This window comes from Amphiura filiformis, chromosome 1 (assembly GCF_039555335.1).
Source record: "Amphiura filiformis chromosome 1, Afil_fr2py, whole genome shotgun sequence".
Lineage (NCBI taxonomy): Eukaryota > Metazoa > Echinodermata > Ophiuroidea > Amphilepidida > Amphiuridae > Amphiura > Amphiura filiformis.
The window spans coordinates 48,537,399-48,681,577 of NC_092628.1; the positions used below are offsets into that span (position 1 = coordinate 48,537,399).

Below are 144,179 nucleotides of genomic sequence, written 5' to 3' on the forward strand. Positions count from 1 at the left end.
CATGGGAGATGGAAAACAGATGTTTCCAAAGATAGGTACGTTAAAGAAGAACTTGCTAACCAACTGCAGGTATCTTCTAGTTTAGGATTGTAAGTAGAAGCCTGCATAAATTTCTGAAGTGTAAAGGACAGGCAAACATAGTCAAAAAATGTATCTTATAAATGAGAGAAGTAAAGTAGCTTTAAGAAAGTAGTATAAAAGGTTAAACTGAAGATTGTGATGTGAAATGAATTGATAGTTTAATAATAATTTACATTGAGAACATACATACGTATTCTGCCCGTTCTTTAGTATCTGACATGGGGAACGCAGAGGCTATGAGCCCGTCGCCGAAGATCCGTGCTCCCCTAAATGTGTATATTAACATGTGTTTGTTGCAGGAGGACAAAAGGCGCAATGGGAAATAATTTATTTCCGGTTGAGCCTGCGAATTAGGAAATAAATACCATTTTTAAGTTTATGATGTTTATTTTTTAAACACGAAATAAAACAAAATTGACCGGGGAGGAATTTACGGCTCATTCGCCGTGGACGGTCACATATTATTGAAAACTAACACCTTGATGTTTTGCAAAAGTTAGTTCTACAAATCGTAACCTTTGCAAACTTGCTTAATGTATTGTTGTTAATGAGTTATGTACGTTTTACAAAAGTGTTGTTGTTTCAGCCCTCTTTACAACGTAACTCAAGAACCGCAGCACCTATAAAAGTATATCTATGATATTTTAATTCTTCTACACGCTCGCTATGAATTGAGCAATGCAGTTTTTGCCAAAGCTCAATACCATTCGTAAGATGCTGTGAACTACCAAATCACAACAGTTTAAAATAATTAATAACCTTAAGCAAACAATAATTTATTACGTTCTGCGCTCAAATGAACCATGGCACTTCAACCCTTTTCAGGAAACAGAAGACTTAATCAAAATTGTTTTTATTCACATATTATTGTACTGTTACTACTGCAGTAACAAGTTGGGTTTCATTGACTGTCATTTTATACTATCACAGAACGTGTATTGTAATGTATCAATTAGATCAGATAACAGTGACAACTACATATAACATTGAAAACTATTTTAAATAAATACTCAGCATAATACTAATGAATTTATGTCGTTTATTGTTATAATATTCAAATTATTATACTTCTAGCTTATAAAGGTCCATTCCCGGGTCCATTGTACTGCTTACAAAAATATCCAGAAAAATATGTTAAACTATCCTTTTGCATGTTTGTTACTCTATTGTATTCAATTTGTGACAGATAACAACTACCTCCTGAGGTTGCTCATTAAAGTTGTTTAGTAAACCGTCTACAAGTGAGATTAGTGTGTGTTCGAAATGTGGTGGCCACTCTGGCTATAAGAAGTCCAACAATATGGTACCGTGCTGGTAATGCTGGCTTCATCATCAATCCATTTACCTGTGGTTGATTTGCGAGTCTGAAGTCTTACAAAGTGTTACAAATGTGGACCAGTGTAACCAGTGTATTCTATCCAAGAAGGCCCGTAAATTTCAAACCTAACAGTATGTTTCGACTATCAAGAGAGTTTTTCTTTTATCAAAACCAATTTGAGGAAAACTGACTAGTTTTTCATGCCGACAGTTTCGTCAGTGAGCCACTGACTTTATCAAAGCTTGGTGTTGTTGTGATGATCCAACAGCTGATGACTGACGGGAAGTTATGTCACTTCCAATTCGTTAATTACCAAACCTGATGAATTTATTTCAAGATGTTTCGACTTATATTTTAAAAATGATTACGTATTTATAAATTCGCACGTGACCCATGTGTATGACATACCGAGACCAGCAAGCGTGAACAAATCCTCATGCCATTGAAATGGATGAGAACTCTTTAGATAAATATCATCAAATTTAAGTATTAATTGAATTGCAAAATTTATAATATGTTATCAAGAACAAGAATTTGAAATTGAAAGTATTTGCCTACGGAAAAGAATATTTATCGACGGAAGCTTTTACAATAATATCACAAAGTTAAACAAAATAGATAATTTTGCTACACAGTCTAGTGTTGTTTACCGACTTTGCATTGGAAGACCACCCGCTGTGTCAGAGGTCACTTGCAGATTTCCTATCTACAAGCATGGAAGCGCGGAGCTGGTTACGTGCGTACCCAGCAAACACAAAAACGTTTTAAAAACGTTTTAAATAAGTTATATTTTGGCTTTTGGTTTAGGTAAAAACATTTTAATAACATTAAAATGTCGGGTTATATAAAGGTCATGATAACGTTTTAAAACGTTTTGTATGAAAACACACTACAACAATATTTTTAAATGTTTTCAAAAAATGTTATTGTAAACTATTTTTGCAAACATTTTTGCCAAATATTTTGTCAATACTTAAATAACATTATGTTAAAATATTTGAACCTAGGATACACAGAAATGTTCTTAATATGTTTTTTCAAAACCTTTTAATAACATTTAAATGTCGGGTTATATAAAGGTCAGGAAAACGTTTTTAAAACGTTATTGAAAATATTTTGGGCAAACATTTTTCGCAAAATATTTTTTAAACCCCAAAATAACATTTTGTTTAGAATGTTTTGCATCAAGTTTTCAAGAATGTTTTTGGAATGTTATTAAAACGTTTTTATACCCTTTATATAACCCGACATTTAAACGTTTTCTGTAAAACATTTTTGTTTGCTGAGCAGTAGATTATCAAAAAAATGTTTTTTAAAGTTATGAAAACGTTTTATACTCTTAATATACCCTTTATATAACCCGACATTTAAACGTTTTCTGACAACCTTTTATAACCTTTTGCGAATGATGTCGAAAACGTTTTGTGTTTGCTGGGTATTTATAAATGCGTATTTATTAATATAGTCGAAGCATACTCCCCAAGAGCCCAGACGGCCTGGAAGATTTTGGTTTATTTTGAGCACTGGTTGAGAGAGTATGAGGTATAGATGAGGTGACATGTGTTTACATTTGATACGCCCTCTGTTGGTCTGTGCAAAAAACACGATAGTTTACATGGAAGAAGTTGATTTTTATTCATTAACTTTGGTTTCAAAGCAAATAATACAAAAAAATGGTATCAATCTTGTTTATAAATGCATCAAGCTATATACATAATATCACACAAAACTTCAAAGGTTTTTAAACGTTGAGTTTTAAAGAGATTTATGTGGCCTGTCATAGACACTTCTGTGTTATTTTGCCTGCTTTGAAACAACAGAGGGCGGTCTGAATGTAAACATGTGACTTCATAGGTCACCTCATCTATAGGGGCCAGAAGAGAGATAGGATGGACAGCAGAATAAAAGCCATTTGCTTTGATGTGCATTGTCCAAAATGATAATTGTACATTAAATGTAGGGCTAAACCTTGAGGGCGTACTGCTATTTCCAAGGTATTTTAACTGAATAGAAATATCAGGTCAACGTAGAGCTATAAGTCCGGGGATGGAGGTTCTTCCTAGTTCAAGGTGTACGGGAATGTATTACGGTTTTTGGGAGTACTTTTTCAGCAATAATTTAGTAGTATATCGATGGGTGGGATTCAGTGGAGACCAATTGATCAATGAGCCCATTTGGGTGCATTTGGGCAACAGTGCCTTTTAAAAATAAAAACATCCAATTTAAGCAGATTTGGTGCTTTAGGGGGATTTTGTGGTATACAGCCGATATTCTGCAAAATAGAGAAAGTCAGTATCTGAAAGTCTGTGTGGCACATTTCCGTACATTTTCGAAGACCCCCCCCCCCTTCAGTAGGACGCCCGAGTGAAAATGTTCTTAAAAACTAAAATGGATCTAACGAGGGATCTTGTGGACCTCGTAAATGGATTAGTTGGAATGTTTGTAGTACATGTCCTACAAGCTGCACATTTTAGAAAACTGTATTAACAAAATGGATAAACGGAACGCATAGATATACAGTAGTTTCCTCTCTTGGAGCTCTTGTCCGCATTAATTCCCATTATTGGACAGTCACTGCATGATGTGGATCCACACTCGACGGTGTTGTAGATACATAAGCCCTCAATACTGACAGCAAAGTATTTATAGGCACGCGAATGACTGCAACCACCATCTATCAGACCACACCCTGGTTGCTTTTCACCATCGTTAGGCCAAAAGTCTATATCGCCACACTGAAAAAGGAAAATGTGACAAAATATGTCAGCGCGCCAACAGCAAAAGTAAATAAGCTTATATGATAAAAGAATAGTGTTACACTAGTACTTCCATGGTTAAACTGATATGTTTAATAACAGGTAAATCTCTCACATTTGAGAGGTGAATTTCGGTTTATATTCAGTTCAAATAAATATCTTTCAGTGGGCAAGTGAAAGGCCGCTTGCAGTGCCGCGCGAAGGGTAAAATGAACAAACGGGTCCCCTTGATCAGTGATGACAAGCATGACGTTATAAGTAGAGGACATGTGAGCACCAATGCAAATTTCGGACATGTAGGAGTAGAGGTTGGTGTAAAATCCGTGTACACAACGGAGCGAAAGTACTCTCTTAATATATAATGTAAAAGATTTTTAAAAAACCTCGCACTCGGGTGATATGAGGGGTGTACCCGGACCACCGAACCAAGGGGGACAAATTTCAAAATCGTCCATCTAATCCACTACAAAATGATTTTACAGTTACTAATGCGCGAGAAGCACGCGAAAATCCGGTATTTCAAGCTGGGGGAAACTTTCCCTCTGGCCCCATTCGGTACGTACGCCTCTGGATGGCTGCTACCACACTGGGATTTACGCCTGGGGGAACGGGATAGGTTTTTGGTCCTATATGTTTATGTGCATTTTGAGTTGAAATGAGCGCCATGTTTGACCGGTTGTGAGTTATAGGTCAAAATCGATGAAAGCATTTGAGTGGTATAGCAAATGTTATTGGCTGGCAGAAGACGAATAAGATGAAGAAGAAAGAAAGAAAGAAAGAAAGAAAGAAAGAAAGAAAGAAAGAAAGAAAGAAAGAAAGAAAGAAAGAAAGAAAGAAAGAAAGAAAGAAAGAAAGAAAGAAAGAAAGAAAAAGAAAGAAAGAAAGAAAGAAAGAAAGAAAGAAAGAAAGAAAGAAAGAAAGAAAGAAAGAAAGAAAGAAAGAAAGAAAGAAAGAAAGAAAGAAAGAAAGAAAGAAAGAAAGAAAGAAAGAAAGAAAGAAAGAAAGAAAGAAAGAAAGAAAGAAAGAAAGAAAGAAAGAAAGAAAGAAAGAAAGAAAGAAAGAAAGAAAGAAAGAAAGAAAGAAAGAAAGAACATGTACGTCACAGCTGTGTATAAGAAGATCATGTACGAATAAAGACTCAGCCGTGACTAATGGTACGGCTGGGTTGTGTTAGAAAAGATATGGCCTTAGTGGGCCCGTAAACAACAAAGAAACGTTATCACAGCTTCTTTAAGGTACACAAAAAGCAAGGAAAGGGGAACATGAATGGCCCATAATAACATAATAAAGAAAATACGCCTTAATTACAAGGTATTTGTCCCCAAGGTCTTAGTTAATATTTTATTTTATCTTTTAACCTTTTTACGGGAACCCTTCCCCTCCCCTCGGCGGCAATGCAACTTGAAACTTTCTTAATATCAAAGCCACCGGCTTCAACCAGCAGGAAAGGGATGCCTCTTTTTTTATATCTACATGACATGGACATTAGACTGTGATACTCTGTAAACAAGGGGCACGAAACATGGTAACTTATTAATAGTTGATTGGTTTTGTCTTAAAGGATTAAATTAAATTTTGGGACTGGAAAGTTTCATAAACTTCGAATTCTTTAAAACCTTCAACTTGTATCATATTGGCATGCATGTATATATGTCTGTAAGGAGAGTAGGAAGGGAGCATAAGGAATGATATGAGTTCTATAAATGAGATTGCAAGGCTTGATATATTATGCCCCATTTTCTCGGGAGAAACGCAGAAACCTACCTGAATATCTATTCCATAGTTAATTTGGTCAGTATGAATGATATCAACAAATACAGCGTCGCCAGCATCAATACGGCAAGATGGATCCACGTCGCGATAATTAGGACCGGCAGGATCGAGACCTTTTTAAGGGCAAATTAAAGTATCAATGATAACAATATAGAAATAACAATAACTATGACGATGACGACTATGATGATGATGATGACGACGACGACGACGACGTAGACAATGATGATGACACTATAAGAACTTCACATTTTCAGTAAATTGTGAGTGGACGCGGCGAATCAGCCGTAAATTCGGCAAATTGTATTCTGAGTTAAAGTGTAAAATGTTTGTGAAGGTCGTATTCATAGGTGTATCAATTCGTTGCGACAAGTATCTTATCAAACGCTGTAAATCAATCAATAATACTACTGCTGAAGAGGATAATAAGCTTCTACCTATTTCTATAGAATATTTCTTGTCTTTGTTTGCTTTGGCTAAATCCTGTTCAAGTGGTAGATAACAAAGCATTGTATTTTGTCTAGGTATGTATAATCAACAATGAACAATGAGAGGATATTTCTGAACCTCGTTGACTTGGGGATGATTTGAAATGACCACCAATTATGACCGTTGGATATTTATTACCAGAAATGTAGAAAAAGAGACACATGTAGAACCGATAAAAAATACAATTTTGTCGAAGCTAGGAACAGAGTTCAACAAATCATAACCCCGCTTTTGGATATCGTTTGAAGTCAAATGATATACCATTTTAAAGCTTATGGTATATATTTTCTAAACACGAAATAAAACAAAATTGACCGGGGCCGACTTTACGGCTGATTCGCCGCGTCCAGTCACAATTAGAACAAGCTAATAGAAAACCTTCAAATAGCATACACAATCTACAGCAACGATAACCTCTAACATTGTTGTTGATTACTTCATACCTGTATTCGTCCAACAGCCCCGGCTAGATGTGCTCCCGTAAGGCCTGCAATATGAGCGCCAAGACTGTGTCCTGTAAGATGAAGGCTTCCAATTGGGACCCCAACCTCATTGGAAAGTTGCTGTAGAAGAAGTTGAAGCTGTTTGGCTACGATACGAGTGAGTATCTTGAACTGCTTGAGGATAGTAAAGCCCTGTTTGCCATTCGACGATGATGATGTTGTATTTTCCCTATAATTAAAGTGGAAAAGAAAAAGCAATAAACATGATAAAGATTCAAATCGGAAGCAAATAGCCATTCATTTATAATCTCATTGCTTTTTAGCTTCAGAAGAAGAGAGAAGAAGGCTGGGAGGGAGACAGTAATACGGACAGGGCAGGAGACATTAGGCAGAGATTGAAAAAACTAAACACAAAACAGAAATGTCATGTAGTTTGTGAAAGATTGACAGAAACAGAGGTAGACTATCATAGGACGTACCGACATACAGACGTATTGGTGAATCATACTGCAGTTACTGTCCGTTTTCCTATACACAATACACAGTGCTCTCACCATTGAGTTTCACCAGTTTGTGAAAGATTGACAGAATCAGAGGTAGACTATCATAGGACGTACCGACATACAGACGTATTGGTGAATTTCTTACCATCTTCAAGAATGAATCCTTAACACTCTTAACAGCCGGGCTATCAGCGTTATTGTTAAACCCATGAATAAGTACTTTTGTTTCTACTGCCGTATCAAATCCAGATCCTATGAATTCGGATCTAATCATATTGTAATTCAATAGTTTGCCGCTTCTTTGGGTTTTCGATGTGAACAGCAAAAACCTTGTGCCCAAATCGGCGGGGGAATTTGGTAGAGGACTGTTGTTATTTTCCCCGCATTCTGGTCGCACAGGAAAGCAATCGAGATTGTCATAGCAGACACACGGAACACCTGCAAAGAAATGAAAAAAAGCTGTAGTTTGGAGCATCTGGCGGAATAAAGTTGGTCTAACTCACAGATATGATAATGTGTCACAATAGCCTTAAGGAATGCAGCTTGTTCTATGGACTAGAAATTTACTTATTTGGTGTTCCTAGATCCTAGGCGTCAAAGATGATATAGTGATCAAAGAAGTTTTGGGAACGAAACGCTGGTAGAGTACAACGACGAAATTTGGGGTAGGGCCTATGTAATTAAATGTTTGACCAAAATTGTGAAAAAATGCCAAAAATTAAATTTGTGGTTAGAACGCGATATCCAATATTTACATGATTTAGTGAGATCTAGGCGAACAAATGATAGTGGTGTATATTGGGTTCAGGACACAATGTGGACAGTTCACATCTTTACACAATTAATTTGCACTCACCTTCACATGTTGTAAATGGCTCCACTGGAGTTTTTACATACAAACTCTCGGCTCCTGTGAGATCAAATTGACGAGAATTAACATTTTATAATAAACACACAGTAGACTTATACACGCAGTATATTTTAGTGCAATGAATCGTTGGTGATAAGATTTTATAGAGTAATTTGGCTGGTAACACAGGGACGCAGACGCAGCGAGAATAATCTTGGTCACCAATCCAGTTACTCCCACACGGAATAAAGCAATTGCTATTGAGGTGACTGGATAGCTGTCCAAGATTCGGCTTTCTGCGATGCAGACCTGTATAGACCAAAACATGGAATGGTGCATTTTCATAGTTTTTAAATCCTGTAACAAAATAGTATTTACCGTTGAAAGAAAGAAACCACAAGGTCATCAAACTTGCCCAAGCTAAAACGAGCATCCTGGTACTTTATTCACCGCAGTAGTGTAAACTAAGAAACATCACCCAAAAGGCAAAGCTGGTTAACATTCATCTTCAAAGCTTCGTGTGAACAAATCATCTTATCTCCATGTGTCCCTCCTCTCTCACAGGAAGTCATTTCAAAGCAAACATTATCTTAAGATATTAAAAAACAGGAGCGCTCATCATGCTCATATAATGCAGATGGAAAGAAACAACAATCAATAGAAAGAAAAAGAAAGAAAGAAAGAAAAAGAAAGAAAGAAAGAAAGAAAGAAAGAAAGAAAGAAAGAAAGAAAGAAAGAAAGAAAGAAAGAAAGAAAGAAAGAAAGAAAGAAAGAAAGAAAGAAAGAAAGAAAGAAGAGAGAGAAAGAAAGAAAGAAAGAGAGAGAAAGAAAGAAAGAAAGAGAAAAACAAAAAAAAAATAGACAGACAGAAAGAAAGAAAGAAAGAAAGAAAGAAAAAAGACAGAAAGAAAGAAAGAAAGAAAGAAAGAAAGATGGTAGGAAAGATGGAAAGAAAGAAAGAAAGAAAGAAAGAAAGAAAGAAAGAAAGAAAGAAAGAAAGAAAGAAAGAAAGAAAGAAAGAAATATCTGTCTCGTTCGAAGGAACTCATCGCTTAAGTTGGTTTTTACGGAATATCAATTTTATTCATTTCATTTTCATTTTTTTTTCATTTTCCTCATTATATTACCTTGCCAATGATATGATGTTGTCCGAGCAATTATATATATGACCTTTAAGGCTTGTAACACACGATGAACACGAAGTAATCAATTTTTATTTTACTCTCTACACTTTGGCCACTAAAGTTTAACAAAACTCAATAAGGCGTGGAATATAATTTTAGATAGTATCTGTTAAGTCTAGAATGCACGGGACAGTCTAAGAATATATAAAATAAGATAAGAAGCTCATTAAAGGTCAAAAGAGGATGATAAGAATCATGTCGTTGTTAGCTTATTTTATTTGTTGTGCTGACAAAGGATGCTCTCAAAAAGACTTAAAAAGTGAAATGGCTATTTCAAGAAGCTATTGCACACTAATAGAGTCACACATACAGTACTGGACTGGATCTACCAGTGTACTGGTACTCTAGAGTAGTCCAACAGCGTTCCGGTGCAGCCATAACAATAAGAATCTGGTAGAGATAATGCGACTTGTACGGACAATACGGACACAACTTACTTCAATTGTTCACAAATTAAAAACATTAACGTATAAACCGGTCAAGGACAACATTAGCAGATCTCTAATAGAGAGATATATTTATATGTGACCGTCCACCACGAAACGCTCGTAAAGTCGGCCCGGTCAATTTTGTTTTTATTTCGCGATATATATCATCAGCTTTTAAATGAGTCATTTGACTTGAAACTATTTCCAGAATCGGAGTTATGGTTTGTTGAACCTCTTCAGCAAAAGGGAAATAAAATTCAAACAAGTCATAATTAGCGGTCATTTCAAATCATCCCCAAGTCAACGAGGTTCAGGGATGTCCTCTCATTGCTAATTGTTGCTAATTCTTCTTCTTCTTGAAATAAGAGTATGAAACATCATGATATTATCCATGCACTTATGCAAGTATAAAGAAATTGAATAGGCTAAAGTTGTGTAAGGGTAGTCTCATTATGGTGTCCGGCGAACCCGTTCTAGCCATTTGCATCGTAGGATTTCCAACATGGCCTGACGAACCAATCTGTTTCCAGCCGCATAACACCATGGATTAGCTGCGCTGTTTAAGCACGTCAAGATTAAACTCATCTGAAAAGAAATAAAAGGCAATGACTTATTACTAGATGAACTCGATTTATTGCATTTATATATAACCAGTGGATATACCAAGGAGATCATATCATAGGAGCAATACTCCCAGTTAGAGATCCACCCAATTGTGCCCAATAAAAGCAAAAAATAATCGGAAATTTACGATTTCATCGGCAATTCTGATGATATTCTATGCTCTTTTCCCCGTGAAATTCATTTTGCCCTCACCTGTGCCCCCAGAAAAAAAACCGGTGCTAACACTGTTTATAGTGCTCGTTTCCCCATGAAGTCATGAAATAGCAATAATGTGAAAATAGCACTGCCGCAGGGCCGGATTTACCATTAGGCCAGATGGGCCCCTAAATTTGGGGGCCCCGATGTGGCAATGTGCATGTTTCTTTTTATGTTTTGAACCAAAATATGCTAAAATTGCAAATTTTGGCTAAACTTGTCTGAATTTTTTTTTTTTTTTGTTTATGTCCTCGTAATAGCGATCTTATAGTAGCCCCCTATTTGTAAACAAAACCTTGTGCTCGTTTCCCCATGAAGTCATGAAATAGCAATAATGTGAAAATAGCACTGCCGCAGGGCCGGATTTACCATTGGGCCAGATGGGCCCCCTAAATTTGGGGGCCCCAATGTGGCAATGTGCATGTTTCTTTTTATGTTTTGAACCAAAATATGCTAAAATTGCAAATTTTTGGCTAAACTTGTCTGAATTTTTTTTTTCGCGCGCAAATGTCCTCGTAATAGCGATCTTATAGTAGCCCCCTATTTGTAAACAAAACCTTGGCCACTTCAGTGCACATACCTTCCTCACGGTGAGTTTGGGGGCCTCCGAATTTTGGCCTGGCCCAGGGCCCCCGAAAAGGTAAATCCGGCCCTGGGCCACTGCCTACCACTGGGGTCTTCTTTACACATTGAAATAGACAGACATGGTAAAATATTTACAGACACTGAAATATAAATTTACCTTACTCTTTTAAAAAAATTACATAAAACACAACGATGTTTATAGTACAAAATTAATGCTTACGCACTATTCTAGCATTATGAAGAAAGAAATGATCAGTAAAATATCTTGTAAAATGAGGCAAGAGCCTAGCCCTGGGCCTAGGCACATCCCTAGTACAGTGCAGTCTACTCAATCTGGCCCTAGTACAGCTACAGGATGATTCATTAGCATCCTTAACACCTTCAGTGCACCACTTCCATTTTCATGAGCCTGTAACCTTTTACAACAAATTGAACTACATATACTTATAAAAATATTTTGTACATATGTGACCCAGCAGCACAAACGAGCCGTAAATTCCTTAAATTGTATTCTGTGTTACGGTGTAAAATGTGTACGAAGGTCGTATTCATCGATAACTTAAGCTGGCCCGACATCCGTCTTATTTTGATAGTCAAAACTAATCAATAATCCTATTGTTGAAGTGGATAATAAGCTTCTACCTTAGATGGCCGGCTATAGAACTTTTAATAGCTCTGGTCTTTGTTTGCTTTTGCTAAATCCTGTTCAAATGGTGGGTTACCAGGCATTGTATTTTGTACAGGTATGCATAACCAACAATTAACAATGAGAGAACTTTCTTAAACCTTGTTGACTTGGGGATGATTTGAAATGACCGCCAATTATGACTGTATGATATATATTGCCAGCAATGTGGAAAAAGAGACACATGTAAAAACGTAAAAAGCTATAATTTTGTTGAAGGATCACATTTTAACAAACCATAACCCCGCTTCTGGATATCGTTTGAAGTCAAATGATATACCATTTTTAAGTTTATGATGTTTATTTTTAAACACGAAATAAAACAAAATTGACCGGGGAGGAATTTACGGCTCATTCGCCGTGGACGGTCACATATGTTCTTCAATGAAACTGCTTGAAATTTCACAAATTGATTGTTTTTGGACAATTTTGGATTGGATTTACCATTTTGAACTGAAATTTGCTTAACTAAACTGGGCTCAAAAAGAAACTTATAATTTTTCACAAGATCATATCTTAAAATCCTGTCCATAAAAATGAGGATTACTTCAATACTCTACTCTTAACCCTGGTCAGTAAACAAATAGTTATCAAACTGGCACAACAGCAAACTGCACTGACATGGAACAGCTCCCTGTGTCACATTTACAGCACAATAATTGGCACCCAACACAAGAAATCTATGAGTAAGTGGAATAGTGTGAAATAATACCTGTTTCTTGAACTTACTATTCCACTTACTCTTTGGAAAAAATCACTTGTGTACGCATTCTCACAGATTTCTTTTGCTGGGTGCAAATTATTCGCCTGTGAATGTGGTCCAGGAAGCTGTTCAGTGTCCGTGCATTTTGCTGTTGTGTCAGTTGGACAACTGCTTGGTTACTGACATGTATTTTGAGTAGAGTATTGAAGTAATCCTGTATGTAATTTTTGTTAATTTTTATGGACATGATTTTAAATATGACCTTTATAAAAATTATAAGTTTCTGTTTGAGCCCAGTTTATTTCATGGAACTATGGAACTTTAACCTTTTGGTATTTTTGGATACCCTAAGCAGTATGCAGGCTGTATGCAGAAGAAAATTTTCCCTGTCAAATATCAAGGCTCGATCAGGGACAATGTGATCAGTGAAAACTGACATTTAAACAGGAAAATATTTTTTATGCAAATCACAAATTATTAAGAACACACACAACACATCAAGAAAATTATAGGAAATATTCAGTTCTTTATGAGGGTTCGAAATAAATTGGAAAATCGGCCTGGGGAAGCGAAAATATAGGCCTACCTTTAGCTTTGCAAGGCAATTAAATACGGAACTATACTGAACACCTATCCAAAACCTATACACCCAAGCCAATGTGTTTTGAATATATTGGTGATGAATGATACCATGCAAAACTTGGAGCTTCCCACACTCATTTTGTAATGCAACTCGCATTGCAACTGAAATATTGCCCCTTTGACAATGTTTGACAGTGTGAGAGTTTTGTCATGTTTTGGCACGACAGTACGTGAAATTCATCTCGAATACCCGAATTACGCTAACGCCGTGTTGGCTAAACGCACGCCACTACGCGTGCGGTTCCAAGAGATTTACGCACTCATTTGAGCTGAGTATTTTTTGGAACCCAGCTGCCATGTCAAAATGGTGTAACTGAGAGTTTGACCAAAATTTAGTTTCATGACATTATTTTGCCATCAAATCATAATGCTTTGCCTAAAATACGTATCTGTAAGAATAATATCCCAAGTAAACACATTTAGAATTTAGAAAATCAACTGAAAATCTATTGCACTTTACGACCCTTTACGGTGAGAGAGGCATCACGACGCAGAGTTGCGCGCCTGCGTGGCTTTGTTCGAACGAATCTGCGTTTTTTTTCTGTATCACGTTTTGTGTTTGCTGGGACTTTAATGTTTTTATTTGACAATTCGTAACCAACATAATGATCAAAGTAATAATATAATTTCTTATATTCAATTATATTATTCATTATTTACAATATAGGTCTCATCATATTATTACACGATACCTCGTGAGACCTACATCGTATATTAAAAAAAACGACAGACCGCCGACTGGAGACCAACCGACCTAACGTAAAGAGTATCCGCTAGTAGGACTGTTTTTTTCCTTTTCCGTCGCCATAGTGCGGATTTGTGCGCTTTTATTAGTTTTCATCACGTTACATACATTACATTGCATTACATTGCATTGCATTGCATTGCATTGCATTGCATTGCATTGTATTGCATTACATTACATTACATTACATTACATTACATTACATTACATTGCATTGCATTGCATTGCATTGCATTGCATTACATTACATTACATTACATTACATTACATTACATTACATTTTACATTACATTACATTACATTACATTACATTACATTACATTACATTACATTACATTACATTGCATTATATTACATTACCTTATACAGTACATTAAATTACATTACATTTACATTATACAGTACATTAAATTACACCTCATTACTTCCGATATAAATTTGAAATAACATTACTGTTAAATGGCAAATTCTTAAATAACTGACGAATAGGGAATAATAACCAAGCAAACAGATACAAAACAGGTCAACGAAAGAAATCAAATGCTATCCATAAAAAGGTAGTTAAGACAGAAAATCTCGATATGCTAATTAGGGTCAGGGGTTAGGGTTATGGTTAGGCGTTACGGTTAGGGTTAGGGGTAGGGGTAGGGGTAAGGGTTCGTTTCTGTCTTAAATGAGACATTTACCCATAAAAACATACCTCGTAAAGATACAATGTTATCAGCATCACCATCACTAGCAGCGTCAGCGTACGCGCAGCTCGTCTCTCAGGCTCATTCTCTCTTGCATTTTGTAATTTTTGTTGTATTGATGTTGCAATGGTGTCCACGATTCCACGAGAATCCAATAATGTTAACGGTGCTGGTGCAGGTTGAGTTTCAGTCTCTCCAGAGTGACTCCCAGTCTCCTCTAAATTTACAGCAAGCCCAAGTGGTCGGTCGTTCATGCTACACGTGGCTAATTCAGTCAAATCTGCAACAGAGGTCTGATTCGGGCTGGTGTTTGATTGGAGATTTGGACAACTCAAACCAAGAGACTTTAGAGCAGCATTTTTCGTGCGCCATGCTCTGATGATAAAATATGCCTTGGTGTTGATTATGAGAAGCATGACGAACGGGATCCAATAAAGCAGAAAAGAAATGAGAATTCCAAGCCAAATTGGAAGTAGTGCCCAGCATGTACTAGCTGGTTGTTGCTTTGACCGGATGTACACGTAAATGCCAAATGGTAACCATACCAACAGCGATAAACCGTATGCGGTACTTCATGACTTATGAACTTCACAGCTCTACTACTGGTACGTCTTTTTAAATGCAATAACGGTTTAGCCAATGAAACGTATATATCAATTAATAACATTATGACTGTTAGATTGGATATCATATCAATTAATGTAATCAGGGCACACATACCTCGACCTAGAGGCCAATTTCCCAATATTATCTGACCACAGAATGAAGGCCTGCTGATAATACTAACGCTAAAGTCAGCTACAGCAATACTGATCAAGAATTAGTTAAAGTAGGTTCGAAGGTTTGGTCGAGACAAGAATGTTATCAAAACTAATCCGTTGTATTGCTAAAGATTGTAAATATAGTAAAGAAGATGAAAGTGTAACCGATAACCAATCGAATGATATCAGAATCTCGTCCGTCTTCATCTTCTTTGCTATCCGTCTTTACCTTCTTTACTATCATGCTATCATTATCCCATGTATGGTCAACACGTGTTGTTACGGTGAAGGTGATATTTGAGAAGACAGTGGCAATTTCGGTGACAGTTTCAAGTTCTGAAACTGTTTCCGTACTATGCACGACGTGCTTTCTTTTAAGAAAGAGTATAATAGTAGGGTACAGAATGGAAGTCCCGTTCTCGGGTCTTCTACAAGAAGTTTTGAAGGTGTTTTTCTATAGATTTGAGGACGCTGTATAAAATGAGAGGGGTCTGTCTGACCCATCGAAAAGTGTGGGGAACTCCCGCTAGAGGGCGTTTTTCAAAATGGCCGCCAAAATCCCTTAAAATCGCCATAACTTGGTCAGAGAAGCACCCAGCAGCACGATCCTGATGTCTATACCCACGTTTTTAGGGTCAATGAATCCAATAGAGCCATTTACAACAGCCTAGGACCTATCATTTCAAGATGGCTGCCAAAATTTCAAAATGGCCGCCAGTGAAAATTAATTTGGCTATATCTCGGGTGCAGAAAGTCCTAGAAGTGTGATTCTGATGTCTATACCCATGTTTACAGGGTCTAGAAATCCATATGAATAATCTCGAACAGCACAGGACCTTAAAATTCCAAGATGGCCGCCAAAATTTAATTTAAAAATAACCACCACTAAAATGCAGAATTTGTCCTATATCGTCAATCTTTTCTCTGGTTTAGACGGCCTTATCCGGGGTTTACGATCCTTACCTGGGGCTAAGATGCCTTAACCTTAACGCAGTCTAAACCCCAGATAAGGCAGTCGACATAATATTGATAATACGACAACATTTTGGGGGTAAATGTTGACAAGATGAGATAAAGAAAGCCCCGTAGCTCCGTAGTAGACTTGGCAAGATAATGTATCTCACGATGACGACACAATTATCTTAAGGTTAAATACAATGGATTTTCAGGGCTTGATTCCAGAGGGGCACAGTTAATAATAGAAACAGCCATGCAGAACAAAATGAACTCAAGCGTACTTGGTGTATCCATCTACATGCAAAATGACCACGAACGTATGAAACCGTGGCACGTGAGTCATCCTATGTTGCAGTGATAGGGCGGGAGGGGGCAACCATGATAGGGGCTGCCGGGGTGGGGGGAAGCTGGTTTCTGCCATTTTTCTATGGTATTTTATAAATTTTCATTTTTTTAAATATTATCCTTAGATGATATCTGTCGTGAAATAAATCAATGCCGCTATAGACTAGTAATATGCCTGTAGGCTGATTATGCAATATATACAACAATAACTACAACAACAATAATAATAAACTAACAACCAATATCTAATTTGTAAAACATATTCATAGGCTTATATAGGCCGCGCCTTTTTAGACTAGTCGGCCTGTTAATGAATTATACAATAATAAAAAAAAAACCGGTAAAAACAATCAATCACTGCAGTCAGAAAGAAATAAACGAACAAGAAAGAAGACAGAAAACGAGAAAAATAAGAAAAAATAGGAAAAAAAATAGAATTGGACCACACATGGACTCGAACCCGTACTAGTTCACCAGCTCAAAACAATTACATATAGTTGAGGAGATTATCAGTCAAGCGCGCTAGTCGATTGCGCCACAGAGACAGCTTATGAAAACTTATGGTCTCAAACTGACTGCATGATCAATAGTGCATGCAGGTTGTTATGATAAACAAGCGCATTCCTCCGCAAAGTCGGACGCATCAATGACGAAAAAACTCGTTTTTTTGCAAAAGTAGCTTCAATTAGGAATGAAAATCAAGTGGTAGAGTAATCGACAGACAGTCGAGAAATAATGTTGGTAATTAGATATCAAAATTAACGTTCCACAATCAAGATATCGATAATGTAAAAAAGCAGTGTTTTCTCAAGCAAGATTCTCGAAAATGTTCCCTAAAAACGGGCTTTTAAGATTTAATCGGTACTGTATTCTTCCCCATGGCAACATTATTTCTTTGATCGATGTGTAGTACAATACAAAAAAGAAGAAAACAATCACTCGGCGTGGTTTTATACGGGGCGCACATTTGAAAAAAATGTCATGGAACGCGTTTTTGATCTTGTGAACATGGTGCGAGAAAAGGCTTTAAACGAAAGATTTTCAAATTTATTCTAAAAATTTGTATTAACACACAACGAAAATGTTAAGCTACATCCAATGCACCAACATTTCACTCGCTGCGATATCTGGTTACTGAGAAAACTCTGTTTTAGAGAACAACTGTATACGTCTTTTATACGTTTTTATACGTTTCTTAGTGTAACCTTAACATATCGACATAATTATCTCACCATGTCGACAAGATGTCAACTTGGCAAGATACGGACTTGACATTAAGTATGAAATTTTCTTCACAAAGTGCCAAGACTAGTCTGGAAAGTGTCTGCAAAATATAATTGGTGTGTATCGGGAGATTATGTAAAATAATTGTTTGATAGAACATGTGCTTTTCTTAAGTTTACATTTACATCTGTGGGGGGGGGCACAATGTCGGACTTTATGCAACATTGTTCTGTTATTATCAAATGTATTCATTAGAGAATGAATTTGGAGAAAACCTTCTGATAATTACAAACACTCGCTGAGCAGCAAGACCACCCCTCTAAGCTTTTAATCCGATAAGCTGATTATCTATTTGTTTTCATGAATTGGACATTCTTTGATGTATTACTGAGCTCAATCATCTGAAATTACTGGAGCGTGAGCCACCCAGGCTGGTGGCTCAGCATAGTATTTTATTAACCGAAGCTTTTTCGTTTCCTAATGTAGTGTTTGAGGGCCTAAACTTTGTCAGCAATAGACATTTGTTAGAGCTGAATGCACTTGCAATGTACCATTTTTTAAATGTGAGGATCTTAACATAATTGGCACTTAAAGCAGTGGTACTAACTCTTAAAAGTTTGAATGTCCTGGAGTCAAATGTTATAAACTTACGGTACAAAAACAACTTTTCCTGATTGTCCAATGAACTTACGCTGTATATTTGTGTACAGTTAGTTTATAACATTTTAACTTGGTCCCAGGGGGCCATTCAAACTTTCTGAGTACGTACCACTTGTAAGAACCATATTTTCAAAAGCTCCTCCCTCATTCCAAACTGGTACATTACAAATGCATTTCAGTTCTGATGAATATTGGTGTTTAGGTTTAGTACATATCACCTCAAACTTCATTAAATTTGATAATATCATAACAATGTTCAGAAATTCAGAAATGTTACCCCCCACAAAACTCAAATTCAGTCTCCTTAAATCCACTACATTATGAGCACCAACATGTAGAGCCATGGAAAGCATATTTTCTATCGACAATTATTTGACACCATCTCCCGACACACCCCAATAAATATTTAAATGGTTGGATTTCATCACACGACCTTCTAGTAACTGTATCTAGAAAGTTGTGAAAGTTACTCGTATATATTTGGCCGGAAATAGGTTTTTTTCTATGGTTACTGACCAGCTCATTAGCGCGGTTCATCAATCTCAACTTTCCTGATCTGACATGGGACATTCTTTACCGCGAGATTACTGCCCTCTGTTGATGACAGGGCTTCGAACTCTTATCAAGGAGATATAAGAAGTGCAGAGCCGTGGATGATGTATGAATTTTATCGCTTGGATGAATCAGGTAGAGTTTACTCCTTACTTAACAAGTGTTTTCATAAGCGCAACTTTATTAAATATCAGTTAGTAATTCCCGAGGAAGCATAAAATGAAACGTCGAGCAATAAATGAATTAAGAGATAACGCCAAACAGAAACATATTAAGTCGTTTATCCATTTGTTGGCTTGAATAAACAAGCCACTTCAAAATAGCCGTAAGGTTTTTTGCATTTTTCTCAAAAATTATAGCGCATAGGTGACAAGTAAGATATTAGGGGCAAGGACTGCAACTACTGCATTGAAAATTCAGCAACTCAAGGCAAGTAGTTATTGATTTATTGATCAAATATTGGTTTCCCTCATTTTTGACTGTAACTCCACAACTGTCGTCTGTGCTGAAATAAAATGTCCAGTGCAGTAGTTTTAGTCCTTGCCCCTATAATATACATATCTTACTTGCCACCAATGCGCTATAAATTTTGAGAAAAATGCAAAAATAGGCACAAAATTTGGCAGGGGTGTAGTACCCCCTTAAAGATTACCTGTACTCGTACTGTTATAAATAGCCCAATGCCATCTGGTTTTGTCCTGTGGGTGGCTTTAAAGAACAGTGGGTCCAAACGCCAATATAACGAGGGAACACAGTAATAGCAACTGCTGATTTGCTAACAGCTGAAATCCACCACTGAAGCGGTATGCACTCTGACATGAACATGAAACATCCGAAAAACTTTCAACAACAACAACATTGCATATGAGAAAGGTTTTTAACACAAGTCAACACATACATAAATGACAGCCAGTGAAAAAATTTCACTGACCATCCAGGATTTGAACATTGCATGTTGTTGATGCAATATATCTCTTTCATGCAACCACCATATTACAGGATTGCTACTCTGCTTCTGTTCCTTAGCCAGTTGAACATTGTTGAATGAGCCAGTGTACTTTTAAAAAAAAATGTAGACATTTATATACCCAGCAAACACAAAACGTTTTCGACATCATTCGCAAAAGGTTATAAAAGGTTGTCAGAAAACGTTAAAATGTCGGGTTATATAAAGGGTACATTAATGGTATAAAACGTTTTCATAACATTGAATAACATTTGTTGGTAATTTACTGCACAGCAAACACAAATGTTTTACAGAAAACATTTAAATGTCGGGTTATATAAAGGGTATAAAAACGTTTTAATAACATTCCAAAAACATTTTTGAAAACTTGGAACAACTCATTATAAACACAATTTTCTTTTGGCGTGGAAAAATATTTTGCAAAAAATGTTTTCCCAAAATATTTACAATAACGTTTTTAAAATGTTTTCACGACCTTTATATAACCCGACATTTAAATGTTATTAAAACGTTTTGTAAAAAACATTTAAAGAACATTGCTGTGTTTGCTGGATGCAAACATTTTAACATAATGTTATTTAAGTGTTGACAAAATATATATATATTTAAAATATTGTTGTAGTGTGTTTTCATAGAAAACGTTTTAAAACGATTTCATGACCTTTATATAACCCGACATTTTAATGTTATTAAAACGTTTTTACCAAAACCAAAATCCAAAATATAACTTATTTAAAACGTTTTAAAAACGTTTTTGTGTTTGCTGGGTAGCGCTTTATGCCGTAAACAGCCTCAAAGCGCTTTACATTTATTCCGCCGTTATTAGAATATGTCGGAACCACGTTTGCTGCATACAAATGGCGCAGGGTTCATCAGTACAACGACTGTGACTACCCCTAACAGCTTCCCATTGCACCTGGGTGGGGTGAGGCAAGCGAGATAAAGCGCCTTGCCCAAGGGCGCAACGCGGTGGCGGGACGGGGACTCGAACCCATGCACGTCAAGCAAGCTCTCAGATTATGAGTCCAAGGCCGTAACCACTGAGCCACCGTGCCCTCTTATTACCTGATACTCGAAAGATACACGACAGAAGTTATAAGTTTCTTTATTTCAACAGTTTAATTACAGGGATAATAGAAGACAAGTTATATCTGAAAGTGACAATTCTCGATCTTATCAAGGTATTGGCTAAAACTTCACTTCACACAGAAATTGATTACAAATTGATAATATTGATTTTACATAGCTTACACATTATATTAATAATGCTGAAATAGTTTTGAAGAAAGCCTCCGCTTATGTTCGATATTACTATCAACTATAATATAATAAACATTAAGTATCATTGCTTTCTGTAAAGTTCTGCAATAGTTATAGTAGTACATAGTAGGTATCGGCTATATAGCCTGAAAAGGGGTGATGTTGCAGAAAGCAGGGAGGGCCACATTTTAAGCCGCTCATTATCCTGAGAATTTTAATACCTTTTAAGAATTTGGTTGAAAAATGAGATGATGCGGGCCAACATGCCAATGATGCGAGACCCCCTACCCCTTTCACACTATTTTTAATATTATCTCAAGTTTCTATTATATTGTTTGATGGTTTTAATGATTTTAGGATGTGAGGACACTGTTCAGCCTAAAAGCTGTTACGCATGAAATTATACACCCCTATAAAAATTTCGATTTTTATGATCAAATGAAAGCTATTTATAATTAACAGAATCTCCTCAAGTTTGAACTTTCTAGTTTATTCTGCTTTTGCGCAGTACAGATTTAAATATTTGAACGGCCGCTTTCATTGAATTACATGAAATACAAAAGTTCGTGACCTCGAATATTCGAATATGGTTTTCCTGGAAAGTGCGCTGAGGCTTGTGGATCAACGTTATTTCCCCTATATTAAAAATGAGCGCTCCAGTCACAGCAAATGTGATAAAAGGCTTAAATTTCAAGATGTCTGTAACTGATGATTATCACGAGTATGATCAATTATGAAAACAATGCACAAAAAGTGTCATTAAATGACAAAGCGCCCTCAAATACTGATTGCACTCTAAAACGCAAATTTCAAAAACACCGACAATTTTCTTTCGACACAAAATGCATAAATGAAAATACGAAAATATACAATATATAATCTTTAATATGACATGATTCCCTAAAAGTAGAAACTTAAGGTCACAATAACCCCCCCCTCCCTCCTGTATGTCGTTTTTGCCGGCACTAACTCATTTTTCAACCGATTTTTAAAGGTGTCAAAATGTTCAGGATGATGAGCTGCTTCAAATAATACCCTCCCCTAAGCTATCTGAAACATCAACATTTTATAGTTTATCACTAATAGTAGTAAAAACAGCAACGCCGTCATCTGGTTACACTCTGGCTTTGTGTTGCATTACCATGGATGGACCTTTTACTCCTGTGGCACATACATAGAGTCCATGAAAGAAATATATCGGTGGAAACTTAATTGTGTTGGTACTTTAATGCTACAACTAAACATGACAATTGACCACACCGTTCGTGAAATATAAGAATTCTATTGAAGAAACTCCCTCATCGTCATACTTTTCCACGGATTCAAATATCAATCGATTATATGGATTCGGAGTGCGCATCACCAGCGCATGAGACCTCTATATTGTCACTTACAGATATTTGACTCCGTGGAACGGGCTGAAAATGAGGTAGTTTCGTAAAATTCTTTTATTTCAAAAACGGAGCTGTTAATTGTCAAAGTATGTGATAGCTGATACCACATCAGTTATTTAGTTACGTTTGGTTTATGGGTTAAAATACCCAAAATATTTCCGACGATTATAGATACAGTTCTTATAGTGAAACCCTGTAGTGGCAATACTCAACCAGTGGCGTACAGTGGGGCAAACAAAAGCAATTTGCCCAGTGAGCAATAGTTCGGCTCAATTTTACTGGGATATCTCCGCGCGTAGCGGCCGAAAGGTTAATATATTATAGTTTATTACTATTTACAATAAAAATCGATACACATTGGTTTCAAATTTTCAATTTTACACTATTTATACTCAAATCAATGTGTTCTATATATGCGTATTTAAATAGTACTAAGAACAAAGAATGTTTCTTGTCTTTTTTCTTTGAGTTGTTGAGGAAACCTGCTTACCCCCTGTCCACCATCAAGTACGACACTCACCCCACTTCGGGTTTTTTTTTCACCAAGGGACCCCTCATTTTTATGAAACATAATACCCAAATACCGATGAGACTCGTGCGTGTTTAGGCTGTGCCAAGAATTGCAAGAGATTCCATTCACCACCTGTTCACGCTATGATTGCCGTCAATGCTCAATATTTGCCCGGGCTGTCATTTTCTTCGGATCATGAATATGTCGGAGACCTGAGTAAATTTATTATTACCCTCCCCACATCGCGTAATACATTTTTATGACACCTCCCCCACCATCTCAGGTTGAAAATTTTTATGACCCCCTCCCCCTCCCCCCTCTTCCGGCTACACAGACTGACGACAAATTATTCGTCGCCGGAACTAAGGGGCAAAGCACGCAAAAACGTAAACCAGAAGGGTTTTTTTATAATTGTATCGCGTGAATCATATAAATAAAGATTGTGTGCACATTTTGATCGTAAGTCAACAGAATGCGCGAGCAGCGCGCGAAATTTGGGGTCACCGGCCCTTAATGCGCGCGCGAAAATTTGGTGTCACCAGCCCTTAATAATTCTATAATCCCCCCTAATTTTGATCTAAAAAAATTATAACCCCCTATTTTTGGTCTCAAAATTCTCATGACCCCCGAATACCATAAATACCGTATACGGGAGAACTACAACGTTCATACCTTCAGACATTTTACACAAATCTCTTTCTGTCGTCGTAGTAGACGGTAGTCAACTAGTCAAGAGCGCTGGTGTGGTTTGAATGAGAGTCTTGGTCTTTGACAAGTCTGGAAAATCCGTGATACTCATACCAGTCCACTATTTGTTGCCATCCATCCTTCTGGTCTGCCTCTTCTTCTTCGGCTTACAACCACCCCTCTGATATTGTCTTCTCTCTTAATTTATGTCTATTAATATAACCAAAGAAGTCTAGTTTCCTACTTGCTTTGTTTAATAGCTCGAAGTATCAGTTCTGCAATCAGTCCACGGGACCCTCAACATCCTCCGGTAGCACCACATCTGGAAGGCATCCACTGTCCTCCTCCTGCTTTTCACGATCATCCGTATTATGTAGATCACTGTGAACTTAAAGGCTGTGGGTCTCAGTAAACGGATTTTGAGTGATGTTTATATTCTGCTTTTCCTAAAAGAACCTAATCTTAGACATGTTTGAAAAACGTTACTAGCCCAGAATAAAAGTTTTTTATTATTATATTGTTTTTATTATTATTATTAAAAAATTTCATTATTATAATGAAGCCCGGTAATGAAGGTTTCAAGCCTTTACAAAGGCTATAAATTACAAAGCTCAAACATACAAGCACCGTTGCTGGATTATGTGCCAAGAACGAATGATAAAATATATAAACCATCCGTCACAATGATAGCGACATTCACATCAGTGCGACGTCATGTGGCATACGATTACATTTTGTGTTATTACAGAAGGCTTACAGAATGAATACATATTGGAAAACATAAGAGCGTCAAAACGTTAGGTTGTAAGATATTTTAAAGAATAAGAAGTAAGTAGGTATTAAGTATACAGTTCGCCGTCCAGAAATGTATCATATAAGCTTCCACGGTGAGAAAACCGTTCAACTCATTATCAAAAGGTTGTGGACTCGAACACGTCAAGACCAACGTGCTGTGTCCTTATGCAAGACACTTTATCTCACTTATCCCACTCCACCCACGTGTACAATGGGAAGCTGTAAGAGGGTAGTCAAACTGGTAACGCCGTTCTCGTTAGCAGCCATGTGGTGGGATGACATCAGAATAAATGTGATGCGCTTCCATCACATTCAAAATTGTTTGTTTTTGCCGATCCATTTATTTATTATATGCAGCATTTCAGTTGAGGTAATGCGGTAGAGTAACTTCCTACGACCTGACCCGAACGTCGTACCACGAGCTTCAAGAATATAGGGCCAGCTAAGCTTAATGTATGGGCTACGACAATATAGTTGTATTGGTCTCTATTCTTTTAACGTTTTCATTGTTTTTAAGACTTTTACTGAATGGGGACGTAAAGACGTTTGAAGCGTTGTCTTTCGATCACATTTAGGTCATATTATGTGAAAACGAACGATGACCTTGAAAAATTGCCCGCTTAGGTTTATCCTTGTCATGCTTGTGATATGCTTCAAATCCAGCCAGTCATAATTGGTTGAAATGCTTTCAGAAAATAATATAAGCGGACCTGCAACATTCTATGTCGAATGTGAAACCAAAATTGCTGTGCCGTTCAAAAGCCTTTACAGGTAGATACAACCTTGTTTCCAACGCCTTTGTTGATTTTCAACCTGGATGTTCTTAACAAATCGAGGCATAGACTCGCACAATATAAGGTTATAATGAAGAGTAATTCAGTTTCAATAAATAAGCTCCCGCATGGAAGGCTTCAATACCAGTATCTGAGGATGATGATAGCTCCAACGATGAAGACGGCGAGGAAGATTAAGAAGAAGATAAGGTCGATTACACGTATCACAATGCCTTTTCTCTGAAATAATACAAGACGAAAAAGTTATATTAAATAAAAAAATATTTAATTTCAGGAGATCATGTATTCCTAAAATGGATATTTTTCTTCCATCTCTTTTGATTTAGTGAAAGGCTAATTACCTCTATTTTGATCAAATTTGTTTACAAATAATACTAGCGCGATGCGCTGAATACTTACATAGTATCCGCTTATTTTATCATCATCATCGTCTCCAGCAGTCTTAAATCCATAATGTATGTTGTAAACAGCTGCCGACACCAGAGCACCAAAGAAAACCAAGAAAATATCAAAGCTTAGGAAACAACCAAGCATTGTCTCTGCGTCACCTGGCAAAGCCATATTGACATACAGCATGAGAATAATAAGGCAAAGGAGCAATACGGCGTTCAGGACGATCTTCTCACCAGCTGCGGAAGGTAATAAGAAAGATATCAGCACAAATAGGGACGTGACCACACAAGGGACAGTGAGTTTAATGCTGTACTGGCTTGATTGTCGTTTAAGCTTCAAAATAACGGTGTACTCGGAGAACGGCGCTCCTTTGTAGTTCTTGTAGTGAAAATACGCTGTTGTGTTCATAAGCTTCCATTTTGGATTTTCATGGTATCGATCAAGAGTAGCCCCTTCATCTTGACTAGGTCCAAGAATGATGTCATGTGCGTGGTAAGCCCATGTGCCAAAGGTCAAGTTACATTTCTGAACATCGTAAGGGAAGGCGGTGAAGTCGAGCGGGCAGTTTGCTGTGACTCTCATCGGAACCACAAGGCTGACAAACCCGTCGGAGGTTGTGGATGCTCGCGGTTCTTCGATGAGCTTCTCTGTGCTGAACCTAATGTAGAAGTGAAAAGAGATGTGAAATAAAAGGTTACTTAGTTCTGACGTTGAACACTGCGAAGGCATGTAGTAAATTAAAGGTTGTTTTTATACTACACGTACTAGAATATTTTTTAACATTTAGGTAACCCTAGCCCTATAATGAGCCATTTTTGCAATGCCAACGATGACATACCCATATAACCTAAATGAGTCGTTCCAATCTGATAATAAACCATTGCATTCTACCGAGACAGCCCTAAGGTAAAGAATGACATTGCCTCAGTAATTGACAACAAGAATGCAGTCATGCTCGACTTATCGGTTGCATTTGATACAATCGATCATGGCACATTTGTCAACAGACTTTGTCAAAGTTTTCATATTAAGGGTTGCGCTCTTACAATGGTTTGCTAGTTATCTTAAAAACAGAAAAAAATCGTGTTTATATTTCGGGACAGTTCTCCAACGAGCATGTATTGAATTTTGGCCTGCCGCAAGGATCCATTCTAGGACACAGGTGATATACAATGTATACTCATCCTGTTGGGGACATTTTGCGCAGGAACAATGTCAGTTTTCATGCTGACGATACCCGGGTGTATGTTTCACTCGACCCGCGAATTCCTGATGAGTGTGAGCGAGCTCTCAACAGACTCAAGACATGTGCAAATGAAATTTTGGATGTCACAAGACAAATTGCAGTTAAACCAGGAAAAAACTGAGTTTTACATTGCTGCGTCTTCGAGATTCATAAGTAATCTTTCGGGTATCAAGTTAAATCTTTGAGTCATTTTTGATCCATTTTTAAACATGTCTAGTCAGATTTCATCAGTTGTGAGGTAAGTTGTCAGTTCACCTACGCAATCTTTCCAGGATTCGTCGTTTTTGTGGCGCCCTCTACGGAGGCGCAACATTATAGGCATGAATTTGTGAAAAGCTTCTAATTTCACTCTTGCTAGATTGACTTCGCAATTGTTTTGCTAAAATTATGCCCAGCTCAGAAATAAAACCACAATTTGTTTGGATTTTATTTTATTATTGTTTTCTGATATGCACGGGATAAAATGGTGAGCGTATATTCTTTGTTTAAAATACAAAATTAGGATTTATAAAAACACCAAATAAATCCTGACCTTTGTATGCGTTCAACCAGTTTACCGTGTGCCTTAGAACCCGATAGACGGTGACATTTGACCATACACTAGGATCCACAACATGCTCATCTATCATGGGAACAGTTCTTAAATCCTAATACATTTGTACCGTCATCCTTTGAAAATTTGGGTACACAAACTCATACTCTGCAACTTGAGGTCAAATTTTGCACTATGATTATGTAATTGAGGTTATTGGACTATGCCATTGGGATGAGACTCTTGTGGTCCATAGTGATAAGATCAATTAACGAGGCCTCTTAAACTGATGGCTTTTGTTTGTTAATTACCATAGAATCTAAAGTCTGCACAAAAAGTAACTCAGCTGTTATAAATACGCCTATAGCTTCAGAACTAATAATTGTTTTCACAATATTTCAACATAGAGAGAAGGATGATTTATTTACACGCATTTTGATACCACATTCGTCAAATGTCGTATAAATGTTAACAACACAGTAGTGCTTTTACAGAAAAATACCCGAATTTAAAAGTTGCAGTTTACAGCGATCAATGGTTATAATGCCAGCACTGTAAACACGTAAGCCTGTCATTATCTTCGCACTTACTTCAAATCAATCCAAATAACTGCAACTTTAAAATTGGGGTATTTTTCTTTCAAAACACTGCTGTATTGTCAATATTGAACAAAATTGGACAAATGGGGTATCAAAATGCGCGTAAATAAACCATCCTTCTTTTTATGTTGAAATATTGTGAAAACATTTATTAGTTCTGAATCTATAGGCGTATTTATAACAGCTGAGTTACTTTTTGTGCAGACTTTGTATAGCGGTTATTGCCAAAGTTGCAATATATGGTGGCACAATTGGGCGGCAAACTGCATGCAAACAACACGGCATATTGATTATACATGTTCTACATTGTTGTATTTTAAAACACTGAAAACCAAAATTGACGTTAAATGCCATGATTGGATCATGCATGGAGGTAGTACTAGATACTAGCTACTACCTCCATGATTGGATTAAGTAAATAACTAAATACTGTTATCTACCCAGCAATGTTTGCTTATCTTAATAATTGTAACAAACTGTAGTGTACTAAATGGTACAAGACAGAAAAGGCAAACAGACAGAAATTTATAGTTTTAAATTAGAGAGTTGACAGGAAGTTGTACAATGTTGTAAGAGTTAAATTGTTATGGATATGATTGGTGTAAGCGCAAAAATGTTGAATGTCAGATCGAAGTCATCCGAGGTGAATTAAGTAATGTCAATCACAAATTGTTACAGGTCATTTGAGGTGGACTAAGTTTATATTTGGATTGTCAGAACACCTTCCCCAATCAAACACATTTCTCTTGCATTTGATCATCTTCTACTCTTCCCTAGAAAAATCATTATAATACCAAATCTACACCATGGAATTCACCATATCACGTCCAAGTTCACATTGGGCGCCACATTCCTTTTTTAAAGGAATTTTTATTAAGATCTGAACACATGCAAACTGGCTGTTCAAGCTCTTGTGTTTTCTCGCATAGACTATGGTAACGCCTTACAGTTTAAAGCCACTGAATATGACCTAACTCGTCTACAACTCCTACAAAATAGAGCCGCGAGACTTTATCTTCATTGGCTACCGATCCGTATGCGTATCGAATTCAAGCTTTTGGTAATTACATACAAGTGTGTCAACTCGCAAGCTCCGGAATACCTGCAAGAACTTATCACATTTCGCAAACCAAAGTACGCCACTCGTTCATCACTTGACAGAACACTTCTCATTGTCCCGAAAACCAGGACTCTCACCGGTGACAAAGCGTTTCAAACCGCAGGTCCTCGTCTATGGAATTCTCTTCCAATCAACATCAGGCAGGCCAAAACATTGGGCATCTTCAAAACCAATTTAAAAACTCATTTGTTCGTTTAATTCTTTGCTTGTCTGGAAATGGTATGTTTATTATGTAAAATGCCATTGATTATTGTTTTATTATTATTATATGTGTTCTTTTTTGGAAAGCGCTGTGGTCCATGGAGGGCGCTATATAAATGCTTGGTTGTATTGTATTATTGTATTTGTTGTATATATAGCCTCATACTATTATATGTATCCAGCAATACCAAAATTGGTACAATCATTAACACACGTAGTGTCACTATGACATCATAATATGAGCACGCCCTCACAAAATTGGGAAATTCTACAAATTATACAAAAGTATAGGAAAAGTCGAATTTGCCGGATTACAGTATTCAACTTTACTACCATGTTTAAAGTCCATAATCATGTCTAAATGCAGAATGAAAATCGTGGATTTTACTGTGGCAACCTATGGTGGGTCATCCCCCTTTGTCGAATTTGATGGTTAGTCTTAACCCCTTGTAAGCAGGTGGGTACAATTTGTATCTCTCAAATGAGCGCAAAGGACGAATCTACGTTTAGCTTAAGTCTATTTAATCTTAAGTTTATTTAGTATGCCGGATGATAACCATAGGGTTTCGCAGGAGGAGGTTTCATTTTTGTTTTCAAGATCAGTCGTGGTGAGGTTTATACCAGTGCCATTAACCGCCCCTGTAACCAGGGGCGGACCCCCTTGGGTCCATTGCCCCCTCGCAAATGAGTTAACCGTTTGTACATGCCCCAATGGAGGATCGGTATTTCTTCCCTCCTTTGCCCACCCCCCCTTGTGGTAGATTCCTCCCCTCTACCCTCTCGATTACGAATCTAGTTACGCCATTGGCCATCTAGACGCTTCGTGCATTGTTTAGCCTCAACACATTTACTTGATGATTCGTGAATGCTACACTCATATAAAACAGATTACTCGATATAAGTTAAAAATAGAACAGCAAAAAATTAGTAAAAATTTACCCAATACTGAGTCGAGTACAGTTTATCCAACGTTGAGTAGTTATAGACTCAATTTGTTGAGCTGGTCTCATTTTTTAATACACTCATAGAAATGACTTGTTCGCCTTGTCAAAAGTTTGGACAACTCAAAAATAGTGTAAAAGTTGCCCAAACAAAATTCATTTTAGTTATCCGAACTTAAAAAATGCTGAAAAAAGCTCAAAAAGTTCCGTCAACTAATCAACTTAGTTGGCATTACTTAAAAAGTTGATGTAAGTCGTTGCGTCAACTTTTTAAGTAATGTCAACTTCTGAATTCAAGTTCAGGGAATTTAGAAAAATAAACAAGGTTCAAAGAACCAATTAGTTGAGTTATTGTAACTCAACATGTAACTCGTTCATATTAAGTTACTGGTACTTATTGTTTTGAGTTATTCCAATTTAGTACTTTGTTACTTAATTCACGTAATTGGATCATTTTCTGCACAATTAGCAGTATTCAAATATTTATTTTTGTAATCAGTGCCCAATTGTGTATACTATAGCACACCTCTAGAAAATTATGCTAACCTAGTTTTATTTTCTGAGTTGTAAGAACTCAATAAAGTACGTGCAAATGAGTGCGACCAACATAATGATATCAAGTCAGCGTTACTCAAAATTGTACGCGTTGGCATTACTCGGAAAGTTGACGCAACGACTTACATCAACTTACTGAGTAATGCCAACGAACAATTTCTATGAGTGTACTTAACATTGAGTAATTTTTATTTAGAGTGTGTTTACAGGTCGAAATTATATACACAGGTTTTGATTGATTCTGGACTTTTATATCAGAATCTTTATGTACTTACCCATTGAGCAAGGCGATTTCCGGAGTCCATAGTTTTGATATCGGTACGTTGACTTCCCAGGTATCGTTAAAGTCTCTGGGATTCCATCTCAGTCTATGATCACGCCAATTCTAGAAAAAGGAAGTGGTGGTGTAGGAGGAAAAATATTAAAAGCGCTGGATTCAAATGGCTTGTTATTAGCTATTGATAGCACAGTATAAAATATGTATGACCAAAAATACGTTGAACAGTAATGACGGAACGGTCATTCTTATCAACTACATCACACAAATTATTTTTTTTCTTAATGAGATATTTTTTGAATACACACTTTATTGACAGTGGGGTTGGTACAACATCTGTAGAATTCTATATACTATTAAAACAGCCTATGTTGTTGTTTTTTGATACCAATGTACTATGTGCCTCTTCTATCAAATGATAGCAAAGGAGTATCAATCTATATGACGCCACTACATATGTGTGTCTCAAAATTGGCAAATCTGAAATTATATACAAAAAAGAAAAAAATTACCGGACAATCATGCGATTTCGCCAGATTGCCAGATACGTTTTAAAGTATCACCTAAAATTGTTTTGTAACCAATGACGTCACCAACTCCCGTTCCTTCCAAGTTTGGTCGACCACCCTGGCTAAGGTGGTAGGTCCATTGTTGTCCCAGGATTATCTCCAGTATATTGGTGGCTATTGGGGGCAGGCAATGGCAGGTGGGGCCGAAAAATAATGATTGGGGTTAATTAATTGGCTCCTTCTCTAAAAGTATTGCTAACCTTCAATACCAGGCATTAAATTATTATTATTCGAGCGAGAGACGAAAGCAAAATGGTTTGGATATTTCTTAATAGGGAATGATATAGCTACATAAAGTGCAATTAAATCTCCCAATCGTCACTAAGGTAGAGTATAAATTCAATTAATGCTTCTTACCTCTTTGTAGATGACAATCGCCTTCAAGGTGCTGTCGTATTCGTGCTAAGATTTCAAAAAAGAATCAAAATATAGTAACTGATTATAGCTAATGGTTGGTGTATTAGTTTGTATTGTTGATTTTTTATTAAACGTGATATCATACATATGATGGTAAGGAATGGTAACTTTGGAAATGCGTATATGCAAATGAAAAATTGGCCGTCATTACAGTTCTTTTACGTAATTATATCTTATGATATCTAGTAATTAAAACATAATTTCCATATGCCTTCAAACGTTTTCTACATAATTACGTCCATAATTTAATGTATATTATAGCATTTTTTTTAAATTAGATTCCCGTCTTGAAACATAATCTTTTAAAAAATCACTGATGTTATATATCACTCACCAGTTCCTGTATCTGAACCAATGATACTTCAAACCAGACCGAAATAGCTGATCGATTAGTAGGCTTGGGCGGTACTCTCATATCATAATAGTAGAGAATATGCCACAAAATGCTTGATTGTATACCTTCCAGTGTTCGTGTATTCCAGGCTAAAGCTGAAAAATACGCAAGTATTTGTACCAGAAATAAGTTGTTTTTAATAATAATAATAATAATAATAATAATAATAATAATAATAATAATAATAATAATAATAATAATAATAATATTTTTAAAAAGTCAAAAGAAAACAATAATAATAATATTTTTTTTAAGTCAAAAGAAAACAACAGGACAAATTGCCAGCATTCTACTATAAAAACGACGATTTTACAAGAATTTCACCGTATATAGTATATTACTGTTCCCGGGGGGTTCTTCGAAAAAAAAATTACGGGAATGTGCCACGCAGACTTTCGGATGCTGACTTTCTCTATACCTACTTTTTGCTGTTTTTGCCACCCATCAGTATACCAATTTTCACAAAAAACACCCAAAAGCACCCAAATTTGCCCTAATTGGGCGCTTTTAGGGGCACTTTTGCCCAAATGCGCCCAATTGGGCGCATTGGTCTCCACTGAAAACCCACCCATCGATGTACCAAAATTGCTGAAAAGGTACCCCAAAACCGTGGCACATCCCCGTATACCTTCAACCAGGGAGAACCCCCTCCGGGTTACTGTTACAGTTACTCAAGAAATGTACAGCGGAGATAGGTCAAACTATACTTTTTCTAACTCCTAATAGTGACAGGAATACAATTAAAATTAAGATTTTTATTCGGCCATTTTGAATATAATGAATATAATATTATGAATATAAATTACCATTAACCCCATGTCCTCTTTTGTCCCTTTTTTTAGATATGTTGTTCAGGAGGGTGTTTAGCGTCACTATCAAACAAAATCATCCGTGTTCAAATTTTGTCTAGCTCAAGCGTAAATTGATTTCTCAAAAAGCAATTCATAATTCCTTTTTACGCTTCAATGTAAGAGAAAATGTAACATTTACAAACCTACTAATCGTACTAATGATCTAATTACGTAATCATCTTACATAATCTTACGTAATCAACTTACATCGTTCGTGTGCAAAATCAACTGTGTTTTCTTGACCGCTTACCGATGGATAATCTGGGTAAAAAGAAGGAAATAAGGTAACGTGATAATAATGATGATTATTATTATTATATTATGAAGAATAACAATAGAATATTACGCGATCTATCTGAAGAAACAAAATCAACATTATTATTGTCATTATCAATATTATTATTATTATTATTATTATTATTATTATTATTATTATTATTATTATTATTAACAAATTTCGTAATGGGAGGGACTACATCTATTAATTATATTCAAGCAGTGATGCGCCGCAGTTCATAGACTGTTCATCGGTGAGTCACCTTATTTGCGCATTTTCATCACCAAGGGGCGCAGTTCAACAACCCCAATACAATTTTGATCCCAATATCACCTTCATTATATACCCTGTGTATTATTATCATATACTACAACAATAAAGTATCCTTACACTTGGAAAAATTATCACAATTTCAAAACTGAACAATATTTGGGTAAATTTGGTTTTTTAAAAGATGCACTATCTAATCCTGCACATTATGACACCACATTGAATCCAATGTGACCTCAAGAAGTAAAGTTACAAGCAATTGAATAGACGAAGGTCCAGTTTTAAAAGTGACAAACAGGCCTATACAAGGCACAAAAAGATACCGACAAGCGCAACAAAGAGACAACACAGTTTCTTCAATGAAGCGTTATTTAAAGCAGTTTTATTTCAGTTTTACTTCTCTGTACTTTTCATAACTTTCATTTTATTTGTCAGTTCTTTTGTTTCAGTTTTCTTTTGTTCCTTTTGTTTTAAATTAAAGCCAAACGCAAAAGTTAGCCATTCACCACTCTCAAACCAGATTTGTGGTCTGTGGAGTTTTGTCACTTTTGAAACTGGACCTTCTCACAATGTGCAAATTTACTCCAATATTGTTCAGTTAGGAAATTGTGATTATTTTTCCAAGTGTAAGGATACTTTATTGGCGCAGTATAGTTTGTGAACCGTGGCTAGAAAATGGGGCTAGCGACCAGAGAGAGTAGAGTTCACTCGCAGATTGCAAGCATTATCCTCCCAGCAGGAGGGAAGACTACCCTTAGGTGTATGTCTATAATACTCTCGCTGACGTCAAATACTAGGTTCTTCTTTTAGATAAAACTAGTACCTTTCATTGACTGCAACAATCTGTTTACAAAGTTGGGATTTCCTACAACGTCATTATGACGTCATTGGAAATTGTACAAACACGGCCATAACTTAATGCCTTTAGATAATTTATATAGATTCGATTTAGCTTTTTAGTAGAAAATGGGGCGTGGCATTTCGTTTCCTAGTGTCATCTAAGCTATTAAACGATATAAAGTCTTAAAAGTATTGCATCCGGGCAACTGGGCATTCCCGGTTGGAAATTAAATATAACGTTTTAAACCTCAAGAATAGTCCTCTACAAAACTTTATTTTTTGAGTTTAGATTAAGCTATTATGAAGATGATATTAATCTATTTTTTCTTGGGCGTCGAGTTTCTTGAGTGATTAGTCTGACGACGAAATACGTTTGTGAATGAAATTGAGGTTATAATTAAGTGCGATCTTTGAGCGTTTGCTGATTAAAAAAAACACCGAGGAAATACCTTCAAAAACGGGTAATGGGCAAGCCCGGGGGGTCACTCCCATTGTGGCATGTACACCATCCGCGATAATCAACTTTTGAAAAGCACCCTAAACAAGGATTTAACCCTTGGCTAAAACGACACCCTAAACAGGGATTTCATTCCTAACATCAAATTTCATACCCTAAATTTTATTTCCGCGTATTTAGCAATTGCAATTTTGCTACCCTTTTTTCCAATTTTTCATGTTTTTGACACCCTAAACGCGATACGCGCGTATCGTGCTTACCCACGAAAAACTACCCTTTTTACGAGTTTTCATTATCGCGGACGGTGTACAGGCCACAATGGGAGTGACCCCCCCGGGTGGGCAAGTTACAAAATAACTTTCGTCTTTTGGTTCATAGGTCATGTCAAAGTGTAAAATCAAAGACCTGCTGTTTGACACTGATTTGATCACAGAAAAATTGCATCAAATTTCAACTTTCCTTGAGGCCTGAATCATGGCTTGGCGCTAACGTTGGATCCTGGAGAGATTCTCTACGCGATATCATTTACTAGTATACTAAAGTAGTTCAGCTACACGTTGAATATATAGTTTTAGTACATAAATGTGGGGTTTTTTTCGAATTACAATCTGAGACAGTGTTTGAATAAATGGTATGTATCAGAGTAGAAAGTTTCCTTTTACTCTAGTCTTTATCCTGGGACAGACATACTGACGGGATTAGAAACACTAGTAATATCAATTTTGGTACACTGAACACCCTGAATGTATCAGCAATATTATTGAAACATGTTCTGGGTGAAATATAAATAATATTAAATTATTACCTCTTTCAAAATACCATTGGGGATGTTTGGGAAATATGAAATTTAAGTATTAAAGGTCCATATATCAATTATTTTACTCAGATTGAACATGTAGAATGAGTTGGTCGTTACAATAAAATACATGGTACAACTGTTTCTTGCACCTATGCCTGTTTAGTGAAAGTGGGCAGTTTTCTTTGATTAATAAAACTTATTGTATATTTTGGCTTTTTAAAATACCTCTACAATTGCGCCATTGAATTAAATAAAAAAATATAGTATTGATTATAAACACATATCCAGAAAGATGAATTTTGATTATATTGTATTCTAGGCATACAGAAACTGCACTTATAGTCCCGGGGGGGTTCTTCGAAAAAAAAAATTACGGGGATGTGCCACGCAGACTTTCGGATGCTGACTTTCTCTATACCTACTTTTTGCTGTTTTTGCTACCCATCAATATACCAATTTTCAACAAAAAGCACCCAAAAATCACCAAAATTTGCCCTAATTGGGCGCTTTTAAGGGCACTTTTGCCAAAATGCGCCCAATTGGGCGCATTGGTCTCAACTGAAAACCCACCCATCGATATACCAAAATCGCTGAAAAGGTACCCCTAAACCGTGGCACATCCCCGTATACCTTCAACCAGTGAGAACCCCCTCCGGGCTTATAGTATAACATAATTTCCAATCCCTTATACTATAACTGGCATGGAATTATATCTTTATTGGAGTGGACTATTTGGTGACTATTCGTATTTTTGGCCATCGAACTTTGCTTATTTTGTGCCTACTCTGGATGTTTGGTTTAGCGTGTCTGTTTATATGCACAGTGATTTTCATCACATGTTCTAGTGCAGTTTTGTATTACCATTGATCCTTGTTGTTTTTGCAGGTTTAGCACTTTTGTGAGTCTTGGAACTGGTAATTTTTGGCTATCGAACTTTGCTTACTTCCTATGCCTACATTTGCTGGTTTTGCCCCCCCCCTGCATATTGTCTAGTCTGTATTTTACTTGTTTCCCCACATCAAGTTGGTGTACCTTGCTCGTTTTCCTTTCTGACTATTCGTACTTTCTTATAAACAAACATGTGACTTTTTCCCCAAAACGCTTGCTCTATCTATATCCTGATAACTTCAACCATTCAACAATAGCAGAAAAACATTAGGTTTCGACTTTTTGAGACAAGCTATTATTAGTGTCCTTAAGGGATCTGGAATGAGCGTTTTGACCGTTTCGACAGTATTTTTATGGAACATGAGAGCACCTCAGACGTATCGAATTGCATTTTGAATACGAAGCATGTCTTTCTGATATCAAATAATTTTCATTTTTTTGAAAATCACGATATAATACAAATTGTATGACAAATTATAAAAATTTGATATTTTTCAATATTGAAGATATGGATTTTTTTCCCAAAAAGACCTATTTTTTTGGTGTTTTGGGGAAAAAAATCCATATCTTCAATACGAAAGGTCAAATTTTTCAATTGATCGTCGGCTTTTCATCCCACCTACATACACGTTAAGTATAAACCATCAGATTTATAAAGTTTACTTCGAGTACTGTTAAATATCAAAAATATCAATTTGTAATGATTTGCCATAAAATGTGTATTACATTGCGAATTTCAAAAATCAAAATTATTTGATATCAGAATGACATTCTTCGTATTCAGAATGCAATTCGATATGTCTGATGTGCTCTAATGGCCCACAATAAATACTGTCCAAGCGTTCATACCCCTTCCCTGTATAAGTATCTCTTTTATTTAAAGATGCCGATACTTTCTTTCTATCATTTAAGAACTAACGTTTAATAACATAAGGCATCTCATGTATATCTCAAGCTACTACTGATGGCTTCAGTCCAAACAGCCATTCATGATGTTGCGATTGGCATCGTTGATACCGTCCGGTATGTGGCCACACCTTTTCGGTATTAGCTTTAATGATTACTGATATTATCAATGGTATGGGAGAATCTTTATCGTTACGCCCATGTAGCTGTAACCGATGGGACGTTTGATCCAATTCAACACAATCCGTTATCTGCATTTATTATTTGATCCATACTATACCGTAGAATTCCGTCAAGAAGCATATATGCCTCTAAACGAGGGTTTTTTAACGAAAGATATGAAAGGCCAATACCCTTCTCAAAAACATTGCAATAGATTGGTCTTACAAATATACATGTTTGTACAGCCGCCTTTATCAGTAATATAGTTGTTCAAACTCCAAATAACGTTTTTGTTGAGAGTGTCTGCCTCTTGTCTCTTGTGTCAAAAAACCCTCGTTTAGAGACATATATATGCTTGTAGACGGAATTTTACGGTATAAGTTATATTATGCTATTGAACTCATATTGAGCTATTTTAGAAAATAAGTGTACACCCTTATAAAGGAGTAACTTTTCAATACAGGATGTTCGAGTTTGCTTTCTGCAAACAACTGGAATTCCAGTTACCAATACTACTGGAAAAAGCTTGGAAATGCAAATAAATGAATGAAAAATCACTGAATTGTCCAAAATGAGCTCTTAAATTGATTTCCAGTTCTGAACTATTTTTCTGTTGGATTCTTTCACCTTTGGACACTAGAAAAGTCTGGATTTCCAACAATTACGACTGAACAAAATGTCTGGAAATCCAATAGGGGATGTGTATCTGTTTTCTGGACTCTAGCCCATTTTACCTTGAATGTGTGTATTAAACACGCTTAACAAAACTTCCAATATTAAAATCATCTATTCGTTTGTTGCGGTTCTATCCAGTGGTACCAAAATAAGTATCAATGTTATACAAAATAAAGTATACAGTATGCAGAAAAAATCTACTAGATTTAAAATTATGAGGCATGGTCAAAATACTTTAGTTGATAGTTGAATCAGCATCTTGTCCTCCCACAACTGTAAAATCACTGGCGTGTGACCAAGGTCTCAGTGGCTCTTGTTGTTACAGTGGTTGACAGAAAACCTTTAGAATTTATTGGCAATCATGTGATTGATTTGAAGTACCAATTGAAATAGGTGCAATGAGCTCCTAAGATCTCCTGATCTTACACTTCTGGATTTCTTCTTGTGGGGCTTTCTAAAAGCAAAGGTTTTCACAATTCCTCTTGCAGACCTTGATGGAATCCAAACAGAGATACATAATTGCACAAGTTGGCATCCCCAGGCAGGACAGACCTCTCACAAGACATGTTTTAACATGTGAGAGGTCTGAAAATCCTGTAAACTCGAAAATCCTGTATTGAAAAGTTTAAACTTTTCAATACAGGATTTTCGAGTTTGCTTTCTGCAAACAACTGGAATTCCAGTTGCCATCAATGCTACTGGAAAAAGCTTGGAAATGCAATTAAAGGAATGAAAAATCACTGAATTGTCCAAAATGAGCTCTTAGATTGATCTCCAGTTTTGAACTATTTTTCTGTTGGATTTGTTTCACCTTTGGACACTATAGAAAAATTACGACTAAACAAAAAGTCTGGAAATCCAATAGGGGATTTACATCTATTTTCTGGAATTGCCCATTTTACCTTGAATTTGTGTATTACAGTAACATGCTTTACAAAACATGCCCCCTCTATCCAGTGGTACCAAAATAAGTATCAATGTTATACAAAATAAAGTATACAGTTCAAAAAATGCTACTAGATTAAACATTATGAGGTATTTGGTCTAAATACTTTAGTTGATAGCTGAATCAGCATCTTGTCCTTCCACAACTGTAAAATCACTGGCGTGTGACCATTTAATAAGGACTCCGTGGCTTTTGTTGTGAGCAGTGTAAAAATGCAGTTGCGCGAAGTCAATTAGCATGATTAGAATAACATATAAATCACAGTATTTGACAGAAAACCTTACAGAATTAGTGCTAAGTGCAATGCTAAAAGCAAAGGTTTTCACAAGTCTTCCTGAAGACCTTGATGAACTCCAGAGATAAATAGTTGCACAAGTTGGCATCCCCAGGCAGGACAGACCTCTCACAAGACATGGTGTTAATGCCATGTTGAGGAGAGCTGATATCTGCATACAGAGGAATGGTGGCCATGCCCTGGTGACCATGTGGAAGATTAAGATTGTTAAATTACTGTAATAAAAGTGGTTAAACACGTGATATTCATCTTGCTTTGATTTTAATTGATTTCATCCAACTGCATTTTTACTCGGCTCACAAAAATTGCTATTGAGTCCTTATTAATGGTCATACGCAGGTGATTTTACAGTTGCAGGAGGAAAAGATGTTGATTCAGTATGTATACTTTATTTTGATACACCTTGTATTCCCCACAAATTATCTCTATGACGGCATAAATAAATGTAAGTTTATACAATTGGGAAATCATGTATACCACTAAAATTGATTTTTGGCTACAAATAAAGAGGAAACTTTTGATTTTTACCGAATGTTTGGCTAAATATGAACGACATCACAAATCTAATCTAAATATCAAATTTGCACTCGACATCACTGATTTTTGTACGAGATCCGTGGGACTCAACCGTGAAAACCGGGCTCAACAACCCATCGAAATTTGGAATAAGTATAAATTTAATTTAGCCGAAGTCATTTAAAATTTATTTTTACTTCTAAAAAAAGTTCGTACATTTTTTCGTACAACTAGTTGTCTCTACAAAAATTGCGTAAATATCTTACAATTTTGAAGCACCTCAGTATCAACTGGTCTGTACTACTATAAGTGTCTTATGTATTATAATTTTATAATTTTTATTTATTTATTTTTTTATAGTATTTTTGAATAGCTAAATTACGCCATTTTCTGTGTGTGAAATGCAATTCCGAGGTATAACGAGTTTGTCCAAATCCCATGATTACATAACATTTAGTAAATGTCAAGAAAATTTAAGACGATTTCTTTTATCTCAAATAAAGGTGTGCCGATAAAGTATATTTCTCTCTGTAAACGGCTGTAAATGGAAAACTATCAACACTTAAATCAATAATTATAATGCCCAACCATTTTTGTGCATGTGATGATTCTCTTTCATGCTCAAACAATACAATATAATTCATATCCATAAATAATATTCACGGGAAATTCATTCCAGTAATCCATCTATTTAACTTTGGTAAGTAGATTGATAAAGAACTTACGAACTTACCTGACCAGAAGAAGAGCAGACCAAAACTAATCCTATCCACAACGTCATGATTTTATTCAATGTTGTCAAAATATTTTCATGTGTAAGTACAATTCCTTAGCCGGGGAGTTCCACACGTTCGGATTCTCGTATATTACTTTGCTACCAGTAACGAACACCAACGGCTCTTAGATATAATGAGGAATATAGAATGTCAGCCAAAAGGTCGCAGGAATTCGAGGGGAGTCCGCCAAATTACGACGGTTTCATATTTGACGCATGCGCGAGGGACATCATGTGAATTGTCGCCCCTGGGGTTGAGGTAAAGTTACCGCGTAGGCGCGATATTAGCATATCAGATATAAACATGATCGCACTGTATATGATAAATTAGTAAATAAATGACTTTATACAATAAGACTCGTATAAGACCAGAAATAGTATGTCTCAAAATCTGCGAAGATTTAAGAATCCAATTACCCTCTTTTTTCAGTCAAAATAAGTTCGAGATGTTCGGAAATTTTAAAACTGACATTTTAATACACCTATCATGCCTATGAAACATTTGCACTAGTTTATATGAGAATACTATTTTTCTTATTTTTGGAAAGAGACACTCTATCGCTTTTTTACATCATGAATTATAATACTGTTAAATATAGAGCAAGATGTTATTAGCATGAAGAGGAGGGGTGATGTGAAAAGGAGGAGTGATCGAGGAGTGAGGAAGAGGATGAGTGAGGAGAAGGAGGAGGAGGAGGTGGTGGAGGAGGAAGACGAGAAGGATGAAGAGGAGGATTATAGATTTTGCAGAATTTCCCGACTTTTCACTTTCATAATTTCTGATCATAATAAATGCGTGCAGCTTATGGAAACGTTGGTGTTAATTAGATCAATCCAAGTTTGTAAGCGTATCCTCCCATATTAATCCTTTGAACTATTCTGAGCTTCCAACTTTCTTGCTGTGAAACCCGTCACGTCCCGTTTCTTTATCCTTGGATGTGTATAGTGAGCTTTAGAATGTATAGCAAGCTTAAGAGTGATTTAAAAATCGTGAAATCAAGTGGCCCAGATGGAATTCCTCCCAAAATCATAGAGGAATTTGCTTACGAACTGAGTGGCCCTTTAACGGATGTGCTTAACTATTCTTTTGAGGAGGGAATTGTGCCACACCAGTGGAAATCTGCCATTGTTGTCTTCATTCCCAAGCAACATCAGCATTGATAAAATGAGGCCCATATCGTTTACTGACATTTTTGATAAGGTTGCTGAGGGGTTTGCGGCCAAACGGATTGTGTATGTTATTGAACCAGATATAGATATTAATCAATTTTGGGAATGTCAGTGGTTTATCAACATCTCATTACCTATAATCAATCTTGTGCACACACTTTTCCAAGGTTCAGACAAGCGCAACAATATAGGAACGGTAGTCCTCTCCGACTTCTCCAAGGCATTTGACCTGGTTACTCACAACATAGCTGTTGAAGAGTTGATTGCTTTGGAGGTCCGGTGGGCTATTGTTCATTGGGTTTGCAGTTTCCTAAATAATCGGCAGTCAGTGTGTGAGATATAACCAAACACCCTTATGTGCTTGTATTCCTCAAGGTACCAAACTTGGTCCCATCATTTTCCAGGCTGTCATCAACGACGCGGCCCAAGGTTGCAGTTCCAGTACTTTTGAATTGAACTTGTCCATATAATAAAAGAGCCTGTAGAATCATTTTGGGGGCTAATTATATAATACTTAAATAATGCATTTAGTGATTTAAAGCTTGACTCTCTTTACCAGGAAGGAGCAACACTCGTTTAAGTTTGCGCATTCGCTTGCTAAGTCAGAGCGCACCAACATGTTGCTTCCTCATAGTAGAAGTGAAGTCCATGGAAGACAGCTGAGAAATGCATCTCATATCTCTAAATTGCATGCACGCACTAGCAGATTTGCCAAAACTTACATTCCTACTAATTTACATTAATCTTCTGAATAAGCAGTAGCAGTTTGTGTTTTGGTGGCTTCCCTTTGCGCCCTGTTACATCTCTGCTACAAGCCTTTTAATGTGTATTTTATTTCTTTCATATAATTTGTTGTGTTCATTAGAAAAAGTTGGCGGACATCTCCCATTCACCCGTGTGGCGAATTGACTACGTAATAATCACACACTCAAGGGTATTATTATAATAGGCCAACTGCACATATTCACTCCTTTCGAAAGCCCTATCTTGCTCAACAAAATATCACAATTAATATTGATTTGAACATGTTATCTTCATATTTCATGCAAAAAAAAAATAATTAAAAAACTTTAAAAACCGACTCAGGTACCGATGTAATTTCAACCAAGCATTTCACTGTTTCGTAGTGAATCAAGGCTGTATGGCGACGTGCTACAATTTATACTACAGTTCAATCATAAACATATCACTCGATAATATCGTATATTCGAGCCAAATTTGGACACCATCCATGTATTTTCTCTTCGTCTCTTCATGTACCATGCAATATTCATAAATACTGCATATAATGCCCATATTTGGCAAACAGGCCAATGGTGCTCCGATAGAGGTTATCCATGTTACTTATGTGTGACTTCTAACAAAATGCGCTCATTCCTCATTCAAACCAATTCAATGCACGACCTCGGAGTTACTTGCATGACTTTTGCGGGCTATTTTGAAACGGTCATGGTTGCACAAGCACGTACTTCTTTTGAAAATCCTAAACAAGATATAGCAGTCGCTGACATGGATATGCAGCTTATAGAACACGGATAACCTCTATTGTATTGGCTGTGGAGGGCGAGATGTTAATTGGGTGATGATGTCACAGCTCACACGGTCTAGGGCAACTTGTGGTAATGTTCTTGCATAATGCATTTCGGCTGTTTGGCCACGATGTTGTACAGGTAAATAAAATCATATCATATCACGTATTTAGACAAGAACAAGAATAATAAAGAAAAAGATAATCAACTTTAATATGCATTATATTTCAGATGCCTTCTTTATTTTAAAAATAATGTATAAAAGTGTAATTACAAATAGATACCAACAGCAGTTATATGTTTAATGCTTAATGAAAACTAGAATTACAGGTGACATTCGACATGTTCTAGTTTAAAATTTGCAAACGAACTGACCATGCAGAATGTAACAAATCTCATTAATCTGGTATTGGGTAGAAATTTAGAGCATAGTACCATCCGACAAAAGGCTGATCAAGATTGTTAATGAAAAGTAAAGGTTTCTTTGTTTGCAGTCAGTTAGAACAAGCTTTGTTTTACCAAAGTCAGTAACTACTTTCGGTTACTGACAAAGTCAGACTACTTTCGGTCTTAGTTATCGAAAGAGGGGGATGAAGCTGTCAATCGCATGCATAGGCCATTAAAACTACTTTAATCACAGAAATATACAAACTTAGGTTGCAAAAAATCTCATTATTCGATAGTTTTCTTGAACTTTTCATCTGAATGGCATTTTGGCTTTACTAATTTAGTGTAACTTGCAAACTCGAAATGAGCTATTTTTTTATGGTCGTGTTGTTTCTACAATCATTTTATCAATTGGGTCGACTCAAAGGTTATCGATAGAGAAGCCGTTAGGACCACAAGGTGGTTTAAAGAAGCTATTTAGATCAACAGAAGAAAAAAGACGCTGCAAGGATCATCGGGGGGGGGTGGCTTCACACTTAAAACAATATTATTTGTCCAACTTATCACTCCCTCTACGGCAGCTCCTGTTGGCTATTACAGTTCACAGTCCATATGATGGGTTGCCAGTCTGATGATGCCACCAGTGTAGCGGTGAAACGTCAAAAATATGAGTAAACATTATTTTCTTGGAATTGCACAAAAGAATGAAAAGGCAGTTTAATCTCTCCGATCTTAAATTCAGTCTATGCTGTGTGGAAGTTCCACGTGCAGAACACTGCATACGTTCATTTGTGAGTCGCTTATTATAAAAATAAAAAAAAGTGTCTTTGACACCGAAATATCTGTTTCTTTGTGTTTACTCAACAAACTTCATTCATGGTCATCTGGTCACTGGTAAAGATGGTAATACGATTTTCAAATAAGCAGTCAAATACATAATTGGTCACTCCAGACGAGATAATGATCCGCATTTTAACGTTTCAATGCGATCTCCAGGGGTGCGCAACCATAGTAAAAAACGGCACTCGAATCCGCATCCAGGAAATGATCGCGTAGTGAGCGCGTTTCTTGTATGTGCGTTACAGTGCATGTAGGGCGATGATGGCGAGACGCCGTGTCGTGTAGGACGCTCATGACGCGATCCCGTCGGCACTCACAGGAGGAAATCACATTGAAACGCACAACAGAAATGCGCTTTAATGCGGATGTGGATATCTCGCCTCTCGTGTAGAGACTCACAGTATAATGAGCAAATTAATAGATATAAAAAGTAGACATGGTCCGTTTCCAATCATATAACGCCACCCCCTGTAAGTGACAATAATAGTACAAAACATTAGGTAAGCATGACAAGTGTTTACAAATATGGCAAATGTATAGTATCACTGTTATTATAGCGTTATCACAGACTACTACCACAAATCACAAACAGTCAAAGTCTCAGCATCACCCAATAATGAGGGCCGTCGTTCCATGAAGTGTGAAAGATGAAACTGCTACCCACATAATGCATATTTTTACCATTTTTCGTGTAAATACGAAGGCACGAAGCGCTGGCGTGATTGTTTTCAAAAAACGTCCCCCCCCCGGAAACTAATGGTGCCTCCCTAATAGGATATCTAATCCGACCCGGTCTCGTTTTCTTGAGGAATATCATACCAGTAGCCTTCGTTCAGCTCCGGTTCGGGGATTTTTGAGATTTCGGGTCACTCCAAATCTAATTTGAATTACCCTAATTTATTTTACTTACTGTATCCGCTATGTTTTAGGTGGGATGTTCTATTCCGCCAAAGAAAGATGACTATAACTAGTAATATAAGAATAACTATAATCATCAAAATAATTCCTACAACTAGACCAGTATCTGAAAAAAAAAAAAAAGATATTATGATTTTTTTTTACTTTTTATCAAAACATGGAACAACAAAATGCCCTAAAAATGCGAGTTTTAAAAGCTATTAGTTTTAAGGATGGATCATACATACGTGCTGATTTATTGGAGCAACTAGCATTAGACTCGTGTGTTGACGATGAAGCTCCTAAAATGAAAATAAAACAAAACGGTCACTTCAGTTAATGACACAGTTTGAAGCAAACTACATTTTTGTAATGAGCAGGTTTCAGTTTGGGAGACGATACTATTAAAAGTGGTCGCTATTGAACATATGCTGAAGTAATTGTATAAGAACTTACAGGTGCGCATATGGTGGGTGGTCAGATCTTTTCATATTCTAATTTCTGCTTTTGCTTTCGGTCTTCCATATGTTTTTGGTCACGCCATCTAAACGAAACATATCTCGTACGTGCATTAAGTTTTACTTGGGTAATGTGAAAAATACGAACATTCTTCTGATCACCAAAATCTCAGTTTTGATAAGAACAAATGGGGGAGATGAGGCTTTGGATCTGGTTCAACACATTAAGGTAATTCCGGTAAGTTTGGATTGGGTGAACTATCCCTAAACTGATGAGTTTGAAAAGACATTATTCCATTAATTAATTGCTCATTCGCGTGCAAATGAAATTGTGGATAACGTAAATTATCGTGACTTACCTTTGTTTATTACAGGAGGGTTGAGAGAAGGATTACTAGATGGGCGGTCATCTTTGGGTGTCAAAGGCTTCCCCTCGTCTTTTGAAGATACTCTCGTACTTGGATCTGTTAGAATATGTTTAAAACAACGTGTATTTCGCATGGACTCGGTAAGTTTGTAAGAGATGGCTTTAAGACCCAACCGCCGGCGTCCTGGTTTCGGTTATTCGGAACAATTGAGGAGTAGTTAAATGTCCGGTTTTGCCATGGCGCCGGCGGTCGATCGGCTGCTGGGTTGTGAAGCCATCTCTAAATGACATAATGGTAAATACACCAGTCTGTGTATAATATGCAAGACAAGTTAAGACAACCAAACCAGGACCAGACTTTTATTATGATGTGTCTCTTCCTACGTTTCCAATCTTTTTTTGTCTATAATATTAGGACAAGTAAACCAGGATCTTTTATCATGATATGTCTCATGCAGACATGGAGATGCAAAGTTCATCTTAGTGAAAATGGATCTAACTCTGCGTAGGTCTATAAGTAAATACGGGATCTTACCAAATCCGGAACACGTTAACGGTCCGACAGTGTAAAAAACCGATTCGGGTGGCTGACCAGTATCCGATAACCGCAATTCGATAATCGGTAATGTCGATCTATCGGTTATGTAGCCGTCATCTTTCCGCCATACGAAATCGTTGGCGTCACAGTTACATCGTCGGTCTGAATCTCTAAAACAGCCTGTAAGAGTTGAAAGAAGTGTTAAAACATCAACACAGTCGCTATAGACAAATTGTTCGTATCTTCTGAAAAAGAGTGGTGTACCGACTGGATATGTACCTCTTTTTGTTGGCCTGTTTTACATATTTTAGGCCACATGTTGGCTGTTGTTGTTGCCAATTTCAGCATGATATTTCAAAACTTTCGCGCGCAAGCTACGCCCGCTACGCCTATGCAAATAAATGCAGCTGTTGTGTAATGCCCTATTCTAGTTTCTTAGTCTCAAACGGATTTCCATCATTCCTTCTAGAATACGTGCATTGATCATCCAAAATGTCGCCACAAAAATAATGACACCTTCCATCTCATATCAAATTGAAAATTATAATCTATTCAACTGGACTTACTGTTTTGAACTAGCGACAGTTTCACATCCTATCCTGGATGTTTTCTCGGGCCATCTGATATTTTGGCGTCGATTGGTTATTGACCCGTGACGGGGTCAAGGAACTGAGTCGTCGAGGGATCATCTTAATAGCAGAACTGTAGGGCCCGCCAAGTTGTGGCGCAGACCTCCTCTTTTAGAGATGGCTCTCTTTGTGCTCGCTCTTCTATGCTGGTACATGCGCTTGCCTAGGGTTTGCTTAGTTTCCCGTATGTACAAGTCCTCGCATCTATTGTCTTTTCATTGGATTGCATAGACGAGGTTGTTCCGTTTGTCTTTTGGGGCTTTGTCCTTAGGGTGAGCTCCCGGGTGAGCTAGTTAGAACTAGAGATCAGACACATATGGGATGGCGATACAACTGCTATTAAGATGAACCCTCAACGACTCAGTTCCTTGACCCCATCACAGGTCAATAACCAATCGCCGCCAGAAATCAGACAGCCTGATGAGGAAACATCCAGGATAGGACGTGAAACTGTCGCCAGTTCAAAATAGTAAGTCTAGTTATAAAATAAATTATAGGTCTAATTTACAATTTGATATTTTGCATTCCTGGATGACTAAGAATTCATTAATTTGCCAGATCCATTGTCTGTGAAATCGACAGGATATTAGACGAATGTTCAACTTTTTTACAGCGATCATGCAAGTTTTAGCGAGTGTGTGTAAGATTGCACCCAAGAAGTCCTCAGGTGAAAGCTATGTAAAGTGAATTGCTGATAAAAAATATCCTTGATGTCCGCTGATTAGTTGGAGACACAATGCCATCTTGAAGGCATCTATAGTGTTGGCAAAGCTGCTGGGTTATTCTTCTTCAAGGCCTGACCTTAGACTTGATTTAGTTTTGTTCAATATTATTTGTACCGTATAGTCACCCTATGACCTCTAGTTATTCGTATTCTATTCAGAAATAACTGCTACTTACTGTTTGATAATTTGCAAGCACAGCCTCTTGTTCCCGTCGGTGATGCCCAATTACCCATCTTATTTCCATCACGTGACACCCACCAATTGATTAGCTCTTCATTGTGCCATATAAGGACATGGTGACACTCCAGACTTAAGTATTGTCTATAAAATGACATGAGAACATACAAAGTCATGTAACATATTTCTTTTATATCTAATTATTCCAGCTGCCATTGACCATGCATTATTCATATAATATTGAATGGCATTGAGTGTGATACAAGAATATATATATTGCACGAGATAGAAAAATATTGCACTAGTCGAAGACGAGTACAATATTTTTCTTGTATCACACGAAAATAAGCCATTCAATATTATTATTATTAATAATATCAGGCTTTCGCTCTGCGGTAAAATGAAAATTTAAGCTTACCTAGCCACCATTGGGCCTAACCAATGTGTAGGCCTATTCTAATTAAGTTAATCTTACCTTTTGATCTGCTTATTCTCTGCTCTTCCCTTCCCCAAAGATAAATTCGGAAAATATAGGCCTGCGGGTTTATTTGTAGATGTGATTATATTTCCTAGGTTAGACCTATTCATAATCCAGAATTGCCGCAAATTAAGTTTTTTGTTTCACTTGTTTATAAAATCTCCTGTGAGCCGGTGGTCGTGTTGTTATGTTGTTGTGTTGTTGTATTGTGATGCCTGTTGGTGCTGTCAGGCGCAGTGACCATGGTGACGTGCGATGGCGTACGAGATACGAGTACAATATTAAAAACAATATTGTATTGCATCCGGGTATTTTGATGTATCACTCAAAAGCCTGATATAAATAATAATTAACATTATTATTAATATCAGGCTTTTGAGCGATACAATAAAACTGTATATTGTACAATATTTTCAAACTACCCGGATGCAATACAATATTTCTTGAATATTGTACGAGTATCGCGTACGCGTCGCGCGTTACCATGGTGACGGCACCAACACGCGTCATGATACAACAGCACAACAATACACTACAGACATCGTAACGGCTCACAGGAGATTTGGTACTGTATAAACAAGTAAAATCACAAACTTAATTCGCGGCAATTCTGGACGATGATAACCTTAGTAACTTAGGAAATATAATCCACATCTACAAATAAATAAACATAGCCTATATATAATTATTACGAAATTGTCTTTGGAGAGTAAAGAGCAGAAAACAAGAAGGTCAAAAGGTAAGCTTACATTACAATACACATTGGTTAAACCCGGTGGCTAGGTAAGCTTAAATTTTCATTTTACCGCATAGCAAAAGCCTGATATAAATAATAATAATAATATTGAATGGCTTATTTTCGTGTGATACAAGAATATATTGCACTCGATAGAAAAATATTTTTCTATCTCGTGCAATATATTCTTGTATCACACTCAAAGCCATTCAATATTATATAAATATTGAATGAAAATGTACCTTTTAACGTCACTGGGAATATAGGTTACAGCAATAATTAGCGGGTAAGTTGCATTTGCTTCTATACACAAATAGTATAATGAACGCTAACCTTTGCAGAGGTGCCAGTCAGTGTTTTCAAAAAATCCTGAAATGGCAACAGATTTCCTGAAAAATGTACTTTGACTATACATTTGTACAGGATCATCCAAGTAAAATTTCCTGAAATCAGGAAATGTCCTGAAGACTGGCAACACTGGCTAAGGGACTTCGGTGTAAAGAGCTATTAAAGAACCGTTGTTATTATTATTTATGAGTGCTATGGTAAGAATATTCCTATGAGGTAAAAATGGAATGTTCCATCAACTAAGCTTTACTTCGTTGATCAGGTGACCTACAATCAAGGATGAAGAATGCTTATCGTCTTTCAATACGTCGCCAATCTTCTTTTGGGTCAAGTGGACGGAATAGAATCAAACTACTTAAAGATCACGAAACTGCAACACTACCTGCATTTTAATGATGATTCAATAAGTGCAACAATTTGATGAAACTCTGTATTATAGCGAATAGGAATATGGTACTCCCCATCTTCTTCAAATCCAAAGGGAACTTGTCTTAGAGGTAATTGGTCATGATGAATGATTGATGTACCTGAAACGAATATTCAAATCAACAGAAAATATCAATTTCACGAAGAAAGGGTAACACATAATTATAATTATATAGAGAAAGTGGCGGCTTAAACAGTTATTTAAAGAGTGTAACACTTAGTTTACAATTCACCAACTGTTAAGCTGTTAACAACAGTCAGAAATGAACCTTCAACAGCATTAACAGTTGTCAATTATAATAATTCTATTCTATTCTATTCTATTCTATTCTATTCTATTCTATTCTATATTTAGAACTGATCCCAAAATAGTCTATGAGAGTTACTATTATGAACATAAAATCTGCCTTGAACTCTACGCAAGTCTCAAAATAAGCAGGTGTGGCTGGACCAGGAGCCAAACATTTGGAAAAAGCAGCTCCTGGTCCTGTGATTATCTAGTGAACCAGGAGCCATTTTAAAGAGCTAAGAGTCATTAAAATTTCAATTGTTCACATTAAATACAAAACCTGCTTTAACTACCAGGCTCTATTTAAAAAATGTAGAGCATGGTTCTTATGCTTTTGGTGTGGACCAGGAGCCAAAATGTTATGACCATTGGGTAAATGGCTCCTTGGTACCTGCTTATTTTGAAGCTTGACTCTACGCCTAAACCACAATTGTTCGAGTGATTCAAAATACGAAGCACCACCAGCTGTTGCTCTTGCTTAAAGTATATTTTGACATCAAGGGTCGACATTGCCGTTCCCATCACCATTGGATTTACACGCAAGTGGTGAGAAAACACATTTAATATGATTAGACGTCGCTATTTAAATGTTGGGTTTTTTTGTTCCGCAGGGATTATGTGCACAGACTGATCAAAACACCCAATACAGTTCTTAGCATATCCCGTTTGAAGTGTGAATTATATGTGTGAGAAAGATACTAGTAAGAGGTTAAATGCTGTCTCTTGTACACTATGTTATCAAATTGTTGCTTGGTTTAACAGTCATGAAAGTGCACGGAGACCAAGATATGTAGCAGAGACAACCCTCTGTTTAGTATGTAACAAAGCATCCCATTGGTCTTGCTGTTTTACATCGCAATGGCCAAGTTCTCAGCTCATTGACTCTTATCTGTCCGTAACCCGATCGACAGCATCATCCCCCCGATTTTTTTCATTGTTGATGAGGTTTTGGTATCACATGATAGATACTATTTTTCTCATTACTATCCTGAAATTTGACGCTCCAAGTCGATGTATTTCCGGAGAAATCATGAATCACAGCGGTTTTTACAGGTATACCAGTTTGTAAACAATGGTAAATACTTTGGAATTCTGGGAGGGATTTATGAACGAAATATCAGTCACCGCAACAGCTACTTTGGTTTCGCGTCATACACATTCTGTGAAAAAAGCGAACCACACTAACTGCTGAGGAGACGGTGCGCCGTATATAGTTATGAAAACGGCAATAGTAAGCGTGGTGTGCTAAATAGCTCAGTTGACTAGCGCGTTTGTTTTTTACCCGAGAGATACCCGGTTCAAAACCCGGTCTCGGAAGGTTTTTTTTCCTCTCCATTTTACCCAAACTTTTTTTATATTCATTTGAAATGTACATATTGCAAGGGGAAATATATTTTGTTTCCTTTTTTTCTGAAACGGTACGAAAAAAAAAACATTTTCCGTTCAATACGGGCCGGGCATTGTACAGCATGTCAGCATTCGTCATTGCCTGCCCAGAATGCAATTCACGTATACCAAGGTATTGGATTGCAAATTTGGCTATTTATTCACATTTACGCTGAAAATGCTCTCGTTTTTTCACAAAGCAGCATAAAGGAGGCGATATTTGATATTATTATGTAATTTTAAAGACAATCCATATCCAAAACCAATAGGGTTACCCCCTTTAATGTTATTGGATCTTGGGATGCGGCAGCAAGGTAATGACTGAAATACAATTTTGTCAATACCCAAAGACAACAAACATTTTTTACCATGTAAATGTTGTAGCTATGCCTTGTAGAGATTCGGCTAAATTTATTAACTGGCAATGATTTATACTTGCAGAGATTCCGCTAAATTTATTAACTGTCCATTATACTCTCCACGTACTTACTATTCTAAATCAACACCTGATAGATTTATACTCTGCATAGAAGTGTTTGGTTGATAACCCAAATACGTACCTGCCCTAAATCCACATCTGGATTCTTATTAGTATATAAACTCCTCAACAAAAGTTTGGAAAGTTTTTTTCAAGCATAATATATCTCAGATTATTTGTGATATAATGTTCATATCGTGTTGCATATCAACGGATAGCTACTGTAACAGTATTGCCCTTTACAATGACACCACATTTGAAGCAATCGCCTTGTTCACGTCTTAGTACACATCTTGGAATGTGGTGGGGTCTCAAAGAGAATGTGCAAAATTGATCATTATTCTGTGCATCAAGCTGCAATCCCATATCTTCACAATGCAATCCTCCAAGATGACAAAGCTCGCCCACACAGAGCCAACGACTACCTACAGAATATGGGAGTAGAGAGAATGGAATGGCCTGCCATCAACCCAGACATGCCAGACCTCAACCCGATGGAATGTGCACTTATGGGACCAGCTTGGTCGTGGTGTGCGTGCCAGAGTAGCCAATGCAACCACGTTGAATGACCTTATTACTGAATCCTGGTTGAAGAATGGAATGCCATCCCACAGCAACGTGTGATCAGGCTGGCGAACAGCATGAGGAGAAGGTTTCTGACTGTTGTGTTGCTGTGTATGGCTTTTTCACCCGCTATTGAGGTTCGTGACTAGTGTTGTTTGAGCACAGAATAATGGTCAATCTGGCACATTCTGTTTGAGACCCCACTACATTCACAAGACGTGTACTCAGCCCTGAAAACGGTGATTGTTTCAAATGTGGTGTAATTTTAAAGGGGAATTTAGTAGCTGTCCATTGATATGCAACACGGTATGAATATGTCGCAAATAATCTGAGATATTGATGCTTGAAAAAACTTTCAAAACTTTTGTTGAGGAGTTTATATGCTCGGAATCCATCGTTTATATTTTGTCGTTAGAGTTAGCTCTCTGCAAGTTGGACACGGTAAACCCTAACCCTAACTCGAACCCTGACCCCGTTCCCATAACCCTAACTATAACACTACTGAAAGTCATTAGTAGAGGTTTTTATTGTTGCTTGCTTGTCGAACAAGCTAAGGAATGCGATTTTGTCGTGATTGTATTTGCATTATTTGGGAAACATAATAGGCATCTCGTAATCTTTTTCTCACCTGTTGATAAATCACAAAAGACGGCAAATGGCTCCACTCCATTATCAGGTCCATCTGGATCAATAAGGTACTCCTTGTTTATGCTATAGCCGGCTACATGGAGATCAGCACATGATTTCATGATAGGTGGTGTTAGGCCGGATGACAAGTAACATTGAACAGAGAACGGTATAACGCCTACTCCATAGCCATCCGGATCTATCTGTAAACAATGATATGTCACCACAGGTTAACGGATATAAATAAAGGACCAAATAGGGCACCCTTGTATTTTCCTAGATACCACAAAATTCTACAAGAATAACCACTGCGCATGCATGCAACCCACGTGATGCCATGACAGAATCACCGTAAGTCCTATATACGCACGGAATAGCTGGCTGGGCCAGCGGACCCCGTGGCTACCGGTCGGTGTTGGCACGCGAGGGGTCTAAGGTTCAAATCCCTATTGTTGATTTTTGCCTGCCCCTGGAATTCACTTTGCCCTTCCTACGCCCCCTGCCCGAATTCCTTAACTCATGTTCGATTGTAAATTCATAGATATAAATACATTTTTTCATAGCTATTATATCGCTATTGCTATTACCTCATACACTCCATCTCTTCTATAACCTGCTTCTCTCAACGCAGCACATGATTTCAATATAGGAGGCTCACCAGGATGATCTGCAATGAGAGACAACCATCTCAATGTTTGGAACATATATTCGATACCGTTACCTGAGGTGCTCATGCAGTGGCACGCATCCTTTATTACTATTTTGAGTTGTGCTCATACAGTGTATGGGGTGGATCCCCTTGTTCTTCGTTTGTGGTAACTCCTGCTATAATATTATGATCTAGATATTTAACATTTCTCTGTTATAAAACTTTATTTAAATCATATGACAACGAAATTTAAGTGTTGGTCAACTTCACCTTTTCTATCATCGCACTCAACGACTGCGACCGTGCCACCTTCCTCTGAGGACTCGTCTATCAAGTATTTACCGCCGCTGTAGCCAGCTTCTATTATTGCAGAACATGACGAGTACAGTGGTATATCTGCATAGGAAAATATAAGTTGGTTCGTCTTAAAAGTTACAGTCATGATAATTGGCGAAAACGTTGTTTTTTTTTGTTACTGCGCGTTTCAACATAGATTCTCAAATACCAATAAAGTTCTAACATGGGCTTGCGTAAAATCACATACCGTAAAACTTCGTCTACAAGCGTCTATAGTGTTTGTTATGAAAGCTAAATTAATTCGAAACAAGCGTAAATATGCCAATACCATAGACTGGTCTTAAAATAATGCTTGGATCCGTAATTTATTTGTTCAAACTCCATAATGGCGCTTGGATTGATGTAGCTTTCCTCAGAAGCAATCTATATGCTTGTAGACGAGGCCTCGAGGGTTTACGATAAGTTGTAAATTTTCCCCCGAAAGTTATTTGTCTGCTGAGATTTCGACTCGTTACTGATTTTCCATGCATACAATTCCGAGTGATCTGTGAATTTTAAGCCAAACATGCCTATTTTATGTATGTACCTTGCCCTCTACATTTCAAGGCACCCAGTCTGTATATAGCCAATTCCTCGGTTCCTTGACTATCTCCAAATCTCATTTCTTTCACGGGTAGGTAGTTTTTGTCTCTAAGATAACCTCTGTCCATTCTCCAACGATCATCATTAACGTCACAACTGCATCTTCTTTGGCCTCCATCACAGCCTGTGACATATTAAAAGATTAATTTTCCATGTAGAAAAAAGTTAAGTAAATTAAAATATTACAATGTATTTGTTATAAGATGTTCTCCAGTTATGAATTTTAACAGCATTTCCACAAAATAATTTGTGATACAAAAAGAAAATTAATAAAACTAACTCAAGGCAACTAACCTCCGTCAACACTACAATGACAACCGTTAGTTCCCGTTGGCGATCCCCAGTTATTCATTTCTTCACCATCCCGAGACACCCAATATGTCCAGGCGTCATCTAAATTGAATATTAAAACAATTTATTCTATAGCAAAACACTACGGTTGTAAAATAGGAAAAATACACGTACACTACTCAAATTAACAAATTAATTAATCAAACTAGTAGTTTTAAGGGGTTTGGGCATTAAGGTAGCGTTCTCCGAAAAGTTTTTCGGTAAATTCATTAGTTTCTCAAAAAGTAAAAATCGCAGTTTAACAAATAACGGTTAAAATGAAAGCCATTATTGGGGGCATAATTATCATATCATTATAATAGGTATGACACCAATTAAAACATGCGTTAAGAAGTCCCAAGTTCATAGTAAAATGTGTTCACGCTCTTTTTTTACAGATGGCCTCGAATTCTATAATTTATAATAGGTTTGTCCAATCTTGGAACAGTTTTATAGCCGATGTTCTTAAGGTGTTTGACAGCGTTGCAATTATTTTGGAAAGCAGACAAAATTAGCTTCCATGCTTTACTTGTGCTGAAAACAAAATTTGAAAGCAGAAATATTGAAATAATGTTACCTTTCCACCACATGAGGACATGTGTACATTCAAGACTGATGAATTGACTGCAGTTCCCCGAGACATCTGCAAGATTTGCCAATTGTTCGATAGTAGCACCATAATAGGTTACTGGAGCCCTAAAATTGCCCCGGTCTTCATACCCGCGGGGCACTAAAGCGCGATTCTGTTTGTCATGGTAGACAATGCTTGTTCCTAAAAGTAACAAAAACCAAAAATACATGCCGTAGCTTAACAACAACAGCAATAACAATAATAATAAAATAATAATAAAAATTTATAAATAATAACAATAAATAATAATAATAATGACATTTCTTCTTTAATTAACATAAAAGAAGATGTTTCAGTGATCAGGTGATGGCCTTTTTTTTTTGTCAGTCGTAATAATTGCATCTCTAAGACAAAATAGATAACTGAATTAATTTAAACGCGGAGGCTTTATACATACCAGTACTCATTTCACACAACACTGTGAATGGTTCTTCTCCTTTCCCATGTCCATCTGGATCGATGCTGTATTCGCCGTCCATTGAATAGCCTGCCAATTTCAGTTCATAACAGGATCGCAAAATGGGAACGTCTTTGGCGTCATTTGGCGCTTTTGCTGAAAATGGTAAGCGATAATAATAGCATTGTTATGATTTATCGTCGCCAATGAATAAGTGTACTATGTTATACATAACCCTGTAAAATATAATTTAAAAAGAAACATATATATCATATTGAGGTTCATACATGTATTTTCAAAAACCTTCGCAGAAGTAAAAGGCCATACCGTATTCACTCGATAGTTAGCACATGTGCTTACTATCGAGGGCTTTTGAAAACGTGCAAAAACGAAAAAAAATGAACAGCGCCATCCACAAAAGTGACAAAAGTGTAAAGGGTTTTGAGCAAATCATCGATACACATAGCTATATACCAACAATTAAACCTACGTATTTGTGTGTTAACTACATTAGCTCAGTTGGTAAAGCGACAGACTTTGAATCATCTTAAGAAGAGCGAACTGAGCAGGAGTTCGAGGCTCGTTATAAACTTTTCCGTTGCTTTATTTTTATTTTGGGGTTTGAGCTTTTCTTTATAAATTTAATCTTTGTTTTTCATTTTGTTTCTTTATTGTTTTTTATTTGCTTTATTTTGTTTTGTTTTTTCTTTTCTTTTCTCCATTCTTTCTTTTTTGTTCTATTCATACTGGGGTCATGGGTTATTTATTCAAAACATACCTTGTGACATAGTATGATCCCTAATTGAGGCAAATAACTATATATGTTACTTATATCTTGTTAACTCTTTATAACGTGTTCATGTTTAAAGTAGAGTTTTGTTTCAATTATAAATATATAATATATAAGGATTCAAAGAGAAAGTTAAAAAGCTCACCCTTGTACAGAGTTAAAATTCGGGGTGAGAAAGTGAAACTTCTCACACATAAAAGTGAGGAGATACATTCCTAAAATGACCATGTCCGCCACGACAGATGGTATGTTCAAAAGTAATGGTCATTTCGATCCTGAATTCTGGCTAATCTGACTAAATAATCATAAATGTGGTTTTGGCCAAGGAAATCTTCCTCTTCTTGGCCAAGCCTCCTCCTTTCCAGGATTTAGACCATCTCAAGGGACACCACCCACTTTATTGGTGATCTGAATCATACCAGCCATATGATTGGTTGAAAGTTGATATCTAAACCTACTTGGAAGTTTGTGATTGGTCAGGAAAGTTTAGTACCAATCACTGTTAAGAAGCTTCCGATTGGATAATATTAATTATCTGATTATTCCTTCATTTGTATGTATATGGAGAGATATTCCTCTTCTGTTCAGTCTAATCTACAACTTGACTCAGAGAACACCTCACTGAGGGGTTCGAAGAAGATTTTAAAACGCCATCGAAATGTGTAAAGCTTTATCTTCAGAAATAAAACAGTTATGCTTGGAGATATAAACATCAATAAGTGTACTTGTGTGTAATGGCCACGCTATTCATTCGTCACATGGTGGCAGCGGTGGGATTACGACACCTGAAATGTTCTTCATGTAGAACTTTTGTTTGAACAGGATCATCTAATGTGGAGGAAGTCTAACGGAATCCCAGTAGCTATGGGTGAGTTATCCATATTTGTTAAAGTAGTGAAATTGGCATTATGGTGTAAATTTGAATCCGACATTCAAATTGGTGTTAGTCACACTAGGCCTCGCATTAGAAGATTAAGTTTCAGTCAAGCATTATGGCAAATGCAATTTTAAATTTTGGCTTTGATGATTCACCTTTTTATGTAATGATGACCTGTCTTCACCAACAGGTAACAAATAAATTTTGAAAGAAAATGGCAAAATGTGCCGGATAAACTAAACAAGTCAGTTTACTTTAAATTTTTAATTGTAACTACTTACATTTACAAGTGATTTTGAATTACTAAAGAAGCAACATTTTGATATCATATCTATTTGATTCAAACTATAAAGATGGCCATTTGGTACCCCAATTTGGGTACACCATTTTATCAGGGAAGTGCCACTTCCCTGATTTATCACTAAGGACTAGGGTCGCACGAGACCTAATGGTGACGTGATGGGTTTTATGATCACTTTAGTCAGGACGACTATTGTGATGGTTTGCCGCACAGGCACTTTTTGGGTACCTCTAATTGGGTATGCCATTTTATCAGGGAAGTGCCACTTCCCTGATTTTATCACTAGGTACTAGGGTCGCACGAGACCTAATGGTGATGTGATGGGTTTAACTGAGTCACTTTACTCAGGGAAGACCTTTGTGATGTTTGCCGCACAGGTATTTTTGGCTACTTTTATGATTTGGCTCTGAAAGATATAATGTTGAATTGTTGATGTTAATTCAATATCATAATAACTTTGAATTAAAGTTAGGCTCTTTCTTTTTAGGGAAAAGAAAGTTTAATAGCAATTAAACTTAATAACTAGAATTAACATTTCATTGAAATAAGATTTTGAAGTGATACTGAAATGAATCAGTACCAGATCTTGCATATTTACAATAATGCAGATCTACTTGTTGCATATCTATTGATAGCATGAAATTTTAGTTGTAACCCAGGTCGGTTGGGTGCAATTTATCACTGACAAACCTAGTGATGATGTGATGTTGTAGCTAATCTAATGTTTACAGAATGAGACTTATTATGCAATCACTGTGAAAAGAACTGCCATGCTACACTTTACTAAAGCAACTTAACTGCAAAGTAAGATGGAAATTTTGACTGCCGACAACAAAGGCAAAACTTACTATAATAACATGTTTTAACATACACATGTTTAATATAAGAAATGTTGAACTCGAAACTGTTCTAAAATTGATCATTAAAATATAAACAATTTTTGGATATAATGATCAATGAAATTAAAGAAGTGAAGAACTAAGAAAGTAACAATTAAGCAAGCAAGAAAGCAAATGAATAACAAAATTACACAAAGAATTACTAAATTTGTGTGACTAATTTTAGACTTGAATGTTGGATGATATTTAACCACCATATGCCACTTTCAGTGCATAACATATGGGTGGCTATACTCTAAAGTTATTTGGGTGACCAATGGTCTTCCAAAACCATGCCGTCTTACGTAAGGCATGAGATGATGCATCATACAGAGACAATATATAACTCTCTGTTGAGATAACTATATTATGCTGGTTGTTATTTTACCTGAACTATATTTATCCTGCTTCTAAATACATCTCTGCCAGATTTTGCTCCAGAGAACAACATGAACTTTGACTATATATTCCATATTATATATCCTACATGGCGGCCACATGCTGATGACAAAAAATGGTTCCAGTAACTTTGAATTGCTTGTACATGTATATAACTTGTATCCTGCTTTATAATACATGTATAATGACCCAGTTTATGTGTAAAATGCTAGTACACATATCTATCCAGCTTGTATTGCAACAAACTGTAGCTGAACCAAGAGCAAAGGTCATTTTGACCATGCAGATCTCTATGGCAACAGAGCTTAATTTTGACATTTCCAGAAATGTTTTATGTCTTTGTAACAAGACACCATGACTGTAACCAGTAAAGGATTTCCTTGAATTGTACACAGAAGTTGTACAACTTTACCTTGAATGACCTACATTTTACAAGGGTATACTACTTGTCTTACTAGTTACCATAGCAACCAATGAATTAAGCAGATATTTCTTGCCAAAGAGGACTGGAAGAACTCTATAAACTGTTGGAACTCCAGACAGGGATCACCTTCAACACTGTCAACAAACTGTATTGCAATTTACTTTTACTATGGTTCTTATGGACACCGAAGATGCAACTGGCTGCATTCAGAGAGAGAGCGGAACTTTCTACATTGAAATGAACACAATTTGCATGTTCTGACTATATAATGTTATGCCTGGAAAATTATGATAATCGCCTAAAACTCTATGTCAAACATTGACTTTTGTTAATATTATAATCTGCCCAGAACAAACCTGCTCATGGAAACACAGTTCCATACTTAGAGAAGGGGGCATGTGACATAGTATGATCCCTAATTGAGGCAAATAACTATATATGTTACTTATATCTTGTTAACTCTTTATAACGTGTTCATGTTTAAAGTAGAGTTTTGTTTCAATTATAAATATATAATATATAAGGATTCAAAGAGAAAGTTAAAAAGCTCACCCTTGTACAGAGTTAAAATTCGGGGTGAGAAAGTGAAACTTCTCACACATAAAAGTGAGGAGATACATTCCTAAAATGACCATGTCCGCCACGACAGATGGTATGTTCAAAAGTAATGGTCATTTCGATCCTGAATTCTGGCTAATCTGACTAAATAATCATAAATGTGGTTTTGGCCAAGGAAATCTTCCTCTTCTTGGCCAAGCCTCCTCCTTTCCAGGATTTAGACCATCTCAAGGGACACCACCCACTTTATTGGTGATCTGAATCATACCAGCCATATGATTGGTTGAAAGTTGATATCTAAACCTACTTGGAAGTTTGTGATTGGTCAGGAAAGTTTAGTACCAATCACTGTTAAGAAGCTTCCGATTGGATAATATTAATTATCTGATTATTCCTTCATTTGTATGTATATGGAGAGATATTCCTCTTCTGTTCAGTCTAATCTACAACTTGACTCAGAGAACACCTCACTGAGGGGTTCGAAGAAGATTTTAAAACGCCATCGAAATGTGTAAAGCTTTATCTTCAGAAATAAAACAGTTATGCTTGGAGATATAAACATCAATAAGTGTACTTGTGTGTAATGGCCACGCTATTCATTCGTCACATACCTATATACGAACAATTCAACCTGCAAATGTATGTCTGAACCCCATTAGCTCAGTTTGGAAAACGCCGGACTTCGAGACTCGATGAAGTTCAAATCTGTTCAGTATTTCACTATTTAGATTTTTTTCTCTGCCATGTTTGTTTTACAGGTCTTTTTTAACTACGAATATAGGCCTACATTTGACAATTCTTGAAGGTTTTTTTGGGCTTTTTATTTATTTATTTATTTATTTTTACCAAAGGAACAATTAGAGATCAGTTGGATTAAAAGTGGAGTGGTTACATAACTCCTTGGTAACTGGATCACGCACCTTTTTGAAGGCAAATAAATACGCTCATTTCGTTCTAATAGACAAAGTGATAATCGGATTACACGTAACACTTCGCTGGCGAATAATTGGATCAACTTTAAAATTTCACCCCTACATCCAATTTCATACATTTCTACACCCATGCATGCTACACCTCAATGGCAGACATAGCTGCTGGGACACAATAGAACAATAAATGGCGTTGAATGCCATAGACTTTGTGTTGCGATCATATCGATCGTGGTGCAGAACTCAAAAGCGTGATCCAGCTGACAGTGATAATCGGATTACCCGTAACATTTCCCTTGCGAATTGTTACGCATAGTCGTGCTAAAAGTCGGTCGATACATGTTGAACTCAGCACAATTCAGAAATACGCATTTTGCTTTGAAAATTCTCGGTCAAATAAAAAACTTTTTTTTTCAGTAATGTTAAATAAAAAATATTGAATAAAAACATAGTTCTTGGATATACATTTGAAAAAAATCCCGGTGTTAAAATTAGGCACGAAATTGTTTCCTGTTTGATTTTGATAGGACTCAGCTTCACCTAGACTGCGGAACTTAGTCCTCAATGAGCGTGTTTATAGTGAGCCAGATTATCCGGTATTTAGCGTATAAGTACATCTTATACGGTATTGGTCGCCACTATAAACAGACCAATAGCGCTATTTGCCGCACATATTATACGGAACTGATATCCTTCGAAATCGATGGATATTGCAGTATATTCATTCCGTATACGGCCACTATAAACAGACAAGGATTAACGATACCGTTATTCAAGGAAGTGGAGTAGGGTCATATAACTCTCCGAGCTCAAATTTGTCACTGTAATAACACATCAGCTACAAATATGGTACGGTACTGTAGCAATAATGTTAAAAAGTAGGCCGGTATCGTTTCGACGGCACACTATTTGAAACTGGCACCATATTTGTGTCTCCCACATTGCATTGCGGTGACCTCGAACACGCTGAGTTCAACCACCTCGGATTCAGAATAGCGCTATTGGTCGCCACTATAAACAGCCGAGATAACGGATATGTCACATTCCAGCCTAATCCCATATGCGTATAAAGATACCGTATAAATACCGTACACCACTATAAACACGCTCTATGATAGTCAGTCATTTATCTTTTGGTCGTTATATGACTATCATGATACATCTCCGAGGAGCAATTTCAGACAATTGCTTGTGATTACTGGGGCAGAGGTTAATTGAATCCTTTCATGACCACTGATGCATAGTCAAGTCTGACAAGGACACTCGGCACGAATTGAAAGACCATGTCACTCTCGACAAAAGAATGCATGCATGTCAAAGGTCATACGACACCAATTGGTGTTTGTTATGCTGAGCATCGAAATATGTACAGTAGGTCTGGTTCCCTTCATTGTAATGTCCTTCCATACTTCTCCAACCCACTTGGTGATCAGAATTCGTCTTTGGCTTGCTGTTATGTCATTGTTGGCGTATTTTGGCCATTTAATCAGGGACTGGAAACAGATTATTGTCAAGCTATTGTTATCAGATTATCTTTTCGACCTTCGATTGTATGCGAGTTGCGCCGAGTGCGCTATGTTTGAATTTTATTATTTACTCATGTTGCCCTACTAAATATAAAAAAACATCCAAATATTCCAATATCTTTTTTAAGTTATGTAAAATTGTGTAAAATATCTATCCTTTGTCGAACACAATTTCTGTGTAGCATGGAAAATCATTTACATAGGATTTTGAAGACAAAATGTGATAATTTTGTGGAGACACAGAATGCTAGAACAAACAAAATTAATTTTTTTCTGGAATGTGTACATCGTACGCTTGGTATTCCTACTGATTTCGATACTGAAATAATTCTTAAGATGATGTTCTTTGAAGATTTATGTTGGCATTTCTAGAGTCTGTCATTATAGGCAAACATGTAGGCTCATTTCGCAATGTACAAGACAAGCCACGCGCTGTGTTGTAACTGTGCTTGATTCGTACCAGGGTCTATTGATCAACGTATTATTCATGCTTGCTCAACTGAGGATAATTTGTAAACCAGCAACTCGCATGGTACAATGGGTGGAAGCCGTTTACAGTCCCTCCATATAGAGGCCTTGCATGTGACGTATCATCCCGTAAATATGGCGGACTACTCAAATGCATTCAATAAAAACATGATTGCAATCTACCGTGACAGTTCGTCTCACACACATAACCCTGCACTACGATCAAATAGGTTGATGACAACATTTGATTGAATGGACTGCATGCACTCCGCTATAACTACGGTGAAGGACACCGGTTCAAATCCTTTGTCTGGAGCCAATCGATAATTTCATGCAGGGCCTCTATACAAGGTCCCTGATTCAATAAAGCACACAATGTAACAGGCACAATTGAATCGGAGCGGGATTTTACATGTTACACAATGAGCGTGTTTATAGTGAGACAATCTTTCCGCTATTTAGCTAAACTACCGCGCAGTCTAGATTTGCAATGGTTAGTAAAACATAAACAAATATAGACTGCGTGGCAGTCCAGCTAAATACCGCATAATCTGGCTCACTTGCTCACACGCTCTTTGTTTTTTTATTTTTCGTATTGCACAAAATCATAAAAGTATAATGGAAAGGTTAAAATTATAAAATGCAAAAGATTTCTTTGCGGTTAAAAAGCATGTCCATATCACGTTTAAGTCGCAGTTATTGTGTCCTTCTTGATGTAAAACGAAGTCAGTATTTTGAAATAGACTGCGGAACTCAAGTCTTCAATGATAGTCATTTGATAGAAGGAACCATCATCAGAGCCTTTGAAAATATGGAATTTCTGTAGCGTGTAATGGCAAAGAGGACCATGACCACCTCATTTTAACATTGAGGGCACACCCAACTACATTGTTGAATAAACAGCCCATGACCCCAGTATGAATAGAACAAAAAAGAAAGAAGAAAAAAATAAAAAAATAAAAAAATAAAGCAAATAAGAAACAATAAAGAAACAAAATGAAAAACAAAGCAAAAAAGATTAAATTTATCAAGAAAAGCTCAAACCCCAAAATAAAAATTAAACAACGGAAAAGTTTATAACGAGCCTCGAACTCCTGCTCAGTTCGCTCTTCTTAAGATGATTCAAATTATGTCGCTTTACCAACTGCGCTAATGTAGTTAACACACAAATTTGTAGGTTTAATTGTTCGTATATAGCTATGTGTATCGATGATTTGCTCAAAACCCTTTACACTTTTGTCACTTTTGTGGATGGCGCTGTTCATTTTTTTTTCGTTTTTGCACGTTTTCAAAGCCCTCGATAGTAAGCACATGTGCTAACTATCGAGTGAATACGGTATACATGTTTGTTTGATTGTTTTAAAGATACTTGCCAATTTTTGTTTGTCATTGTCTTGAAATAATTGTTTCACACAAATCAAACAATATTTGCAGAAAGCACATCTTCAGAACCGTCGCGTCCTTTCACAAATAGCAGAAATTGATCCTTTGAACCTAATCCAAATCCTTAATATAAAATGTCAAGTTAGCTCAATCGATATGGCGTTCGACTATGGTGCGAGAGGTTGCGGGTTCGAACCCTGGCGGTGCCTACTATACGCTCTCGTGGAAAAATTGAGTTAGCATGAAATTCCCCTGGACAAGGAACTTTATACTGCTAATTGCCTCGTTGTAACCCTTACGAAATTCGGGGAGCTGATCCTGGTTGCGAAGGTTATTTGTGGAATGTCTAGTGTGTGCGCTCTTGAAGCAGCAAAGTCCCTGAATTGTTGTTAAATGGTTTATGGAATGATGTGGGGCCGTAGTGGTCAGCGACAACCTGTAAAGTGTACTGAGGCTTGTGGATCAACGTCTAGGCGTTGTGCCTATGCGTAGCGCACTATAAATCACTGCGCTTTTTTTTTTACTATATTTTTTAAACCTATATTATAGGCCTACTTTAGTAGTACATACATTTTTAAGTCACTATACTACTGTATGTTCAATTAGCATGATTCAGAGTAGGCCTATTAAATAGCAATTATGCTAATGTAAATTGTATAGTGCTTGTTATGATTGTTTCATCGTAAGAGATCGTTCACAAACACTTGTTAGGGGGGCCTGATGCAAAAAGGGGCCTGAAAATGTTGACCCTCCTAAGGGGGCCCTGAAAAAAATGACCAAGGAAAAATTGAGTTTATATGCTTTTCTATGGGGTTGACCCATAATTTTCATGTCAAAAAGGGGGGGGGCCTGAAATTTTTGAGGTCTGTAAATTTTTCGCGATGAATTTTGTTTTGCACCAGGCCCCCCCCCCTATCAAGTGTTTGTGAACGGTCCCTAAACTTGGCTGGTTGCACTTGTTGGGTGCCAGTACGTGGTAGATACATGATATATTTGTTTTTTCCTAGAGAAGTTTGATGCCCTGTAATAGATCCTAGCACCAGCTTGGACATGTTGGACAGGATAGTAGAATATAAATATTTAATACCAAAACTCTAAATTTCTTCCCCTCTGTGGAAATTTGTACTGCAAGTCAATTGACTGAATTGAGAATCTATCACATGTATAAATAACCAAATTTGTTTTATATTTGAAATTGGGTTTTTTTCTTCTCCAATGTTGCTGCGAACTTTGGCAGGTTTTTTCCCTGACAAAGTTGGTGCCATTCCCAAAAAATATGTGGTTCATATGTGATGCTTTATCTATTTAGACATGATGTCAGTTGAAATTCTTACAGTTCTTTACACAAAATAAAGTATTTGTTAAAAATTAGAAATAAAATCCCATAAAAAAAAACCAGCTGATATGATTGTAAAGCTTTTGCGGAAGAATTTGCTAAATGTATTCTAATTTTCATTCCATTATTCCTTGATGGTTTTATACATACATGTAAACATTGTCTGTCCATACAGGGGGTTATACTATCTGTTCAATTAGATTATTGCATATTTAAGATATTTGAAAAAATAAAAAATTGTGGTCAAAGTCATCAAAGAAAAGTGTTAGCACAGTTTTAGACCCAACGTGAATTATACTTTTCAAATTCCAAAGTTAAATTTAAAACCCCATTTCTTTTAAATTTTGGTCTTTTCCCGCGATATTTTTATCTAAAATGAGGTTTTAGGTACTACATGAACGTTGTAATGCAGGGCGATATAATTCAAAAATTGTATTCATCTATTGCTATGGTAGTTAATCGGATTATTACATCACTTCTATGGCGAATAATACACACTCATACCATTCCTAGTGTGTCCGCTTTATTTGTGTCAATGTTTGACACGAAGTCCTTTCGTTAGGGAGGGAGGGGGTCAAAAAGTCCGATTACGTTTGTAAAGAAGTAATTAAAACATCGGTCAAAGTTGATCTTTTTTTTAAGGATTTAATATTTGTAAAATGTTAGTATTTTCAAGTATACGATATTGACATTTTACAGTGGTTGCTTCAAAATGATTTTAAATAAATATAGAGTGCGTACTCGCAACCTGCAACTTGTAAGTTCATTTTTTAAAGCAGCTGTACCGCACTTTGATTCTTTTTTATTTGAAAATCCAGCAAGTCCTAACTTTTTATGAAGAAAAATATTTCAAAATAAAATAGAATTATTGTTTCTTAAACGTGATCAATATCCTAGCAATGTCGCACCCCTCCACAACCCCATCGACCATAGCGACGGCCCTGTGCCCAATGAATACGGGTTGGAATTTTCGATACTTGACACTTACGTTAGAGGGGAGGGGGAGGGGGTTAGCCTTCTAACGAAAGGACTTTCGTTTATAGGGCTTCATCGAACTTTTGGGTTGTTCCCTTAGCTGTCCAATTAACTCATTCAAGTTTAACAAAATGCCATTGAAACAGTATAGTAATGCTAGTAGGCCTATAGTAATGTATTTTGTGCAATTGTGAACACAATATTTACACGTACACAAAGTACATCAAGATGTCATTTATTGGTCGTGGCATTCGGGTCAAACAACATTAAACATGTTGAATATGGATACTGCGAACCATACTGCGAGAAAAACAAATTGTTTTTATAGTGCAAGATTTGACCCGAGAATGGAGGAGTGGGGGGGGCGTTGGGTAAGAAGGCAAAACAAACCAGGATCTTTCGATCCATGAGGCTTGGGAAAATTTTACCCATGGTCAAATCGTTTCGAAAACATGGGTCAAAATATCAATGCCCCCGGGTATAAAAGGCTTAAAAGCTGACACATTTTTGATAAAAAACTTCCCAAACTTGATCAACTTTCGAAAAATTGGTAGATATCCCAAATTGATGCAATTTATGAATTTTAGAGAAAAAGGGGGTGATTCGATTGGAGATATTTGTTCAAAAATCTTGAAAAAGGAGGGTATTTTAGTCATGTTGGTGAAAGTAAAACAAACTGGGGTCTTTCATCGAAAACCAGTGAAATCATGCAAAATGGTTTAAAATATTGGATGGGTATTTTATTGTACACACAACATGCAGGTATATACTAGGCATTTCTAATAGAGGTATGGTATTATCACGGTTTATCCAGAGTAATAATTCAAAACCAGCATTGACCTTATTAAGAATATCATCATTCATCGTGATTTTTGCGCTTTGTTCCCTTCTAAAACGTAGCCCCGGGTAATACTTATAGTTAATATACCTGATTTCCTTCTTTTTTGTTATGCATAAACTACCACATTGACGCTTTGTTATAATGCTATTAAAGCTTATTAGATACCGGCCGCTATTTATAAGAATATGAAGTGCCGTTGTTTTCTGTGTTTGCTTGACACTTAAATCCATGGCTATGCCATGTGTTTCCTATACTATATACAAGTATTATATAGGCCTCTGCTTCTCAAATAAAAATGTATATAAAATAAACATCCGGGATAGCATCCCATATAAACCCATACCTGATTGGCGAAGTGATATATTTAAAATCATCTTAAAAGATTGTTGTTTGACATATTGAAGCTATTTAATTTGAACATGATATTGAATGCGATCATATTATATCGAATCAAAACAAACTTTAAATCGGTCACCATTCTGTCTTTCAGAAATATGCCAAATATGCAAACTGGGGTAAAACAGCGGGCGAAACTAATATTAGCAAAGGGGAAAAGGCTATCTACACGTGCTGTGATAAAAGGCGACGTGTGGGGGTGGGGTTTGGGTGTTCCGGGTGATGGGGTTCATAAAAAACAATTAACCTTGTCTTCCATTTTATGCATGATGTAAAACTTTATATTAAAGTAAGGGAAATCTGCACATGCATGTACCAGGGATATGTACCCCCAGCACGCAGCGAGCAAAATATCATGATTGTGCCGGGGCGGGGCCATTTAGGCCTATGCAGTCGGGTATGTAACAGCATCAAAATACCAGTATCCTACCCCGTATCCTTAGCCCTACTGTAGGGCCTTTTAAACACACTATACCTCGAGACCCGCCAACTTAAAGCCCCTGGTTACGCCACTGCGTCCGCTCCTCCTTTAGGGGGAGCGGTCACTGGGTTTACCAATTTTCTGGATATCAGATCTCAACAGCTGTCTACCAAAAACTTTTTGGATTGCCACAAATTCCTATAAAAAATAGTTGGGCTAGGTATACGCGTCGAAACTTGACTTGTCTGTCTCTTTCATTATCTATGTCACCTACGAAAAGTGGCAGGTGGAGTAGCCATAAACAAACTAGCTAGCACCTGACCCCGAAACCTGACTATACTTATACTCCAAATCAATTTTTGAGTAAAAAGAGAACAGAATATGAGTGAATTGAACTCAATAATGTTGATTAAATTGCATACTCATATTGATGAGTAAAAATTCAATCATTATTGAGTTCCGTTTGAATCATTTTGTTGTGCTGTTCCCTTTTTACTCAAGTAATGTTTACAATTACTTGTATATATTTGTTGCAATCGCAGCATCAGTGTGATGAAGAACTCTAAAAGAGCCTCTAAAAGCTGCCGAACTATAATTTACGATTTAAAATATTATTATATATTAAATTCGTTGTATAAACGTACCTTGTGCATTTTGAAAATCACATACCAACACCAACATAGACAGCAAGAAACTTGCGAATTTCACATAGAAATGACAATGTTTTGAAGTGGATGCCATCTTGAGGAGGAGTTTGTTTTTAAAAGTTCAGTGTGTGAGACCATAGACTCTGGTGAGACCCTCTACCGCAACTGATTTTCCACGTGTAGTCTGGGCATGAAGTTGAGCTAGCTAGAGGTCACGATATTGTTTTCAGTATAGTCTCTCCACAGTGGTAGCCTATCAAAATCATTATACAAACATTTTGATAGGTTTAGAGACTGTGTATAAAATTAGTTTGATATGCGGGGGCATCTGGCACAGTTGATATCCCATGCGGGTGTCTAGATCCTAATTTCTTTTTATAGGACCCTTTTCTATCGTTATGCTAAATGTGCTTATTTCAGCATGAAACCAATATCTGTGATGAAACTTATTATTTTGTGAAACCAAAAATCACCGATCTTATAGAAAGTAAAATCAATGTGGATAAACTATTGTTGGGGATGGACCGCGGGGGCGGACAGCATGGACTACAAGGGGTGGTGCAGTAATTTATTTATGTGTACCGCCGTGAATTCTCAAAATGGTTTGCCAAAAATTGTCCCCCCCTCCTTTTTGGCCGCGGTACCCCCCTTCGACGTGCCAAAAACCTTTACAAAGATTTAAAGATTTTTGGCACATATTAAAATGGTGGTGGAGCAAAGATTTTTTGGCACATCATATTAATAGGAGAGTGTTCAGAAATACTTTGGTGGGGGGCTGGAATGTTTTTTTCATATCGAAAATTTTCTTAACCCCCCCCCTCTTCGCGAACCCAAAACTTTTTTGACCCCCCTCTTAATGGACCTAAAACTTTTTGCCCCCCCCCCATATAAGTTCAAAACTATTTTGACCCCCCCCCCCCCCATCATAATGTACCATTCTACTAATTCAATTCTACTACCATTCAAATGGCATTAATGATACTAAAATTTGTATTCAAGTGCAATGAAATTGTACGCATGTCATTGATATAAAATATGTGGAATTCTGGAAATGTTTTAAAGTAGCACACTAAATTTTTTGCCATTTGGAACCTAAACGAATGAAATTTGAAGTAAAAGTGGATTACATGCGCGAAGCGCGCCAAAATTTGTACTTTGGGGGGGCTAAAATGGCCAAATATGAGCTTAATTTGGTGAGAAACACACATACATCAGGCGTCAACATTGGGGGATGATTGAATGTGCCATCCCCCGGGATCTACGCCTATGTTTACTGGGACTTTTTGTTGCGGCGAAGCGCGCAAAAACAAGACTATTTTAGCCCAAAATACAGGGGCGTAGCCAGTTTTCTTGGTCGGGGGTGAATAAAATTTCGGGGGCACAGACGAGAAAATAAATTGCAGTTGCAAATACATAATTATACCGGTTTTGTTTTTTAGAGAGACTGTACATGTATCTGCGCTTCAAAAAAGGCTTTATTGGGACAAAGCGCGTGCAAAGATTGTGTATTTCGCCCATGATGGGAGGAAAATGCCTTTATTGTGACAATGTGCGCACACAGCGTGCAAACATTTTGTATTTTACACTATTCATACTGCAGTTACTGTCCGTTTTCCTATACACAATACACAGTGCTCTCACCATTGACGCGTGACCTCTACAAATAGTCTACAAATGATGTATGTTGGAAGAATGGACACTTGCCTAGTTAACATCACTGTGTGAAAAATAACCAGCCAATATTTAATTTATTCTCCAAACTTCTAGCAAATATATTTCTCTAACATGACCTAAAATTACAGCTAGGTTAGATGTTCAGAAATGGTCGCACTTTTGTAAAATATGAGTGAGGGCAAGGCATAGCTAGCCAACTCCCCGTGTTAATTGAATGGAGATTTGACCGAAAAAATTGGTATCGGACCGCTCACTTCTCAAGGATGCCACAAAAAACGGTACAAGCTACATTTAAATTATTCTATGAAATTCTAGAAAATATAGTTTTGTAACATGTCCTAAATTTTTAGCTAATTTAGGTGTTTGGAGAGGGTCGCACTAAGTTGTGTTTTAGGAAGGATATGTAAACGACAAATAACACCAAAAATATGAAGAAATTATTTCCAAACTGTGTTAAGTCAACAATCATTATGTTGCTCATTTTCAAGAATGCTGGTTAACAAAAAGCAGGACATTGTCTCATTTCGTGAACAAAGGTCCACATACCATTGTGTCCTTCCGTTTCCTTTATAATCGGTTACCCAACTGAAGCTATAATACCAGCTTTATTGCGATATCGCACATGCAAAAACAGACACATGTGCACAACCAGAGAAGATCCGATTTAATCAGTTGAGCTGTTTCAATGAGTGTTATCTTGGTTTAATAGCTTTTAATGGGGTTTAAGTCCTGCAAAGGTCGAGATGAATTCTACTGTAGACATGACTGCATCATGTTTGGCCCATGATCAGGTTGAATTTATATGGAAAAGGGTCACAGGGGTTGATGTAGGCCTACATAGACCGCTCGATCACTTGTTCAAAAAAGTTCAAAAAAAGATAACTAAGTCGAAGCCAACCAATTTGCATGTACTATATGAAAGATAATTGTACAAGGATTACTTAGCGACTTCAAAATTTGAAGAAAAAATTCGCCTTCGGCTTAAAAATCCGGAAAAACTTGAAAATTTATGAAAATTCAGCTCAAAATCCAAGATGGCGGCCGTAAAGTGAAAATTGTCAGAAGAAGAAAACTAAATCGAAGCCAAGCCATTAACATGTCTCACATGATAGGTAATTGCATACAGATTAATTGGGGACTTTAAAAAATGAAGAAAAAATTGGTCTTTGGTTTCAAAATGCACAAAAAGGCAAAAATCCAAAATGGCGGATATGCGAACAAATGATCAGGGCCAACACCTGTGGGGTCTTCTTGCTCCTTTTCTTCTCTTTCATTTTTTGTCAGAGGGGCCCTTCCGCCCCCTGTCTAGGCCTACACTACTGCCGAATTGCTAAAAATTGATGGGCCAGTTCGCGTGATCGCGAAGCGCAAAATTATGCAATTTTACCCTATTTGGGCCCAAAACATGCATGGTGCTTTTCGATGTGATAAAAAATGTTGCACATGGCAATTATTGCTTTATTTTTTCTTCTTTAAGGATTTTTAGGGGATGTCCACCAATGGAAAAAATTAGGGGGAGGACGTGTACCCCGGTTCTCCAAGCTTCCTCCGCCTATAATTGTAATGCAACATGATTTAATTGTACATATCAGTGATAATAAATGAATAATCTGTACTACATGAAACATTATTGTAAAAATTGTCAAAACTAAAGAAGAGCAAAGATATTGCAGCTTTTAGTGATCTAAAGAGCTGACCAGAAAGAACTGACACAAACCTCAAAATTAATGTACTTTTGTTCTGGTTTAACATGGGAACATTTGGGCGCGCAGCGCGCAAAATGTTTTTACCCCCCCCCCCCCCCCATCTACGTGCCGAAAAACTTTTTAACCCCCCTGTTCATACACTCAAAACTTTTTAACCCCCTATTCAGAACTCCTAAAATTTTTGACCCCCTACATATTGTCCAGCCCCCCACCAGAGTATTTCTGAACACTCCCTAGGGTCGGGGGAGGCAAAGATTAATAAAGTACTTTTAAGCTCCCCCCCAGTTCACAAACACTTCTTAGGGGGTCCTGTTGCAAAAAGGGGGCCTTAAAAGTTTTGACCCTCCTAAGGGGGGCCCTGAAAAAAATGACCACAAATTTTCCTGGGAAAATTGAGTTTATATGCTTTTCTATGGGGTTGACCCATAATTTTCATGTCAAAAGGGGGGCTGAACTTTTGAGGTCTGAAAAGGAGGGGGCACCGAAATTTTTTGCGATAAAATGTTTTTGCATCAGGCCCGGCCCCCCTAACAAGTGTTTGTGAACGGTCCCTAAGCAACCTCACTCCCCGGGCCCCATGATGAAGAAGCTATTCATAGTGAACTCTTTGACCATATTGACTTGACCTATACTACTAAATAGTACTAACCTATTTCCCCGCCTACCCAGCAAACACAAAAACGTTTTAAAAACGTTTTAAATAAGTTATATTTTGGCTTTTGGTTTAGGTAAAAACGTTTTAATAACATTAAAATGTCGGGTTATATAAAGGTCATGATAACGTTTTAAAACGTTTTGTATGAAAACACACTACAACAATATTTTTAAATGTTTTCAAAAATGTTATTGTAAACTATTTTTACAAACATTTTTGCCAAATATTGTGTCAATACTTAAATAACATTATGTTAAAATGTTTGAGCCCAGCAAACACAGAAATGTTCTTAAAATGTTTTCTTCAAAACCTTTTAATAACATTTAAATGTCGGGTTATATAAAGGTCATGAAAACGTTTTTAAAACGTTATTGAAAATATTTTGGGCAAACATTTTTCGCAAAATATTTTTCAACTCCCAAAATAACATTCTGTTTAGAATGTTTTGTGTCAAGTTTTCAAGAATGTTTTTGGAATGTTATTAAAACGTTTTTATACCCTTTATATAACCCGACATTTAAACGTTTTCTGTAAAACATTTTTGTTTGCTGAGCAGTAGATTATCAAAAATGTTTTTAAGGTTATGAAAACGTTTTATACTCTTAATATACCCTTTATATAACCCGACATTTAAACGTTTTCTGACAACCTTTTATAACCTTTTGCGAATGATGTCGAAAACGTTTTGTGTTTGCTGGGTATTTCCCAAAACGTTTATCATATTCATAAAGATGTGTAACCTGTCACAAGTTTTTTGACCTGGAGATGCTAGTGAGATTCAATGCGTGTTGACAGGTTCACAAACATCTGGAAATTCAAACGAACTTGACAAATTGCAATCATTTTGTCCTTGGACATGGAACAAGAAGAAGAATTTTTATGGTTATTGAACTTCCATGATGATATTCAGTAGTATATCAATAAATAATAGTACAGGCAGGCCTATAAATCTTGATATGTTAATTTATTGTAGGTATAGGTAGGTAGGTAGGTAGGTAGGTAGGTAGGTAGGTATGCTAGGTAGGTAGGTAGGTATAGGTAGGTAGGTATGTAGGTAGGTATAGGTATAGGTAGGTAGGTAGCCTAGGTACTGATACTGGGTAGCTAGGTAGGTAGCTAGGTAGGTAGGGTACTAGGTATAGGTAGATATACCCCCGGGAGATTTAAAACACGGTGGGGCAGTCATGGGACTTTCACAAATTGGTCAGTTGATTGTTGGGAGTGGCATTCTTTTCCTCGTTCTTGTCCGCCAAAATGAAAATATTTATTCTAACTAACAACTTGACCTAAATCTATCAAGGAAAATGGCCAATTATCCCGGGCAATTATACCCCGGAAGAACAATCGAAAGGGTACAAAAATGGAATATGATGCCCGTATTCAGCTCAGCAAAATGCTTTTAAAAAGAAAACTCTGCGTTCAAAATAATGATACTTCTGAGGGTTTATCGTGATTATTTTCTTTTTGTCAAGCTATAAATTAAAGTGATGACTGTGCCCCACTGCAACTTTTATATTGAAGAAAACAGTCCGCCCTCTCATTTAATATAACTCAAACGTCGTATTACATTGCCATAATTTATGGAGGGCGCGGAACATCTTGGTTGATGATATCTGATATCAGACGATCGTGCACGGTTTGCGTCATTTCAATACGGCAACAGCCAATATCGTAAGCAAAACAGACATGGGACGGCAACACTTCTATACTATTTCCCTGTGCAATAATCATTTCACATGAATAGCAACTATTTTAAACTGTTGCGATTTGGTAGTTCACAGCATTTTGTGAATGGTAGTGAGCTTTGACCAAATTTGCATTGATCATTTCATAGCGAGTGTGTAGAAGAATTCAAGTATCATACTTTTGTAGGCCCTGTGGTTCTTGAACAACACTTTTGTAAAACATACATAACTCATTAACAACAATAAATCAAGCAAGTTTTCAAAGTATTTGATTTGTAGAATGAACTTTTGCAAAACATCAAAGTATTATTTTTCAATATAGTATTGTTTTTGATAATGAATTTCGATTTTTTTTGCTGCTTCGACCAACAATATCTCGTGTACCTTTAAAACTGTTTCTACCAGAGCATGTTTAGAACAAGCACTTTTATATGTACCACAATGGCCTCATCCCAATGACATAGTTCAAAAACCTTAATAAAACAATCATAGTACAAAATTTGATCTCAAGTTGCAAAGCATGAGATTATGTACCCAAATTTTCAAAGGTCATTCAATGAATGTACAAATGTATTGGAGTTAAAGAACTGTGCCCTGATAGATGATCATGTTCTGGATCCCAGTGAAGGGGCTTCGTTTCTGGGGGGGCAAAAACATACCTACCATTAGGCTACACCATGTACACGATCAAGATAATGGATTACTAGTTCTAGGTCTGCATACACTTCCTTGTGAACTGACGACGCCGCGACGTTTCGGCGGGAGTAGGCCTTAAGACGTTTCGGACTGACGACGTTTCGAAATTAAACATTGCACACACGCCCAGTGAATCCCACGGGATATGATGACACAATCTCCCTAAGTGATAGGCACGCTTCCTTTGGCCCGGCAAGCGTAATCCCGCACAGTGCCATCGCCCCGATGATGATCTTCATGGCAGAAATCGTCACTAGTGGTAGGTTGAATCCACCGCCACGCATGGCCATTTTGTTCCGACCTGTTTAATAGTTTTTAGACGCATAATGGGCCGAAGGTCATCTGACTAAGGCTACTGACAATAAGCTACAATTATCCGGTGACTGACCTCGCTGTGTGCATGGAACCATGGTACGCCATATGTCATCTGCTTTTAGACTACCTCCACGATTGGCCTATACACTGCGCTATATATAGTTCAGCACATATAAAATCAGAATTATTGTCTGTTTTTGAGTTCAAGATGCAAGCTTCTTTCTCAAGACGCAAGCTAACGACTATCATATATGTTCAACATATATATCCAAGTGCAAGGAACCACATCTCGCTTCTTTAGACGAAATCATTTACGGGAGATATTCATCATTTTCTACCCGGTATCCAAAGATTTTCTTCTGAATATCAAAATCGTACACAGCACATTCACGTTATCGATCCTGGGTATTTATTTTACTATCTCTGCTGTACCAAGTAATTATTAGCCAGGCGATGTCGGTGTGCCCCGTGGCTAAGTGTCAGTGACCTATTGCTTGGCATGCGAGGGGTCTCGGGTTCAAATCCCACTCAGAGCAAACAATTTCTTTGCTTGTTTTCCTTTTTATTCCTCCCTTCTTTCCTTCCAGTCGCCAAAAAGCACTTCGGGCATTAGGGTTAATACTCCTAATCTGAGAAAAATCAAATTGCCTCATGAAGCCAGGACTAGTTAACCGGCTAAAGTTCCTTACATTTTGTGCCTAATCTGAGAAAACAAACCAAATCAAATATTTTACCTCATGAAGCCAGGTTTGGTTAAATGGCTAAAATTGTCTACATTTTGTGTATTTTCAATTTTAATCGGCCTTTATGTCCGTTTCATTAATTAATAAAGACTTTTTATTTAAATTTAATTAAATTCATCACAGCTGCAGTACATCTGTATTAACCCTCGACTTACTATACTGTGGTTCACTCCAAGTTCGGTGGTGACGTCATTGAAAAAAAATCAACCCCCCTCAACATACAATCGAGTATATTAGAAAGCGACCATTGTATCCTGGTGTATCAACTCCGGCAACAGATTTTCTCCGAAGCGATAACCCATGCCCAGCAAACGCAAAACGTTTTTAAAATGTTTTAAACAGGTTATATTTTGGGTTTCGGCTGTGGCAAAAAAACGTTTTAATAATAAATGTCCGGTGTTATAAAGGTCACACACATTATAACAATAATTTATTTTTAAAACTTTAAGTTTTTTCAAACATTTGTCGCCAAATATTTTGTCAACACTTAAGGGCTGGGGTATGAACGTTTGGACAGTATTTATTTTGGGACATCAGAGCACATCAGACATATCGAATTGCATTCTGAATACGAAGAATGTCATTCTGATATCAAATAATTTTGATTTTTTGAAATTCGCAATTTAATACACATTTTATGGCAAATCATTAAAATTGATATTTTTGATATTTAACAGTACTTGAAGTAAACTTTATATATCTGATGATTTATACTTAAAGTGTATGTGGTGGGATGAAAAGCCGACGATCAATTGAAAATTTTGACCTTTCGTATTGAAGATATGGATTTTTTCCCCAAAACACCAAAAAAAATTAGGTCTTTTGGGAAAAAAATCCATATCTTCAATATGAAAGGTCAAATTTTTCAATTGACCGTCGGCTTTTCCTCCCTGCTACATACACTTTAAGAATATATCATTAGATTTATATAATTTACTTCGAGGACTGTTATATATCAAAATTTGAAAAATATCAAATTTGTATAATTTGTCATAAAATTTGTATTATATTGTGATTTTCAAAAATGAAAATTATTTGATATCAGAAAGACATGCTTCGTATTCAGAATGCAATTCGATAGGTCCGAGGTGCTCTCATGTCCCACAAAAATACTGTCGAAACGCAATAAACGCTCATTTTTAGATCCCTTAAAGGTGGGTAACCTGATTGACAGCCTCACCCTCCCCCCCCATATATTTTACATACCAAAATATATTTGATCAACTTTTTAAAAATAGGAGAAAAGAGGGCGCAATGAGAGGCCTCTTTTTTTGGGACACCCTGTATAATATAGAGGGGGGCTAACATATTTTGTTCCGATGTTACTAGGACATTTGCGCGCAAAGCACGCGAAAAAAATTAAAGTTCAGACTATTTGGGCCCTATATCAATATGAATTTTGTTATTGAATGAGCGTGACGTGAAGTGCGGAAAATGTTTACAATTTTGCCCTATTTTGGCTAAAAACATGCTGTTATTGGGGTGAAAAGAAAGATGCATAGGGCAATTTTGGGGGCCCTGGATACGAGCCCATCTGTCCCAATGGTAAATCCGGCTCTGCTCTCCATTATCAGCCCTTATTTAATTTTCGCTTTTCGCTCGGGGCCCATGGAGTTCATCCACATTGTTCCCCAATTGCTACGCCACTGAACAGCAGCAGCATCAGCAGCAGCATTATCATCATCATCATCATCATCATCATCATCATCATCATCATCATCATCATCATCATCATCATCACCATCTTCATTTTCCATGGCGGTCTAACCCTGAATTTATACTTAATTTACTTTGTCTTTATCTTGACTCAATATCTACCCAGGGCCCAAATTTTGGGGGCCCCAAAATTGCCCTGTGCAGTGTGCATCTTCCAAAATTTTATAATAAAATTCAGCTTCAATTCGGACTAAAATTGTCTAAAATTGAAAATATTTCGCGCGCAAGTGTCCTAGTAAAATCCAAAAACTTGGCCACTTGAGTGCACATGCCTTCTAACGGTGCGTTTGGGCCTCCAAATTTTGGCCCGGCCCAGGGCCCCCAAAAGGTAAATCCGGCCCTGTATCTGCCATAGAAAGTTTGCTATATCTTTATAAATATAATGATTGTTTGTACTAGAATTGGGATATTTTGAAACCCAAAACCAAAACTGGGTGCTGTGAAGTGCAAGATTGGGCTACGAGTATATACATTTGACCAAGTTGGCAATAGAAATTTCCATCATTTTGCATATGCATGACTTTCTTTATTATACTCAAAAACGGATTTTATCATACGAAAGTTATCTAGTGCATGTATGCTCCTTCACAGCCTGTTTCTGACGTGTATGTTTGCGACTGAGCCTCATGCATGCACAAATCACCTGTTTTTTACTATAACAATGTAAATATTAGCAGAGGTCATGATGTTGGCACCTAACAGCTACTGATAATTGAATTGGCATCTGGACATAGTAAACACTTATTTTGTAAACAGATATTACTCTGGGATTATTTCTGGATGGAAACAAGGAAAAATGCTATCAATGAAATAATTAATATATTAAACATACATTTTGTTTTGTCAACGATGAAAATCCGTTCAAAAATCAAGTTTTTAGGACCTATATAATATTCATCATATTACAATGTATATAACCCTATATTGGCATAATTGCTCTATGAAAAAGGAAATAAAATTGTACCACTGCTGATCCCTACTGATAAGCTGTCAACAAGGGCTGAAGTGTTATATATGTAAAAACTATACCTTCATGACAGGACCAAGTGACCAAGCTACAATCATGGGAAAAATGTTGGCATAATTTGCCAGTCTCTTGGTATATCTCTGCCCTGCTCCCCCAATTCAATGTAGGACCAAGTCATGTTGTCAACAGGTCCGCGAGATCCTCTAACATTGAAAGATGGGGAGTGGGGAAGGGTGAGATACAGGGGGCGTCTGTGTTTCACATATGAAGAGCTTGGTTCCAAACCATGTTAAGTCCACAAACACGTGTTTCTGATTTACCTGTGCAATATTGCAATGGGTTATGGATGCAAAGTTAAACAATACTGTGTGAGGCCTTTGGTTCCCAAATGAGAACAATAGTCTGCATATTGTTAAGCAGCATTGTTGTGGTAAATAATGGCTTGTTTATGGTACAACTCATTGTTGCTAATGTCAAACTTGTCAAAGTGTCAAACTTATCTAACAAGTAAATGAGAAACATGTGGTTGTGGACTTAACATGGTTTGGAAACAAGCTCTTCATATATTGCATGCATGTTTCACTCGCCTCTCCAATTCTGATAGGGCATGCATTTTAATTCATTGGTACAAGTGTGCCAACTATTTTTCCGTGATTGTAGGTGACAGTGCAGGGCCTTACTGACCATCACTAATTGATGGGTGGGTTGGGAGTGACACCAGTCAAGGAGGTATATACCAGTAATTGGGGAAAGTTAGTGGCTTTGGTTTTATTCCTTTTTGGTAGAACAACTGGACAGTCATAGAAATATAACCAATACATTCAGATAAAAAAAGATCGGATTGAGTAATAAGTATTTTTGATTATACTGTGCTTGTAACAATCAGTAAACTATACGTGCGAATAAATATATTTTAAATAAAATGCCATGCTTTCAAAGGATTGCAGGAGTCATATTATTGGTAAATTATTTCATTTATATTGGTAAATGGTAAACATGGTGAAAGACAGAAAAGGCAAAAGACAGAAGTTTGGAGTTATGAATGAAAGAGTTGAAAGGAAGTTGAAGGAGTTATGGACATGACTATGACGGGTGTAAGCGCGAAAATGTTGAAGAATTGACTATAGATTATCAGATTGTGGATCACAATTCTACGCCAAAATTGTTAAATTTGAGGTCGACTAAGTATAATTATATTGTTGGATTGTCAGAATGTTCAAAGCTGTGTCAAGCGCATTTGATGTCAACTGAGCATTATTGATAGTCGGATTGTCATAAAACGTGGTGCATATAAGCACAATTAAGTGTAAAAACCACCAAGGTCATATCAAGTTCAACAGTTACTGAAAATAAATAGTTTGATTGTCATGAAACTTGGTTGATATGATCACCCTTGAGCAGCAAACATTCTTAAAGTTGTCTGATATAGATTGTTGGATTGTTGTGAAACTTGGAGGATGTGATTTCCATTGAGCCCTTTGTTACAAGTATGAATTAAATGTAGACCTATTTAGCACACATTTTTCAATTCAGCTTTCAACATGAAAATTCTTGAGTATTTCCTAGTATGTCATTGGTGATTTTTTCCAATAAATACCAATAATTTCACCCGGTTAGTTGTGCTAGAACTAGCCCTAGTTCCTCGGCTGGGATCGAGGCGCGTAGCGCCGAGACGTGCAGCGAGGCGCGTAGCGCCGAGCAGCGAGGGAGCGCCGAAACTGATGGATTTTGTAATACGTCAGAGAGGGGTTGTCATGGTCCCAAACAGGCACTGAACAAGTGCTAAGTTGTGCCACACACCTAAAATCACTAGCATTCCATGTACTTGTCAATCAAAATTATGAAACATGATCTTCATCCATGGCGTTACAGTTCTTGTTTACATTGTTGTTGATATTGTTATTGTTCCTTAAGGTAGTATGAATGGCTAATCAGGTTTGCAGCAAAATAGTCACAATAGCAAATCAAAATTGTGTATTAATTTGAAACTTAGAACAAACTAAATATAAGCCTTCACTCCATCTATTTTGAGCGTTTAAAATTTTTTCTAACATTTCTTATGTATTTCTTTATTTTTTGACAATTACCTAAAGTTTTCCACATTATAATTTTTTTGGCCTACATGGAATGTGCTCTGGATTCCAAACTTTTAGGGATGGTGTATACACTTAATTCCTAAATTCTCTCGCCAGCTTTTTTTTAGATAAAGTGTTTAATTTTTAGAAAAATAATTTGTAAATTTTTGATTTTAGGGAAATTTAGAAAGACCTACATCTTGAAATAGAAACAATTAATTAAAATTAATTACCTTTCATATGACACCTTGTGTGTTGAAATTGGACCTATAGTTAACTCCAAAAAAATCTAGAATTTAGGTAATTTAGTGTTTCTAGAAAAATTCAAAAAAAAAAAAAAAAGTATTAACATTACCATTGAATATCTCATTTGTTAAGGCCAATGTCTTCGAAAAATCACTGTCCTTATTAAGTAGCATTTTTGCAATAAAATAAGTCAAAAACCAGATTTATGCAATGTGTATAAAGAAAATCACATTTAAATAAATTATCTTGTTTCATAAATTAAGCTGATTTGATGAACTTGGCAACATGCCAAAAACACTCCATGTACAAAGTCAATGGCGTTTTCCAATCACAAAAAATGATGTAAGTGAACGCTCTTTTGGAAAAAAAATTGGCAGGTGAGTTTTTCTCACCAATCTACACATTCTGTATAATTTGAAAGCAAAAAAAAATTTGCATGGCATGAAAGCCGCCGCGTTCCATTGTTTAGAACAACAGAAACCGGATCCAAACGGATGGAACTCGGAGGAACCCGAGAGCAACCAGTGGTTGAATTTAGAAACCGTCCATAATCTTATTCCTGTTGTTTTAATAATTTTACTTAATCAAATGTATGAAACTATGGTTCAACTCGTTTCTTGAATGGTATTTTTACTCATGTGAACAATATTCTGAGTATAGGCTTCCAAATTCGAGAAAACGTTCATGTCTTTAAGCTTAAAAATCAATTTTTAGCCCATTTCGTTGAGCACATTGTGTGTGATCTAGATTTGATTAATTTCTTAAGGATGATAATTGCTCAAAGTCATGGTGGATTCCTAAATACACTGAAATAAGAACTAGTTTTCATTGCTCACTTTGCTTATGTTTTGCATTACACTTTTTTATAAGACGTTATGCTCAGGAAAACCATGGAAGGTATTACAACGTCATTCCGATCCCAGACATGCTATTCGAAATATCTCACTTGAATGAAAATAATTGGTTTATAAGTTAAATTATTCCGCTTTAATATCTTATACATTGACTTTGAATTATTATAAAAGTATAGTAAATACGTGAATATTCGGGTTTTTTTTTAATTTATCATTATTATTATTATTATTATTATTATTATTATTATTATTATTATTATTATTATTATTATTATTATTATTATTATTATTATTATTTGCGGGGGTTGACTTTATTTATTTATTTATGTATTTATTTATTTATTTATTTATTTATTTATTTATTTATTTATTTATTTGGCACTGTTTTTATCTCGCTGACTTTGTTACTAATGACACATATAAGATATATGAGTCAATGCGGTACGTAAGTATAACAGTCATGCAGTATGCTTCGACTATATTTATAAATACGTGGTTATCAGACTTGTAGTGACTCGACTCGAAATGACTCGACTCGACTCGACTCGACTCGACTCGACTCGACTCGACTCGACTCGACTCGACTCGACTCGAGTTTTGGCGACTCGATGACTCGACTCGAGGCAAGGTGACTCGACGACTCGACTCGACTCGAGGGTTGATGAATCGATGACTCGACTCGACTCGAAATTTAATGACTCGACTCGATGACTCGAGGCTTGTGACTCGAGTCACTGTGTCTGAATCGACTTTTTAAAAATGACTCGAAAATATAAATTATACCTTAATATTTCTAATAATACCTGCACGTTTTCTTCCACACATCTACGTGTATTGTGATTCTTATATTTTACAAAGTGGGCTTACTATCTCTCAGCATCTTTATAATAACTTAAAATATAAATTATATGTATGTGTGTACAATGTACATGTATGATTGCCTGTCGGTCTGGCTAAAGGATCCACCATTTTTTTTACATGCTTCAAACTTGGCATGGTGGAAAAGTCCATTGTCCATCATTGTTGATTACCAGACTTATAGTGCTCGTACCCGTACTCGAGTCCCAATTTCCATACCCGTACCCGTACTTGTACCCATGGCTTTGGACCCGAACTCGTACTCATGCCCTATTTTGTCTTCGGACTCATGGACTGGGACCCGTACCCGTACCCGTACCCGTACTCATGGCCTGGGACCCGGACCCATACTCATGGCATGGGACCCGTACCCGTATTCATGGTCCGGGACACGTACCCATACCCATGGGTACCATACAGTATATGGCTACACAAATGCAGGAAATCCCACTGTGAGTCCTCTGATCATAATCAAGACAAATAGGTTACATCATGGATGGGGTTGGGTGGGGAGTAACGCATGGATCCAGATAGCAAGCTATAGCAAGTGCCCTTAATTTTATTTTAGCCTGGTCCTGGGCCCTGAAAAAGGTAAATCCAGCCCTGGCTACACAAAATGTACATGAATGCTACACACATGTCATTGTAACAGCTTGTGCACACACCCCTACATGTATGCTACATGTCTCATTCACACAATGACTGATCAATACAGAAAAAAAAACCAGCAAACTGGGAAAACATTTCAAGATTCTTTCTTTTTTGTGGTGAATTTCAAGTTATCATGTTAAAATATCATTATTATAGCTTTTATTAATCATTTTGATTATTCCCCATCCAAATACACTCCTCTACATGCTGCACACATGAAGAACTACATTGCAATGTGACTGACTGGTGTGAGCATTTCCACCAGCCACATGTACTTCTTGTGCCCAGGCTTGGGCTTCTGCATCTGAGTCAAATGAATAGAGAGGTTCTTATCATATACAGAAATTTGGGATGTATATGAATTTTAAAATATTAATAAAACATGGATATAATTATCCAGATGTACATAATAAGACTCGAAAGCTACATCATTGCTAAATATATGTTGAAATTAGTATTGCACAGTCTGGCTGTCCATACTGTACATAGACATAGTTTTTTCACTTGCACTCGAGTCCACTTTTTGTTGGACTCGGACTTGGCTCGGACTCGGACACGAAAAGACTCGGCTCGGCTCGGACGCGGACACAAAAGGTCTAGCCGAGTCCGGTCCGAGTCCAGTCCAATTAAATCCATGTAAAATGTGAAATGATCAATCTAAAAATGTCAAAATAGATCTCAAATTTGTTGACTTTACTTATTTGAACATTTTCCAAATTAATTGGGGGCTGTCAAATCTGTGATCTGGCATATATCCTACATATCCAGCAAATTGTTTAGATTTATCTGTCACTTAGCAGAATCATAATTGTTATTGTTATCATTAATTTAGTAATGAAATAATTGATAATTAATTAAATGCATAATTTGACTATTTGGACTATAAAAAATAGAAGAGTTTTTCATGGAACTTTCCAATCCATTAAAATTTAAGAGAGAAATAATGAACATTGCACATGCACTGGACCCTACATCTCAGCGCCCACTCAGTAAATTGGCAGGTCCATGATGACAGGGCTTCGGTGTCTGTAGTTTGTGTGTGCTCACTACTCACGGCACATTTTTGAAAATTTTGAAAAGATGTTTAGAAGTAAAGATGAATTTCTGTTAGTATATGATTATTATTATTATGATGATGATAAAGATGATGATGATGAATTGATGATGATGTAGAGATGCCAAAATTAACATCCAGAAAATAGAGAGGATTCAAACAAAAAATAGGGAGACTTTCAAAATTACATGCAACTTCAAGGGCACAAAATTTGCCAGAAATAGGGAGGTTGCCAAATTCCCTCTAAAATGTATTTGAATACATTGCAATTCATTTACACATCTTTATGCTTCACACAGCCTAGTGGGGTGAGTTTACATAATTATAGTGTGCCACACACACACAAATACCCCCACATGACTGCTGTCTGATACAGGTGGTCTGATACATGTAGTTTTTACCTTCAGGAGTTACATGTAGCTGCTCATGGGTATGGGTTTTGAAGTATTGTGTGTACCATGTGCACGGTTGGTTGGTTGGTTGACCCCCGGGGTTGACCTGGGTTGAGTCTTTGAAATGTCAACTGTGTGGGGTGGGGTTTGGTAGGGTGGGTGTGTATAGGGAGAACGGTGTGTGGTGTGGTGTAGTGAGTGCAAATTGGGCTATCAAGTTGACAGCTGGTATCATGACCATATAAAACGTGAAGTGACTCGAAATGACTCGACAAAATATATCCGACTCGACTCGACTCGACTCGACAGAATGGCCTGACTCGACTCGACTCGACTCGACTGACAACTTCAAATGACTCGACTCGACTCGGACTCGAAGGCTTCATGACTCGACTCGACTCGAGACTCGAGGGCTCGATGACTCGACTCGACTCGGACTCGACTTTCAGTGACTCGACTACAAGTCTGGTGGTTATAAATACGCACGTGACAAGCTCCGCGCTGCCATAACAGCTTGTAGACGGTAAGCCTCGAAGTGACCTTCTATATATAGAGAGGGTGGTCTTCCTGTACATTAACGCCAGACTGTGGGCTATTCCAAACGTGAATTGCAGTGTGGATGAAGGTCCTGCCAGTATATTATATGGTTCTAGAAACTGGTACTGTGAGAGCATGGCAAGGCATGGACAAGCTGGAGCGGGTAGCTCTCCTGACTACAAATGGCTTTGGTAGCAGTTCCTTCAGATCGAGTGGGCACAAGCTGGTGTGGATTTTACATTTCTGCCTTTATCAGTCAACATCAAACTCTTGAAGATTCCTTCTATTGTTGCCACAAAAAACTTGGGTAATATGGTATCTCCTTGACGAACTCCCCTTCTGATAAAAATGGGGTCACTGTTCTTAAGAAGTTTTAGTATAGCTGTGGCATTTGCATAGATTTCCTGGATGGTCTTTAATAATGTAGCTTGTGTTTATGTCTTGGCCGCATTTATTGTTTCCACCGAATCAAAAGCTTTTTCATAGTCCACAAAAGCAAGGCATAAGGGCAGCTGGTATTCCCTAGATTTTTCAATAAGTTGATTTACTGCCTCTAAGTGTTCAATTGTCAGGGAAATCGCTCCTGAATCCAACTTGTTCTGCAGGTCGATTTTCGTCCAGTTGAGGCGTCAGTCTGCCTGCGATCTTTTTGGTGAAGAGTTTATTCGTGCGCGAGAGAAAGGTTAATTGGCCGGTGGTTTTTAGTGTCGCCTTTTAATTTTTTGTGCAGAATAATAACACTAGCACTCTTCCAACTTGATGGTTTTGGTTCTTAGACATTACTTGAAGCGTTTTGCCAATTGCTTGCATGGATGACAGTATCTCATCACACTTAAGCTTTTCTGCTGCGATATCACCTGGCTTCTATACTCATCTGCTCCCACATCAAGGATATCTTCCTCCTCATGTTCTGGATCTAGATTTACATCAGGAATTGTGGCTTTACCATGTTTACTGTCATAATAATCTTTTGATTATTCCATCCCTGTCATTCTTCCTTTACTTGACTGCTTTAATATTCCCCTATTACTAAGCATCTTTTCCACACTCCCGATATTTTGCATTTCTCTTCTGCATCTCTGTATTAAAATGTCGGTTTTCATCTTGTGTTTTTCCTGTGCTGCCATGTCCCTCCTTTTGCTTAGAAGGTGTTTGTTTTCTTGACTAAGCTTGTCTGGATTTCCTTTTATTTTGAAAACTAGCCACCTCATGTGCCGTTATAGCTACTGCATCATTAATGTCTTCATACATGGTTTCAACACTTTGTTCTACTTCCAATCCTTCAAATCTGTTCAGTTCCACTTCAAAGATGTAATTGTCCTCATGTAACTTGTTTAAGTCAATTACCTTTTTCGTGATTCATTACATATCTGACATTGAAAATGTTCTTGGTATAGTGGGCCTCATAACATATCTGACATTAAAAACTAACATTAGGTTGGAAAGATATACAAATCTATTTTTATGGAAATGTTACAATATGGCTTCTAAACCTAAGGTCTCGCATAGGTACCTTTGCAGAATATTTTTGGACTTGAGAGAGCACATCAGACACACCAAAATTCATTCAGAATACGAGGAATGTCCTTCTGATATTAAATAATCTTGAATGTTTTTAATTTGCGATATAATACAACTTCAGTGACCAGCACTACTTTCCAAACACTCACAGTATAATATTGGATCGTGTAGCTTACATTTCTACAGTGTTTCTCGCCAGATGGAATCAAATGCTTTCATAAAATCAACAAAATTCCAGGGTACCAGTATAATTTCACTCACCAATAATTTACCGTACAAGAAACACTGCATTACTATGTAATACACATTGTCCTCCTTAAGGTGGTTTCGATGGTTTCATTGTATTTGGGACCATCTTGCAGAACACTTTCCCTGGGGTGGTGATTGCTCTTTAGTTAAATGCGAGTTCAGCTTGTGTCCCTTCTTGAATACTGGTGTGGTTGGGCCTTTTGGGGGGCTACAATTTGCAGGCGTTTTACCTTCTGACCAAGCCGCGTTTATGGTTTTCAATAATTAAAGCAGTCTCATCGGCACCCCATCTGCTTTCCAGGGTCAGCAGCCGCTTTGTCCTAAATTCACCCTTTTGCTTTGCAAGATCTTGATATGGCTTCTTCCACCTTGTGTATTGTGAAAAGTATTGGTAAATGCATCAGGGTCTGGAATGGTGTGAAGAATATTTTCATCTCGTTGGCACTACGGGTTTAGATGCAATGCTGAAATTATTCCTTCAGTTACTTCACTAATCGCCTTCACCATATTCACTAGAGCTGTGTTAAGGGATCTAAAATGAGCGTTTATTGTGTTTCGACAGTATTTTTTGTGGGACATGAGAGCACCTCAGACCTATCGAATTGCATTCTGAATACGAAGCATGTCTTTCTGATATCAAATAATTTTCATTTTTTGAAAATTACAATATAATACAAATTTTATGACAAATTATAAAAATTGATATTTTTCAAATTTTTGATATATAACAGTCCTCGAAGTAAATTATATAAATCTAATGATATATTCTTAAAGTGTATGTTGCAGGAAGGAAAAGCCGACGGTCAATTGAAAATTTTGACCTTTCATATTGAAGATATGGATTTTTTCCCAAAAAGACCTAAATTTTTTGTGTGTTTTTGGGGAAAAATACATATATTCAATACGAAAGGTCAAAATGTTCAATTGATCGTCGGATTTTCATCCCACCTACATACACTTTAAGTATAAATCATCAGATTTATAAAGTTTACTTCAACTACTGTTAAATATCAAAATATCAATTTTAATGATTTGCCATAAAATGTGTATTAAATTGCGAATTTCAAAAATCAAAATTATTTGATATCAGAATGACATTCTTCGTATTCAGAATGCAATTCGATATGTCTGATGTGCTCTGATGTCCCAAAATAAATACTGTCCAAACGTTCATACCCCAGCCCTTAAATACAACATCTTATTAGCTGCATCTGATCTCTTTGACTATTGTTTTTGCATGATCAAATTCCATGTCTTTCACTTCTCTTTACCTCTTATATAATTTGGCATACTTGTTTTTTTTATTAGTTCTTTATCATTGTGATTTTGGCCCAGGCTTTGGTAACAGGCCTCATGAATTACCTCTTGGAGGCCTACATTACAATCTCTTTTGTGTGGTGATGATATTGTTACGAGTCGTACTTGACTCAAGCCCAAAATCACCTTTTACCCAAATTCACACGAATGCACAACACAAATACACTGTTTGATTAAGCTAACAAAATCTAAGTCTTTAATTGAAAGCAAGTTATGAATGATACAATATATGACAACAAATGCACATACACAACAATCAAATATAATCACTCTTTAACTATTTAGTACTTAGCCAGCATTCATCTTCTTGGTGACCATAAAGTTCTTGCAATGTTCTGGACGACTGATGTAATATATCCTTATTCACTTGTCCTGCGAAAATCAGCGAAGTCCAGTATAAACTTGCGTTTATAAATCCTTGCGTATAAAATCCACACACGAAAATGGTGCTGCTTTCTCCCAACCACTAAACTCCTTGCGCCGTTCTCCTATACTAAACTCCTTGCGCAGTTCTCCAAATCTCTTTACTCCTTGCGCCGTTCTCCTATACTAAACTCCTTGCGCTGCTTTCTCCAAACTTGGTGCTATTTCCACCTTTCACACAATATCTTCAGGAAGCAGGACTGCGATGCAGTTGTCCCCACTTATTTTGACAGTTGCGTTGAATCAAAACAACAAGTCGACAGAAGAATATATTCCTTTCTTGGAAGTACGTTCTTTGACGTATTCTAGATCTTCTCCGACACCACTGGCAAATAGTAGTACTTTGACTACATAAAATATTTCTGGTTTGCAATTTCCTTTCTTTCAAGGAATTGGACTGTAAGCATATTAGCTAGCTAGCCCAGATCAACACTATAAACTGTGACAATAATTGTGTTTACATTTTCTTATATATCAAGCATGGGAAAAACCCCATTCTATTATGGGCCATTTACTACCTCCACACTATGCTCAATCTGGGAAATTCCCAAGTCTTACTTATAACATTAACCTTTCTCATTACATCACTTCCTTAGGGGAATTCCATTACATCACTTTCAGGGGGTTTCCAAATATTCCAAATTAGATATGATTCAATTTGTTTTGCTCAATTTGAGAGGGGAATTCCCCCAAAATGTCATCACTCATGTAACTTTGTAAACAAAGATAAATCGTCAAATAAAATTACTCAGGGCACATCACAATATCTCTTAAAGTGGACCACACTCCTTCCACATCAGTGTCTTCAAGTTGGAGATGGGGTTCAAAGGCTCCTCCAATACCGTAAACGTTCGCCTAATGGCGCTATGGAGTTCATGGAAATGAGAGAGCGCCATCCCTGTAAAAGCCGACTATTATCACTGATCATTAAGGGTACGTGTAGTTAAAGGGTGAAACCTATCGACACATACAATTATGAACAAGATCAAACAAACTTGTTCATGATAATGCGGTAATCATTCACCTGATACGTTGTGGCCCAGTGAGCAGAGCATTAGACTATAGTGCGAGGATAAAGAGAACTTGTGGAGAAAGATTGATGGTTCGAATCTCATGCATGTAATTTCTGACAGATTATGATCTCTGTCAATGTTTTTTTTCTGATTTGAGGAAATTTTATTCTCTATTTTCTTGATTTTATCTTTAACATTGTTTATATAATTTTATTATTTTATCTTGTATGTGTCTTTTTTCATGATTCTTTGTTTTTATCGTTTCATTTTAGAGTACCTCAATCCATTCAATCAAATGTTGTAATGAACCTATTTGTTATGTGTGTGAGACGAACTGTCGCGTGCGACAAATCTTTCAATTCGCGCGAGTGTCCTTGCCTATGCATCAGTGGTCATAAGAGGTATATCATTTTATTCGAAAGGGGGGGGTCCCAAATATACGAGGGTCATAAAGTCTTGGAAAGAATAATAGGAGGGGGTCATAAAATGTTTTATGAACAGAATGTAGGGAGTCACACGATGACCACAGAAAGTGTGTTATTTTATTCAAAAAGACTGATTTCAATACAATTTTGGGGTTTGGGATCATAAACTTTTGTTGCCGAAATAGGGGTGCGCAATTTTATGGACGCAGACTTTTTGTAAATTTGGGACCTCCAAAAAAAAAAAAAAATGATAGCCCTCTAAGAGGATTCAAAAGATAACCTCTGCCCCAATAATCCCTAGCTATATTTGTTTGAAACTGTTCCACGGAGGATGTATCATAATAGGCTCAGTCTTCAAATGATATAAATAAAATTTGAATGAGTGAACGAACAAAATCATACAACGACCAACTGAATAGAGGCTGTGCATGTGACGTATCATCCCGTAAATATGGCGGACTAGTCAAATGCATTCAACAAAAGCATGATTGCATCTACCGCGACAGTTCGTCTTGACACGCATAACAAAATGCACTACGATCAAATAGGTTGATGGCAACATTTGATTGAATGGACTGCACTGCGCCATGATTATGGGGAAGAAACCGGTTCAACTTGTTTGGAGCCAATCGATAAACGCAAGGCCTCTATAGCTATCATTGAATACTGGCTAGGATTCCACAACACAATGAGAACATGTTATAAGGCGCTTTGGAAGGCACACAATACCCCAATGGCTTTCCATATTATGTGCACTCAACAACTATTCAATATCGAAGTCTGGTATCGAAGTTACGTAATGTTACTATGTCAACGGGATCACGCGCTTTAGTAATGAGCCACGATCGAAACAATCAGTACACAAAAAAGGCATACCAAAATAGCGTGATCGTAATGATCGCCATACAAACAGTGCTTGGTTCCGATACCATCACGGAGTTACGTAACTACTTCGTGGTCTGATAGTTATAATTTATGATCAATGGTCTGATCTACTTGGGTTCGATCCTTTTAAGAAAAGAAAAAATAGCTGATCATTTATAATGCATAAATGAATAAAGTAATGTAGCTACACAATTTGAAACATTGAGGCCGTTCTATTTTTCAAAGGTCATTTAACTGTTAAATGTAGTGGAATATATCACGCATTGATAGGTAGCAGGTGGCGCAAATTTTTTCAGCAGGTTTTGTTGCCGTTTGTTCGCAGTGCCTATTTATCTAAAAAAAATAAGAAAATTAAAATTAAATTAAAAAAATTCACAATATTCGTTCGTAAAATGGGGACAAAATCCAAAAACATTTCTTGACCCTTCTTCACATAAAAGTGGGGGCAGAAATCAAGATTCGAACCAGTACCATTCACCATTCAAGGCGCACCCTCTACCGCCTGAGCTAACCGGTCAGACAATAGAAAGGTGTAATTTTGAACTGAAGAATATTAAAAAATATGAAGAAATTACAATGTTATAAAAAGATTTCCCAAAATGAGTTAGGTATAACGTATGAATCGATTTACAAATTAAGTCCAATGGCACTTTGAGAAAGAATACCTGAAGAAACCCCAAAACATTAGCAACTAACCTAGTGACCTAAAGTATTGGGTCATGTCGCGATATTTTTTCTGAGGCATTATGTCCAGGTTTCTCAATTTAACATACACGTATCCTTAATGCTGTTGAGATTTTACAAGGATGGCGCTCTCACATTTCTAAGAATCCAAAAGCGCCATTAGGCGAACGTTTACGGTATATGGCCATGAACTCTTCAACTCTTCAAGAAGATTGGTTAAGTCATCAACTCCACCTGCCGTCTCACTGGATGTCTTAGACCAACATCAACAGACAGCATAATACATACTATGTGGTATAGCGCCGCCAGAGATCCGTCGTAGTGCAGCAAGTAATAAAAAACCAGTCCACAGATAAGCAGCACTTCTAATCGGCCACGACCCTGCAAAGAGTCGGCTGAAGTCTATAGGAAAAGCTTCCTCAACGTAGTTGAATCTTCCACAAACAACATCCGTGTTCCTTAGTGCCAAAGAAGAACCCCCCCCCCTGGTGCTGACTCAATCTGGACTGAATGGAAATGAGCAGAATAAGACCTGGTACTGCCGATGTAAAGGGACCTTCAAAAAGTGGTTACCTTAACATCGAAGATGTGACCTGCCGACCTGCGTATGTGGAACTAATTGAAAGGCCATATTGCTAAATTGTAACTCATTGCACCATGCATACAAACTTAGTACGCCTCATTAAATCGCTTGCTTATTGCATAATGTAACACAGTGATTCCTTGGTGTACTGTTGTCACCTCTAAATCCAAAATGGCGTCCGAAACGGTCAAGACATTCACCTACTATTATATTTTGATCATAACTTAAATTATATACCTTTTACCAAAGTAGCGTTATATGTGTCAAAGTTGGAAAAGTTTTTGTCACAAATACGTGAATGTGACAGCCAGATCCTATAGTTTAAACAATATTTCGAATGTGACGGTCGATCAAATAGCCCGGTCATCATTCCGTGAGCATGATAATGTGTGGTGTTATTGATCAGCCTTTATATTTTTGTAAAATATTGTGGCGATAACCTACAAATCCAATATGGCCGCCGTTTTTGATAGGTAAACAATATTTTGATCACACATCGCCCTAACCTATAAATGTAGTTTGGTAGTGTCAGGTGAAAGGGAATAATTCACCCATATGATTTTATCAGACTTGTTTCTTGCAAAAAAAAAATTGTACGGGGATGTACCACGCATACTTTCGGGTGCTTACTTTCTTTATAGGCTATAAATTGATGAGTTACGGTCAAGCCCGCGGTCAAGTTTTCCAGAAGATTTTGAACCAAAGGCTTGTTTTTAAGCAATATTACATTATGCATGGAGAACTGAGGTTTTCTATAATTCACTGGGTCAGAAATGCCATTTGATCTATTTGCAGCTTCCCATGATATCTTCTAAAAGTGCCAGACATACTTCTTTGAAATGTTGATGGTCAACAAGGATTCCTCTTACCCTTTAGTGGAATACAATAATACGTTATCCAAGGAATTTTGGTTGAATGGTCCTTCCCGGGGTGTTTCTTGCAAAATAAATTGTACGGGGATGTACCACGCATACTTTCTTTATAGGCTACCTAGTTTTTGCTGTTTTTGCAAGCCATCGGTTTACCAATTTTTCACACACAAAAACAAAACACCCAAATGCATTCAAATTTGCCCTAAATTAGGCTGTTAAGTGTATCTTTGTCCAATGCGCTCATCTGGGCGCATTGATCTCCACTGAAAATATTTTGCTTTTTATAGTCTTGGTCTACTCTAGAACTATATAATTATGACTATATTTTTTGGGCTAGATGGTTTTGCCAGTACTGTATTTTGTTTTCTGATTATTACTTTTTGTGTGGTGGAAGATTCGATGGTGAAAATAAAGAACAGTTTGCACGTCTTAAATTGGTTTTATTCTTTGTAACATAGCACAAAAGGACTCAATGGACAACAAATTTTCCTGTGTTACTATGATAACCATGATAACGAGTCATTTAACGGGAGTAGAATGAAGATCATGTGAATTTGCCTGGGACTACCTCAACATTCGCCAAAACAGTGTCTCAAAGAGTAACTGTCGTAGTGATCGATGTGGATGGGCACATTTAAAAGCGTTCCGATTTTCAACCTTCAGGTCACTGCCATACACTAAGTTATAAGTGAACTTATAATGTATGGTCATGCATTACATCTTTCTTATGATCAGACTAAGATCTGTAATTCTTGTGAGCTGTCCAAGGTATTGAAATTTTAGTTAATGGCAGTTCTATTTACCTAACAGTTATGTCCAGCTTTGGCTGAAACGCAATATCTAGCATGTGTGCACACAATAAGAGGAAGAACTCTTAAAACTATACATGGTATTATTACACCGTTAATGTTGCATTGTTAATATAAAACCAATTGTTATGTAAAATTGCCAGAATATGAGATATAGTGTATGACTACATTTTTAAGATTACCGCTACTCAAAAAAGTCAGTATCGCCTCATACGAGTATCATTCAAAATGATCTGAAATCTCAACTGCTTTACCAGTTAGCTCCCTAAAAAGTTGTACTTAAAACTGAGTTAACAATGCAACAAGGTCCTTAAAAATATAGTAAGTAGTCAAGCAGGAAAATGACCTCAATAATGGGAAAAAGTCTGGTGTCAAAAATGCTTGTTGCTCAGAAAAGAGTTAACAGGGGTCAAATTTCACGATTGATCAGATCTTCTTGTTCAAACCACACCAAAGTAGTTTAGTTCTGAAGTTATAACCAATTTGGGCTCCAAATGCTCAGATTTTAACGACAATCGTCTCAAATTGTTCGGATTGGAAAAACAATTTAAATTACAAAACGTTTACATCATCTAATGATGTTTGTTCGGGTGTTTGTTACGTCAGGTACATATGGGCACAAGAATCATTAGACAAATACACGTACACGTGCGATGATTCGATTTCTTTTATTCAGTTTTGTTTGTAACAAAATCTTAAGATTGACGTCATTTTCATTAGCGTTTTAAGAAGTATGGTGAACGCAACAGGATGGCGCTGCACTACGCTGCGAGGTGAGCATCATGGTGGGTAAAGTCTTTTGAATTTGCCGGGTTGTCCCCAAATTGAATACTGCCCTCTTTTGTTAACGTCGTTCATCGAAAAGGTCAGGGCTTTGAACATGTGGAATAATGTTATGGTTTGAATTGCTCATTTTGTTCGTAGCTTCTACTTATGCCTATACACAATGTAAGGTATTTGCATGTGCTCTTACTCTAAGTTTATGAATGTATTTGTATTTTGTTTGTCATGATAGATAAAGTATGAGAGCAAGTTTAATCAAACTAGTTGGAGAAAGCTCGTATAATTAAATTGAAACTTTCTCTTCTACAATGTATTAGATAATCCAAGACAGTTACAGTCAGTCTACTCTGAAGTACAAAGTTCCGACGCGGACGCACACATTGTGCCGACTTTGAAGCCCGCTTTGAAGGCACGCATACATGCAGCAGAGACGCAGTACTGCGCAGTGTTTACGCGCTGTATATGCGCGAGTTGTCACTTTGTACTTCAGAGTGGACAAACTGTAGTAAGGAAGGTTGAAGTGGGTCTGGTGGAGTTTTCAAGCTTTGCCAGACTTGTTGCATCATTATTTTAGTTAGATTTGCACCTACTGCATAAGTTAAAAACATTTACCATAATAGCAATTTGTACTAGGTAGGGAAAAATATTCCTAAACTGTATCTGTACGCACTGTGGCATATCAGCATAAAAAAGGCATTTGTAAGACATGGCGTAAAAATTTGCAGGGGCTCGGAAATTTGTTTAGTCACCGTTGATGCCGATGACATCTAATATGTCAGCCAGGGTTATTTGAGTGTCAACATGTATCGTACTGTTATTACTATTATTATATGGAGCTAAAAATAATGCTGCACTTTTTGGCGGGCAGGAGGGCTTTCACTTTTTTTTTCTCTCGCCGCATGCGGTGTGTCTCGTTCTCTGCAATGCAGTAGACTTTACTTTGCATTGTGGGATGTGTTTGCAGTCTCATACCGTACAATGCAGTAGGGAAAGCGCAATGCGGCATTTACGAAGATACCAGACTGCAATCATTCACACATTCCATGCATACATCTGCCCTGAGTCTGGATAATGATTTGAATACTACTGCTACCATGCTCACTCAACAAAAATAAACTTTGAATAAAATTCCGTTAAATACATATTGTAACTTCTAGACCTACATAAAGTCATTTTCACACCAAAATGTTATTTAGATTTAAGTAAGACAAAGATACCATTATTTAACTTTATATTTCTTTACTTACATTAAATATAAATTAATATATATTTATATAAGTGACATCTGTCTTGAGTATCGCCTTTTCACCCTGTCTGCCTAAGTGTAATTACACTATAAATTTATCTCACCGCATCATCCTTTCTCAGAATTTTGCTTCGTAAAGTTCTGGTGAAAAGGTGATGGTAACCTTGTAACATTTCATTTATCATGTTTATAAGAATTCATGATATCATTTACTTTAATTTGAAACTTTTTCTAGATACTTTGGCGCGTTTTTATAATGTATCACGTTCAATGGTATGAGTTAGATTTGCAGGGAGTCTGCATGTACTCATAGCCTGAAGTATTATTCTGCGCACAGTCTTGGTTCAATAAGGTCATTTTGGTCACGCCCGCCTTGTCCAGAAGTAATTAAATTGACATGCTGTATAACATTTCAATAAAAAAAAGTAAGATACTGACACAATATTTCCTCTTTAATATGGGAGCAGCAGACGTGATGTGGTAAAAAACAAAAACACTAATAGACTACTGGTATTTAATCGAAAAATCAAAGGCATTATCATAAGGAGGAAGATTTTGTAGTTCAGTAGTAGGAGTAGTATTGTTAGTAGTACAATATTATAGCAGTAGCAACAGAGTAGTAAAGGTAAATGTAGTTAACATTTACTGGGCCATGACCATTATCAAAAATCCGGGAAACTGCCAATGCAAAATAAATATACAATGATGATACAATGACATTTATCACTATACCGCATCCTTGAATACAATATTAGTTAATATTATATTTTCATCTCTACATAATTCTAATACAAAGGTTACTACAAGGGCAAAGATGACTTTGCCCTTTAGGATAGCCATTTAAGGTTACCCCCCACATGACTAACCGCGCATGCGTAGTACTGCTCTTCTTGCTATTTCCCTCATGGGCCCCAGATAATGAGTTACGGTGCTCACCATCATCCTAGAAATTCGTCTACTATTTCAGTTGGGAACTACTTACATCCACAGCACGTGTGTATCGTAACTGGTTTGAAGCATCCTCTACTGCATTTTGGAATTTTACCCGCGCTAACAGCAGCTTCAATACACACATATCGAGATGGTGAGTTATTATTTGCTAATTATCTGCGCTTAACTAAGTAGAATAACATTGCGCTGGCAACATATTGTAAGCTTGTCCTGTGTAAGAGTTACATTTTCATCTCGGAGCTAGTTGCGCTGAGAGTACAGTACAGCTGTTAATTTTCAAGAAATTAGTATGCGCATAACATATCCACATGACATGGCATTGCTTTTGCGTTACCCTAAGATTAGCATTTTCGCTTTTTATTGTATATTCGTTTTGATAAACATGATCGAATTGATATGATTCAGCACGGTTTGATGTCTTACGAAGCATTTTGTGCCTGAAATTATAAATATCTCTTCATCATGTCAAGGGATGTTTGCGGGGATGTTTGTACCGGCATGGAATGAGTTAAGATTTTTGTATTATTTTTAAATTTCAGAGAATTCCGTTATCTGCAGGTCATGAAAATGTATGTTACTATTACTGCTTAATGTAGCAAGCATGGACAAGTAATAAAGGCATATCACAAAACAGGAATGGATACCCACGGACAAGCATAGCAATGAAATAGCATCATGATATTACATTAATAATAATATTAAGTTTCTGTTCGCATGTCTTTGTCATTTAATATATCATGTGTATAATAAGAAATCCATCCCCATAGACAATAGAAAATAAAATGTATTCATTTATCAACATAAATATATTAGCAAGTTGTTTACGTATATATGTGCATCAAAATGGGTCCGCTAAGAAATGGTAATGGTGTAAGCTTACACAAATCTAGCTGGTTCTGGTTATCCAGCGTATAAAATGAAGGAAGTCTGCCAACAAGAGGAGTCTACAGATCCGGCCCGAGACAGATGTAGAAGATGTTGTTGTTCTATCCTTTAACACTTTCATGTTAAATAAAATTCATCCAGAACCGCATTTTCTAGGACAAATTACGGCCTCTTCATCTCAGCGATATTAAAAGTACACGTGCGCAGTCATTTATTAAAAACAATCAAATTAATTTAACATAAAATTATTAATTATGCGGAAAGTATTGATATAATATGACTTATCTATTAAATCGGATGACCGGGTCAGCGCCACCAGTAACATAAAACAATTAATAAATCGATAATGGTGAATTTAACACACTTAACCTAAATAAGCGATACTCCTGAATTGCATGGGCGTAATCCAATTGATCCGTGTGTGTGTCGTTCTTGTATGCGCTCTCAAATCAACAACACATAAAAAACCCCAAGGCAGTTTGTTTAACCCTTTTCCCGCCTAAATTAAAACATACGACAAGGTCATGTTCTGCTGAGCGATAACATATTTCAAATTTTTGAATATCCGTACACCATATTAAAAATAAAGTAATTCGATTTAAGTACTAGTATGCCCAGTGCTTATTTATAATTGTCATAGATAAGATACTTGTGATATATGAACACGTCTTGTGAGCAAGCAAAAAAGAATACGTACACGTATTAAATCAGTTGCATGCTGTGTGCTATCCAAAGGCATTTTTTCTGCGCCGTGAAGCTTTCTCAAATGAAAAACCTATACCAAATCGATTCGTCTACAACTCTAGATTATAAACCCTGATAACATTTATACATTGAAATTCAGACTAAAAGAGGAGACTCGTATTTTTTATATCATATTTATGTCACACAGATAGCAAAGATATATAATATGCATATATTATGAAGGGGTATCGGCAAAACGGTAGAGTGTTATCATACCTTAGCTACTCATGCAGAGTGCAACAGCATTTAGTTGTCGGATTATATAATGGGTATTAATATATACCGACTATAAAGTCGTCATTCAAAGGGGGAAGCCCAAAATAATTACGTCAACAAATTAATATATTTAAATATATGGCTTAAACATAAATAAATGATTAAATAAATAAAATTTAATAAATAAATAAATAAATAAATAAATAAATAAATAAATAAATAAATAAATAAATAAATAAATAAATACGCTCACCTGTAATGGATTTGAGCTCTTTTAATTCCATTATTATGTTTTGATGAATCCAAGTGTGTGAAAATATTGGATCCAACACATAATATGATAAAATTGATGCTTTACGCCCAATATTTATTGGTCTCGCGATGAGTTTTAAAATATTGGACTCAGCTACGCTCGTCCAATATTTTAAAACTCATAGCTCGACCAATAAATATGGGCTCAATCGATCCAATTTTATATCAAAGTACAGTCATCTGAAAAATAATACTTGATAAATAAATAAATAAATAAATAAATAAATAAATAAATAAATAAATAAATAAATAAATAAATAAATAAATAAATAATGTCACAATAACTATAAATTGTAACCTACCTTGGCATGAAAATTGGAACATTGTTTTATTTTGTTTTACGGGGAGTGTTGTGTGCACAGCTTACTTTTGAATTTTCGCAAACATGATCTTAGTTATTATTGCAAATTACAGTAATTTCTGGTTTTGACTACATTTTATTGCCTTTTTTGATTTTTGTTAAATATTTACTTTATTACACATAATTTTTAATATAAAGTTGTTTTATTCGATGGGTGCTCACTGTTTCTATTTCCTCTTCTTAAGCTTCATTATAATAATAAGAATCTCGATAATAATTCTAGAATTCGGCCACGGTTGACTAAAGAGTATAGTAAGAGTAGGGGATTCTAAACCTTGTGCAAAGCCGGTGCTTATTGGATTGACAGTAACTATAAAGGCTAGAGGGTGCCCTTAGTGACTCATTTGATCCAGAGTGATTCAGATCAGTGAAACCAGATTACCTTTAACACGATAATGCGTAACTCGCAGTTTGTGGACGCTATGTGCTAATAAGATCTAGATCAAATTTCGTTGTCACAAATATGGATGCTATATAAACATACCCGTCTGAATCTCATCCACTCCAATACAAAGAGGCTGTTCCTTAACCCCAATTTGCACACTCACGTGAATGACGTCGTACATAATATCGGGTATCGAAACTCGTCTTCAAGATTTCACCCGGCAATATACATGTCGGGTATACATGATGGGTTATCGAACTGAGTCGAGGAAAATAATGCTATTTCTGACCATGTAAATCCACTTGAACGTAGATTCAAAAGTGTGGAGACGATCAAATCTATGAGGTATCCTACGGCGACAGATTATGACCTGGTACCCACGCAAGACATGCCGGGACAAAAACAAAATTATTAAACGAAATGTCTCAAATTTGCTCGAAAGAGGAGATTTTGCAGTGGTGATTGTTTTTGTAGCGTGTATTAAATGGTGCTGAAACGAACACAGGGTGATCACTTTTTTCTAATTCTATAGAAAGTATGTTACTATTGTTGTGATTAAAGATATAATTCGCTTCAATAAATCACAAAATATCTTTTATTAATCTTCATAATCTCTCTGTATTTCAACACGTTTCCTATCAAACACACACAGATAGCTACAAAGATAGATAAAGGGAGAGGGAGAGAGGAAGAGAAAGGGAGAGAGTTTTAGGGAGACAGACATAGATACAAACAGAAAGATAAAAGAGAGGTAGAGAGATGAATGTATGTGAAAGAATAATAAAAATTCTTCATGAGCACCCGGCAAATGGAAAATCAACTTATTTAAGTCAAAACTCACTAAATGATTTTCACAGAAATGTCCCTTTTCACGTTTTTTTACGTATGGGCTTAAGGGGGTAGGCCTACTACACCCCTGTGGTAAATTTGTGACTATTTTTGCAATTTTCTCAAAAAATAATAACACACTGGTAATAAATGTTATGTATATTATTGGGGCAAGGAATCCAATTACTACACTGAAATTTCAGTGACTCAAGACAAGCGGTTCAGTATATATGATAGGAAACGATGTACCCGGGCGATGTACATTCTAGCGGTACCTTATTTCTTATCATAAGTAACAAACCGCTTGTCTTGGGTCACTGAAATTCCAGTGTAGTAATTGGATTCCTTGCCCCTATAATATACATAATTTTGTTACCACTGTGTTATTAGTTTTTGAGAAAATGCAAAAATAGACATAAATTATCGAGGGTGTAGTACCCCTTAACAATATTGTTATTTCATTCATAATTTCGTAATCTTTTTCTACATTCTTCAATTTACTTATTATTTCAAAAGGTTTTATTGGAACAATACTAGCAGCAACAAATAGACAACAAAAACAACAACAGGAATATTATATTGCATAATTTGATCAAACGCCGCATTTAAACCACGATGTCTGGGAAAGCAATCGCGACTGATAATAATATATCCGTGTTATTTTTAAACCTTTACAGGCAAGTGGCAATCCAGCTGTTAAGAGAAAATATCTTCTTAAAAAGACTCTTATAGTATTCATCAATCATTACCTTCATGAATAGATTAAATGTGCTTGATTAAAATCGGTTCTATCAAATTTCCTATTACTCGGCTAGTGGCTCTTAAAAAAACTATTTAAAAAAGCTGAACAAGTGAAATATTACATTTTCCCGCATTGTAGCATATAAAAGATAATAACCTTCTGTATGTGGATGTTTTGAAGACAGTCCCTGCCTTTCGAAGTATACATGTATATTACACAGGCCTTCAGATATTGACCGGGAAGAAATGGTATTTATAATAAGAACAAACAGGCACAGGTTCATAAGACATTGATAAATAAACTATAATAAATCTGCGACGTGGTTATGTTGTATTCGGTAATTCTATCGAAGACACCAATATAAGGTATTACGGAGCTGGTCATCCATTTAGCGAGAACTATAAACAGGTGATACTGTAATAGCAGGATGAAAGGATGAAAGATTATCATACTAATCACATACTGACGGGCCACCATGATATATGTGCTGGCATGAAGATATATAGATAGATATATAGATGGGATGAACATCTCAAGAGTGTGTAACGCTTGAAATATAGGATATATTAGTTGAATTGGTGGAACTACTATACATAGGCTACAACAATAATTAGAAACCTGGACGCTCCTTCAATCAAATAAAGCAACAGTTTTGTAATGGCATTAAGAACTGCTTATGATACGGTGATTTTATTGTTGCAATTTTTGTTAATGCTTATTTTATTGGATTTTTTTAATGCAAATAAAAAACTGGTTTAGAACAATAATAAATTGTTAAATATATAATCATAAATTAATGATCACCGTATATAAATATTTTGTAGAACGAAACCCATTAAACTTATTAAAAGCAAACTCACAGTGAGGCAAACCATTAATGGGTTTTTGACCTAGTAGTGTCGTTTTACCCCCTGCCGGGTTTCCGCTAAGTACGTACCCTTGCTACTTGAAAGCGTACGCTATTAGCTAGGCGTCTTAAATTTAAGTTAATTTCCCCTTCACGTTTAGTTAAGTCACAAGCAAAAAATATATTACCAACTGCTAGAGAAAAGTAGAGTAAAGTATTTTATGATGTGTGCTTGTCAGCATTCCAGAAATTTAACCGGGTTTACCGTGATTGTTGGTGTATTTACGTTGTTTACAACAAACACTTATTTCAAATCGAGACTAAAAACAAAACCTTACGCGAGTGGCTTTATTTTGTCAATAAAATTATGATAATAAGGTGGATATTAGATAAAATTATAATTATAAAGAAAAGAGCGTTAATGCAATTATGTAAATTGTAGCTTCATTGTGTACAAAATTGCAACGTGCACAGCTGCAGCTACAACTCTGCTATTTAGAATTTGATATATCAGTAAAGTTAAAGATGTATATGAATTACATACATGCCACTAAAAAAGTAAACAGGTTATGTAAGTGTTTTTAACCAAACCCAAATTATTTTAAACATTATATTTCTTGTGAATGGAAGGTAACATCAAATTTAATAGTATCGCTTTTAAATAAGATATTTTGCTAGAAACACGCAGATTGCTATAAAATACTACTTTAACATTGCTTAACCACAACAGTTTTGACTGTCTTCGTGTTTTTCTTTCATAAAACATTCAAGTTACTTAAGGAAATGCCAGTCCCCATATAAATCAAAACAAACGAATCATTTTCTTTCAGTCATTTTGGTATTACTTCAGGATACCTAAAAACAATGTCATCAATTTAAAACTAAATCAGAACGTAACATAACCGCAACTATAATTCCTACATAATGCTCTGTAGCTACATGTAATTGTGTAGGGAGAAAAAACATGACATGAAAAAGCGAAAATATTATTCCAACAATGCGGTGCCTATCGGGCTTGTATCCTGTGTTAAATGCGCTCAAATTCAGCATGTGCACCCTTCAGGATAAAGATATAGGAGACACATAGAATAACCTTTTGATAGATGCTAACCGAATGCAGCACATCTTGAAGAAATGTTTTCGACCATGACAATTTATATGGAAACGAGTATACATTATACTCATGGTTCTCCAACTGGTTTAGTGGTTCTTTAAACAACACATGAGAGGAATTTTTGAAAATGCCCCACTTTGGTCATTGCACTAATTCTGAAGAATATGCCGAATTATCACTTTGAAGAGATATAAAGTAGCTAATCAAATTAGTCCGTATGAAATCCTATACCTAGAAAGACGACAAACGTCCGGGTGTTTTGATACAAATATTATCAAATGAGCATTGATTTTTTTCAAGGAAAATAGCTCAAATTCCATTGAATATTTGTGATTGGGTAGAATACATAGCACTACATCCCGCACTGCATGCATAGTCCGATGTTTTAAAAAGTACGTATCATCGTCATAAATGCAATCATAATTTATAATCAATTCTTAATTTGTCATGGCCTTTTTGTATGGTCTTCAGTATGTGCTCGCGTGAATAGAAATATAGAATTAAAAAGAATAATGGTCTAATTTATATTCGCTCAGACAGAGGTTAATATGAAGTGTTGCCTAAAACGTCACCAAAATCCGGTATCTGGCAATGGTAAAGCGCCCAACTTTTACCTATAACTATTGAATATTTGTACCAAAATAAAATTGTAACCGTGTGGTGTCTGCCACCGGCAAAGAGGGTTTTTTCCCTATTTGATTACCTCGTTTCTGTGAGTTTTAAAATTCTTTTAAAGCTTAGCAAAAATATCAAGGAGTATCTAAAACGGCTGGTAAACCGTAGTATTGGCAAAACTGCGCACACGACGCGATTTAGAATGCAGGGTGCAATTCTATGATGTATCCTGGGGCTGTGAGAAACATGAGAAGAGTGAATGATTCAAGGGAATAGCGCACAAAATAGGCGGGTAGTACTGTGCGCTTGATTTGCACAAATAAGAAAATGAAAAGGAGAGAGAGAAAAACAATGTGACACTATATTGTATCACTTTTAACACAAAACGATATTTATATAGAGAATATTCCATGAGACAATCTCATATTTTCTTTTTTACTTTAGCTGCGACAAGCAAACAACAATTCCTTAAACCATATTGCGCTATTAATATTAATATGCATTCAAGAACACTGGGATGTTGTCGTGTATCAACTGAAGATGTTTTGCTGCGAAAAACAAGAAAATGAAAGACTATATTCCGCCAGTTTGTTTATGAAAAAAATTTTGATTGCAAATTGACACTCGTGATAGATATATACATTTGTTATTTTTACATGACATCGTAATTTGCCTGCGACAGAAGAGAGTGTGAATTTTCTTATTGTACAAATTTTACATGCACTGATATTAAATATCATTCCGCGCAAAAAGTACATTGTAGACAAGCAATCTTTGACATTTTTTTCTAATGTACATCATTATTTCATATCATGTGTTATATTCTGTCATTATCCTGTGAGCGCGTAAGATGTAAAAATAGCAGATAAGTATCATTTACACTACTCTCGGATTATACTGACTTTTAGTGGTATAGTTTACAATATATTATTGGTTATTATCAAAATAATATATTTTATATTTTGTTTGATTTATTTCAGGCTGATCAACTAACAGAAGAGCAAATTGCAGGTATGTTTGTCTGTCTGTCTGTCTGTTGGTTTAATTGCCTATTCTCAATGAGGAGCAATCAACCATTGAACCCCTCCCATATCTTTACCAGAATCCTATTGCTGCCGACCCCCGGGGCCGACCCCACTGCTGTCCAGCTACTTTGTGACTACTCTATTGTACCAGTGCAGTACCAATCCAGTACCCATGTGTGTACTCCACGTATGCTTCTGCGTGTGTTGTGTACTCGAGAGTACCCACACAGGTACTCTAGAGTACCAATGAAGTAGCTGAGCAGCAGTAGGAATCTGGTTGTGTAATATAATGGACATGAAGGCGTCCATAATAACATGGTCTTTAAAACAACATAAGAATGAATATCATTCCCAAAATATCGACTTATTAAATGTCTATCAGGAAAAATAAAAGGCATCACATTTCACATATAAACACACAAGATTTTTAGAATGGTGCACGCAAATATGAAAAATAACAAACAGTTGTCATGCTTACACACGGAATTTAATATTCTTGAAAATAGCTACATTTCTTCTAGTGTTTAATATAATATATGTATATTGTTTATTTATACCATTTGATAATAAGCATGATAAGGTTGAATATGTGCCATTCCTGTTGAAATCCATACCCCCCCTTATGGAAGACATGACCCTAATCGCCCACGCAGAGGGTGCAAATGGGTGTGGAACCACCAATTCAGGTAACCCCATTTGAAATTCACACTCCCAGTGTGGAAGATTAAGGTCATGTCTTCAATAGGGGGGGGGGGGTGTATTTCAACTAGAATAGCCGTATGTGAGATTGCATTTTGATTCCATTTAATTAAACCGGTACTGAGACTGATTATTTAATAAAACAACAATCATATATCGATAGTACAGAGCCAAGTATTAAATGTATAATATAATTCGTATGCATAACGAGGTCATCTTAACCCCATGAGAACTACCTACCGATTGGTCAAAAAGAAGTTTTCATTATTAATTGGACCAATCAGCAACAATATTAGAATAATTTCACCACACAAAAAGATTGGGGTGATTTTTTTTTTTGCAAAGCTCCATTCTGATTGTTGATTAAAGTGAAGATATCATGTAATTGACCAATCAAAGGCAATGTTACAGGTAGTGCTCAAGTTAACACAGACAAATATTTGCGACATTGTGGTTAAAGCAATAATGTGTGCTTTGCTCACAAGGAAACCCTCATTTTTTTTCGAACTTCTACTTTTTACACGATTGTAATACCCAATGGTGTACTTAATTGCCATGTGAAAGACTAAGCCTGAAGTGCTTTTACGTACAGTCAAATTTAAGAGTTTTTGATTAAAATCGGGGATCCCCGGTTTTTTATTTCCCAATTCCCCCCATACAGCTACACAGTTAAGCAGCTATTGGTTGTCCTAGTTTTACTTCATTATTTCGGCTTTAAATGATCAGAAACCCTCCTTGACAGTTGTTATTAATAATTATGTAATCTTTTTTGTCAAAGAATAACAAAACAAAAATTTGACCGAAATCATTATAGCTTTAACTTATCATAAGCGAGAAATTCATAAATGTGAAATTGTGAGCATGAAAAATGTATATTCATATTTTTTACTAGTTTCCATTTAAATACTGTTTAGGTGTTATTATGGTTTTTTTTTGGTTTTTTATAAAGCATTAGCATTGCTAATTAAGAACAAGTTGCAAAGTAGTCTGCTGAGCTGTATGAAATCATTATCAAAAAAAGTTCATTATTCATGAAATGTGAATATTCTAGATTTTAATGTAAACTTATATATTCTTTGAAATCTATTAAAACTTATATATTCTTTGAAATCTATTAAAATTTCATTAAAGTAAGAATATTTTTGCGTATCAATAACAAAATTTCAAATAGACTTACAGCGTCAGTTCTGGGTCAATTGGTTTATTCAGATGTCTCTTTAATATATTAGCAGCTTGAAATGGCAAGGATGGTTCAAATTTAGCTACATCTACAACTTCGCCACTGTAGAAGCGGTAATAGTGTTAACTGTTCAAGGCACATTATCATGATTTATAGCACATATGATTGCAACAACAACAACACGGAGAAACGTTATATTGCTGCCATGTTAAACCCGTGTGGGATATTATAATAAAGAGAAACAGAGAAAGGGGAGCATGGCGTGCGATAGAGAGAGATCTTATAAGACCACGTTTATATGCAGCGGGCTTCCGGGAAGTGGAAAAAGCACTCTAAACACAAGTATGAACACACCCTCATTGTGGGCTAAGTTTGGTGATTCTAGCCTCATTATTTCCGTGTGGGACATTATAATAAAGAGAAACAGAGAAAGGGGAGCATGACGATAGAGAAAGATATTATAAGACCACGTTTACTACGAGCTTCCGGGAAGCGGTAAAAACACTCTAAACACAAGTATGAGCACCCCATCATTGTGGGCTAAGTTTGGTGATTCTAGCCTCATTATTTCGAGGTTTATAGTTCCGAAGTAGCCACATGACCTATAACTATGGAGAAGGCATTTTTCGTTGGAAGAGGGGGTTTCCAAATATACAAGGGTTCATAATTTTTATCACAAACATATTGGATCATTACAATATTTTAGGCTGCGTTACTTATACTGTCATGTCACGTCACGGGGCTTAAATGTCATTATACTATTGACTCATATTTTTTACTATTTTCCATTCAAATACTGTTTAGGTGTTAATATGTTTTTATTTTCTCCCTTTTTTATTAAGCATTAGCATTGCTCATTGAGAACAAGTTACAAAGTACTATGCTAGCTATACACCAATCCGAGAAGCGTTTACTGTATTTGGCCCTCTATTGACGGCAACACAGATGTACCAGAGCGGGAGATTTAATTCGTAATTCAATACGCATGATTGTGTATTGAATATCACTGTTGTGTACAATTCCCGGGTACAATACTATATAGCACAAAATAAATAATGGATGGAACCCCCGATCTCGGGACACCGCAGTTTTACATCGGGGACACCGCAGTAATGGCGAAGTCGGATAGGTGTATAGGCTGTATGAAATCGATTATGGTAATCATAAAAAAGGCTGTATGAAATCGATTATGGTAATCGTAAAAAGGAAAGTTCATTATCCATGAAATGTGAATATTCTAGATTTCAATGTAAACTTATATATTCTTTGAAATCCATTAAAATTTGATTTAAGTAAGAATATTTTTGCGTATCAATAACAAAATTTCAAATAGACTTACAGCGTCAGTTCTGGGTCAATTGGTTTATTCAGATGTCTTTTAAAATATTAGATGGTTCAAATTTAGCTACAACTTCGCCACTGCAGAAGCGGTAATAGTGTTAACTGTTCATGTCACATTATCATGATTTATAGCACATAATGATTGCAACAACAACAAGGAGAAATGATGTATTGCTGCCATGTTAAACCCGTGTGGGACATTATAATAAAGAGAAACAGAGAGAAAAGGGAGCATGGCCATAGAGAAAGATATTATAAGACCACGTTTACTACGAGCTTCCGGGAAGCGGTAAAAGCACTCTAAACACAAGTATGAGCACCCCATCATTGTGGGCTAAGTTTGATGATTCTAGCCTCATTATTTCGAGGTTTATAGTTCCGAATTAACCATAGGACTCATAACTATGGAGGAGGCATATTTCGTTGGAAGAGGGGGTTTCCAAATATACGAGGGTTCATAATTTTTATCACAAACATATTGTATCATTGTAATATTTTAGGGCCGTGGGGCTTGGATGTCATTATAATATTGACCAAAATTGCAAATACAATCATTTGTGGCGCTTTAGGGAGCTACCATAACACATTTCTTGACTTTTTTTGAATACCCCTCAAAATCTCATCAAAACAAACAGTTGCGGGATCAAATATTTAAATGAGCAATGAATCTTTTTAAAATACTGAATAGTACGAAATTAGAGTGTATGCATTCGAAGAGATATGTGAACAGATAGGCAGTAGAAACCGATTGCTAGACATGTATGTATAGAGGTTTAGAATCGGACATGTTGGATTGTCGACACACATATTGTGAATCAAATCCATCTGAAAAGAGATGAAAGATTAAAATTCTATAGACATCAATTAGACATGGACGAGTATAAAAAATCAGTCAGGTTAATCAACGTTTATATAACTACATCCGTGATTGCTTATTCCCTTACATACTATGACTTAATTAATGAATCGATTAAATGCTATCAAATACTTGTATTATAGGCGCCCAACACATGTTGTGACACGCACATCTCATCATGAAAAGGCTAAAACAGTTCTCTCTGTGTATTTGTTTTGGTAACTCAAATCTTGCTCCTGCACAAAGAAACGCAGATGTGGGATTAGGTTATGGTATACTTGACGAAATGGATTTGTGACGCCAGAAGGACGTATTCTGTATTCTTTTAGACGGAATGATACAGTGTTTTACCTTAGTTGATGCTAGCTCTTAATGTACCATTTTGATATTTAAACAAAATAATGTTAAGAAGTTGCATGAGCATGTGTTTATTTCAGTATACTCTGTGTATAATGAAACGGTACAAACAAAGGCGATTTAAAATACCGAACTAATAGTATCCCATATCAAATATCAGATACACCAATTCCTTAGGAGTAGTATATTCACCAGGTTGTTTTTCCAATAGCAGAAGGGAGTGTATGCACATCTATGAAGGAATAGAAATAATCAGCACTTCAATATTATTTTGCATTCTTCAATGGGTTAGTAGAAAAGTCGTGCAAGAAAAATATATTGCTCTAAGTACATGCACCATAACAAAATAGTGCTTCTAAGCTAGAAATATATAATGACGTCATTAAACTGAAATCATATCGTTTTTCAGTGTGTGGTTGGAAAGCATTTTATTATCCTATGTCTATGTGCCACCCGGGACGTTGAGAATATGCCTTGCAATGCTCACTCGCTGCTTCGTTGATGTTATTATGAATATTGCATACGCTATTAGAGTTGTCTGTGTTTCGATAATGATACTAGGAACAATATTTCATGTTTTGCATTACTGGCTTGGAAAACCAAAAACACAAAGATCATTTCTAATCATATAGGAAATTGGAGAACTAGCATCTGTTACTATATAGTAATTCTGGTTATACATTTGGTATTGGAGCAAATTTAGTATGACATCTTCCTGGTTGGCAAATGTAATCTTCACTATTCGTCTCGCTGCATTATTTTCCTCCTCGAGCCTTTCTCCTTTACCTCCGCCTCCTTCTTCCTCCTTCCTTCTCCTCCTCCCTGCTCTTTCTTCTACTCCTCCTTGCCACCAATCCTCAATGCCTCCTGCTGTTGCTGTTGCTTCTCCTCTTATTAATCCTCCTCCTCCTTCTCATCATCATCTTCTTCGAATCGCATTATGTGGCGAGTAAATATAATTTTCTTAATCATTATTAATTCATTTGACTTGGTTTCAACAAGTTACGAGCAATTTTGAAATTTGACACAAGTGCTGTATGAAATACGATGACCATTTTTTCGAGACTTTTTTGGAAACAAAAATTAGGTAGCAATTTGTTTGACCTTTTTCTAATTTTCCTAGCTTATTACGATTCCTCGCGATATGAACCAGCAAATAATTTATTTATTTTATAATTTGTTATATATTCACTATACACCCTATAGCATTTGGCAGACTCTTAATAACTCAGAATCGTTCCTGGCAGATTTTAAACAAGGCTATTTAAACATGTTTTCGCCCCTTAGTACTCGCAAAATATTCCAGATAAATAGATGAGTATTATCATGCATTTTAAAATACACCCAAGGCAAGGCATAGAACAAGCTGATGGGAAAGGTCAACGGATGCGATCAGACCCGAATCAGTATTCTTGTAATGTGTCAATTAGGTAGAGAAAAAAATATTGAATAATACATGCTGGTCAATTGACTGTCCGACACTCGTATTTCATAATTAATTTCTTATTAATTTCTTACTAGTTCTGCAAATTAGTGCGTAAAAGATGAACATTGGTGTGTATTTTTTAAGTCTTTAAACAATTAGACAAACCGTAGTTTAACAAAAACAATAACTTTCAAGTGTCATTTAAAGGTTACATTTGGTGTCCGAACTGAGAAATCATCTTGAAATTCAAACATAAAATCTTGTTTTATGTTTTTGGTTTTGTGTTCTTTTCTTTGTTGGGTTTGCACATTCTGCATGCAAATTGACAATCCGTTCCTGGCCATAGAGATTATGAGTGGCACCCGCCTTTCTTTTCCCATTTCCCGCACGATCAAATTAATGCATAATTTATAAGGGCTATAGTTATACTCGTTATAAGGAACACGGAATAGGGAGCTCGGGACCCATTAATGCCCATCAAGTATTATTTAAATTTCAAGTTTTAGGGCAAATAATACAAGAATACAAAGTCAAACAAGGTATGGATAGATCATTGCGGATAGGCCAGGCACTGTAAACACGTACGATCTGTGAGCAGGAGCAGCATACGCAGGAAAATATTATGTTCATGGTATTTTTTTAATATAAAGTTTAAAGAAAGGGCAAATAAAATTTACGCAATCTTGTGCCTCATTCATTTGTAATTTATATATTATTTGAAATCGTTTAGCTTCGGTAGTATAGGGGGTAGTAAAAGTAGTAAAAGCACTTTATATAGTCCGGCATCTACGGGTATTTAATGATGACCCCCGGACTCTATCAAACCAATTTTTAAGATTCCTTATATGGTCCAATAACACATTCAAGATGTTAACAAAAAATAATTCCCGGCACTCCGGCCATATTCAAGATTAAAGGTCAACACAGAGGTCAAATTACAAAGTTGCTCGAATCGGAACACTTTAAATATTTGGCCCCTATGTGGCCAAAAAATCTGACCCCCTCCCCCCCCCCCAAAAAAGACCTTTTGCTTATAACTCAAGAACGGTATGTCGCAGGTAGGTCAAACTATACTTTTTCTGAATCCTTGCAATTAGAGGACTAATATGGTGTGCTTGTTAACCAGATTCTAAAAAAGTTGGTTTAGTAGAGTCCTGTGGGGGATCATCATTAAATTCCCGTAGATACCGGACTAATACACGTGTATGTAAAACGCACGTGAGTGATTGGTGATTCCAGCCTCATTGTATTGAGGTTTATAGTTTCGGAAATATCATGTATTCGTTGTGAGATGCAGATTTCCGAATTCTGAACTTAATAAACCTTCGGTATTAAGTTGCGACCCCTTGTCTAAGTTTGTGACCGGGGTGATATATTTATTTACGTGGGTGAATGGGTGGGTGGGGGACACGGATGGGGTGGAGCTGGGTGAGTTGGTATAAGACCCATCAAACGTGGGCGTTTTCTTGATATATTCCGATAAACCAATAGACTCACACAACCAATGGTGGACGTCCATCCAAGGTCTGCCACCTACCTCAGAAGATCACAAAAAGCCATAGAAATGCTTTTAGTTAAATTGGTACCCTGATTAGGTACAGAATAAGTTAACGGTTCGCTGGGTATGTCCTGATGATTAGGCCGGATTTGATGGTAAATTTAGGTCTATAAGGTTTGCGCATGTTTGCGGGGTCTCTTCAGTACATGTGTGGTTTGAACTTCTTTTTTTTTCTGATCAGAAAATCTTTACAGAACCGGTTATCAATATAGCAAATATAATCGGCGAATGAGTGCCACGAGCTTATTCCTAATACAGAGAGTTTGATCTTCAACATTTGCAGCTGGCATACATTCGAAGGAATATGTGAATAAATAAACAGTAGAAACCGATTGCTAGGTATATATTGAGGTTTAAAATTGGATTGTCCACATGCAGATTGGGAATCTAACCCGTCTAACAAGATGAATGATTTTTAAATCTTTTAAAAATTCTATAGACATTATTTAAACAGGGATAGGTAAGAAAAAGCAATTAGGTTAATCAACAATTATATAACTACATCCATGCTTACTTATTCACATACCATGACTTAATTAATGAATCGATTAAATGCTATCAAATACTTGTATTATATGCGCCCAACACATGTTGTGACACGCACATCTCATTATGAAAAGGCTACAACAGTTCTCTCTGTGTATTTGTTTTGGTAATTCAAATCTTGCTTAAATGACGTTTACTGTGTTTCTTTAAACGGAGTGATACATTGTTTTACATTAGTTGCCATAGACGCATTATGCCAATTTAATTTAAAATTAATGTTATTATGTTGCATGATCATGTGTTTATTTCTTTATACTACATGTACTACATATCCTGTGCGTTACATAATGCATGACTGGCGCACGCTTACTTGAAATTACGAGAACGTAAGTTGGGACTAAATTGTCGGATGCGCGCAGTAACAAAAACTGAATACATTTCGCCAATTACCTTATAAGCAGAACAAACATTTAGATGCACCAATTTCTAAGTGGTAGTATATTTACCAGGTTGTTTTCCGGCAGCAGAAGGGAGTATGCACATTTATATAGGAATAGAAATAAGCAGCACTTCAATATTATTCTGTATTCTTCAATGGGTTAGTAAAAAATTCATGCATGAAAAATATATTGCATTAAGTACATGCACCACACTAAACAAAATAGGGATTCTGTTCCAGAAATATATAATGACGTCATTAAACTGAAATCATATCATTTTTCAGTGTGTGGTTGGAGAGCATTTTATTATCCTATGTCTATGTGCCACCCGGGACGTTGAGAATATGCCTTGCAATGCTCACTCGCTGCTTCCTTGATGTTATTATGAATATTGCATACACTATTAGAGTTGTCTGTGTTTCGATAATGATACTAGGAACAATATTTCATGTTTTGTATTACTGGCTTGGAAAACCAAAAACACAAAGATCGCTTATAATCATGTATGAAACTGGAGAACTAGCATCTGTTAGTAGTAATTCTGGTTATATTATATTGGTATTGGGACTAATTTAATGTGACATCTTCCCAGTCGTAACTATAATCATTGTTCGTTTCAATGAATCATTTTTCCTCAATATCTCCTCCTCCTTCTCCTCTATCCCCCTTCTCTACTAGCTCCCCTCCTCCTTCCCCTTTCCTCCTGCTCCTCCTCCTAGATCCTCTCATTTTCCTCCACATCCTGCTCCTGCTGGTGGTCCTCCTACTCATGCTCCTCCTCCACATCTTCCCCCGACCCGATCTTCCTGATCCTCCTCCACATCCTACCTCCTCATCATCACCATAATTGTCATCACTGTCATCATCATCATATTCATCACCATTAAATCGCAGAATATTGATGGTCTGCAACAAATTTGCGTTCAAAATCATCTACACACTTAATTTGTCATCAATTTACACCTGCCCTGTAATAATAGCAAAAATGTGTGGCGAGTAACTTATACTGCAAATAAATCAACGATTTGAAACACTTTTTCATATTGGAGCAGATTTCAACCATTTTTTTTAATACGTTGTTGCCCCTTGTATTCACAAAATATTCCAAATAAATAGATAAGTATTTATCATACTCCATGGACAAGGCATTGGGCAGGTGTATAGGAAAGGTCAACGGATATGATGTACCTTCAGAAATCATTATTATTCAATGTATCAGTTAGGTACGGGTAAATATTGAATTATAAATGCTGGTCAATAATTGACTGACTGACACTTAATTTTTAATTATTAATTTGTAATTATTATTCAAATTATTAGGTGTAAAGCCAAGTCTTAGGAACGAAACAAAGTTGAACATTCATTTGGAAAACATTGGATTTAGAGTGTTGAAAAAAAGTTAAATTTGGTATCCGACAAAAATAGTACATCAAATGCATGGACTAAGAAACCAGTTTGTTCTGCTGCTATTCCAATTTATATTATCTCGGTATTGAAATTCAAACATTGAATTCTCAATGTTTTTGTTTTCTTTGTTAGATTTATACATTCTGTATGCAAATTGACAAAGCACTCGTAGCCATAGGGATTATGAGTGGCACACGCCTTTCTTTTCCCATTTCTCGAACGATCAAATTAATGCATAATTTACCAGGGCTATGGTTATACTCGTCAGAAGGAACACTGAATAGGGAACTCGGGATCGCTTAATGCCCACAAAGTTTTATTAAATTTCTAGTTTTAGGGCAAATATACAAGTACCCAACGTCAAACAAGGTCCGGTACTGTAAACAAGAACTTTGAGCAGCATAAAGCCATATCAAGTTCAACTAAAATTTTGACGCAATATTGGTTCTTTATGCATTACATGTAGAAAAGCGTGTTATTATTTTCAATTAGTGCTTTAATACCAATGAAATAAAAAGATTGTTCATTATTTAAAATAGTCCTCTTCATACTATATAATGTTAACATGAAGTGAATACCATTCCATTACCTAAACAATCCAAAATAGTTACATTTACCGTATATATAAAGGTGACCACAGTGAAAGGCGTTTAAAGTGTGTAATGGTCAATTTTATGAATTAATCGGGCAAAAGCTCAGATTACAGTTTCAAGAAAATTACTGTGTTACTTAAATATTTATATTTAAAAGAGAACAATCACATTTCTGTTTGTACTGTAGTTTCACAGAAAGGGCGTTTCTTGTTGTATGATCATGATGGACTTATGATCATGATGAAGCTTAATGTCCCTTATGGACCAACCCACAATCTCAGTAAATATAGTTCGACCCCTTTAAAGACCTTTTTGGAAATGCCCCCTCCCCCTCTACCCCGTCCAATGTTGGAATGCACAATATACTCGTCAACAAAAATTATGTTCTCCCAACATTGATTGACGGGGAAAGGGGAGGGGATATGTCGAGAAACATTGAGGCAAGAAGAACATGCGAATTTGAGCAAGTGCTCGACCGAATATTTTCTGAGATTGCATGTAAACAAACAAACAAACAAACAAACAAGTATTCTGCTTACGTATAGTCCAGAGGGAAGCAATGTCCCAAATTAGTGAAGGGGTTTCCATTGTCTAATCAGAAAAAATAAATCAGATGTATTAATGGTGTCTTAGACTACAGAGGTTGGACTCATTCGCTTTGGGGAATCCGCCATATTGGATTATATGCCACACACTGGCAATTGAAGACCAAAATAGTGTACATATGGCATATTTGCCAACGCCAAATCGGTACAATATTGAAATATCGGAACGTATGTTACGAAGTGTAATTTATTCCTTATATAGCTTCAGATTATATACAATTTTGCATATTAAATTCTGAAATGTTTATTTTCACTTTTTGTTTTAAAAAGAACACATATAATAATCGTTTTGGTAATAGGACGGACATTCACAGATCTCCTTATCACGTTATTGTCCGGAACGACACCCAATCTTCAACCATAAACCTATATAATAGGCTTGACCCTTTGGATAGGTAGATGAGTTACTGCTGCAGTGCAGAAGGTGTTGTAATGTATGCAACTGCACTTACATAATGTCAACAACCTAAAAATACATCAATAAAATCCATAGTTGGGGTGTGAAGCAAGGATTTAATACACAGTGTCTGTACCTGGCCACATATTCCTTTTAGACGTGCTTGAAAACTAAAACAAAAATCTCACTTTTATATATTTATTATTAATTATTTTTAAATTAAAATTACTTTATTTAATTACTTTTTATTTATTTATTATTTATTTATTTATTTATTCATTGATTTTTACCTATTTATTTAATTATTTTATTAAATTACTTTTTATTTATTTATTATTTATTTATTCATTTATTTTTACCTATTTATTTATTTATTTATTTATTTATTTATTTATTTATTTATTTATTTATTTTATCTATCGAAGAATACATTTAAATTCATCTGTTTATTGATTATTAATCTCTATTTATATTGGTTTTTTTAATTTAACTTAATTCTAGAGGTCAAGTCCAACGAGTTGCTATAAAATGTGTTCTTTGCTTTAACACATTCATGTTTACCACGATTGTAAATGTCAAAATGTGATTTGACGATAAATCTGCAAATGTCTAATGGGTTTATCTGTCATGTTTTATTTGTGTACACACCGACAACTCTTAAATATTGACCCTATTCATCCTATGGGCTTCATCCCGTTCAGCGTTTTGAATGGTTACAACAATATCATTTGCCAATAGCTAAAGCAAATATGATATTGCACGATTTTTTTGTAAAATATGCCTATTTCAAAAGATTTCCTTTAATTTTAATTCGTTTAATTAGTTCAGTGCTACTATGATCTGTATTTGAATATCCATCTCCATTCTCCATCTCCATTGGCATCTCCATCGCCATCTCCATCGCCATCTCTCGAACGCTATCTCCATTCTCCATCTCCAACGCCATCTCCATTCTAAATCTGTACCTCCATCTCCACGGGCATCTCCATCCCAATCCCCATCTCCATCTCCATCGCCATCTCCACCGCCATCTTCATTCTCCATCTCCATCTCTATCTCCATCTCCATCTCCAACGCCATCTCCATTCTAAATCTCTCCCTCTATCTCCACGGGCATCTCCATCCCAATCTCTATCTCCATCTCCATTGCCATCGTTCGAACGCCTTCTCCATTCTCCATCTCCAACGCCATCTCCATCTCTACCTCCATCTCCATTTCCTACGTCATCGCCATCACCATCTCAACCGCTATCATCATATCCAACGCCATCTCTAAATCCATATCTCTTAAGGTCTCTACATCTATCAACGAAACACAAATTCCCGACTACTTTGTCGGTGTGTAAAGCATCAGACATCTTTAGATCTCTATATGCATATACATAACGACTATCGCGAGTACCTAGGGAAGGAGATCAATGAAATCAATGTTAAGGTACAGCCAATATTTGGCCCATGGAAGTGGTGTTGACCAGTGTTATTTTCCTAACATTGTTCAGGTCGATATCTACTCGTACATGTTCACATATTTGAAAATCAGTTAATGCATGGATTTCTTTCGTTATTCTAATTTATTCTAATTATTTATTACTTTTTTTATTAACAGAGATTAATATAATGTTAGAAAAAATTAAAGTAATGCAGTACTCAGTCTTGATCTATACGTATACCGCACAAAATACACTTAAATTCCCTAATAATATATTATTGCAATAACGTATGATAAATAATTAAACTACGTTCAATCAGGAGAACACAGTGAACCAAACTTCGCTCTATGCAAAGAGGACGAAGATTATTTAATTAGCAGTATTTTGCAGTCTGAATCATTTTACGCAATACGGCAAATTATTGGATTTAATGTTGAAAGAGACTCGTTAATAGGCTCCCATGAGACTGCAGATTGGAGCGCGAGCAAACGCTTGAATTAAGCTTATTTAGACCTAAAAGGGGAAAAGTACATTTTTATCATCAGGACAGTGACGATTGCAATATATTTTTAGAACATTAATTCTTATAAGGTCATTGTTAGTATCTCTCTTTGGAATTTGATTTGGGTTATTTTTTACGTAATCATTTCATAATAACGTATAGAAAAGTACGAGGTGAAGGCCAAGCGGATGATGCTTTTCTGTCCTCTGTATATTAAATGGTAATAATGGATAATGAAAAACTTGAAATATATTGCAGATTATGTTCGGGCAAAGTCGAGATGATGTTTGTTTTTTTCTTTGAACTGATTTAAAAACATAAATACAAAGACAGATGTGTAATGTGTGCAATTGCCTCATGGGACTTAAAGAGTAAATGAAAAATCAATCAACGAATTTCTTTACATATAAAAGCTTATACAATCAATGTATCTTAAAGTAATATTCTTATATTTTCAAGAACAAACAGAAGAAATAAATAAACAGTAGTGACTGTCAATTTAGGGGAGCTTGTAGGGGTAATGATTCACAATATGACTGATTGCACTGTTTGCATATGTCCTTTCTATCTCATTTTTCTTCTCACATATCATAAGCGTTTTATTCATATCAAGAATTTTAATTAATTGCTGAGATTTACGACGGATGGTATGGTAATTTCCTGGTTAGAAAATGGAATGTGCCAAAAAAGATCAATGTGATGCCGTTGGCAAGGTTGGGTCATAAAAGGTATTAAAGTCGTGTCCAAAATCTAGAGATTTTGGGAATATCAAGTTGTTTGGCAAAGTAATATTTTTTATCGGGATTTAGAATTAAATAAATAGCTGGTAATAACATGGAATGCTGGTTATTCTGGTCTCTGGAGTACGACATCTTGTGTTAAAAATGTTGTTTGTTGTGTTAGGTTGTGTAGGGAGTATAGGAAGATGTTCACACATGAGATGTCTACAAAATCACATATTTGCATGTCATGTGATTCGTGATATGATTCTACGTAGATTCACGGGCGAAGATTACTAGATTTGTTGTTTCTGTCATTAACTGTACTAAATGTAGTAGTTCCACATCAATGTACCTTGGTGTAACTTTGGTGTAATCGGGATCACAACTCAGTGTTTTCTGACTCGAGCCGACATTACGTCTGAATATACTTAAGTTGAGAAGCAGTAGAAAGAAGAAAATGGATTATGGGAAAACGCTCAATCAAGATGGATGAGTGAGCCTTATAAATACAAAAATCAAGAATATGCATTTCTGCAGCTGTTGTATGAAAACATTTTGTTTATATTTAAAAAATATGACGGATAAAGAAAGGAAAAATAAGTGAAATTATAGGAATTTACATTTCGGTTCAGTTGAATATAAAGGAAAATTGAGCAGAAACGTTTTGGAATCACCAAACTGCATTTTTTAGTTTGCGTGCGTGTTCGAGACAAATACGACGACTACAGACGATTTTTGAATCACGTTTGTATCTATAATGGAAATACATTGAGCATGTTGAGCTAATGAACATTTTGAATGAGATTTCCACCTGTGTGATTTATTCATTGACTGATGCCATGCATTTGTGCCGTGGGACAATGATGTGATAGACATTTTAAAATGATAGTTATATATCGGCATAATTAAAGAGTTACTTTAGAGGAGGATGGTCATATCAGGAGCCTCATTCCAGCTTTTTCTATATCAAAATTGAGATTTTGGTATCAGTTGAAATTCCCTATTTTTTCAGTTGACAGTGTAAAATTTTAAAGCTGAAAGTTGATTTGGTTGGATTTGGTAAGACAAACTGTGTCTAACTTAACCACTTTTCCCTGAGACAGTATTCTATAAGGCTTTATATATTTACATCATACTTCAAAATTATGGTTGTGGGAGGTCGATTTCATTATTTCCATCCTGAATAAATCATGTGTTGTATAGCATTCTCCTTTAATTACAGTACATGTACGTCGAGTAATATCCGGGACTAAATCTTGATTTTCATAAACAATAAATTACCGCTAAATAATTACATGGAAACATTTCTCATTGGTATCTCTGTGTATTTGTTATCTCTATATTTACAGAATTCAAAGAGGCCTTCTCTTTATTCGACAAAGATGGCGACGGCACAATCACAACCAAAGAATTGGGTACCGTGATGAGGTCATTGGGTCAAAATCCAACAGAAGCAGAGTTACAAGACATGATCAATGAAGTCGACGCAGACGGTAAACTATCGTATAACATGTTATGTTTTCTTGTTAATTATATCTCAAATAATTTGTTTCGTTGTTTTTTTCTTTCCTTGTCCCACTCTTACCTTCTGTGTAATGGTTAATTTGAAGCTATTTGTGAGGTGCAAAAATATGTATTTTCGTCAGGGAGCGAATACTGTTGAGCAACCATGTATTTTGTACTAATCAATTTCCATTGCTCTTATTTTCGTAGTTTTCTGTGTGTCTAATTATATTATCTATACGTGACAAAAGAAAATTGTATCTTTACTTTTAGATATATATATAGATATATATAGATAATATAATTAGACTCACAGAAAACTACAAAAATAAGAGCAATGAAAATTGATTAGTACAAAATACATAAATGACATGTTTATGTTTTCCTGATTGTCTATATGTCTGTCTGCTTGCCTTTATGTTTACTGCATGTTTATTTTCTTTTCCAAGGCTATTTTGAATTCCACTGACACAATTCTGAAACTTCATCCCTAAAACCCCATAGGTGAAAGACGTCATCAGCATACTGCATTCTCGCCCTGCAAACAGTGCGCCCGTTTTATATTCCCTGAATATGCACTGATTGGATTTTCTTTTGCACTTTTAATGTCAGTTTAGAATAATGTCAATTGATTTTGAACTCAAGAAAGTAAGTTAAGAAATGATCTTATATGAAGGGATTTTACGCCTTAAGACGATACGATAATAATAATATAAATATTTTGCTCACGGAATATTACCTACGTACATATTTTAATAATAATTAGATCTATAAATAAATGTGTTAAAATGTTAATGTCATAAGAATATCATTATAAAGAATTTGTCATGTCAAGTATTCGTTTCTTTAATAAAAATACATTTAATCCATTCACCTAATGGCAACACCCCCAACCACATACACCCAGTGCACCCCACACCCACATCACATAAAGCGACACCCACATAATCAGTATGCTAGACTTTGTCATTACTAATTTGCGCGTTTTTTGTTAAGCTCAATATCAAATGAACAGTGCACAAATATTTGTAACGTTTAATAAATAAGATTTCCAGATCACTGCGCATATCAGTGTAGAAATAGTTAGGGACCGTATGAAAGGGCACACACCACTAAATAATCGTCCCATTGAAATACACGGGAAAATACAAGAAAGTAAGTTTGTTTTTCTACCCCATGTAACAACATTTTTAATATTTTGATCAAACCAGTGTCTTAAATAAAGATTAAACTTTTATTTAAATTTAATTTTTTGGGACAAGTTGAGACAAACTTAAAAGATACGAACTCCTGAACAGCGCCATCCCGAATTTCAGCCGACACGCTCGCCTCCTTACCAGTTCCGGCCATGATATTGTTCCGAGGGCCTATTACCCGTGCACATTCGATTCAGAACATTTTCTGAACAGATATGTAATGTTGAGCTCCTATTCTATCTTTTTTTTATCAAAACAACCAAGAGTCACTCAAATTTGGTTCCCTCGGGACGCCAATATATTTCGCATAGGTGCTATTTTTTACCGGAACTATGAAGGGTTACACCAAATGCGGAAGGATTTAGTGTAGTGCACCCTTATAAGAAAAAATATTTTTGATATTCTTTATTTTTGGAATCAGTGGTCAACATCCTAAAAGCTTGAAATTGCTTTGTACGGCTAGTCACTCCAAAGTTACAAAACAGGGCTCCAAACAAGCTTGGACTGAGTGAAAATATGATACTTTTCGCAATTTTCAGCATTCAAGGGCCAGAGAGCAACATTTTGACCATGTTAAACTGTATATATAATCCCATTAACATCAGGAAAGTGACTTTGTTTACAAAAATATATGTACAATCACAAATTTAACATGCCCGAAAAGCGACATGTGATCATTTCCCCCCCCCCCCCACTCTTAGATCATGCATAATAAAGACGTGTCAATAGGCATATGCCTTAAGTTTGGGGGGTGTTATCATGGGTAGATAGAACGGTAATTTGACACTCTAAAATGTTAAATTTCCAAGTTGCGTGTATTATTTTGCAAGATCTAAAATTAAGAAACCCCATCATTAGAATTAATTGATAAATTTCTCTCTTGGGAATTGAACATTTGGTCATGAGATAAAAATGCCGTTATTTTGTCATCATTAGGCCATAATATAGTATGCTTTGACTTTAAATGTCTATTGAGACCCAATTAAAGGTTCAGTGATTATTTTCAAAACGGTTATAATTGAGTTTTGATCTTATAATTACATTTTGCATCAAAATAATTCCAAAGATGTTTCATTTTTTCAGCACCGAGATAACCAAAAGTGACCACTTCTATGATATTGGGGCCAAAATAGCTCAATTTCAAGCACGGTCTTAAATTGTCAATTCGACGGGAACTTGCGTTTTGAAGCTAATTTCTCGTGCGTTTAAGAATGAAATCGCGTATTTGTAGACGGAAATAGAAAAACAGACCTTTTTCTTTGCAAAGACATCAGTTTCAGTCAAAATCTCACCTTTTTGGCACTTAAAATCAGGTATTAATCATGTACATAGCATTTAAAAATGAGTCTTCGAAGGGCACACACCACTAAATAATCGTCCCATTGAAATACACGGGAAAATACAAGAAAGTAAGTTTGTTTTTCTACCCCATGTAACAACATTTTAAATATTTTGATCAAACCAGTGTCTTAAATAAAGATTAAACTTTTATTTAAATTTAATTTTTTGGGACAAGTTGAGACAAACTTAAAAGATACGAACTCCTGAACAGCGCCATCCCGAATTTCAGCCGACACGCTCGCCTCCTTACCAGTTCCGGCCATGATATTGTTCCGAGGGCCTATTACCCGTGCACATTCGATTCAGAACATTTTCTGAACAGATATGTAATGTTGAGCTCCTATTCTATCTTTTTTATCAAAACAACCAAGAGTCACTCAAATTTGGTTCCCTCAGGACGCCAATATATTTCGCATAGGTGCTATTTTTACCGGAACTATGAAGGGTTACACCAAATGCGGAAGGATTTAGTGTAGTGCACCCTGAAACTCATAAGTGGTACTGCCAAAGTCTGTATTTTGCATTTCGATCTAAACGAAGCTAGTCTCCTTCAGAAGGCTCCTCTATACACAACGGCATTGATTTCGCTTTGATCATTATACGTAATCAAAGTGAAACTAAGGAAGGAATACAAAGAAGTTTGACCCAACAAATATAGACAGTATAATCGGCTCAAGTATATTTCCAGTTTGCCTCATTGCAGATGGGGAGGACCGCTGAGGCAAATGTAAGCAAAATTGCCAGTATAACCTCAAATTTTCTGTGTAAGGGGCACTACACAATTTGTCACGTAATGACACCTGCTCATACACATACCCCACCCCCTCCACACACATTACCCCCACACACCCCACCTCCAATATGCACCAAAAAACCACGTCTTAGTTTTAAAAAAACAAAAAAAAAAAACAAGTTTAGTCAATTACTGTTTGCTTTTTACCTCAAATTGCCCAATTGTTTTGAAATGGTTATCCATCCATTTTCACTGACTGTCACAGAAGGTCAACATTTCTTTTAGTTTACATTTCAATAATTTGAAATTTCCGTCCATTCTATACTATAAAATAACCATCCATTTCAATAAATTTAACGTTTTCTTCCATTGTGAAATCTGTTACTAATTGAGATTCCCGTCCATGTCAATATGGTCAATTAAAAATATTGACACAATAGAATTACAATCATGGGCATGATAGTGAAGAACTATGGATTTAAAATTGATCGCTATGGTCGAGGTCGTATGGTTTGTTGACCTAATGGTCAATGTTTTATAATTCTACACTGAGAAGAAAAAACACGATCTAAAAACACCACCCAAAAAAACCACAAAAACACACAAACACAAAAGAAAGAAGAAAAAAAAAGAAGAAAAGAAAAAAATAAGAAATGACTGATATATATATGTGTATTTTTTAACAACCACTTCCCTAATTGCATGTGTTCATACCATTGGGGATAGAATTTATCCGGCATAGCTTTTACATGATATTTATTAAGCTACTCCGCATATCTATTGTATTAACATGAAATAAATAAAGCAAGTGTGTAGCAAACTGCTGTGGATAGTTCCCCCTCCATTGAATCTGAGCATTTAGTAATAGCTTTGACAAGTAACGCCCTTAGGAGTGGATGATAATTAAAAACAGTATACATCAATGCCTATACATTGCATAACGTTAGCACAATACTTACAGCGTCATACCTCAATCCTTTTACATTGTTTTGTTCAATCAGAGACAATGTACACAACACTTTAAGTGATTCAATAAAACAGTAACACCGTTTAAAAGTGGTGTTACTGTTTCAATGAATCACTGGAGTAGTTTGCGAATCCCTTTAATTTGTGTTTCAAAATACAATCAATAATGTATAGTCTATTGATTATCACCGTCCGTAGTGTATTGCTATAGTTTTAAATATTGATTTGATTATAATTAACAGGTTTCTTAAGTTATTTCCTTAGTTGCTTACCCAGCAAACACAACGTGTGTTACAGAAAATGTTTAAATATCGGTTATATATTAGGGTATAAAACGTTTAAATAACATGTCAAAAATATTTTTGACCACTTGATGCAAACATTTTACGTGTTGACAAAATATTTTGCAAATTGTTTGCTAAAATTTAGTTTGCAATAACATTTGACAACATTTTTAAATGTTGTTGTTGTTGTTGCGGTTTTTTTTAATGTAAAATGTTGTCCCGGCCTTTTGAATGTTATATTAATACGTTTTGACCAAAACCAAAACGAGGTTTATAATACGGATGTTTAAAAACATTTGTATGTTTGCTAAATGTGCAATTCCACCGATTTGTGAAAATGGAAAAAAGATACAGATACCTCATGATGACTTTTAGAAAATAGGAAAAGCTATCTCATCATTGAGAAAAGTTTTTAAGACAAGTCTCCACATACATAGATGACAGCCAGTGAAAAAAACATTCACTGACCATCCAGGATTTGAACCTGGGACCTTCGGATCACCGGACCGATGCTCTTCCAACTGAGCTAATGAGTCAGATGGAGAAGAGCAGTGATGTTATTATCTATAGGCCTTCAGTTCAATACCTGCCCTCTATCATCTTCTATCTCATCATTGTATATATATGATTTACTAAAATATCAATTTTTTTTATGTATTTATATATCTTGATTTCATAAGTGACGAAGCTAACAAGGACTTTTGATTTTATTTGATCCCTGCATTAAAAAGCAGCTTTAATTTTGTTAATGCCTTATAAGAGCTGATAACGATGAAAACATTCTTTTCCCCGTCTTCATGGTTCCACGATACATGTGATATGCGACGTCTATTATATGTATATGGGATTAACTCCCTGCCCTCATGTCATTTATAAAAAGGTATTCAAATTCATTCAATATCCTTTAACATATTATTATTATTATTGTGTGTTAAAAATGTAAAATTATTCTTGTCAAACGTTCCTTATTTGTGTATTGCTTGAAATAGAAGTATATAAATCATATGTACTATGAGATCTGAGGCATGCTAATAAGATACACGGATACCCTAGAACATGTTTCAAGCGGTTTCAAGCTCACATCACACGTACATAAATTTTATATTTGCATTAAAAAAATATCAGAATCAAAGATTAACGGCTATATGTAAAAGAAGCGTATTTGTTTGCAATATTTTAAATTGACATTGTAGTTCTTCGGATAACTTCAATCTTTTAAAATACAATATATCGGAGTATGCATTACAGAGCCGCATGCAAAAGCATTATCCGTGATGTGATTACAGAAAGATTCGACCTAATTAACCGATATTAACACCACCCTTCCCAGCATAATAAAGTGAATAAAATTCCTAATTAACTTAGATGTAACGCACACTAACCCTTACCCGCGTAATCTTTCTCATGAGTTCGTCTCCTTCAATGAGCATTTTAGCCATTATTATTAGCGATTTATTTGCTTAAAATGTTTGTCAAATATAACACAAATTGATGCTTCGGTAATATGTGGTAGAGCTATTATAGATCAAAGCATGCGTGTTTATCCCTTTAAAAGCGGCGTAAGTTTGGTAACGAATGTGAAATAATGTTTTGAAATATTATTTTTCTTACAATTCATATTTATTCTTATATGATAAAATACAAACACGTCTGTGAATTACAACATAGAGTTGCCAGAGGTGAAAATGATAAAGACCTGAATTGAAAGATGTGCTTTAGTCTGATTATAATTTCGCACATACTCGTAAACTGTTATTCGGTAGCTGCAAAAATGGCTAGCTATGTGCCGGTGTATTCATCACCTGCTTGGCCAGCATGCACACCATGAAATGAAAAGAGCCGGATGTAGCCCATACGTTTCTGTACATTCTAATAATATCTTTGCCTGTCTACCGATAGTGATTTTAGACTATGTTATATTTTATGAAAATCTTTAGAGAACGATTAACAATACGCGTATAAATAAGAAATGAATGGTGCTTATGTAAACAGGAGCATGTAGTACATTCTAATACAAATTTCATGTAAACATCCACCACCTGTACAACTTTACACACACACCCCATCCCCACAACCCCATCCTACACCTCCCACCCCTTACACGCTCATCTATTACATAAAACACACAACCCCTCATGCTTCATGTAAGCATGGTAAGTCGTTTCGGGAACGGAAAGATAATACTCTGCCTACATAAGTGTATAATTCGTTAAAACTGCAGATACAAGCTAATAGCACTTTCACACACAAAAAAGTAGAGAAAAAAAATCAAAACGAATGATAATTTCTCCGCTATGTTATTTGAAAAAAGACAAATACATTTTTAAAAGGTAATCTATGTTAATATTTTTTCCACCGTCCTTTACATAATACGTACTGTGTGGATCCGATATTGTCAAAGTCTGTGTGTGCGTGGAAGTCTTAGATTATCTTTAATCATTGAATACTTTATGCTTAAGGCACAAAAGTATTTGTAAATGCGACATAATATAAGCCTTTTCTTCCCTTAAAGTGAAATATAATCTGATATTAACTACCTTAAAAAGATATGTTGCATCTTAAAGTCAACCAATTCTTGAAATTCTCTGATAGAATTGTATCTCATGATCCACTTAACCAAACCCATGGGCTTCGATTTTCAAAAATAGCAGTGAAATAAGATGGATAAAATGTCAAATGAAATGCCAGTTTTTTTGTCTGCATTGAAAGAAAGTGAATCTTGAATCCTACTAGGACGGTTCACCAGCTGCTTCTTTGGCATACATCTTTTATATATTACATTCTTTAGTTATCATTGTTTCAGAGTAACTGAAATATATGTTATTACTCTACAGAAAGGATTTATCGTAGAACATAGGAGATTATCATATTTGCTCTACGATCTAAAAAGGGAACCTCGTTTGGTGCACTTTACATGTAACCGTATAATGTACATGAGTACATGGTTAAGCAAAAACAATTGATTTGGATTTGTTTTTCTAGCTCTTGCGTAAGACTCAGATTAATAAATATATGTCGGTACATTTAAACAATAAGTTACATCACCTTTTCAGAAAACACGATGTAGGAAACACAGTATACATTATTTTATAATGAAAGTAAGACACTCGGGAGGCACAATTCAGAGGCATGTACCATCCCTTCATCAGTGAACTAAGACCAAATAATCTACGCTGCTTTTTATAGTTTGCCTTCAGGATAAGACATTAAAGACTCGCTGACAGCCTCGTCTCTGGTACGAACTACGCATGATTATTAGATATTGTGACGATGTACGACTGTCATGGTTCCCTAGTACGAGTTTTTGTTAAATATTTATATGCAGCTAGAATTAAAGGAACTCCTTTCGTGTTTTTTGTTGGGTTTTTTTTTGGTTGTTATTATTATATTTCTACCTTTTTGATTACATATAGCAAAACTTAGCTTTATTACAAGGTTGATTCACACTTTGAATAAGGAAAAAAAACACCTAAACCAGAACTAATGGCGGCAAGTGAAAATTAAAGTGCCATTCAGAGATTTTCTGTTCACATCGTGTGTCTATCTACTGCCCCCAACGACAACACAAATATGCCAATTTGGGAATATCTCTTGTCTATTTCATAAAACAATAAAATGTAAAGTAAATTTTTACTCATAACCTCGATTGCTCGCGTACGTATGTTAACAATGGCATCCTTCCGAAATAAAAGTGCGTACGTACTTTTATCATGCCTTCATTTTGAAGATCATATTTTGTCTTCATCATATGTCCGCTTCATTAGCACATTTTGCTTGTTCTAAAAATGTAAAAATCTAAATTTTCATGAGCTGGATTTTAGGTACAGCAAATCACTGATAGCACCTTTAATATCGTATTTTATTTCGATTCTGATTTTTAGGCACCGCGTCTAGTTTGACGCTATAGCACTATCGGTGTCCCTGTAGGTTCAATATCACTAACTCTTTATAACACAGTTTTCAATGGAGAAATAGGTAATTTCAAGCACAATTTTCTCATACATGGAAAATGGAACTCCCGCTGTGAAAAGACATTATCATCAATAAGAGAAGAAGGTTGAATCCCCAAATGACCAAAATTTCAACATATGATGAGCTAAGAATTTTTTAATTTTCAATCACTGAAGTGTAACTTTTACAGTGCGCCCTCCTTTTTGGGACTAGATATGAGCACACCGGCTGAGTGGGAAATCGATGCGCAGTGGATTTTGGACAACCTTTCATCAAAACTGTAAAAGAATGAGAGAAAACATGGTCATTTCTGCATGTTACTCTACTATTTGCACATTTTTGGCTATACACTTGGTATTTTTCAGTGATTTTTAAGCACCTTTTTCAGATGCCATGCAAGAAAATAGTTCCTTTCTGTTTTTTCAAGCACTGCCCAGCTCTTAGTAGTGGTATTTAACCTATAGGTACCGATGACTCTTTCCATCATACCCTGAAGATAAGCATTTTATTTATATCTAAGTCATACTTATCATGCTTATGCTCAATGTAACTTATTCCTACATATCCATGGTACAATGGAAAGGACCATTGTTACTTAGCGGGACACCGATAGCACTATAGGATAAAACTAAGCGTTATGCCTTAGCATTTTGTTATCATGCCCATCTTAATTTACACTATCTTTTAACTTCTTGAGATATACTCTTAAGACTCTGCGAATTGAAGTCACGTCGCTTGTGCCATGCAGACGTTAACAGACAGCAACGAAAATTTCCAGATCGTTGCCGTCAATTTATTATCATGGATTACCATTTGTTTTTCTCAATGTTTGCTGATGTTTTGTCGAAAAGTAAACCACTGACCACTACAAACATGTAATAAACCTATCACACGAGCTTTTTTGCCTTTGAGATATTAGTTTCCCTTTGCAATTCTATAGGCTTTTTCCATAGCAATGGTCCTTAAACTAATGCCCGCATTTTGTGTGCTCCTTGCATACTTTACTTTCCGTGATTTACAATGATAAATGCTAACCTATTATTTTTTGGCTAGTATGCTACATAATCTACGAAGCATAGTGAACACGAATACTGAAAGAGCCGACAGTGGTTAAGAAGCTGACATGTAGCACTGCTGGACAACACAGTCTGCAATAAAGGCACACTATAGCCAATACAATTTTGTATAAAATATTTCTGTGCGTACCGTACTAAACCGGCAACAGTATCTGACATGTACGGCGTGCAGCATTCTAGGTACTTGAATCATTGATGCAACATGGCCCGTAAAAAAATGAACCTGATCAACATGGTAAACAGGTTTCGAGTTACTTTAATAAAATATGTTATATAGTACTAAAAGCGGTCAATAGCACCTTAAAATGTACGTCTGGCGTATTCTAGGCGCGCTGGGGCAACATGGCGAAATCAATAAGATGTAGGAAAGTGTTGCATTTTAATGACTGCAGAATTTCCTGTTGTACATCTAATGCTCACTTTGGTTATTCTATCCCCTCAGAGGGAATGTCGACGCAGACGACTACATGCTACCATTTTGGAAATCTCAGACATTTACATTTTATAGACTATATTATGTTTGTGGTACATATATATATTCTCGCAGCAAATGCAATATAATAAGAATACAAGCAAGCACATGCAGGTCTGATTTGGTAGTAAATGTTTATGAGAGAATATAAGAACTTGCCGACATAAGGCTTAAGCCCAAGGGGGTCTACATCATTGCCGTGTGGCCCTAACACGATCTCTGTTCGACAGAGTTTGCCAGAATGCCACAGTCTTCAGTTTCAATTATTTGAATATCAGCTTCTCATACATGTATTATGTAAGCTACACCTTATACAATAAAGCAAGAGAATAAATGTGAGCGGGAATGTGAGGCAGTAAATTTTATAATTCAATACAAGTATAATTCTGCACGATTGTGCATTACCTGTAGTAATAAATTGCATCTTTATCTTATCTTTGTTTAGTAGCTGCTGTATTTTGTAATTTCGTTTGTTTGTTTTTTGTTTGTTTGTTTCCTTATTTGATTTGGTTTTTTTACTCAGGATTACATGGGAAAAATAGCCTTTGGTTCGTCGTCCCATACCATTTAAATGTTTGAAATGGTTGCTTGGTCAATAGCCCTTTTGGTGAATATTAATTTGTGAAGCATTTGAATTGCCTATTCTGAAGCGTCACATGATTGCTTCCTGGGTGATTCAGCCTACCTTTATCTTTTCATGGTTTTGTTTGACTTACATCGGTATGTTTCTTTTACATGTGACCGTTGGCTGCGATGCCTAACTTGTCCTTGAAAAAAGCCTGATCAATAGTGGTCAATTTATTTCATTCATATCTTTCTTTCTTTTGTCATGCAGGTAACGGAGAGATTGATTTCCCAGAATTCCTCACAATGATGGCAAGAAAGATGAAAGACACAGACAGCGAAGAAGAAATTAGGGAAGCCTTCAGAGTATTCGACAGAGATGGTAACGGTTTCATAAGGTACATATAATATTTGAAGATTTTTTTTGGTCGAAAATTTTGTCTTACTGCTCTAACTAAATATGATCAAGAAGCATTAATAGGTCAGTTTGATCATATTATTTATAACTAATGCTGAATAAAATATTTAGATAAGCGTCATTAATAATAATAATAATAATAATAATAATAATAATAATAATAATAATAATAATAATAATAATAATAATAATAATAATAATAATAATGATAATAAACCATGCTTATTAAGCGCATTCCGTCGCAAAAACCAGTGCGCTGAACAAAAAAACATACAAAACAAATATCTTAAATAAACTACCTTAAGTTACAAAAACATGAAACATAATCACAGAAATAGATAAATGGTAAAAGAACATAAAATGGCTATCCCAGCGTCAACGCTTGTGGTTGCATGTTAACCATGGTTTCCGAATTCGTCAGCTTTATTTGCGTGAAAAATATCAGTCTTTCATGCTGGGTGTCAAATTTGGTACAGGCTGTGTCAAAAACTGATGGGTACCAAAATATTTTGATACAGCCTGTATTTATTAGATTACTTTCACGTTCATCATTTGCACGTTTTAAGCACATTATGCTTATTGCACAAATATCCAAATCTGCATTTTAGGGCGTTCTGGTTAAGCACGTGTATCACGACTAGATGTAATTTATTTACAATTTGCAATTGGATTTAGTTTGCATATTGTCAAAATATTCTATAACCAACACGTACCACTAACACGTAAAAATTAACGTGTTCGTCTGGTCGTCAGGATATATCATTATACTTTGAAAAGAGATGCCACAAACTGGAATGTATAACCCTTAAGTAATAATGAATGCATTGTATTGTATTGACATCAACCATATTGTATTTTGTCTAGCTCTGCTGAACTCCGACATGTAATGACCAATCTTGGTGAAAAGCTAACGGACGAAGAAGTCGATGAAATGATCAGAGAGGCTGATATAGATGGTGATGGCCAAGTAAACTATGAAGGTTAGTGTTACTCTATATTAGTGGACACTAAATGCGAGACTTAAGGAGCCATAATTGCGTATCGCATTACCTCGAGTACTAAGTAGCGTCTTTAATTTATTAGCTATAGTGAGTACACGTTGAAAAGTGAAATTATCACAAAATCTGACAAGAGTATTAAACTACACCGTTGCAATAATTCCGTGTTCTAGGACACATCGCATTCTTCCATAATACCCAGGTACAGGGTAGATGGCATGAACAACGTGCTTGCAATAAATACAATCATCACCGCGGTCAGGTCAGGGAAATATTACCACGTCGGTCTCATTTACTACTAATGAAATGATTATTGTTCAAACCCAATTGTGATTACACACTGGTACCTAAATGAATACGGAGCACTATTTTGTTGTCATCTTGTATTAAAAGTGCGTTGTTCTGAAGTCCATTGATATATGTCATTATATAATGTAGACTTACGTTACCTAATATTTTGGAACAAGTTGTTGCATAATCTGCGCCGACCTTGTTCCAGTCCCGAGGTACCAAGTTTCTTGTCAGAGTGCTTTTGAATACGTGACGTGCGTCCGTCTGCATTTCTTCCAACATATTTTCTAGAAATTGCAGCATGTTTTGAATATTGTGATCAAAGGTTATAGAGACTTCCCCGGATGAGTTGTTATGTCGTTCCCGCTCGGAATGTGGATCTAAATACTACAGTATTATGACAATAACTCAAGAACTGGTAGTCCTTATAACTGATAGATTATAACTACACTACTACCAAAATATGTTGCGCTTCTTAAAATAAAATCCCATTGCTTCGTTGTACTCTGATATTTAACTCTCTAAATGTACACCGAGTGGAAAAAGTGGAAAAAAGTGAGAGAGTGAAATAGAGGACAACCCCTTTAGAGTGGAAAATTTCACTCTAAAATGATTGAAAAAAGTAGTCTGTATACTCTCAAAAGAGTGGATGTTGCCTAAAAAATGTACTTTCTTTCATTTTAGAGTGTTTTCCACTCTTACATTTAGAGAACATGTTTATGGTGTTTTGTTTATTGGTTAATTCAATTATATCAACCTATTAATCAATTAAGTTATCAATGTATATCACATCATTATAAAATCATAATGCAAGTTAATTAATTTTGATATTGTTCTTCTTAATTTGTTTTCCAGAATTCGTCACGATGATGACATCAAAGTAAAGTATTATCTCCTTCAGCCATCTATCATTCTAAAAAGACTTTTTCATAATCATCATCATCAAGCAGACTTAAGTTGTGGCATTATTATCGACATCGTCATTATAATAACATCCATAGTTCATTCTATAAGAAGAACATCTTATATCCCACCGCCGCCACATATGATATAGAATCATCCAACTCATCTGACAATAGAGCTGAAAAAAGAAGTTCTCGCTTCAGAATTCGGAAGAATTGATCATCTTGATTGAACACTACCAAATAAATTGAGCGCAGTTGTCGACTACCGTGGACATTGTTTTAGATCATTCCTAAAATTATTATTTGCATCAGGAGATTCATCAAGAAAGATTGTCATCATTAGAAAAAAAATGATGTTGTCGAATGTCCGCTGCTTATGACAACTGCCCCTATGTGTTGTTTTATATACCATTGGTGAGAAACTTAATCATTAACAGCAAAGAAGTCAATTTCCACCTGTGATTTGTTGTCTGGATGAGTGTTGTATTTCATTTTGAACTACAGAGTGGATTTACACATAATGTACATTATTAACTCCTTCTATTCTATTGACCCCACAGGGGTGTCATCAACATAGCGAAACCTATACTTTTGTTTTATAGAACATACATCATGCATAGGTTATAGTTTCCCTGATATTATTTTACTGGTAGTTTGTTTTTGTACAAGCGTCAGGTGACTATATAATGACATGCACCCAGCAGCCAGTGACATGGGATATTGATTCCATCATAGTGCATTACTCAGACAACACAAGGAGGGCTACATGCATCCGTTTCTGGGCTGCGCAGGTGATAGATGGTATTGAGTATGTGATAGATAGCATTCAATATGATAAGGTGTGCTATCGGAAGTAGCACCATCAAGGGTAGTCTTATGGCGTATTTTGAATCCTTTAAACAGTATTATGTAAATCACATACAAACCCTCTCTTGACTGCATTGTGTAGTATCACAGGTAGTCTTCAGCATAGATTCAAACTTTTTTATATTAAGGTTTGTGCTATGCCATTTCTGGAATAAACTATGGGGTAGAACTATAAATCAATCTTTAGTTATTGTTTATTTAGAATTGATAAATGGAAGATTGTGTTTGAACAGTGCAATTTGATTAGGAGATGAATATTAGATCATTGTCTCAACATGATTGTATTTCTTGGCTGTCCAACAAACAAATCTCAATCATTATCAATGAGAATAAAAAACACGTATGATTGTTAAACTTGCCGCACGTTTCGTGCATACATTATGAGTGATACATTCTTCTGAAACATCTACATGATCTACAATGCTGTTGAAACTTATATAACTTAATTCAACACGCAAGTCTTGGATATTGATAGTTCTATAATACGTTCAAAACGTCCGAATGTAAACTCCCTGTTATTATATATAAGTATTCTATTTTTTGCTGTATATTAATATACTTCTAAGGAGTCATATGCCAAATCGAATTCTAGCCCGTCATTTGCTGCGATCAGAAATAATTTTAATAAACACAAAAAAAGCTATAATTTGTGTTTCCTACCGTATTCATGTTGATCGAATTTGCTTCCTCTGTTTAAGCTTCCACTGATTGCAATACATGACGGGCCTTTCACGTTCTAAATCGCGTATCATTCCAGTAAGTATTTCAATTAAGGGAGATTTAAAGACAAAACGTGAGCTCTCAACCTTGTTCAAGTTAGTCGTTATTTAGATGTTGTGTAGCTTGCAAAAGGTGTTGATAGTTAGCTTCCTTTACCATTGAGCAGTTTCCTTTAATTTCAAAGCAAGTGTACTGTATATTAAGAGACACATTGAATTATAACTGTTTCAATGAGTGCATATCAATCCACACTTTACGTATCTTTAAAACATTTTATTCTCCTTACATATATCTTCTCCATTCTTTTTCCCCAAGCATATACAATGTAAACGTCGTATCGTGAGAAGGATAAGAAATCGTATAGCGCATATTCTGGTATTTTATTTGTTCGGAATTGAAAGGAAATTTATTGAGATGAAAGTTGTACAAGAAAACACCTGTTCAACGGTGATAGTTTTCAGAACACTGCATTAATGTGCTCTCTGTTTAGGGTACTCCTTAACTTCCATCTAAATGAAGTTCCTGCAAATATTGAGTTAAAGAATAGCAATATCACGAGAGTTATTAATGGAAAGACAAAATGGAATTTTAAAATTAATTGTGTTTTGAGTCGTCTGTTTCTATAATTCGAGACCGAATTAAAAAATACTAGTTTTGCGTATGACGTCCTGTCAACCAGACCGAAAATGCCGTACTGCGCAGGTCAGCAACCAATCACGCCGCGCCATTGCCCTGACGTCAAACGCAAACTAGTCTTTTTAATTCGGTCTTAGATTACATCCATCCACACCACCCTTTTGTTTTACTTATTTCAGAATACCAAAATTAGTGTAACTTGTATTCTAAGTAGTTACTTTGTGACCTCTAAAAAAAAGTAGTTTATTCACTTTTTTATTACCTTTATGTAACTGCAGTATATTTCTCGTATTCATTACGTCAAATGTATATTCTTTCCTTTCAAAAACTATTTAACAGGGATATGGTATTTATTAGTAACACATAAATGTATATACCGTTATCGCTTATTATCAAAATATGCAACATGTTTTATACTGATGACATAAATGTTAAGTATGTGTTTTTCTTTCCAGAAATAAGACTGATGTGTTTTTAACATGGTTATACCGAGAAAATGTGTCATACCAATTTATACAGTCATTACAACATTGTGTTCCAAAACAAAAGCCAGATTGGTATCTCTTAATTTGATTCATATCAAGTCCAATGTTGTATCAAGAAATCTCTGGTACATCTAAAAAACGGAGTATTACGAAATCGACTTGATCTGAAGAAGTTTGCAATATCCTGAGATAATTTGGATGATTATGTGTGAGTCTATCTCAATGAGTTTGATTGGAAAGTTACATCCGGGTTGTTCATGTATGTCTTGTTCTGTCTTGGTGCAAATCGGCCATGATGAACTTATGACCAAAGATGAACTTTCATACTACTATCTAGAGTATATTAGATTTCGCTTTTACAAATTATCTTCATTGATTGCCACATAATGTTCCAATTTCTGAGAGAAGCACATCACTATTCAAAATGGATTGAAAACACATCATTCTCGTTTCATAGTGTACATTTCTCTGTAGAATTGATTTTAAGTAATATATATAGGTATTATACCTTGTGGTTTTTCTGTCACAGAGTTATTTGAATTAGTATTTCAGAACAAGGTTTATTTTACATGATATTCATGTCGAAATGAAGACATGCAGTGGAATATTATTTTTCATCCTACGCTCTGTGTGCGCGCAACAGAAATCCATGTCGTATTTTACCCAGTATAGTCGAGTGATTTGAAATACATTTTGTCTCCAGTACATACTAGAATTTCTAAAATGCAAAGAATTAGCGCAAATTTGTGACATTTTATCCAGCAGAATGTACTCATCGAACACCGATAAATTTCAAGTTGGATGTCCAATCGGACCACCGGAACTGGACACTCCCACTAGTGCGCTTAGTATAGCCAATGATACCCATGAGGAGGTTCAGCCTCGATCTCGACACAGCATGGATGGAATATTTGACTATGTATGATCAGTTGTTTTCCACTTTATTTTTTCATACTGCGTTAATCGCTGTCAGTCCGAGGCTTTACCCATAAAATCAATCTTCGTAAAAACGTAAAAAACTGATAATATCACAATGGAGCCATACGCATCTATTTTGGGTACTACCCAATTCATACTCTAGTGAAATCACTGTAAACGTCGTGTTGTCAAGTCGAAGAAACAAACGGGTGACTTCTGACCAATAGACAGGATCGTACTTTCAAGGCATTGAACTTGAAGAACGACCCAGCTGATTGGTTATGGTTAAGAGCTAATGTAGGCACTGTTTATCTCAATCACTCGACATACTTCTAGAATCGATTTGTTTTGTATTTCGTTTTTGTATTGACTCAAATATAATTAAACTTGGTGAAAGGCCTTTCACCAAACCGTGAAGAGAATTCTTATGTCCTGTGTTTCTTTATCCTAGCGTGATGTGTAGGGATATTCAAAGATTCGTCACTCCCAATGTACATTATACTTGCAAAGTTAAAATGTTTAAGAGAGGCAAGTATTACAGCTGTGTTATTATGTCCGGACACAAAGATAAACACGCAAATCCAAAATACTGATACAAAAACGCCTTGCTCCATATTTGCTCTCGTTATGCTGCACATGCAAAAACTTTTTCAAAAAATTTATCAACTTGTGGTTCACTACATATACCACATGGAAATAAATTTTTGAAGGACACGATCTCACAGACGGACATAACACTTTGTTTTCCTTCGCATTTTGTCAATATTGCCGACAAGTAACTACGCAATTCGAAATCTACTGGACTTGATGCATCAGGCCAATTTTAACATCAGTTGGCCTGATGATGCATCCAAGATAGGATGTGAAATATTGCCACTCACAAAACGTAAGACCAGTAGATCAGATTATAATTCGAATTTCATAGTTATTAATACCTGGATGAATGATAATCTTCACAATCGTATTTCCGACAAGAAAACTTATTCTCCCTTTTATCAACCATTTTGATAATTTTACAGATTATTTTTGGACCTCGACGGATCTCTGAATATAGGTTTTTGAAGAAACATCCTTACAAACGATCAAACAGTATTGCAAAATACAAGCCACCCAATGCGAGTGCGAGTATATGTGGCATTTAAACCCGATCTCTCTACTAAATGCTAATATAAAGCACTGTACACTTTTGTAAAACGTACATAACTCATTAACAACAATAAATTAAGCAAGTTTGCAAAGTATACGATTTGTAGAATGAACTTTTGCAAAACATCAAGGTGTTAATTTTCAATAATATATTGATCTACATAATGCCAATCGATTTTTAGGTTGCTTCGACCAACAATACCTCGTGTACTCTTAAGGGTGGTCTTAACCTGGAATTATGGAAACTTTTATTTTTGGAGAAAATTTCCAAAAACTTCTTTTTATTATTATTAATTTTTAAAAACTAGATAAAAAAGAAACGGTTTTTTTTATTATCATTATTATTTCTTATTTTGACCAACTTCACCAAAATAATTTGAAATTTGGGCGAAAATCAGGCTTTTTATGATTTTTTTTAAATTGAGCATTTTTTGACCATTTTTGGTGCAAATTTCGCATATGTTTCCAAAAATGAGCATTTTGGCCCAAATTTGACTTCACAGATGAATCATCAAGTCAATTCTAAAAATTATACTTTTGTATTCTTAAGACCAACAATTTAGCAGTTATGAGGCTCAAAAGTTTTTATAATTAAATGGTTAAGATCACCCGTAAGGTGCTAATATTGATCATAGTGCAGTGAAAGCGCCATCTATTCTCTTGCGTTGCATTTGAACATTAGTTTTTACATAGTGTTAAAAAACTATTCTTTACATGGGATGCAGAATACTAGAGTAATTATTTTTAAGGTGATTTCATCTGCACATGGAATTCTCACAAGCTATAATTCTACAGGTTGTATCAATATAATTGTTCCGGACACATAAGTAATTTTCAAAAACTATCGAATTCATTTGGAATGTAATTTATACAGATTGGCAGTTCGTTCTGTTGATTTTATTAGAATCTGTCATTGCATTATGGATATATTGTCCTCAAGGTGCTGGCAATACCGCGAAATTTACCCACAGCACACACTAATTCGTTCACTGCTTGTAAAATTGATTACACGAGTGCTTCTACTGTGCTAATTAAAGCGGTAATTTATATACTTTGTGGTCATAATTAAGTTTACCTATTTTTTCCATATATAATATACTGAAACATAATGCTAGCGCTACATGCCTGTTTAAAACAAATATTTATTGATTCTTGATCATTTGATTAATAAACAAACTGATTTCACACATTTTCTGCCAAATCACATCATTGTTATTACCAGTGGTAAATCGTGACAATAGGGCTTTTACCTAAATATGTAAAAAAATCTCGTCTTTTTTTGATACCCGTGGCGCGCCCGTTTAAAAAGGGCTGTATACGCTACTACGTATATTCAAAACCCGATAAAGTCGGTGTGAACACAGCATATTACCGAAGAAGAAGACCGAATAGAATCCAGCAAGCCTTTCAGTAATGTCCCCCTTTATTGACGGAATATAAATATACAAAATCTTGATCGCTACAAGAGCTCAGCGAATCCCCTGAGGGTTGTTTATGTTATTCGACACTTTGTCGTGTTCATAACGATATAATATCGATCAAAATATTTTTTGGAAATTTTTTGTTTCCAAAACTAAAAATAAATATTTTGCAAACATTAAACACAAAAGAAAAATGTCTATTTTAACCTAACTACCAATTTTTAAATCCATATCCGTAAGAGCAATATCAAAATCAAGGAATTCACTGGAGAAACCCATGGTTATGATAGTGGGCCTCACCCTCACCCTTTTTCTCTCGTACATGTAGGGGTGACTTTGATGATCAGTCATAGCATTAAACTAAGCGCAAAGGGTGGATCTACGACTAGCTTAAGTCATTTGGGTGTATTACGAGCATTTTAGTATGCCTGATGAAAAACCTTACGAGGATGGTACCCCCCCCCCTTCGCCTCGTACTACCTGACCCCCATTATTGTCATTTTTGACGGTTGGTGCTACACCCGGGTAAGGTGGTGGATGAACATTTTGTTCACTAAGAAATAGCCCAAAAGGTGGATCTACGATTAGTTTTTAAAGGTCATTTGGGTTAACACACAAGCGGGTTTTTTTATGCCTGATGAAAAACAAAAGGGATGTACAACGAGGGCTTCAATTGTTCATTTTCATATTTTTTTTGAATTGTACAACAATGCTTTAGGTTTTGTTTTCGTATGATTCTCTCATTGTTAAGTCTTTATTGATTAACAAGCATCATCGCAATGGTGAACCCATGCAAGAAGGCGTGAAAATCCGTTTTGTGGAAGGCAATTTTGCTTTGGTAGATTTAAGTCGTGTTCACACAGTCGGATATAAGTGAGTTATTACCGGTAATAAGCGATTTATAACCGGTAATAGTGCCTTATTACCGGTATTAAGGGACTTAAGTCCGACCGTGTGAACACGACTATAGCTAGTAACCGTCGTTTTATCTTTTCAGTTTCTGTTTCCGTAACCTTATCCGTTTTTGTAAGTCATTGTTATTCTGAAGTGGTAGTTTCCCAGGTGTGACCAATCTTTTATTCTAGCCTTTTGTTAGTTACTGAAAATTTGAAGCTCGTGAATTTCAGTTTTCGTTTTGGTAAGTTATATTGATTTTTTACATAAAACCTTGAGATGTGCGGTTGGGTGCTAATCTAGACAAAAGAAGAGTCTAAATTTTACGGTCCTAAATTCGCGGTAAATTGTACGGCTTCAATTGACTTGTGTTTGGTGTATATGCACTTACGCCTAGACGTAAGTGGCTCGTAAAAATTGTCTTCCATTGAAATATATACTAACCATGTTGCCAAGTTATAAGCCAAAGTCTTTCTTATTGGCGATGAAACGAGCGTCTGAAATAGTCAAATATCTCCCAATGAGGCGCGTAAGTGATGATTTGGTAATCATGTTTTATATTGAAATGCAATACAAAAGAATTGCATTGGAGCAAAGATAATGTATTGTATTCATTCGTACCAATGGCAAGCTAATCTGATATTGGTTGGGCCTATATGCATGACTCGGGTTTATTTTAAATGTTTATTTTTGCAGAGCTTATATTTAGTCATGGATCATACTGATAAATTTCGCAAGGGAGGGAGAGGGAAGAAAGAGACGAGAGGGAGAGACGGAAAGGCTAGAAAGAGAAAGCTCGAGAGGAGAGAGTAGGGACCGGGGAGGGAGTTTGGAGAACCTGATCATGGGGGGGGGGCAGGAGGAAGCAAAATAGGGAGATAGACATTGATACGAGGGAAGGGCGACACTGTGACCCTGCACAAGTGCAATGGGGCGCGACAGGCTCATAAGCGGACCTTTTGTGATTGAAGTGCTTATTTTCAACGTTTTACAGAAGAAAAGTGCACATTATCATTCGGATTGGCATGCATTTTGTCAAATTAATATAGATCAATTTAGCAATGCAAAGACGAGAGGGGCTATACCAT

The 144,179-nt window shown here is 36.1% G+C and overlaps 3 protein-coding genes and 1 long non-coding RNA gene across 4 annotated transcripts; 1 reads left to right on the forward strand and 3 right to left on the reverse strand.

Annotated features, from left to right (window-relative positions):
• Positions 1-25,341: 25,341 nt before the first annotated feature.
• LOC140148175 (neuronal acetylcholine receptor subunit alpha-9-like) lies at positions 25,342-31,571 on the reverse strand. The gene is made up of 3 exons (XM_072170039.1): positions 31,466-31,571; positions 26,003-26,654; positions 25,342-25,822 (listed from the first exon to the last, which is right to left on the reverse strand). Exons 2-3 carry the CDS (start codon positions 26,576-26,578, stop codon positions 25,721-25,723), a joined length of 678 nt encoding a protein of 225 aa, XP_072026140.1. The 5' UTR covers positions 26,579-26,654; positions 31,466-31,571; the 3' UTR covers positions 25,342-25,720.
• Positions 31,572-32,393: 822 nt separating this feature from the next.
• On the reverse strand, positions 32,394-41,645 carry LOC140166418 (uncharacterized). Its single transcript, XR_011860857.1, has 4 exons — positions 41,463-41,645; positions 33,906-33,959; positions 32,788-32,942; positions 32,394-32,438 (listed from the first exon to the last, which is right to left on the reverse strand). It is a non-coding gene; the product is annotated as an uncharacterized lncRNA (long non-coding RNA).
• Positions 41,646-45,677: 4,032 nt separating this feature from the next.
• On the reverse strand, positions 45,678-70,778 carry LOC140148230 (uncharacterized). The gene is made up of 15 exons (XM_072170103.1): positions 70,646-70,778; positions 57,500-57,655; positions 57,049-57,243; positions 56,436-56,534; positions 56,086-56,265; positions 55,473-55,598; positions 55,141-55,220; positions 54,555-54,756; positions 51,166-51,310; positions 49,220-49,365; positions 47,688-47,870; positions 47,145-47,249; positions 46,576-46,629; positions 46,341-46,454; positions 45,678-45,898 (listed from the first exon to the last, which is right to left on the reverse strand). The coding sequence occupies exons 1-15, from the start codon at positions 70,740-70,742 to the stop codon at positions 45,882-45,884; spliced, it is 1,899 nt and encodes a 632-aa protein (XP_072026204.1). The 5' UTR covers positions 70,743-70,778; the 3' UTR covers positions 45,678-45,881.
• Positions 70,779-99,203: 28,425 nt separating this feature from the next.
• LOC140148187 (calmodulin-like) lies at positions 99,204-140,052 on the forward strand. Its single transcript, XM_072170050.1, has 6 exons — positions 99,204-99,366; positions 107,263-107,293; positions 122,656-122,799; positions 133,664-133,790; positions 134,675-134,790; positions 135,955-140,052. Exons 1-6 carry the CDS (start codon positions 99,364-99,366, stop codon positions 135,981-135,983), a joined length of 450 nt encoding a protein of 149 aa, XP_072026151.1. The 5' UTR covers positions 99,204-99,363; the 3' UTR covers positions 135,984-140,052.
• Positions 140,053-144,179: the final 4,127 nt, after the last annotated feature.

Excerpts from the sequence above, each read along its gene's own strand:
- LOC140148187 (XM_072170050.1), top strand. Across the intron at positions 107,294-122,655 it reads AACAGAAGAGCAAATTGCAG|AATTCAAAGAGGCCTTCTCT; the intron begins GTATGTTTGTCT and ends CTATATTTACAG. Across the intron at positions 134,791-135,954 it reads TGGCCAAGTAAACTATGAAG|AATTCGTCACGATGATGACA; the intron begins GTTAGTGTTACT and ends TTTGTTTTCCAG.
- LOC140148175 (XM_072170039.1), bottom strand. The coding sequence starts at position 26,578 with ATGAGAGTCACAGCAAACTGCCCGCTCGACTTCACCGCCTTCCCTTAC. Across the intron at positions 25,823-26,002 it reads ATAAAATAAGCGGATACTAT|AGAAAAGGCATTGTGATACG; the intron begins GTAAGTATTCAG and ends GTATTATTTCAG.
- LOC140148230 (XM_072170103.1), bottom strand. The coding sequence starts at position 70,742 with ATGGCATCCACTTCAAAACATTGTCATTTCTATGTGAAATTCGCAAGT. Across the intron at positions 56,266-56,435 it reads TCATTGTAGTGTTGACGGAG|GCTGTGATGGAGGCCAAAGA; the intron begins GTTAGTTGCCTT and ends AATATGTCACAG. Across the intron at positions 55,599-56,085 it reads CTTGAAATGTAGAGGGCAAG|ATATACCACTGTACTCGTCA; the intron begins GTACATACATAA and ends TTTCCTATGCAG.